Source organism: Dreissena polymorpha, chromosome 12 (assembly GCF_020536995.1).
Source record: "Dreissena polymorpha isolate Duluth1 chromosome 12, UMN_Dpol_1.0, whole genome shotgun sequence".
NCBI classification, from domain to species: domain Eukaryota; kingdom Metazoa; phylum Mollusca; class Bivalvia; order Myida; family Dreissenidae; genus Dreissena; species Dreissena polymorpha.
The window spans coordinates 49,407,103-49,551,281 of record NC_068366.1 but is presented as its reverse complement, the minus strand read 5'-3'; the positions used below and the strand labels follow the sequence as shown (position 1 = coordinate 49,551,281).

Below are 144,179 nucleotides of genomic sequence, written 5' to 3'. Positions count from 1 at the left end.
ACCGTGGTTTCTTCATTGGTTAAACGACTCCTCTCTCCGTCTGACGAATTAAACGACTCCTCTCCTGCTGACGAAATGAAAAGTTGGAAACTTTTCATATACGTGTATATCCATGATCAGATGGATGTTCACTTTTGAAAAATCACTGTGTCAAGCACTTTGACAATTTAAAATCCCACTGTATGTACAATCATGTACTATAATCCATTAGAAAAAGTTTACTCTTGTAAATATAATCCAGTTGTCAATTTTACTGTACTGCATATAACTTCAAAATTCACTGTTTATGCAGTCGCTGTTATAGGTTAAAACTTCACTGCCGTCCAAATTGAGCATTTTGACAATAATCCATTGTTTCACTGGTCACAGTTCATATTTTGCTGGTCACTGAAACTCAAAATCATCATTCAAATACGTTGGGCGCCATTTGTCACCGGGAAATTGTTTACTCTAATATGTCCCTTTAATAAGTCAGGAAAGTAATCCTGTCGGTCGGGTGGGTTCTTGGTAAGTCTTTAGTGATTTATTGAGCAACACGTTTACCAATTTCTGTTACTCTTTAATACTGTTGACAATAAGCACGCATCCTGAAAATACATACAATATAAACAATACTTACAATCATGTAATATACATAATTGATACATGTATACAAATACCTTATACTTATATACTTCATAATATACATCTCTTATTTATATCATATCAATATATGTCAAATATACCTTTGTGTGATGTGGCACCTTAACTATATGACACATATATTATATAAACAATTACTTCAGGAAATGCATGTTTACTTACATGTACATGAGTTATGCAATTACAGGTTACAACAATATAACAATCACAGGATACAACATATATAACAATCACAGGTTACAACATTTATTAACTCACCAAACTGAGGGTCTAAATGCACTCTACTCATTGGTACCAGCAATCTCTATACATCACACCAACAATCACACTGTGTACCAGTTAGTTGCCTGTAAATGATTAGTTTTAACATATTTATTTCAAACAATGCACATTGTTTTACAAAGAATATCACACAACATTTATTATAAGTACATGCTTGAATAGGATAAGAACGAAAGACGATGTCTTATTTTGTTCTTCTCCCTATACAAATACAGTTGCATGTTGCTAGACGGACATATTTGGATTTTAAATAGTTTAACAATGTTAAAGGTATTCGCTTACTTTTAATAATAAATGTATGCACTGCATCGGTTATTTTAGTATTGATTAAGTAGTCATAAGTGTTGTCTCCATATAGAATAGTTTAAATGCAGGGTTCGGAATATACGGATATTGAGTTCAGAAGTTCGCCGCGAATGTGTACATACCGAGTGCATTCGAGAAAGTAATGTGACGTCGTTTCATGAAGTCCGCATAGACATAGCGGGGATGTAACAATATTGCGAAAAGGTGTTCTTTTAAGGCGCTACACTTTGTTCGTAGGCGCGTGTGTAACATTTAGAGCGTCTTTCGCCGTATAAAAATAAGGGATTCGGAATCTGTTAATATGTCTTTCGAAGGAATCGATCGGTTCAGCGTTTTGATGTCATCGGGAAGATTATTCCATTCACATACGTTGGATGGTAAAAACGAATTTGAATACAGTGACGTTCGCCCTTGAATAGTTTGGAGATGTGACGAATTTCTTAATGAGTAATTGCTAAACGATCCAAACGTAGCGGGTAAAAGGGATTGCAAATAGTTTGGTACATTACGAAGGTTCATTTTATACATTAATATTAATTTGTGTTTGCGTCTTCATTGGCTGATAGCTTCCCAGCCTAGCTCATTATAAAGTTCTTCTAATGAGACTAAACGTGTTCATCATGATGTTATTCGCGCGGCTTCGGTTTGCATTTTTCTATATCATCTTTTTCATATTGCGTACAGTTATCATATACAGCGTCTGAGTACTCAAGGATTGGTCTTATAAAAGAAAAATATATTTTCTCGAGAGTTTTTCTATCAAGCATTGTTTTCAATCGACGCATTATATGAACGCGTGTCCATGCCTTTTCTTTTATGTATGATATATGCGCATGCCAAGTGCAGTATTTGGAGATATAAAAGAACACCTAGATGTTTATGGACATCAACGGTGAGTATATTTACGTTATGCATGGTCAATGGTAAATGAGATGGTTTATTTATTTTTTCTAGATATAAGCATTGATTTGGATTTTGAGGGGTTAAAGCATACCAACCATTTGTCAGCCCAACTGGATATTTTATCAACGTCTGATTGCAAAACGGCTGCAGTTTCGTTTGGCGAATTTACGACCATGAACAGACTGGTATCGTCAGCAAACAAATATATGTGTGCTTGTATATCAGCGATGATATCATTTATATACACAAGAAACATAAGTGGACCTAGGATAGAGCCTTGGGGGACACCGGCGAGAATTTCAATAGGGCTTGAATGCGCTCCCGGTAGGATTACTTTTTGTTTACGATCAGAAAGATAATTAGACAAGAAAGATAATATATTTCATCGAATGCCTGCTTGTTGCAGTTTGTATAATACACCTTTTTGCCATACTTTATCAAATGCTTTATTTATATATAAAAAAATACTCTGACCTCAATTCCATCGTCTAGTGCTCTGCAAAATGTATTATAAATATATGTAAGCTGATTAACAGTCGAATCACCAGGCAAGAAGCCAGATTGAGTGGGCGCAAATAATTAATTATCTCGAAGAAAATAAAAAATGGGTTTATGTAATATTCTCTCAAAGACCCTCTCAAAGTATTTAGCAATGATATCGGTCGATAATTAGACGCTACCGCTGGATCACCTTTTTTGAAGCTCGGACACACATTAGCAATTTTCCAACAAGAAGGCATTTTGTGAGTATTAAGACAAGAGTTGAAAAGATCACATAATGGGTAGCTTAATTGATGCATTGCTTCTTTGAGGATACGATTATCAATTCCATCAGGACCGGATGCTTTTCCTTACTTAAGGCTTTTGATTGAGTCAGTTACTTTCATTAATTGTCGTAGTTTGGAATAATCACCAATGTCGTAACGCCAGATATGTCAATAAAACGTTTTACGTATAGGTTTTATAAATTTAATGTAACAAAAACAGGGCAGTGGTACCTAATAGTTTTGTCTAAAAAGGGTTCGCCCGTTACAGAAAGTATTACAGTATTCGGATTACTTACAAAGATTAAGTCAATTATGGAAGATGTTTTGTTCAGAATAGTGTGTTGGCTCATGAATTAGTTGCGGTATGTCATATTGTAGACATAATTAGTTAATTTTTCGTGCTGATAATTCGGCGATAGCATTTATATTAAACTCACCTGTAATAATGATATCATTTATTTGTGTTTCTCTGGCTACTCCTATAGAATCTTCAATAGAATGCATATACGATCTATCCGCACGAGACGGTCTATAAAACACGCCAAAGAGAATGGATTTATGTTTCGAGGGGAACACTTCAATCCATAAAGACTCAACGTCATTCAATTCGAGATCGTGTCTTCGTTTGAAAGCAATATTTTCATTAACGTATATAGCAACGCCCCCATAAGAGTCAAATGAGCGATCCTTGCGAATTGGCTGGTGGAAGCCTTCGAAGAGGAGATCAGTAGATGGAATAGAACTATTTAACCATGTTTCAGTAAAACCAATTATATCAAAATCACGTAGCCCTGTATAAAGAACATCTATTTTTTGCATCAGACTTTGAATATTATAATGAATAAAACTTAAGTGGTGTGTTGCAGAGGCATCGGAAGTGGATAAGGAATTGTTTGCATTTGTGTTATAAGATGTCTCCGACAAAGTAGGCCCTGGGTTTGGATGTATATCACCCGAGCGTAATAAAGCCTAATCCAGCAGCATGTTACACCAGACAGGAAACGTTTAAAGACAGTTTTGAGAAAGATAATATCAGTATGCATGTTTTTTCCTATCGAGACACGCTTACATGGGTGTTTAATACTTCGTGATATATGTATAGACTGGTATAAATTACTTTGTAATAAAAAGAGACTACAAACACTTAGCCATAATTGGCATGCATATAATACGTGTATGAGAAGTGGAAAAGTAGCTGGTGGTCGATATGCAATCATGACAGCGTTTTCTGGTCTCTGTTTAAGGTACAACATAATGATATGTTCCAATGAAGACAAGGTGAGCCAGAAACGCTGACATGATACCTTAATGCATTTGATCATACGGACATATTGCGAGGCTGATATTAATATTTGATTACGTCGTTTGCTACAGAACTGCTTCAAAAATACGTTGAGATAAGAGAGAGTTTAGGAAAAAGAAAAGCAAAGAGGACGATGCTAAAGGAGGATAAAATGTTAGGTAACATTTAAATGATATGTGCGGTTATGTTGGGTGTGTAAATGATAACATGAAACAAAAACCTAGAAAAAAAAATCAGTTAAACAGTTCAATTATAAATAATATACCTTTGAAGCAAACAGTAAATAGTGGTTGTAAATGATTAAAGTGAGCATCTGTGTAACGATGATAATGTACGTAAACGTACACACTTACATATATAAAATATGTGAAGGAATTTAACGAATACAGTAGTATACAAATGAAGAAAGCAGCAATATAAACTGATCTACAATGCAACATAAACTAAGTTATGCTCATTTAAGCGAGATCCGGTATTGCGTCTATATAAAGCTATATATAGCTAGGCCACAACAAATTGATTAAATGTTCGATGGATTCGCCGCACCTAAAAATCTTAAAACTGAATAAAAATATTTTTATTTTTATTTTGCGCCCGCAGCAAATAATTTGCTGCGCACCTATTTATTAAATGATTTAGTTTTATTTAGCCTACGTATTTTACGACATAGGCCTAGAGTGTTATTTCACTTTGCGTTATAAGATTGGTTTATGGATAAAATTGCAGCGTTCGTCTGTCTTGTCATGTCGGCAAAAACCACAAATAGAAATGTTAATTTTCCCCCGTGGCAATGAGTCATTGCATCAAAGATGATTTGAGTTATTTTATAATTTCAACCGGATCTACATCAGGATGTCAAATGTCGCCAGTATGCGTTCGATTGGTAAAAATCTGCAAATAAACTTGTTGGTATTGATTAAATTAAAATATTAAAAATTAACATGCAAAGGAGTGTTGAACTGGACGAAAAAAATGTCGAGTATAATATAAATTGTACGAGCCACCTATCTACTAGTTCAAACTGTTGATGGCTAAGTGCAAGGTGTACATTATGCCCCTAAAACATAAATTTAACATAAGTAAGAAAGTGAAGAAACTTTCTGGACCTAAACAACTTTACTGGCATTTGATTGACTTTTTTTATATTAAAATACAATACTTTAACTACCCATTTCTTATTTTTCTTTCATTAGGAAGTTATGTTTTGTTTTTACTTTACAAAACTTAAACTTCTCATTTCTAATTTTAACAGTGCTAAAATAACGAAAGTAATGCATTTAGTATTGTATAATACCATAACCTATGATATTTAGAATTAATACAAATTCGAGATATTTCGTATCAGTGTTTTTGCCACAAATTACAGACTCGTATAGGCTGTGTCCAAATTGAAAATTGTAATAAAGCTGTTTCTCAAAAAGTAACTTTTTTTCTTTAAAAAGTCTCGCCAAAATTTCCAAAAAATAAGTCAATTTTTTTTTAATAAACTCAATTGGTTTATTGAGTTTATCATACAGCAGTTTAATGCCCAAGCACTTTATAATATACGTTTTAGAAAGCAGTTAAACATGCACTAATTAACAATTGGTATCCTGTTATCTATAATAATAATAATGATTCAATATTCTCAATTTCATGGTTTATCGCACGTTATCCCCAATCAAAAAGGCACATGCTGTAAAATATGACGCGAAGAAAAATCACTGCTTATGCTTGATATTTATTGTATTATTTATTTGTCATGTTATTTAACCATCATTGGCAGAAAACTAAGCTTCTTATATAACTTTGATTATGAAACCTACATGTACAATGTTAAATTTAAGTAATAACTACCTGGTGTGAGTAAGCAGAACAGCTATTAGAGACTGTTGTTATTTATTTTTACAAACATTTGATAAGGGCTTAAACTCAATTATTACTTCTAAATGATCTTGTACTGGTATTTTGCAGATATCATGCATTTGTTTGGCAAAACATATCAATTTACATTGACAATACATAATGTGTTTTTTATTTTTCGCCTTTCGCTCGCCTGTGATTTAACAAAAAATAGAATAAAAATAAATTTATTTTTATTTCGCTCGCTCGGTCAATTTTTGGAAAGCAAAAATCCGTAGAACAAATCATCAATTTGTTGTGGCCCTGTGTTGCTATACAAAGTCCATAAGTCAAATTATTGCTAGAAATAGTTCAAACACAAATACCTTCTACTCACAATGTTTATTGCCGGTTTGCATCCTTATGTCCACGGTTATCATATATTTACACTCATTATAGCATTCTAGGTAGCACACTGAATAAATCCAAACCCAACAAATATTGATATGATTCACATCATTTGAGAGAATTAGCAAAATATAGTTTACGATATAAACACATCTAATATGTCCACCATCGGAAGCAAAACATTTTGAGGCCATGCTGTATACAGACAGAATGGAAATCTTTAAATATAAATTAGTAAAAAATTTATGAAATCAGTGTATCAATAAATGCAATGTGTGAACCACTAACCTGTCTATTAATTCCATGATCCAATAATTATTAAAACAAGAATAAAATATCAGATAAGACTTCCAGCAATTCAGAACTTATCATAAACAATGACCATCAAACATTGACCATGCTCAATCAAATCAGATTGCAGCATTTTGGAGGCAAATCAAATAACCAATAAACAAGAAATATCTTTAAAAAAGATATACGGCGTAAATAGTTTAATGAATGAGATCAAGTATAGCGAATGTCTTTTTCTGTGCAGTTCTTAGCTGCATCACACGCAGTACGGGATGTTACGGGGAGTTTTCGCGGCTTATTTAAGAAATAATTCGTGTACGTTATAGTTTGTTGTCGAATAACCCACGGCCGGAAGTTTAGATGCGTAGGGATTAAATCACGAGTGCGAAGCACGAGTGATTTGAAACCACGCATCTAAACTTCCGGCCGTGGGTTATTCGACCACAAACTATAACGTACACGAATTATTTCGATTCTAACACGATTTTTACTAAAGATTTATAGAATGTATCTTATTTTTCTTGCATACTATTTTATGTGAAGCTCCGCCCATAAAAATAGCTTTCGGCTGTTCTGTCGATCAGATCTCCGCCCTCAATAACAGCCAAACTGGATGGAAAAAACCCATTTCATTTCTCACGTTTGGTTAACTAAGAACAACAACTTGCGTAAACTAACATGTTTTCATTGTACTCTTTAAATTAACGCAAGAGTGTTGAATCTACAAGACAACAACTCCGATTCGAACTTCAGCCATTTCAGTATCGAAGCAGCAGACGAACACCGTGGGAAATTGGGTCAAGTTTACGCATTTCTGTTCAATGCGTAGTATTTTGTCACGTGACTTTCATTCATAAAATACCGGATTATTACGCTGGTGGAAAATGTATCGGCATGTTTTGTTTAGCTACAGCGCGTGCTTTCAGTGTATAAGCTCCGCCCATAAGTTATTGCAGAATAACCCACGCTTGATTTCCTTCTTTGTCTATAGAAAACAAGTCACGTGCCGTGTTAGAATTTACATTATAACATATTGCTGGTCATAAACCTATAGATACAAAACAGAAAACCAAAAGAAGAATGGAAGTGAAATTTAAACATATGAGTCAACCGCAGGGTTGGCACCAATCGACCGCCCCCGGTTTTAACCGGCGGTTTTTACCGGTTAAAACCGCCCCGGTCAATACTCCCGAAGTGGTCATTACTGGTCAATACTGGTCGATTGAACTTTACCCCCAATTTTAATTTATATTCCATGCCTAATTAAACAATATTGATAATATAAATTAAACAGACATGTTGCCAATAATGTCTTAAGCTATTAATACCCACTAGTTTATACCTGTTCATGCAATTTGTAGGCCAATCTCTCAAAATTGTGCAAATAAGTCAAAGTTGGTCAATTGGATTTTTCTGGTAGATTGAACTTTTTTTCAATTCTAATGAATTATGATGCTCAGATAATTCTGTGCTTGATTCAACAAGAACCTGTAAATTACTGTGTATGCGTTGTTCCTCATACCCCACTGTCCACACAGTCTTCTAACAGTCTTCTCACCTATACAGGTTGGGGCACCCAAAACTGATAATAGGGCCTTAAATGGCACCTTTTTGACACAATCCTTACTTGTCATGTATTCTTGCATTGATTTCTTTAAATACTTTTTAAACAAAATAGTGTAAAAAACTTTTTTATTGATATAAGAATATAAAAACATAATAAGAAATAATTATTAAAAGAAAAAAATAATTGAAAAGAAGAGTAGACCCACAATTGGAAAACATCATTTGTTGGCAAAATCAAGAACTTTGATTGTTTATTCATTTGAATACCAATTGAACTTTTTAATATGAAAGGGAAAAAAACCTCTTAATACAGAAAGGAAACAAGTTAGTAGTAACTATTAAATTAATAGCAAGTACAATGTAATCTTCTTTTGTGTGAGTGATATGAAATAGCCTAAGGGCAGATTTGCTTAATTGTCAATATCAGAGACATAACACTGCATGCATTTTATTACCAACTAAGAGGCCAGATTTATAACCCTAGAATACACAAGAGTTCTGTTTGTCCATCTGCTTATCAAATAGATATATCAATAGATAAGTGAAATGCTATGGTACCTACAATAGTAATAATACTTTAGTAACAGATGTGATACACTGAGATAAAGATATTGCCTTAGTCCTTATGTATTTGAGCAGGGACCTATACAAACAAATGTATGTATAGGTCCCTGATTTGAGGCTGTTTCCATAAATAATAAAGAAGTAACTTTTTACAGCTTTAAAGATTTTTTTTTACAATAAATAACTCAGAAAAAAGTTTATCAATTACAGAATAATTATTGATTTAATATAAAATGGCTCCTTTGTAATGTTTAAATGCTACAATTTTCAATCGACCAGTATTGACCAGTAATGACCAGTATTGACCGGTTTTAACCGGGTATTGACCGCCGGCCCGGTCAATACTCAATTGACCGGTCAATATGCCAACCCTGGTCAACCGGCCACACGAGAAGTATCCGTATTTATAGGCGCGTTCTTCGAACAAACCTGTTTTAGTGGTTTGTCGGGCATTGCTATTTGATTCGATTATTAACAGTATCAATTATCATCGTGCTAATGCTTAAAGTGATATTATGGGCATTTTGCACTGTTGAATTGAGCTGAAAAGAATTAACAGGTCAAAATAGTTAGTTAAAATGTGGTTACTGATTAATTATCTGCAACTCACCTTGCTACCAGTTGTTTATAAAAATATATTTTATATTCGATATTCTTACGTGACCCACCCAGTCCTGTAAGCTGAAATGATCCGTAAAACAATTTCGTGTCTTTGTGTCGTATGAACAAATCTGCACTAAAACTAAATTTAGGTTCAACTCGTAAACGCATGATCAGTTGTCAAACGAAAGTACGGTTGATATTCAAATGCATTATTTTTCTCTTTCTGGTATATTATTTTAGTATGATGATGCTGCATTAATTAATATAAGTGTATATGAAGTAGAAACATCAAAAATAATCAACGGTTGCGATAGACACCTATAAACTGTTACATGCTCATAATATCACTTTAGTACATTAGGCAAGATGGACGAATAATTATTGTTAAATTTATCAACAATAATATTTATCATTGTATTGTTGAAAACACATTAAGAATCTATTATTTACATACCATAATTATATTGCTGAATATCTTCATTTAACATATTTCTGGTCTAAAGAAAATTCCAGGTCACCTAGTTCACGGATAGCGTCTTTATTATATAACGATTATTTTACTGGCCGCCAACTCCGGTGATGACCTGTATATAAACTCTGAATGTCCGCGAATTGACCCGATATACCTCGCGGGTTGAAATGCAATGCTTTAAAGTGAGGCCTCGCTTCCATTGCTCTTTATACTTTTACATGCTAACATGTTGACAGGAATAAGGAAGTAAGTACTAAATATGAGAACATAGCCTTTTAAGTATAAACGCTCTTGCGCTGGTAATACTCTGAAAATAAAAGGTGTACGCACAAACTGTATTGATGTCGAGAATTGAGTGTAAAACTGTTCTATCTATTAAGCCTTTTCATTCGAGATAAAATTGTTTCATACAGTAAAACAGTGTTACAAAGACGCGGATATGTTTCCAATGTTCTGGTGGTATACTCAAATCAGCCAATGGAATAAATGAAGTGTATTCATTCGTACCTAGCCGCGGGAAATTTTATTGGAATTTTATTGGACACTTACAAAGGTCAGGCTAAGGTGAAAAGCTGGCTTAATACAGCTTACGCCGAAAAAATGGGTTTACATTTGACAGGAATATGTACAATATTTGGGATCAAGGGGGACAAATCCATCAAGACTAACAAAGTATCTAAACCTTAAAATCCAGCACTGTCACATATATTACGCTCAATGTAACGCTAACTGCGACATCGATATTTCTTAGTTGATATCTTGCACGACTAACATAAGCGTGGTTTATTACGTAGAGCCAAATCGCAATTTCCGAAAACCGTTTGTATTAATAGAATTATCGATCATTCTGAACGTATTCATCCACAAAGGCTGGGCGAGAATTTGCACTCTTATTACTTTTTACCGATTAAGCTAAGTACTGAATTTTCGTCGATTTTGTTTAATAAGGCACACATCGTGTACATTCATAAAATTGCATACATACAATTTTTATTTACATAACATGATCGATTCAGCTCTTTGTATACGTATTAATATGTGATAGATATATGATGAAAACCAGTTTTCCTATTTTTAGAAAATCGTCTTCATGAAAACTGGATAAATCAGGTACATTTTATTGCATTAACTGTTAACAAGAAAATAAAGCATTAACGCTCACCTTTACAATACGTTTCAACGAGGGTTTATATAAGATGAAATGGACTGTTCACAATATAAAGACATAAACATGATTGAAACAACAAAAAAAAAAACACGTTCGTGGTGGATGATAGGGTTATAAACAGGTTTTGTAAATCAACATCCTTTATAGTAAAGAAAGCTAACATAATTACCTAACTAATGTGATACATATTTAAAAGTACGAAACTGCTATATGATTATTTAATGTTCATGGATTTAGAACTGAACAAAGTGAAATAAATAAATAAATATGTAAATACCGTTGCTTCCTTTCTTGTTAATCCTTCTGCGTTGTAAGTTACAACGTCTCGTCGACTCACCTAAATTCACAACTAACCTAGATTCGCGGATGTTGTTTTCGTCACGTGGCCGGTACCGGGATTTGTTTCTACGCATGTATGATCGTGGCGATATGCAAATGAATGTTTACTCGATTGGAACGATTGAAGATTTGTGAAAAATAATGCTCTTTAAACAAGTAAAAAGTGTGAATAACAATCAATTAGCAAAAATACCATATTTTCTTAACACCAATAATATCCGACCATCGAATTTCATATATATTAAGTAAAAATCAGATATCACGATTTTGTGTTGTCGTCTGCTGTTGTAGTAACACTGCCATATATGGAATGTTACGCTTCGAAAACATGAATAATTCCAACACATGATTTATTGTGTGTTTCTTAGACCATGACAATTAAGCTAATGTTTATTTCTTTTTTGTTTTTAAGGCCATCCCTAAGAATTGTCGCAATAAGTATAAGCAGATTACAGTATAAGGTGTGTGGTAAAATAATACATCACTTTAAAGCTATTTTTAAAACAGCTATACACAATCTTTTCTAATATAACATAATTAAAAATAAAATATCAAAATCGTTTATTTTATCTAACTTGTGCGCAGAATAACATGCGTTTTTGCTCTTCCATTAAAAAAAAGACTTGCAGATTGATAAAGTTATTCAGTTATTTATTAACCTGTGGTGTTTGTGTATCTTTTCAGAAAAAAATGTCCGATCAGACTACAGGCCAGAATGAAACGCTCCCCGAGGCTGTTGTGCAAGATTCAGACAGCAACTTGTTATAAAGTGATATTATGGACTTGACATATTCATTTATAGTTTGATCACATGTCACGATTATGTGTTCTTCTGTCTCGCAAATACCGTAACGTTCTAGTCGTGCACATTTTGGAGAAATCGTTCTCATATGTGAACATATTTTTGGAACATTAAAATATAGCTAGCACACATTGTTTCCGTGAAAGCCAAATCTGTGGCTATATATTATATGTTACCTGATTGTTAAAATAGGCTTTTCCCTTGTTGTGATATTTTGTAACCTTTGTATCACTTTAGATACTCATGACGTAAAGTTTGTAGAGGTCTGCTAGATAGTCTCAGAAAATGTTTTCTATGAAACTTTATGGGCATGTAACGAAATGATATTGTCTTTAATATTTAGAAGTATTTTCTGTGTATGTTAAACTATTTTTAATTTTGTAACCTGGAAAATTTGCAAATTTTATATACTTTCATAATTGTAAATGTTTACTTGTGTACGTGTGTCGAGAACAAATTTTCTTTGTATGAAAAGAAAGCTATAGGACTGTTCTTAAACTTTGTAGACATAATGCAAAAGCGACATGATTTTTTTTAAATGTTTGTGTGATTAATAAGAAACCAAAACTTAAACATTGTGTTATAAAAATTGTATTGGCTTTGTCTGTAAGACCTACACAACTTTATGAAAGTTTTCACTGACCCGACCGACCCTAATTTTTTTGCAGACCCTTAACATTTTTTGGGTGGCAGACGTTTCTCCCCCAAGACGTTTCCTCCCTAGAAGTTTCCTCCCCAGACGTTTCACCCCCAAAATGGGGGTGAAACGTCTGCATAATATATAAATGTATATTAGCAGTAGTTATTTGTAATAAAGTGAAAATAAAGTATTAGTATATTAATTGAGTGCATTTTATGTGAATAAAAATGATGTTAGTTGAGTCCTGACTAATTAAAATATTAATTAATTATTTTATATGGTTGTTTAGGGAAGCCTCTAACAAATTTAACAATTAAATAGATCTAATAATACTTGATTTTATAAGTGCCTTAAATTGTTCTTGCATTAATTAAGCTCATTGAAACATTGAGTAAAATCAAAGCTTTGATGTTCTTTGAAGGTCATTTTAAATGGAATAGTATGTTACAAATTAAAATAATTATAACTATTGTATTAATCAATTGAGTAAAAGCACACCTTTGATGTTCTTTGATGGTCATTGTAAGTGGAATAGTATGTTACAAATTAAACAATTATAACTATTGTATTAATCAATTGAGTAAACGAACACCTTGTTTATATGACATTTAAATTATAATTTATTACAGCCAGTATTGAATTGTAGTTCTCAGAAATAATTTTGATAAATAACTATCAGTGTGTCATAGATCTTTACTAATACCATTTACCTTCCAATTTAAAAAATAATTTAATTTGTAGCCAAAAAATGTGACAGCATTTTCATCATTTGGCTAATATTAAAAAACAACCACACCTACCATTATACAAGATATTAGGCACTTAGGGTGCAATAAACAATCATTGATTAGATTAGCAAGTGTAGCACACAAGATAATAGCTAGATTATGGGTGCAATATACAGGCCCTTTAATCAGCATTGATGAGATTAGGTGACAGGGGGATAAGATGAGATTAGCACATTATTATGCAAAAAAAACGTTTTTAAATAGTTTATCACTGTATTAAATATTATTAATGAATAGATTGGTTTGACTTAATTGATAGTTTTATATTTGGAACAGAACAGAACAATTTTATAAAATTATGATTTTGCCATCACAGATTTACAGAGAAATGATATTGCAAAGACAAATGGAAGACTTTTGTCATTGAAAATACGTTTTTTAGTGGAAAATAACGTGTAAAAGTAAAAAGTTAGATGGAAAAAGTTGCGGCGACCTACCTACCCTATATGTTTGGCGATATGTTAGTGGAAAGAGACAACTTTTTTACGTCTAATATCGATGTTTAAAATTTTCAGTTGTAGACAATTTGATCTATTATTGTAATAATAGACAGGGTCTTCATAAATGAAGTATGAACTTTCTGTTTCTTAGTTTGGAGGTTTTGATTAAATAAAAATGGAAGTTATGAGGTTAGGAAGAAAATGTTCTACAAAACTTCAACATTACTTTGAAAACACTTGCAAAGGTAAAATATGCATATCTTCTTTTTTATGCATTACATATATTAAGTTGTGACACTTCCATGGATGCAATTTAAAAAGTTTTGTGATTTTAACTGGGTAACCTTTCACAAATGCTCTGAATAGAAATTGTTACCGGAAGTTAATTGTTTAGCCAACTAATTGAGTATATGTGCTTTAAATGATTCTTGTAGTTAATATTCGATCCTTTTTTAGTTTGTTAATGTACTTCTGTTTAACCATTGTTAACAACTGAAAACATTACATTCATTCATTATTGAACTAAACTTCTTCAGTTTGTTAGGTTAACATTGTTTGATTGTTTTATAATTTTGTAATAAAATAATTAAAATATGGCGTGTTGTGTAGTGTGTCAATTATACAGTTAGGTCATATAAAGGTTTCATTTTGGTTACTTTATAACGTTATTTTATAACGTTATAACAACGTTATATGGAGTCTACAAAATCACGTCGTATGGACGTTGTAAAATAACGTTTTACCAACGTTATGTATAACGTTATTATAACGTTTTTGCAACGTTATTGTTTTTGCTGGGCAACTGTAGCCCAAAATCAATGTAATAAATCAACTAGTTAAATGAAATTTCTTATCTCAATCTTGCTTCTTAAAATTGCCTCAAGAAAATGACTGGATTGATAAACAAATGCTGAGACCGTTTGTGGCATCGACGTTTACAAATGGGAACAATGTAACACTTATACAGCATTCAAATATAACACACAGTGACTAGAATAATCATCATATTGTAATAATAAATAATGAAGTCATATTGCGGTCAAAGTCTTTCTTACAACGAAATGGCTTGGTTACGAAAAGGTACGAGGACGAAAAGTGCTCTTTCAACTGCATAGATTGAATTTACTAGAAAAGCTTTAAGTATTATCAAACTTTAGTAGCCTACAAACAACTTTTCATCTTTAATACCTTCAACTTACGTATAAAACAAACACTACAACGGAAACGGTCTAACTGCGACTCTGGTCACTTTGACTTGGTACCAACCTGACTTGTCATACCGATTTGTGAATGTAAACAAACACATGCGTGGATAAACAATGTATATTTATGTACAGTGGAAAGCCTAGTACTATCACTCATTACTTACTAGGGCTGCAACAAATCCAAAAAAATTGTTCGGATCCGAATCCGAATCCAAATATGGTGTCTTACTGTTTTTCGGATCCGGATCCCTAGTATAAGAGAAAATTAGAAGTTTCTGTCTAAATTAAAGAAATCAATGGTTTTAGAGGTATAATTTGACTAAAAAACAGTAAACATTTATTAACAAAAAAGAAATATAACAAAGTTCTCGTTTAACATTGTAGCAATGTCAAAATAAAACGAAACCTTAACAATTATTCACTTAATAGTTTGTTTGTTAACATATGCTTTTCACTGTTCATACAGTTTGATGTTTGTTTTCACACAAATTAGCATTTCAACATTGTCCGGGTCCAGGTAAGCCCTATGAGCACTGGCGAGATCTCCTGCTGTGCAGAAGATTCTCTCACTGGGCACTGAGGTTCCTTGCATCACAAGATAGCATTTAAACTCAGTAGATGATGCTTTCAAGACGTTACAATTTACATGATGCAGGAACTCAATTGGACAGGTCGCGAAATTATGCAAAATTTACCTGAATAACATTCCAGACACACTGGATCCACTACCGTTGTTTTGAATACAACTCAGAAAGACAATAAGGATTGAAAACTTTCTTATTGCCATTATGAATTGCATTTGTAATGTGTAAATCCTTCATGATTTCGAATTAGTTTTGCTTTGTCGCAAATGACACTTTTATACAATAAAAGCCAAAGGATTTCGAATGACCTGCTATTCGACTGTCACACGTCAATAAACATCGACTATTATACGTTTCTTTTATCTTTTAAACAAAACCAGTCTGTATAAAAACAATACTCGTGAAAACAGCGCTAGGTTACATACAACTATAAAAATAAATATTCGGAACCGAAATTTCCAGGGGTGGATCCGTACCCGCGAATCTGAAGTAGGATCCGATATCATCGGATATTTCGGGTACCCGTTGCAGCCCTATTACTTACACCATGCGTCGCTTGACGAAAGGGAAAATACGACTCAACGATGAGTATTTTGTGGGAACCACGTTGTTTTGCTGCAGCGGGAACCGCTAAAACTAACTCTTTCAAGAAAAGGTGAAGAAAGTACTGGTTTCCAGCGTATGTGAAAGTTAAACCTATAAAATGGGTCCCAGTGTCAAATTTAATTACACAAACGATAAAGAAGAAGCGGAAATGCCCAACTATTGACGAAAGTAATAACTATCATAATGTAATAAAACCAAAACAAATACGCCAATCGATTGATATCTATCAGAAGACGAGACATTAAGGTTTCAAAATCTTAAAAAGTATGGTTATTTCAAGATGTATATTTAAACATGATAATTTGAAGTGTGTGTATACAGATAGACCGACTGACGAATAGACAGCCGGACGGCGGATAGACAGATGGACCAAAGTCCATGGTCAATTATGCCTATTAATCTCGTAACGGAGGTATAATAAAACAAACACATACACAAACACTACATTTTATATTTTTATACAGATTTACTTATGGTTGAACATATTACAAATCTTGTTTGTCTATTTAAAATGCATTCGAATATTTATTTGCCTTTTAAATACCAGTTTCTTTATTTATTATTGATTTTTATATAAGCGTATTAAGTACATAAATTGCAACATTAAATCTCTAATAGCTAACACTCCACCTAACACAGTACACAGGATTTGTGTCAAAATTTACCTTTCACTCTGCTGTTGCGTTGACGTGCTGATAGTTTGCAGACAGTTTGTTGTAACTTGTGCTCCCATAGATGAAAGTGTCAACATTAATTTATTCTCATATATCGCATAATACACAATTAAGTTCATTTAAACAAAACACACTTTTGTTGCGTTTTACCAATTAAATATACAGGTCGCAGGATCAACGGGGTTCACCGGGGTTTACATGGAAACACACCGTTATGAACTTTATTTTTGCAAATACAGGCTTATCGAATAAACTAATTATAATGTATTTGGAATTGCCCTAAGCAGCATAAAAACTGTCTGTTTTGCACTAGTTGAAATTCTTTAAAAAAAAATTTGAAAAGTTATTCGAAAACAAAGCATCACTAACTGGTGTGTTTACATCCGTTAACGTTCAATTGTGAACCACACACAGTCGTGATCCTTTACCCTGTATAATCAAAGCGCTGAAGGCACTGAAGTTGTTCGTTATTGCATAATCTTAGACGCAACTCCGTTTTCAAAATTATGTTATAGCTTTTTATATCGCAAGATTGAAATGAACACAACCCATTCAAATTTATAAAGAGTGTGTCTTAAAGCACAGGTCGATTTGTTTGTGCACTGTTTATCATCATATTTATGTTATAGAGACAAAACTTAGACAAAATAACAACAATATGTCTCTTTTTTCTCGTCTTAGTTGTTGCACTGGCAACCATCTTTAGAATGTTTGTTGCCTTGCTAAAGAATAACAAACATAGAATCATGTACAGGTTGTGTTATGTGTATCTAATACTTTATCTATTTTCTTTAATTATTGAGCAACAATTTTGCCCACATGACAGACTTTTAATTCATCATGTCTTGTTGTGAGCCGGAATTGAATCATTTCTCGTGCCTAATTGATCCACAGTCGCCAATTTGTATTCTATGTTTAATTGGATTGAGTTGTTCAAGCTTTGAAATGTAGAGGGTAACTTTTTTTGGTTTCTTTAATTTTATTCTTGTTTTTTTTTTAATGGAGCTTTTAAGATCCAATGTTTACATTTATCAATATTAAGCATTTAATGACAAACTGTGAATTGGCCCTTTAGATGTTTACTAAATAATACCACAAGGTAAAGACTCATTGGTTGTTTATTTGATTTAAAAGTGATTTTGTTTATTTGCCTTGTCAACGAGGTTACTTTGAAGTTATTGTCACTTTTTTTTTTTCAAATCATGAATAAAAATGATAATTTAAGCTTCCTTTTGGGAAAACAGGGCTTATTGCATATGCATTAATTGTCATCCCAGTACCAGAGACTCTCTTTAATCGAAAAATACCATTACATCAGAAAGTGTCGTACTTGATTAGCTTGTGCGCATTACACAGGCTAATCAGTGTGCACAGGCTAATCTTATTTGACATGCATTTAGCCCCGTTTTCCCTGAAAGCAGCCAATATGTACAGATTTCATTGATAAACTGGCAAATGTCGTCGCACAAGCTGTTATTAACTCTAGACTGGCCAATATCGTCCCACAAGCTGTTAAACACTATTGATTACATACAGGCTGTCTGCAGTGTACCAGTGGTGAAGTATAAACAGGCAGTGGTTATCGTTCTTAGCGTAGTTAAGTTCCTAGCGTAGTTAACAGCAGACTGACTTGCAAAACTGCCTCTACATTAGTTGCTCGCTAGCGCTCACAACTAAAAATACCACATGTAATAAATTCAGGAGAATGAACTATGCTGGATTTGTATCTTTCCCGAAATTTGTTGAGGTCTCTAGTATTAAAAAAATGGCACAGTTTAACAATCAACAGACTATGCATTAAATCCTTGCTTGCAATATTGACGTTTTTTATATCTTTAAAGGTAAAACGCTGCACGCATGTTTGGCTTTTATATAAGCATTTAAACGTCCGCATCGACTGATATTTACGTGAATATTTTCGTAGACGTAGATGCGCAGACACGTACAGCTTCGATGACTCCGGCATTCATTGGTAACCAGCGAAATGTAAAAAAATGACGTTTTGACAGGCCAAATTACTTATCAATAGAACAATATTAAGTTTTAAGATGACTTCAAATCTGTTATAAATTGTTTATGTATATCTTTCGATAAGTATGCGATTATTGGCAAAACAATTATAATAATTTACAGAATCACCTTATTTTAACTTTTTCTTGGTCCGTATTTAGCACATTATGCTTGCAATGTTTGTATATTTGATGATAATTATTGCATTTTGTCACATACAAAGAATTATGTACATGATCTGGAGAAAATGTTTGCTGAGTCTGGTTTATATTTTCTCCTACAGGGTTGGCACATAGGTGCAACATAACTTCCTAAAATAAATCATTAGAATATACACGTAACAGTATTAAATATAACTTTTCGATGTACTGCCAATGTTGAAACAAATACAAGTGTACAGGCAAGTACGAAATCAAAAGTGTTGGGCATTGTACCGATGGAATTATTTGAAATTCGTTTTTGTGTTCTATAACTAATAATAAATTAAACACCACCTCTCTTGCAAACCAATTCAATCCGCTTCTTTTGTGACGTTTTCCGCCAGCAAATATTCAGGGTCGGAACTCTTCATGCTTAACCTCTAATTAAGCAGAACGTAGTTTACGGTATTTACATTGCTAGTACAAAAAGGGTAAAACATTACACTAAAATGTCGTTTAAAGCGTTATCAGCGTAGGCATACGACCATATGACCTTACATTGAAGACATTTGTAAAGTTTCAACTAAATGATTATCTTTTGAATGTGTTCAAGATACAGAGTAACGTTCTTGTTGAGCGCAAACCGGAACCTTAATTTCTAAGTATAAAAGCGGCATTTTGCTGTCAACAGGTAAGCCACAATCATGGGCAATCATCGGCGACCGCACATAAAATCCGTAAAGGATGTGTGAGGTCTCAAATGTAAACTATCTATTGTATATACAGAAATATGCAGTGCATGCACGCAAACCTTAAGCAATTTGTGTCAAATGCACGAATGCATTATCCAGATAAATTGCGCTTTATTTTTTTTAAATCAGAATCACATTATATTCCATAACAAATGTGATGTTTCATTTAAATACTTGTAGTAATTACAAATATATGGTTTTGTTTCACACTTACCTTAACTATACTTCTCTAGGTTCTAATGGGTTGGAATTCTGCTAAAAGTTCGGTCATATATATTGGCAAACGAAACTGACATTAAATTTAGCCCCTTACGGCATGTGTGTAGTGTTAATTGACTATCTTTGGTAGATATAACTGTATGACAAATTCCAATTTTGACTTTTATACAGTATATGCAATGTCAGCGATCTCACATAATGATCCAGATGTCCAGAAGACATGTGTGTAATTTCATGTTAGTATATGTTTAGGTTACATAGATAGATATCTACATGTACCTATACGAACAATTTTAATACCATTATAGAACGCCACATTGCTCAACTACATCTCACATAAAAGAAAAGAAAATAGTTAAATAATGCATGTTTATTCATTCAGTCATATCGATGATTCGTAAAAAACGACACATGAATACAGTCATTTTATTTGCATAATCTCCACAACAGTCAATACATGTTCATGAAAATACACTTCACCACGACTAATGTAATTGAACATATGCAAATGGGTAAGGGATTTTGTTCCGGGATTAATCTCATTAGAATACCTAAAAATAACCATAATTCAGCCGTTTTTTAGGGAATTATCCATTTTTACCGCGTTTCATCCGAATTCATCTGCATTAAACCTTTTCCAGCGGTTTTTAGGGATGAGTGGCGTAATTTATTCCTTAAAGGGATTAATCTCTACTCATGCGCAGTCTTTAAAAGGCTGAATTTTGATAAAATAAAGTAAACCTCTACGCATTCGTAGTCGATGTAAGGGTGAATTGAGATGAAAGGTGTGCTGTAAAAATGCAAGAGGTAAAAAAAATGCCAAAGGTAAAAAAGCCAGAGGTAAAAATTCCAGAGGTAAAAATGCCAGATGTAAAGTGGTAAAAATGCCATAGGTAAAAATGCCAAAGGTAAAAATGCCAGATGTTAAAAAGTAAAATAGAGTTTTGAGCAATATTTTGATAAAACGGCGCAGTTAATCAGTGACGTCAACGAGTTAGTGGGGCGTAAACAAATATTTTTAGATGTAGAATTTACCTTTGTCGTTGTCATGCATAGAAACATTTGTAATATTATGCTGCATACAGCATAGTGTCATAGCCTATAAAACACGTCATTTCAAAACTCGACGAAGAATTTTTTTGTATTAACACTTAGGATTTGAAAACGAATCTGTGCGTGTTTTAACATTGTACAACTAGGATTATATGTGATATTTGCGTGTGTGTGTATTCCAGATTTTAGTTACATGTCCTATTAGACTCTTCACGAAGTCATTGTAGCCCGACCTTTATATTTGCTATGCTCCCCACTAAAGATATATCAATAAATACAAGATTCTTGTCATTGCGAGTTCCATTCGATTCGCGCGGCAACCGATATATCAGTCTAGTGAGAAAGATGACGCATCTTATCTTGATAATCTTATCTACGCATATGCTGGCATGTTGCGTCACAGGCTTATAACTAGACGCTCTTAATCCAAAATTGACCTGTCGCCAGATGTCAATCAAATAAAACTATCAGCCAATCAGATCGCGAGTTTTCACACACCCCCTAGCAACGCTTATCTGGCCGCCATTTTGTCCGACAAACAAAGCGTGTCGTACAGATGGAATGGACGTAGTTTTTAAGAGTTTACACAGATTTTATATCAAATGCCTGATCATTACTGTTTCATCATTATTCAAAATTGTAGGTGCTAAACATACGTTATAAAAGGTCATTATTTTACCTTTATTTCTTGAACATATGTACGAGTAATGAGAAAACATACACAATAAATAGTTTGACCACAACAGTTGTGTGTTCTATAAAGCGTGTTAAACCGTTTGATGCACAATATTATTAAGCAGTTTGGGCAACATAATAATTGCCACACGTGCTTATTAATAATCTCAGCGTAATTGTTTTTAATTAATAAATGACAGTATGTTGCGCTGATCTCAGAATGAAGGAACATAAAGGCATTGCATGTTAGGTACTGTACACAAGAAAAGAAAACTATTTAATAACTTGTATAATTTCCAATTGAATATTTATATTCTGTGGATAATAAACAAGGGAAATCATTATAAATTGTAAACTTAAATATTGGTTTAACTAAAGTAAAAACAACAAAAAGGGGATTTCAACGCGGCTTAGCCAGCTTTAGCAACTTCAGGTGTAATTTGTACGGCTTATAATACAACAACAGAAACAACATTTCTAATACAACATATATTGATACGGGGAAAAATGTGAACATTGCAATGAACATATAAGGTCCATCTTGTTATAAATAAACAAATGCATAATATTCTTAATTTATTCCATTCAAATGTTCGTGAACAGCACCGTAATACCAACATTTCATTTTCCGAAAGTGAAATGTAACTGGTTCGCATTAAAAATACTTGAAATAAAATGCATATCAGACTATCTGTTAATTAAACCACGAAATGAGGCCTATATTCAATTATGGTTACAATCAAAATTTAATTTATATCTAAATAAAAAGAATCGGTGTCTTTTTAAAAATAACACAATAAAACAAAGATCTAAACATTTTTAATAAACAAAAAACCAATCATGATATAGATGTGTCCTTTGCATTTAATAAAAATATTTTCAAAAAAATATTATATATGAATAGCCACCGGATTCACTGTAAGGCTGTTTAATACAAGTTCAAAATCAATATGAAATAAATGTTCATTTTACAACGGATTTTTAGTCAACTCCCTGTAATATGTATATGAAACGTTTGTGATGTCTGTCGTTTAATCATTTATTTTGATTACGCCATTTTTCTCTAAAGCATTTATGATTGTATTAAAGTTTAACAAAGCAGTTTAGTTTTGTGTGCGGCTTTAACAATTTATATTGTAGAAAATAGCATGAAACATCGTTACAAATATAGTATTTCACTCTCCTAATCCGCTATCATTGCGATCGGCTTGTCGGAGTTTTCTAATCACTACACCACGTGACTATTTGGGCGGAGTGATCGATAATTTGGCGTGTGGTCAATTGGGGCACGGTCTCCCTTGAAGAAAATGCGTCTGATCCTCTATCGCAGATGTGTATTCAAAATGCTTATTGTCTTGTTTATATTATTGATCCGTAATAAGTGAAGGCAATGTCAATATTTTTTTTTCCTGTTTTACAGTTTAATCTAAAATTTACACTTTATTTGGAAGATTTACTCAAGAAATAGATAAGTTTAGAAAATATAGAGAACATCGCCGGAAAAGTTCAATATTAATTCCTCGTTTTTATTTTAGCCTTTAGTTTTTTCAAATAATTTTAAAATGATACTTGATTAAGTAACATAATTAAAATTACAGTTTATGACAAAGGCAGTTATGAACTGTTCAATAAAAAAGTGTGTCACGGCCTGATTTAAAAAAAAGTCTATTCTAATGAATATCTAATGATTATCTTCTGAACTACTTCATTTACATTGAAACTCAATTTAAATGAGGTAGTTCTGAAGGTATTTAGTAGAGAAACAGTAAATGTTCAAGGTTGGCGTTAAGGAAAAAAAGTAGTATCCAATTTCCGCGTAACGATGACGACCAACATCATAACCGTGTGAGCTCTATGTATGAGTGTACCTGTCTCTTTGTGAGTGAGACTAACAAAAAATGTACACCAGCATTATTATCATAAATGTATTGGTATGAACGATAATTGTATTAAAATATTTAGCGAACCACATTTAAATTAAACATTAATAGTTTTCACCTGAAATTAAATTGTTCATTTCATTATTTTTATTTCATTTTAAATGAAATTTAATTAATCGCCTCACCAATATTATTTTTCCAACGTACATGTTAAACAAGTGCTTTTCGGCACTTAAGAAGTAAATCTAATGCAATATATTAGACGTTATATTGACGTATTTTTTTTAGAAAGTTTCAATAGGCAATACGTTCACATTGTATGCATTGATTCCGATGTAAACGTATCATTATAAAACACATGTTCTTCATGTACCCTCATAAGCATGCTTGTAACCGATTGGACGGTGATTGTCACAGTTTGGCGACTGGAAAGTTACCCGAGAATTTCTCGTGACGCAGCTGTGTCAGCATACGTGCTGTTCAGAGTTTATTTTCAGATCCATGCGAGCCCTTTCACGGGGTCATTTTGGCTGGACCTGCCCCTGTGACCTATCAGGGGAAAAAGATTAATTTTGAGCCAAAGTAGGTCAAATTTACTTCGGCTGCCCAGGTATTCGCCAAAGATATAATTTGGATCCAAATAGACCAGTGCTTGGTGGCCAATGAGACCTTAATGTGACTGTTAGACAATTTCAAGACAAATTCATGTCTGAACGCAGCTCCGCTAAGGGAATGCAGCACACAGCTCTGCGTTTTTGGTCACTCTCGTCGTCACCGGCCGTCGTCTTCATCCCCGAGACGGTTTCCCCAGTGCGTTGAGCGCACTGAGTACCGCCGCCACGGGGTCCCTCTCTAAGGCCACCCCTCGATGTTCTTGGGACTGCAGAGACCCCCAAATGCAGCTCCAGGTCCGCCCCGTATGACCTCCACACTGGTAGGCCCGCTGTCCCGCTGTTCCCGGCCCTCTTCAGACGGGACCTCTTGCAGGTCCGGGTCAGCGAACTCTCGACAATAAACAGCGGGTGACAAGTCCGCTGCATCTTAAAGAAGACAGCGAACCTAGCAGTGTAGAAGACGTCCGGCTCTAGGGTGACGGACTCAGCTGGATTAGCAGAGCCGCCCGCAGAAGTTCCCCTCTTTAAGGAAATATATACAGGTGAGAGAATCTTCTGCGGTTGACTCTCGCCTCGGTCGCGACGCGCACGCTCCAGCTGCTGACCGAGAGGGTCAGCATACATGACTGTAATGTGGCTTAAATATTTGATAGCACGTCAAGGTATCTCCTATCGGTTGATTATCTATTACCCCATGTGGCATTATGGCAATTACGCGCAGTAAGATGTACCGAGTGCTATTTTAAAGTAGGGAATATTGAAATATTTATAGAGAAAACTTGATTTGTTTAACAATCGCCATTTTTTGACATTTTCAACTTAAATCGGAAGCTCAAGGATTCAATCGATATATGTGATTTTGGCGATCGGAAATGCTAACATCGCAGTAAATTTATTTTCGGCTATTGCTAATGAATATCTCCGAAACTCTTCACGTTAAAATCAAACGTTTATTTTTTAGTCTTTTACATGTTTATTAAACCTTTATAAATGGCACGCCCATAAGAAATATTTATAAAGAAACAATAAAGTTTTATTTAGGCGATGGCGGATATGTACTTTTTAATAAGAAAATCTGCATCGGCCTGAAATGTTACAAATTTTGCTAATGAATATCTCTAAGACTGTTCACCGTATATATAAAAGTATTTATAAAAAACAATAATGTTTTAGGCAAAGGCAGATATATACTTTTAATTGTCTAACTTTTCTTTAATACCCGCAAACATATTTAGGTCAAAAGCATAAAGTTATAGACCATAGATTTTAATGTCACTTATACTTATACTTTATTATTTTTCCAAATTAAATAATCAACTTTTAGGTAATTGAAATGTGTACTTGTAAAAAAGCTAACTCGGCCTTAAACACTTTTATTACGCTTTGTTGCTTAATATTAGTTAAGAGACACAAATTGTTTTCAAATATGTTATGTTTTTTTTTAAACGCGTATATTTTATAAATGCTACTATAAATATCGAAAAAAACGTGTTTTATGTGTTCTGTTTTTTGTGCGAAGTCATACAATGTTGTTTATTGGAATAACGCGTGCGGACACGCTGCCGTAGCGCATGATAACGCCATAAAACAGAGTGAGAACATCGACTGCCCGATTGATGTCCCGTGATAAAGATGTAGTTATTTTTTCCGCACTTATTCCCGATACGTTCTTTTGGCCCCAATGAATGTTTTTAACCTTTGTTTATATCTAGATCTTTGCTTGAATGTAGCTCGCGATAATAACTCAGCCTTTTCACCCCTACACATGGGCAGTACTAGCAAAACCTCAAATTAAAAACCTCCGCCTTTCACCCGTACGCATGCGCAGAGTGCTAGCATCCCTATTTAGCCCTAACAATCCCCAAAAACTCCTAGAGTACACTGTTAGAGATTAATCCCTAAAAAGCCGGATTATAAGAGATAAATCCCAACAATATTTATCCCTTAGAAACCCCTTATTTGCGAAACATATCCCTTACCCCACTGTGCATGATTAACAAAACAGTCCAATTATTTTACAATTGAATGAAGCACTTAATAGTTAACGCTTTTGAAAGGTTTCAATTATAATTGCATAACAAATAAACGACCTCTTCGCCTTGTGTTTTCACAGAAGAAACAAGCTGTTCATGGCCGAATTAAAGTGACTTATACTTCTCAGTGTGAGTATGAGGTTTTAAGACAGTTTATACACACTACATCCAGTCTCCTAACTGTAATCATTTGAATTAATTTGTCTTATATTGAACAATGAATGAAAATGTTTCAGCCTGGAAAAAGTGCAAAAGTCCTTATGGTTGTCATTAGTGGTAAGTAATCCTAAAAAGATTGATGAATCACATAGTTACAGTTCCAATAAGCTGTTTTATAAAGTTATGAAATGTGAGCTTGACGTCGGAGCTAGAGAGACGAATGTAACACTTGAAACGTCATCGTATGATGAATTGCAATTGTTATCTCAAAATCCATCAATATCTACCCAATGTATGGCTGAGGCTGGTATTTTCACGCTATTTTATGGCAAATTGTGGTTTTTGACAAATACACGTGAAATTGATCTTTGAGGGACTCAGTTATTACACACGACACGTCGTCTTATGATCGTTTACTTTTGAGTAAAGTTATTTTCCAAATACGTTAAGTAAGGGCTGAAAAAGGAATTAAAAAAAAAGTTGTAATGCCAAGTTTGACCTTCAACCATTAAGTGTAACTTTAAACTTTGAAGTAGGAAGACAAGTGTTACACTCGACAAGTCGTCTTATGACGATGGACATTGCGCAGTTATTTAAAAATCAGTCAAGTTATGACTGGGACAGAACATTTCGCACAAACGGATAGACGTACCGTACAACTAATATAAGCCTTCGTCTTCAGAAGGGGGCATACTAACAGAAGTGATACATACAGGTAAACTGGAATATCACGAATTTAATTGCAGTCAAAGGGAATTAACTGAGTCAATCCTATATTCAATGTAAATAAGCATTGTATTAAGTTTTGAACCAACGTGATCAAGAGATTCGCACTATGTAAAGATAAACATTTTTGACCGAGCTAAATCGAGATTGATCATAATGAGGCTTCTAGATTGGTAAAACAGATTTGACCTGGTGACCTAGTTTTTGGACGTTCGCGTCCCAAATTCGATCTCAGTCTCAGTCTTGATAATGTCCAAATTATCATTCTAACTAAGTTTTATCAAGATTAGTTGAAAAATGTGACCTTTAGAATGGTTACGCGTCAAAAGTGTACGACGCAAACCACACATCGCACTCGTGACGGACACCAAACAGTATGGGTATCACAAAAGCTCAGGTGAGTTTATAAAACAAATGAACCAAGGGCTTGTCCAGTTTTACACCGACGTACATGATGTAAACAAACTTTGTACGGACCAATTTTAATATCACACACAAAATATATAAGATCTGGGCATTGTGGTCTTTCAGCAAACGTTACAAAAATTTAATGTAATAATCATGTAACGACGTATTTTAAAACGGGCGACTCTTGCGGTTTCAGAATAGATTTTGTGCATATAGTATGTTTAAGCTCCGGTTACTCCCATATTCTGCATACCTGAACGATTTGAAAGAGAAACAACTTTGAGAGAGGATCATCCATGAACCATTCCTTTGAAATGTTGTTATTGGTTTTTTGCCATCAACATAGGACCAAATGTTATAATAAGGTTTCTCTCCTGCTGGTGAAGCTCAATATTAGTTTTGTGTTTATCTGTAGATTTATGCATACCTGCTTATGTCATTTTACTTTAAAATCAACGGAGTTTTCTTTAAACATATTCTAAACTGTATCACTTAACAGTGAACTCGAAAACATACGTATTCATTTACAAGAATGCTTACTGGTTCGCAAACACGTTCATAACATAAACAAGAATTCCACACACTGAGTCACATGCATGTACATATACAATACCAGTACACGAAGCCGTTTGGATTGCTACTTACACACGATTAACAGGTAGTGCGAATATTAACTTTAGACGACTTTTTCATCTGCACAAACCAGACATTAACACCCACTCATAAAATCGCTCAGTATTGACGGGTTACTGATATAGAAATGGTATATCCGCGTTACTTTAAAGATGTCTAGGGTTCATTGTCTGGCAGCATTTTAAGAATCGTCTCTAAATATACGAGGTACTGATTCTAACCAGGATACGGACAGCTTTCGTCGCAGCAATCGGGATACAATTCAATGATTAAACAAAACATTACTTAACGCGAACACACGCATATATTTTTAAACAACATTTTTGTTTACAGAGGTAAATTGTATAAAGACGTAGCATGTCTTGAGTGTAGATGAATGTTTAACATACGACGATGCTGTTCGTGGGTCATACAAACCCATGCTCTTGTATAGGTCGCAGATTCAACTGAGCATTCGAACATTTCTTCAATCGCTTCGATCATTTAGAAATCCATAACTTAATTGTCTGCCAAAGTCTTGCTAATCTCGCGTGTATTTTCAACTACAGTTATTTTGAGTATCTATTCATTTTAACTTGTCATCATTGCGAACATTTAGCACGTCGACAAATGCGAAAAATGTTAGCAATGTATGCGTTGTAACAATCAACTGTTGCGCAATAATAGTATAAACATATCCTAGAATGACAAATTACGTAATTACGACTAGAAAATTAAATAACCCTATTAAATACACATACACCCATGCGTTTTATTGATTATTCATATCGTAACCATTTAAATTAAAGAAAACATCATTTACACAGTTTCCATTAAAACCTACGTACAATATTAACATCATATTATATACATTATGTTAAACATGACATTTGATGAAGCATATAGCAAACAAATTCGACCAATAATCACAACTATATGACTGGTTTTCACTAAGCACCTACTTAGCGAACTATCGCCCATATTTGTGCAAAGATAACGTTTGAATTAACAAAATTAAAACTCTGCATATCATTGGCATTTAAGGATTACGATTACGGTTAATTATACTTGTACAGGAAAATGAATCAATCTGAGTAATACACATTGTATACACCTAACTGAAATTAGTTATATGTTCCAACTGTAAAAAAACATCACAATATAGCACAGACGTGGGTGACATCATATCTATTTTCTTGTCTATGCATCGCCGCAAATGCATAGATAAAAGTATCAGCAATCGTGTGCTAGTAATCGCATAAATATGCATGAAAGGTTCACGGTCATCTTGATTTTGTCTCACAAGCAATATCACATTGCTATCAATTAAAGTTCCAAGTATAATAAGGTACACAAATTAGATTAATGAATGAAACATTAATATTCACGACAGAAACAATCGGGTTTATTATGCACAACCATACGCAAAATGTAATAATGAAGTGTAATAAGTGTAATATGCAGCTGTAATAAGCAGCAATAAACTTATCATACCACAGCTGTACCGTGATTCTTTGAAGAGTAATGCAAATTTAAAGAACGAAAGGGTATGTAGGTTTATAACAAGCAAAATCGTTGAATTGATATCCCCCGCCAATATGCTTCTGGAAACAAAAGAGTTATATTTGACACTCAAAAAACATTTTTTAAGATACAAAGGGCCATAACTCCGTTATTAACAGACGGTGTACAATGCCATTTGGCGTGAATCATCCTGGCTCCAAACACAAAAGTGCCGGACGGACGGATGTAAAGACGGACGGACGGTTTGACGGACAACGCCAAAACAATATCCCTCCGCCTATGGCGGGGATTAAAAATAGATACATACAATAATACATGGGAACAACACTATTTGTGAAACGACACTGTTATAAGATACCAGCTAAAATAGACATGCATCATACTGAAGAATATAATTCTACTTTGCATTATTGCATACACACGGGTTATTATATTAACAGCAAAACAACATTCATTTATGAGTGTCAAATATGCCAATAAATCAATGTGTAAAACCATTACTGAACATTTAAAAACATATACGTGTCTAAATTAAAACAAAACATTTCATACATTAGATTTTCAAAACATTTACCAGTAAACATCCTTCAACACCAAAAATCACATCAAATGAACATAGCCATTATATTAAAAGTACAATTAAAAATATCCCCAAGTAATAAGAAGAAAACAACAACAAAAACATGGGCATAGTGCACAGTTTAACAATACACGAAACTCTTTAACCCCCAAATTCTTCCAGTGCGCATGACACTGAAAAAGCGCATGACGCAAAACAAATTCTAAAACAAGAGCATCGCATAACGGGTGCCACGCTCGGTTGCGAAAGCTTGTCAGATTTTTTCCTTTTTTTAGAGGTCACGGTTACCTTGACCGTTGACCTAGTAACCCAGAATGGGTGTGGCGTGTAGAACTCATCATGATGCATCTACATATGAAGTTTTAAAGTTGTATGTGGAAGCACTTTGATTTTAGAGCCGATGTAAAGGTTCTAGCACGACGCCGGCGGACGGCTGACGGCGGACGGCATACGGCGGACGGTGGACGACGAGCAGGCTATGAGAATACCTCGGGTTTTCTTCGAAAACAGCCTCGCTTAAAACATAATTTCTTGTATTTTATACCTTGCACAATACAACAAGGTTTAAATATATTCTCACCATCTAAACTAATTAGTAATTGCATATCAATGAACCAATGTAACCCTTAAACTCACAGATTTGCATGCAAAACATCTACTCCACATTATACGCATTTGTATCGAGTAATTTAAAAATTGTTTGACCAATAATAAAGTATCAATGCTATTTCTCATACGTAAGTACGAACAAAGGAACAAACAACTTCAATTTTTTTTATTGTAGTAGAGTTGCTGAAACACTAGAATAAAAAATAATGTATAGTTAAAATAAACAAAATATACTATTAAATCAAATCATGTTATAACACAGGCCGTATCTTGAATATCACACATGTATTTTTACTGAATTGACCATGCACAAATATGTACGACGAGTGTAACTTGTTTTTTTTTTTACCTGTATTGTAGGATAAGCGTTTGTGAACATTATCAGTGGATTAAGAAGTGTTGAGCTTGCTTGAAGTTTTGACATTACAATGTGGAAATGAGCAAGTAAACACTGTAACCCTTGATGCGCTAAATCTGGTTTAAGTTCATTGTCAACCAACCGTCCGGTCAGGTCCTGTAGAGGAAAGGCATATACAAACTGTTATTATGGTATTCAATAAGTAAAACGAAGTGATACACACTTAATGAAGTGGAACTTGCCAGGAATTGAAAATACTCAACTAGCGTATCAGTAGTACCTACTGATTACTAAGGTAATATGTATTGACATTGTGGTATTGTGGTTATATGTTTTGTATGCAAGTAACTGAATCAATATACGTTATGAATGAAGCTCAACTTTATACCTTGTCTTGAATCACATTGGCAGCCGCTAGATATTTATTTAGTTTTGGCAAACCCTGAAAAATAAAACATACAGTTTTAAAAGAATTATTATTGGTTCACTTACCGGTACATATTGAACTACATGCAAAACTACATTAACGAATGTCTCAATAGAGGTTTATTCAAAAGACTTACTCCGGAACACGCTAGCTCTAATAGCTTAAACACGTGTTGGGTTTATATTTGTATATGTAAACACAGTAATGGCCTTGATGTTGCGTGCATATATTTTTATAACCTACTAAAAGATATAAATCGTTGCAAACTATGTCAATGCTCTTAATATAAGGAATGTATACAAACTGAGATTCACAAGACTTTTGAAAGTATTGGTATGGATGTAGTTTTAAATAATGTTAATGACAAAACTTTATTACACATACCTATTCATTAGAATTATTTTTTTTTAGAAAGTTTAAGTCATTATAAAAAACATGAGCTAAAAGAAGAAGGGCCACGTACAGATTGTCGAACATTTGAGCACGTAATCTCTCGGTGTATTGCCAGATGCAAGTATGTTTGCTCTCCTCTTGGGTTTATGCCCCGGAATATAAACACGATTGCATATTTTGTACAAAACACATTCATCATAATGGTTCACTTAACAAATTTCTAAAATGTGCACATACATGATTGGTTTCTTTTGATCATATTTGGATTCTCTTTACAACTTTCACACTGGATGTTTTCGGCTATTTCAGTTCGACATATGATGATCGAAAATATGTTTATAATCAACAGAAGTTACCTGCAGTAATTTTTCTAGTGTTTCAATGGCTTCGCCAAGGACAGTCCTTGCAATTGCTTCCCTGATACTAGTGTACGCATCGCCGCATATGATGTATCTGTTACATACCTCCGTCTGAAAACAAATGGAACGAATGTGACTGGACAGCGCGGACCAAAATACGTAAGCACAAGTTATGAAAAATAATGACTTTCAGAAAATAATACAAATTACTTAACTGTACAGTTGTTCATGTGATTGATAACACAACTATTTTTACCCAATTACAAGAGTGTAGAATTTTAACTGTGTAATGCATTGCTATGTTTTATGTAGATGTTGATTACATGCATTTACCTGTTTTTCGCTGCCTTCAATGGTAAGCCATTTAAAGATGGGTAACGCTGACTTTGACACATTCTGATACACATCTAATCCATACCGTCGACACAACAGTTTCACCAAGTATACCCTGTATTAATAACAACAAAATGTTACCCACAAACACAGCAATGTAACAAATACTAAATACAAGAGAAATAGCATCACATTAGCCGAAAACAACAAATTTACTTTATTGTAAATTGACTTACTGATTATTATCCAAAATTATTATTGGAAATGGTATGAATCAATGAGAAAACTATCAACCAATCATTTAGCACCATATCGTATTTAAAGAAATGAAAGGTAGTTGACAATATGTAGAATGTTATTCTGACTTCATGTTTAAATGTACAAACCGTATGGCTACTTGATAAGAGTTTAATTTGTTGTTTCTAAACCATTTTAATGATTCACTGTGAACAAACAAATACAATGACCGGCTATTTTGTAACTATGGACAACATTTTTCTTCTACTTGAATGCACATGCAGATTTGTGACAAAAATGTCTTTATATATTATCATCTGTTCAAAGGGTGGCCAAATTGTGAACGATACTTTCCATATTAATTATTAAATAGTTCAGTTTATTCCAATAAATAAAATAATGGTAAAGCGATCAAAGCATAACACATTTGGAGGTTGTAAGTAGAAAAATAAGTAAAATATGACTTACTTTGGCCAATTTGTTACTGCATTTTCACACATTTTTTCAGTTTTCTGTATTATTTTCCGATCCTCGGATTATACTGTTTGAATGCTAGCACCATGTGATAAGCATCTTACGAGGCACTGTGCTGCTACTTCTAAACAAGCCCTCGTTGTTGCTATGGCTGACAACAAGTCAGTATGATGCACTGCAGGAGTTTTCATTACTGTGACAGCGTTTTCCATAGAGGGGCATACAATCAGCGGTTTTGATTCTTCATTTTGCTCAAAAGAATGGAATTGCGTATCCTGAAAGAAACATCAAGTTATAATTATTTATATTTTTTTTAGATTTCCAAATAGCAATGATCTGAAGCTGCAGAATGAATAAGGTATTCATAGAAACATTTTTATCTGTACCGAGAATCATGTAAATGAAGTTTTTAATATAACTTGTATTTGAAATATTGCTTTGTCACGTATTTAAATGTCAGATATAACTGTTACCGTTTCAATTAGTATAAATGTCAAAATAAAGGTGTATTAAGTTATGAATCCTTCACTTCATCATGTATATCTTTTACAGACTTGTATAAAAACTTATCCTAGAAATAATTTATTTAAATATTCTATAGAGATGTATTGTGTTATAATACCTCCCAACAGTGTATGATGAGCAAATACATGTCTATCATCTCTGTGGTGCTGACGTCTACACCTAAACTGATCTCTTCAATGTACTGGCGAAGATATTTGGAAACATATCGCTCTTTGCTGCAATGTGAAATTGAAGTTACTAATCTAATACACGTGTCAAAAAAGGCTGAAGTTGTAAAAGAAGCATTACGTAGTTTTTGTTTCCAAATATATCATAAACATATGTCCATCAACACTGTCCATAATATCAGTAATGACATCAAAATATAAATTTACAAACTGAATTTACATTTCTTCCTAACTGAAAATAATGGCTCACATTTGTCTAAATATGTTACGTTATAAAAAGTTTACACATTCATGATAATCAATAATATTTAATTATATCAATTAACAACCATTTACCGTCTTCTACAACTTGACTGAGCAAATCAACATACTATTACAGAACACAATGCCCCACCTGTTTTTTTTAAAGTTTATGACAATGCTGCATTGTTCTGCATGTACGCCATAAATAGTTTCATACCAAAATATATTAAAAGCTTCAACGCACAAGACATTGTACATAAACACAAATAATCGAATAAGTTCGATACCTAGACTTCATCATCAACTGCAGCAGGAATGATCGGAAAACGGGGTTTGGATCGACGCCCGTGTCAAATATATTCATGTTCTTTGTATACCGTCTTCCCACCTTAGAAGTGCAAGTCACGTATCCATGCAGCTTGCCAAGAACTTCTTCCGACGGTCGCTCCTCAAAGCAAAACACAGTTGTGTAACAACCTCCAAAAAGAATGTGTTACACTGCTGCTGGTATTTCTCCAGCTTCTCATTCACGATCCTGTAGAGAGATAATATTTCGAACGATCTTACCTCGTACAACATACTCGTTTTTTAATGGCTAAGCCTGGTCAGATATTGAACAATGCTCTTGCACAATCATACTGGGCTGAACCAGTATCAGCCTTTATGGGGCCAGTAACATATCATGCAAGCAATCCATTGTCTGTTTTTTTAGTCGCTGTAATAAAATATACTTCAATACCTATTACATTTGCCAAAGTTCGTATAACATTATTTTCCTTATTTTACATAAAACTGAGTCATATCGACGAATAGTATTTGGTACTTCAAATTGTCATATTATGTTTCAATTTTCAATATTCAATCAGTACAACAGTTATACACACACCATTGGAATCTTACTGTGCCTTTTTGACAGATGCGAAACTGTGACTGCCATAAAGTGTGTCATCCTCGCCTTGAAGCTGAAGGATCATTTCCACAACTGGTCGACAAAGATAAACTCTTTCAAGCCATTTGCGCTGTTCATTTCTGTAATCTAAATCTTTCTCTGAACAATCAACCTCTCCCATAAGAAGGCATAGCGTGGAAGATGTCTGCAAAATCATTTTTTTTTAATTAAAACTAGTATACATAAAACATGAATTTTTGGCAAAAAGGGTGTCAGATCACGGTTTCGTAGTGGAGTTGGTGTCCGCATAGCAATCAGGCGGTCCTGGATTCGATTCCTACTCTGGGTGCGGTCCAAATATGTTTTATGTAAAGACAAAGCATATATTGGTTTTAGAAAAATACTCGAGAGTGTATCAGTAAGCTTTGCTCATAATGCAAAATGTGTACAAACAAGCCTTGAATGATTGTAATAAAGGTTATACGAACTGGGTCTCAAATGTCAAGAGCATGTTAAATAATTTTGGATTTGGTTATGTATTTGAAAATCCAAACGTTGTTCAAGTTAATAGTTTTATTAGCGAGTTTAAATGTAGACTTGTTGACAATTTTAAACAAGAGTGGTACGGTAAAATGAATAATAGTACTGTATTAGATATGTATAAAGTTTTTAAAAGCTGTTTGGAATATGAAACATATTTAGACTTACTTCCTAGACGTCTGCGATTATTTTTTGTAAGACTAAGAGTCTCTGCACATCCTTTGAGAATTCAAACTGGCAGATACGCCCAAAATAACATACCACGTAATGAACGTTATTGTTTATGTTGCAATGACTTGGATTTAGAAGATGAGTACCATTTTATTTGTATATGCCGCTGTTATTCTGATTTAAGGAAAAAATTTATAAGCCGTATTTATTATGAAAATCCATCTGTATATAAATTCCACAAGTTATTACTTTCATGTGACAAATCAGTAATTTACAATGTATGTAAATATATAAAAGAAGCGCTTGTTATAAGAAATACGATTCTGAATAATACTGTTCCATAAGTTTCATTACCGCTTTGATAGTTGATTTGTATTTGTATTCCTAAATGTATATTTATGTTATGTAATGTTTATTTGTTATACCTATTTACGTGACAGAAAATAATATGTAATCTTAAGTATGAAGACGATGTACTTTTGTATAAGTCTGAATAAACTGTCTGTCTGTCTGTCTGTCTGTCTGTCTTAAGATATAGTCGAGCTAAAATAAACAGGTCTAACATCATTTTTAAAAGGATATAGACTACATACAAACTCGTGTTCTTTGAACATAAAATGTTCAGGATTGGATTTTTGTATTCCTTCTATCTTTGAACTGCAATCTGGCCAAATGTGGTTTACTATTTTGAAGTATGCCAATCGGCACGATAGTTCCTGATAAACAAGTCGGACGCTTACAATGTGACGAATAAGATCAGAGTTGTCGCATGTTGTCACAGGCTAACTGTTTTGCAAAAAAAATCAATCTTCACACGATCTGTAAAAAACAAATTGCACATTTACACTCACTGGCTTTGTTGTAGAATATTAATAGAAAAAAAAGAGACTACGTTACTAGTTACTGAGATAAATTACGAACCATATACACAATTAAATAAAAATTAATATGCAGCACGTTTTTTTAATTGTTGAATTCATCACAACGATATCTGCGCTCTATCAGTTGCAATACAAACTAATTTTAACACGTATTACGGACGGCAGAATTGTATTACATTTAGTTCGGTTTCTCGTTCATCGTTGTGCACAGTGTGTAAAAAGTCATGAATGTAGCCTTTTAACACTTCATGGAGAGTGGGACTAGAACTGTTGCGCAATGTATTGTACTGACAATCACCAATATAGCGTCCAGCTCAGACATCATGTGGCCAGTTGCTCCAGACCTCAAGCCTATAACGCATCTTTCTAGTCAATCGAATGCTATTAAAACATGACAGTGAAATACATTCTCGATTGTTCATTTAGTTTAGAACATATCATAATAAACACTACTTTCGAGCAGAATTAGCGTTCATGGCTTGAATATTTCGCACATAATTATACAAAAGACTCATTTGCCCAGCGAAGTTCACCTGGGTTTAAGGTAACACTTTTTTCTACTTTTAAAAATTCTAAACCAAATTAACACATAATCTGGTTTATTTCATTTAAGTTCAGGCAATAAATTATGTCTGCAGTCAATGAAACATCTAAACATCGACTACACAGTGGCGAAAAAAAGGCTAGCGGAAAAGCATACTATAAGTACTTTGTACTAAAGAAATAACAACAAAAACACAATCAAATTATTGTACCATCTCCCTCAAACACAAGGTCTAAGAAGAAAGTTTTAACCGTCTCTAGTATCATCCAGGAGAATGGAAATCTTAGTTTGAAGTGATGTCCTTCAAATCCAGTTGATGGAACTAGCATTTCTCCAAGTTCACTTTTACGCTTCGGTGACTGCATGTCTGAGTACTGCAGATACACAACATAAAAGGGTATATTTTATATTCTTTTCGTTCAATACTGTACTCCTAATATATATCATAACTATGCGTAGATGTACATTAACACAATGATTCTTATTCACTTCTATTAACGTTCAGAGCCCGTTTAGGTTAATTTAAAAGAGGTATTTCAGCGGGCCGATTTAATAGCAAAGTGCAAGCTGACTCCGAGCAGTTTATGTGTTATTTCCCCTGCCCACTGTAGTGAATATTATATGAGATTTTGTATGTGACGTTGATTGGCGGATTGCCGCGAGTTGGCACGTTATTATTAAAGGATCGAATCTGAACAGTCGTGTTTTGCATATCAACTCAAAGTACACCATTATACCTTCGTGAAATTGGTGCCGTGAACAAACAGTAAAATGCCGACGACAATAGAGAAGTTACTAGGTCAGCGGCTAGGTTGAAGAATATTATTGACCGTTTCGTCAGTAAAATAGAAGAAGCGAGCGATGAAGACTAATACATTCACTTTCAAGCGCTTATCGAGAGTATACAATGAAAAAATTATCTCGCTAACCGACGCCGACGAAGCGCCTGAGGAAATGGTCGAGGCAGAAGAGTACACATTCGACGTAGAGGTCAAACTACGAAGATACAAGCAGCGTCTACAGCGGTCAAGCATTGGTATCACAGACGCCGCCGATTTATCATCGGATGCATCCGGTTCCGGTAGTCAACAGGCATCCGGTCCACATCCACCGAACAGCCAACGCAGGGTGAACACCAATTCGTTCAACAAAGTGATACATTACAATAGTAATCGTTCTGGGATTCCTTCGAATCGTCAATCCATTGCAATATCAACTTGACTGATGTGCAGAAATTTAGTTATTTGAAAGCACAGTTGGATGGTGCAGCCGCCATGACTATTGAAGGATTTGCACTCACAAATGCGAATTACACGCGCGCAGTCGAATTGTTACGTGAAAGGTATGGTCAACATTGCAAAATTGTTCATGCAACCATGCAAGCATTATTGAAATTGCCATCACCAACTTCCACAGTCGCGAGTTTGAGAAGGTTTTACGACCGAATGGAAACGTATATCCGGGGTCTCGAGTAGCTAGGACAACATTAAGATATGTTGTATTGGAAAAAAAGCCGATGGATATACGTAAAAATCTCGCCCGCGTGAGAATAATGACTGGTTTTTGCAAGATCTACGACGAGCGATTAACAAGGAAATCAACATTCTCGAGATCGGCACCGGAAGTTCCTTAGCGTTGTCGCAAGTGAACGACTGCAACTCAACAGCATTGTTTCATGCAAGTACGAATGGTCAGAAGACTTCACACACTCCTAGTACCAAGTTCGGCAAAAGGAAGGCGAAACATTCTTCTAGAACATGTGCATTTTGTGAGCAGGAACATATTAGGTGTGAATGTAAAAACTTTCCTGACACTGCTGCCCGAATGAATGTTGTGAAACAGAAACAACTTTGTTTTAACTGCTTTGGTAAACATCGAGTCACAGAATGCAAGTCAAACGGACGCTGTCAAAACTGCCACCGGAAGCATCACACTTCCATCTGTAAGGAGCTACAAAGAAAATCGGAAGTTGAATCGCCGCAACCGGAAGCTGCCGTATTCTTCTCGTCTACAAAGAGGTTGAACGCAGACGTTGTATTAAAGAATGCCATTGCCCCTATTTCGTCGTCTCACACTACAACGGATGCCGCCATATTATTTGACGAGGGCGCGCAGCGATCCTTTATCACCAGAAAGCTTGCCGACTACCTTCAACTAGAGAGTGATGAAATTGAAAAACGTAGCCTGACGGGATCCGGAGGAAGTAAAAACAGAAGCTTACAGCAACTTGAACGTACGACAGTGTAATAGTATCGAAGAAAAAGAAGATACCTGTCAATGTGCTCATCGTTCCCACTATTGCGCTTCCCATCAGCTGCGGATATTTTAGATCGACTGAAGAACTTCCATTTCTGCGGGGGTTAAATTTGGCTCATCCCGTTACAGGTGAAACGTTATTTTACATTTCATTACTCGTTGGAGCTGACCACTATTGGGATATTGTCGAAGATCGTGTTGTTCGAGGGAACGGGCCGACCGCCGTTAAGTCTAAGATTGGTTACTTACTGTCCGGTCCGATGCCCTCCACGTCTCATGTGCCAGCTGATAAGCAGATCTTGAACGTTCTTGCATCGCGCGCCCCGAAAAACAGCATATTGGAACGTTTCTATAGTCTTGAGATCATGGGTATCTCACCATGTGAACCTGACCGGAAGTCTGTCGAGTACCTAAAGCAATACCAAGAGACATCTACTGAGTGAGACAACGGAAGGTACCATGCCAAACTACCATGGAAGCAAGACCACCCTGCTCTCCCAACAAACCACAATATAACTTTGAAGAGAACTGTTGGGACTATACAGAGGTTGCGCATCAGGTGGTGCGGTGGTCTAGTGGTAACACACTGGTCTACCATTCCAGAGGTTCCAGGTTCAATTCCTGGCCGGGGCACTGGAAATTTCAGAAACGCTTCAGGTGTTTCCCACCCAACTAGAGATGTACTGGTATGAAACCCAGGTAATTCTCGCGTGTATCGGTGCTATACACTGAGCACGTAAAAGAACCAAGGGATCTATTCGCAAAGAGCTAGGGTATCGCACCCGGATTTCTTGTATCTCAATACTGTCTATTCTACTTGCTGTCTCTTCAGCAAAAACCAAAGGGCCCCATTGGAAATAAGTGCTTGCACTTAATGGGCTATCCTTGACCGCAAGGTCAAAAGAAATACATACATACAACGTACCGGAAGTGGTTCAGGCATATGGTGACATCATAGCAGAGCAGGAAATACGTGGCTTTATCGAGCGGGCACCACTTAGTCAAGAGTCAGCTGAACAAGTGCACTACATCCCTCATCACCAGGTGAAAAAAGAATCATCAACGACACCAATACGCATCGTCTACAATTGTAGCTGCCGTCAGTCACGTGATTCGCCAAGCTTGAACGACTGCCTGGAATCAACGCCACCGGAATTGAACGAGCTTACGTCGATTCTTGTTCGTTTTCGGTTGAATCCGCTGTCTCCACATAATATAGAAAAGGCTTTTCTACACGCCGGGCTGCACGAAAAGGATCGTGACATGACGAGTTTTTTTCGGGTTTAAAAATCGAAAAGTGACATACAGGTTCAAAGTAGTTTTGTTTGGTGCAACCTGTTCGCCATTTATTTTGAAAACAACATTACTGAAACATCTCAAAAAGAACATGAATGTGAACGCTGCACACGTCATTGAACGAGACTTGTACGTAAACAACGTAATTTCCGGCTTAAAGTGCGAAAAGGATTTGCTTGAATACTTCACAGAGGCAAGACAATTGATGTCCACAGCTGGGATGAATTTAAGGTCATGGATATCAAAAAGCGCATGTCTGAGAACAGCCGCGGAAGAAAAAAACGTTCCGAATACTTGTGACGTCACCAAGGTGCTCGGGCTGAGTTGGGATCCCAAGTTAGACACAATAAACTTCGCAGAAAAACAGATACCAATTTTAGAAAAAGTTACGAAGAGAACGGTTTTAAAGTTTTCGTCAAAGATATATGGCCCGCTTAAACTGCTGAGTCCAGTTACAGTCCGAACGACAATTCTCTTACAAGAGATGTGGAAACTGAAATATGACTGGGACACGACTCTTCCGTCCAGTATACATGCAACATGGTCAGAATTCCCCACAGATCTCAACACTGTTGTTCGAGAGACGTCACTGAGCCGCCAACTCATACAATCTGTTAAAGGAACTGGAAGTGATGTGAAACCGGAAATGCACGTTTTCTTAGATGCAATTAACAAGTTGTATGGCGCAGCGGTATATATCTGCAACAGAAACGAGTCAAGATTGGTGATAGCGAAAAGCAAAATTACTCCTGTTAAAACTCTATCGCTTCCACAGTTAGAATCGATGGCTGCTTTGATCGGAACGAGACTAGCTACCAACATTCAATCTTCCCTGCACATGACGCATATCACGTTTCGGTCTGACAGCCAGATAGTCCTTTATTGGCTCTCCACGACGAATACATTGACAAGATTTGTAGCCAACAGAGTGTCCGAAATAAACACGTTGACCAATACAAACACATGGAAATACTTTCCGACACACGACAACCCCGCAGACCTGCTTACACGTGGGGTATCAGCAAGCATTTTCATGAAGAGCAGCATTTTGCAAACGGGGACCGCGTGGTTCACAGACACGAGGAGGTGGCCTATATGGGAGACGGAACCGCTACTTGTCAACACTAGTTTAGATGAACACGCCGGAACAGAGAAGGTGCCGAGTCACGTGCTACAGACAGATATACCTACCGGGTCTCTACTTAACCTTCAGAGCGTTATCAACATATCTGACTACAGTTCCTACCGAAGACTCCTGCGCGTGACAGCTCTTGTACAAAGATTTGTCTAAAATTGCCAACTTCCACACAAAGAACGAATTTACGGAACAGTAAATGCAAATGAACTCCGATTTGATGGAAAACTGTACTTCGGCATTGTCAAGCTACAGAATACGATGATGAAAAAATAAGTTTGAAATCACGAATGTGTCGCATCCCGCTTGTGTAACAACTTCGTCGGTTTATCGACAGTGACGACATTATTCGATGTAGTGGAAGAATTAATAACGCTCCACTATCGGAGATGACGAAGTTCCCGATATTGTTACCCAAAAAACGGCACATTACACGGTTGATTGTCAGAGATGCGCACATCACACATCTGCACTCGGGTGTAAACGCAACTGTCGCACATATACGACAGACGTATTGGATTCCACCGATAACACAGTGTGTGCAGGCAAGTCGTCCGGAAGTGCGTCACTTGCCGCAGAGTCGTTGGACGAGCCTTCAGAGTCCCCGAGCCGCCGCCATTACCGAAGATGAGTGTTGAAGACACGCCGCCCTTTACAGTAACGGGGGTAGATTTCACGGGCGCTCTATACGTAAAGCAGACAAACGGAAGTGAAACAAAAGCATATATTTGTCTTTTTACTAGTGCTTCTACTCGAGCCGTCCATCTCGAAGCCGTTACCGATCTTACAAAGGAATCGTTTCAATGCGCATTTAGAAGATTTGTTAACCGGAAGTCACTGACGAAATTAATGATCTCATACAATGCTTCCACGTTTGTAGCAGCGTCTAACCATTTGAAGACGCTAATGGAGTCTATATCAGTCAAATAAACATTGAGCGGTATGGAAATAGAGTGGCGTTTCATTCCACAACGCGCTCCATGGTACGAAGGATGGTTGGAGCGACTTATTGGTCTAATGAAAGTCGCTCTGAAAAAGTACTTGGCCAAGCATACGTCACATTTGAGTCTCTACAGACAATCGTCACAAAGATCAAGGCTGTACTTAACGATCGGCCATTGACGTATGCATCAACAGATCTTAACGACCCCGCGCCCATCACGCCATCACAGCTGTTATACGGTCGCCGTGTTACAACGCTGCCTAACGATGACGTCACAGTCGATACCGGGAGTACTGTCGCTGCAGCCGACCATGCTGAATTTAACCGCATGGCAAGGCGACGTGAGATGCTCATACAACAGCTCTACAGACGCTGGAATACTGAATACTTGACGTCACTACGCGAGCACCACCGGATGTCTGGTTCCAACACGCAGACGATCAAAATCGGAGACGTGGTGCAAATCGATGATAATGGCCCTAGATGTCGATGGAAACTTGCCGTGGTCGTCGATGTCATTACCGGAAGGGACGGGCATGTTCGCGCGGCGAAAGTGCGAACCAGTAACGGGCTGTATACCATGAGGCCAATAGCGAAACTTTATCCACTGGAAGTGATAAGTGCTAATGGAAACTGACGGACAATCATGATAGTGTTGTGATGGACTGTTTTAAATATTTAAGCATTTTGTTATGATTATCGTATTCGTATACTAATGTGAAAACTCTGTTTCATCATTTTGCGGCCCCCAGTATATCGTGAATATTATATGAGATTTTGTATGTGACGTTGATTGGCGGATTGCCGCGAGTTGGCACGTTATTATTATTATTATTTGACGTCATGTATATTTGTGTTGTTTTTAACGGGCAGTTTAATTAAAGGATCGAACCTGAACAATCGCGTTTTGCATATCAACTCAAAATACACCATTATACCTTCGTGACCCCCCCCCCCCTTCAACGAAATCGATTCGCAATCTGTGTTGCATTTATTACATTACAAATCTAATCCGATATTTAAATATTCGATTCGATAGTCTGTCCACCGAACAATAATGCTTCTTACGTAAACACTGTTTATTATTGGACTGTGTAATATCATATAACTGAACATATATATTTTGATTATCGACACAAAACATGCACCTCGAAGGATTAAGTTTTTTAGAATGTTTTAATTTTCACCATAAAGTTTACTTTGATAAAATACGTATTATGACAGCTTTTCCAGGTGTGCATGTTCCATTATTATGCAAGCATAGCTTGTTACGGTAACACATGCCTTCATCTGCAGAAAATCCTTATGGTTAAGACATTTGAGCCAGAAATTCCGTTTCCTAGATAACATACTACCATGTCTAGGTTGCAATTGGTGTCCAGGAGTGCAAATATTCCAGCTATCACGGGTTTAACTTTTTATGGTTCTGCATTACATTCTATACCTTAAAAACGTAAATACTATCGTGTTACAATTATGCATGAACATATCCATTAACAATAATGATACACACATCAATCTTTATAAATGAATCCGGATAATATAGACAAGAACATCCTGCTCACATAATGTTAAATTGTTCTCATGCAACACTTGCACGGATAAAGGCGATCATGAATAATTGACAACATTCAGGTGTTATTTTATTCACACAAAGTTAATGTTGACAGTTTACAAACCGAAATGTCCCGTTCTTATTGATGCTATCTATCGCATCGGCATCTTTGGCGATCCACTGCTTAACGAGGTTCCAAAGTCCAGCTTTCTCTTTCATTAATGTGCCAAGCCATTTCTTGAATATGCTGTTACAAAATTCTTCGCGTTTGAAGAAAATGTCTGTACAAATTAGTTTAACTTTCAAATGGAGGCTAAAAAACGACACAAGTTCCAACAATCGAACAAAGAGCATGCTATATTAACCAAGCTACCTTTAAATATCCATTAATTAATGTTTGTTTAATTAATAATTCGTTATCGAATAATATCGTTATAATAATATCGTTATAAAGCTGAGCACATGCGGACTTTTTTTATGTACTTCATACGTGGATATTCTGGACAAATCAAACAAGTTTACTGTTTTAAATTATCTGTTGCAATGTCGTTATGTCCACATGTCTATATATTATTTTGGCTGCTAAAGTCGTGCGTGGCATTTATTATTTATTGTGAATTGTTTCCTTAAAAAAAATCGTTTGTGGTAAGATGCATGCCATTATAATTCAGCCATATTTGAATGTTTGAATATAGATATGTCTTATACATGTACATATATGTCATGTGTAGTGCATACAATTTACTGATTGTTAAATTGCCGAATGCGACCTTTTCGAATGCGCAATAAACCTATGCATTATTAATAATTTCTTAAATATATAGCATTGATCCACTCAATCCTCGATTGAAAACAAAAAACAGACCAAGAACAGTTACGGTTATTTGGAATTGCTATGAATAATACGCGTTTCGTGAGTTGGTTGTTTTCAGTTTCTTGGTTTCCTCATTAAATGAGAATTCAAAATATACTAACACGATTTTTTTTAAAGTGTGACAAATCGAACACGTTAACACTGCCTTTATCCTCGACATGCGGATTTGCAAAATGTCAGCCAGAAAACTAATCCTTCATTAAAGACAAAGAAGAAATTAACCCATATATAACAACAACATTTATTTCACATTCATTCTTGATTAAATTTATTTCACATTTCACATCTCGCTTTGACAATCATGCACTGGAAAACAACAACAATATATTGAAACAATTAGATTAACAATAACTTTATAAAGCCTACTGATAAAGATAATTATTATCGTTTCAAAAAATCAGTCAAGTTACATGTATATTTCTTAAATTATACAGGTGGTGTTATTATTGATACATATTATCGTTGACCTCACATGTACTTTTTTTAAATCATACATGATATTTATTATAAACAGAAAATCACGTACTTTACATGTTTATTTCTGCAATCATACATATTATGCTTCTAGAGCCCGTCTTATCATATCATACGACAAATTGATGTTGCGACTGAATTTTATGCGCACAACAAATCAAATACAAATGTATGTTCTGATTCTTAAGGAAATAAAGATCACGTGAAAGATTAAACCGATGAATAAAATAATTAAAAACCCGCCACAAAACCAATTATTGTGGTTGGTGTTCATCCGTTATACTTAAAAAAGTAACTTAAGTTGGTCGTACGATGATTGATACGAGGGGCTATATATAATCACTAACGTTATCATGATCATAATCATTAACGTTATAGGTGCATTTCTTAAATCATACATATTATATATCTGATACCTGTTCTACTAATCGTTACATGTATATTTAAGTCATATTGTATATAACATTACAACAATTAATACAGAAATAAAACACTATGAACAATACATATATACGTTAATGGCATCCCAAATCCACAAAATACTATAAATCAATATTTTGTTATTTTACATTTAAATAACAGTATAAACCATGGCTATAAAAGCAATTTCACATCTTATAAACAGTCAACTATAATTGCTGTTTATACTTAAACATGTAATTGCAAAAAAAAATAACACAAGCTAAGAGAAGCAACTAAATATTTCCCATAACCAATCATATGTATACAAAATACAAAACAAAAACGCAAGAAAACGCAACTGCAACAAATTTATAATCCTATACAACTAAGTAATTGTATCGGTAATCAAACAGAAACATATCGGCCTCGGGCAACAGTTCCAAATGTCAGCCCTGATACCGAGGGACAACATTTTTGACTGTTCACCAAGCATCCATGAAATAAGTGTTTTATTACCTGATCAAATTTCCAACATGGAAATAACAGCAAACTAAATTTTGATTTACACACAACAGTAATCGATAAAATAAATAATTTTGACTGTTTAACTGTAAAATGACGTCATTTTTTCGACAAAATGACGTTATTATTCCAGCGGGCAACAGTTCAAACTGTTGACCGGTCAACAGTTCGATATTCACCGGTAACAGTATTCACTTATTTCATGGATGCGCGGTGAACAGTAAAAACTGTCTCCCAAGGTATCAGGGATGACTTTGGTACTGTTGCCCGAGGCCGAAAGGCCGAGGGCAACAGTTCCAAATGTCAGCCCTGATACCGAGGGACAACAGTTTTGACTGTTCACCAAGCATCCATGAAATAAGTGCTTTATTACCTGATCAAATTTCTAACATAGAAATAACAGCAAACTAAATTTTGATTTACACACAACAGTAATCGATAAAATAAATAATTTTGACTGTTTAACTGTAAAATGACGTCATTTTTTCGACGAAATGACGTCATTATTCCAGCGGGCAACAGTTAAAACTGTTGACCGGTCGACAGTTCGATATTCACTGGTAACAGTTTAAAACATTGCATATTTCTTTTTCGACGAGGAAATAGCAAAAAAATAATTAATTATCATTTATATAAGTTATCAGGTAATAATTTAAAATATTGCAAATTTCTTTTTCTACGAGGAAATAGCAAACAATAATTAATTATCATTTATATAAGACATCAGGTAATAAAACACGCTATGGCTCTTGTAGACACTTTGCACTTATTAATCCTCAATCTTCATTATTCACACGATTTCTATGCGTTTTATTTTAATACTGTGTAGGTTAAATGTTCATGCGAATCATTTTCTTTACATAGTGTGTTGTGCAAACTGCGGCTTTTATTACAATCAAGTTTAAATAGACGTTTAACTAACACGTAAACGTAGGGTAATATATCCCGCATACTCAGCATATGAAGCAGTTTTCAAATCAGTAACTAAAAGGTGTAGACAGTATATGGTGTTGCAGTGTAAACAAAACTATTTACAACATATTAATAAATATACAAAACATGCGTATGCAATAACAACACTAGCATCAGTAATAATTTTCTAACCTTCTTCTATCAGAACCAATGCCATGAACATAACAACTCACATCTTTATCCATGAATGCACTGCGAATACTCTAAGATAGATAACACGTGGGTATTTCTTGTTTGGTATTAACAATCATACAGGCAACTTGTGACCGCCATTTCCATGTGTATACATATATTGCGGACCTCACCAGTATTACGCGGTTGACATTCGAAATGTATTGTCCATGACTACGGTTGCTTTGTAGATATGTACCATTTTGCCAACTCCATTCACTCATCGTCGGTAATTTTGTTTCAACACCGCATGCTAACCAAATCAACATAGAATCATATATAAAATAACACAGGACGAACACTGATATATACACAGATATTATTTATATACAAATTAACACATTACATTATTAATAGATATAGATATCTGTGTCCATATAGACCCAACAGTAATAGCGACAGAATACTTCAATTATTGGTTTAATTTTAATAAACATACTTTGCTCTGTTAGTATGCAAATTGATAATCTAACACTTTTTACAGCGTATGTGTCACAAATAACAGTCGAAATGCTTGCAATCAGTTGGGACATTACTTTGGGCCCACAATATTGGGTACACCGCTTACTTGTGCGACTTTTAATTACAATCAAATCGGCCAACATTTGTTAAGAAATGTATACACACTTGATACATGTTTACAACAATTAAGGTATTCTTTCTTCAACGTAGAACATAATCTATCAACATAAATATATTGTCACGCAATCAGACACGTTTGCTGAAAAAAGTGACAATACACGCTTCAACTGCTTATAGGATAACATCATGGTATTGCAATATAAAACAGTTTGTCTCTTGAAATAGATATCGATTTAAATGATACAATTAAAAAACATACGTGTATTTTCAAAATGCAATTTAATATTGATTTTGAATGCAAATTTTAATTTATAGTCAATAAATATAATGAAATAACACTTATTAATGACTATATGTGTATATACAAACATAACTGCATTTATATGGTAATACTTCGTAAATGTACTATTGAAAAAAGAAGAAAAAAAGTTTATTTAACCCAAACACGTTCATAATAAACACAAATGCTATACATGTATGTTAACAAGGGTTGAACAAAGCTTGTTTCACATTTCACATTCATAGACAATTTAACATACGCACACTCATGTACGTGCGTTGTTAACTGGATTATAATTTACGAAAACACATTGACAATATATAATACTACACATGAATCAACTACAACTCAGCAATTTCTTAATACCTTGGGTACATTCACCTAATTCATGCACCATTTGTTGAAAAAAATAACCTTAGTGATAACGGAATTTTGAACAAACCAACTCTTAAAGAAACGAGTTTTCCTAAAACATACGTGAATCATACGTAAAGAATTTATAACCACGCTTTACCAATTTGTCAAGAAGCATATTTTCGTTGAATCTCCCCTCTAGACACCAAGTACTGGTTCTACCCAGGAATCTGACCCTAGAGCGTTTCAATAGCGCCTTAAATAAATAGGTTTAAACGGAACATGTATTGTCAGAATATCGTATTTCAAAACGTTATTGTGAAGTGTGCAAATATATTGTTTTGTTTTTTAAGTTGCCAGTATCCGATTTTCACTAAATTATGCGATATATTGACACGGGGGTTAAATTAAGCACAAGCAATGTTTCTATAGTTGAACAAATCACATTAGTATTCTATACAGTTCTCAATGCAATTTAAAATATAACACACTGGCTATTGATGTTTTTGCTAAAAAGTGAATGTACAGAATTCGCTTCGCTCAAATCAATTAATTATTTTTTTTAAATTCATTTACGAAATATGTATGCGACTTCCATAGAAACAAAGCAATACAATTTTAAGAGTTATATAATACAATATATCACAACTGCAACTTCTGAAAAAAACTATTTACAAGATATGCCTCATCTTAACAAGATAATTAATTATTTACAAAATAGACTTAAAATAATAAAACTAAATTTTTAGAATTTCAACTTCAATGAAACTTTCTTATTTCTTTAAACAGTAGCCGACATTCTAATACTATCAAAGTTAAATCAATCTATGATTTGTTTATCCTACACAAAACAATACTATGTTGGTGAATTATTTTAACAATATATGCAACTCATGGATATTGAATAAACATAGTCTGCGGTATCTGGTTGCCAAATTAAATCATCATCCATGTCCCATTCAATCATCGGATAGCAACTATATAACCCCTATATAACCCCAAAGCACGGTATTTATGATTACAAAAATGAAAACCACAAAAACGATCACCACAAAATTACATAATTTAACTTGTAAAAGTCGACTGTTACATATTAACACATCTGTAATTTATAATGATTTACACTAATATTTACAATAAAGTTTAAAACAAATCGAAAGAAACATACACTTGTTGAACCACGATTGTTAACAAAAGCATAATTGCTATACATAAAACATCAGTGCTTTAGTTTGTCATAATAAATAAGCATCATGCAAACGTCTGGCATCGGGCACAACTATGTTTAGGATTCTGTGACATCTGGCGTTTTAAACACAAACTGAATTTGTGTATGAGACATATGACTTTTAAAGCACACACACGTTCTCGATTTTGAAATAGTTGGCAGCTTAAGCACAAGTATTTTCATGATTCTGTGACGCCTAATTTTAAACACACACACACACACAAACACACACACACAAACACACACACACACACACACACACACACACACACACACACACACACACACACACACACACACACACACACACACACACACACACACACACACACACACACACACACACACACACACACACACACACACACACACACACACACACACACACACACACACACACACACACACACACACACACACACACACACACACACACACACACACACACACACACACACACACACACACACACACACACACACACACACACACACACACACACACACACACACACACACACACACACACACACACACACACACACACACACACACACACACACACACACACACATGTTGATGATTATGTGGCATCATTTTGATATGTACATGAAAATGTTATAGACTGTTATAAGATGATTGACACAAAAAAGAATCCATTTCTTATAAAAACATACAATAACCTATAGATGTATCGCCATTAAAACCATAAAAAAGCAAAAACATTTCATAAACAAAATTAAATAAGTGTACCGAATATTATAAAAATAAACTCGGCACGAATGCGCTTAAAATCTACACCCTAATCACGTATGGAGTATTTTTATACGCCTATTATATATGCACTTTATATATCACAGTATACTTAAAATGACACAGTCACCTTGATCTAAAAACAATGAAAGAATAATTTACATTTCAAAATAAAGAACAACTTCACGAATATGCTATTCATTCGAAAAGTTTTCAATATAAGCATGTATAATGTTCTGACAACTATATGGTTTTGCAAATCTTTTTTCTGCAAACATTTTAACATTGAATTCAATCATGCACGTACAATTAATTTTTTATACATAACCATAAAACAAGACATCTCAGATACTCTTCAATCACGAAAAGTAGATTTACGAATGAAACAATATATCCCTCATATAAAAGGCGAATGGCAACACAAATATATTACGACAATGCGTTTCATAAATTGTATATATCAAATAAAGCAGGAATATTCAACTGCAATTTCATGTAACAATTGAAAAGTAAACAGCCAGTAAACAAAGACAGTTAACAGTTTCTACAGACACAAAACAAACATAGTCACACCATACATATATTGCAACAATGCAAACTTCATTTCAATTTAGCCATTCAACGATATAATAGAAAATATATGTACACGCACTTGCATGTTCACACATATTGTACCACTGCAAACTATATAATGATTTTACTGCAATTCATTCAATCAATAATGTCATTGCAAATATGCACTGAAACAAAACATGCATAGTCATAGGTGACAAAAAGAAAAATAGTGAAAAACTGTAAACATTATTGTCTTTAAACAATAATTTATTTTATTTTCTTATTATATGTGTTTTCTGTATATCGGTTTATTTATATTTCCTGACGTCAGTATTTTTGTGTTTTTTCTGTATATCAGGAGCGACGCCTGGTTCCTATTTTCCTCAAAAGCGTCTCGTACGCCAGTACCCAGGCCTTTGCACCGTGTTCATACAACAATCCCGTTGGACTTCCATTAAAAATAACAGGTTCGAGAGCTGGCGATTCGCTTAGCTCAATGTACTCCTTCAGGCTTTCAAATAATCTGTAATTGGAGAAAATACGCTAGCGAATTTCTTCACCAATGTACATACAAAATACAGTCATTCGAAATAAATGATTTAGGAACTAAACATATCAGCTTTTTCCCTATCGTGTATAATGTACAGTGTTCAAGCTCAACCTAAGTATGTATTGTCTAAACCCACCATCATTAATTCCAGCTATCATCAAATGGCTGACCTTTAATCTAAAATTGCACACACTATAATGCACATGCCTTAGTTACTTTTAATCAAAATCGTGTAAATACTTATACACAGACAACATCGTTGTCTAAATACTTTCAAACATTTCAAATACGAAATAATCGCACCTGTATTTATTGGTATCCACAAAATCATCGTCATCAGGATTCTCTTGAACGGAAACTCTGAGAATTAGAAATTCATGAAGCAGCTCCAATAGATTTGATAACTTCTCAGTGCTTAGATTGTTCATGTATTCTCCAAAGCTTGACTTTACTACGTCGGGTAGATCTTCGTAGAAACCATTAGGCAACGTTTCAAAAACCGCCTGCATAAAAAGGCATTACAAATGCAATTTAGATGATTTCTTATAGATATGTTTAAATCTAATTATAGACGTTAATATTACTTTTTCAATTGTTCAGTATCACAATGTGTGAGTTTATTGATATAAAACTGACACGCATTTGTATCAAAACAGTAAAGTATTGTCATTTTAATATATAAGCATATTCTGCTAAAGAACAAAACGTTATAACGCTGATTTTCCGGATCCACTTGCAACAAATAAACAACATGTTTCCAAGAGTCTTCTGCAATTTAGAGACATTTTTATAAACAAACCTCGGTTGCGTGTCGATAATCAACTAGAAGTCTGGACTTAAGAAAGGACAACAGCAACCACAACGATCTGGCATGTCGAAGTTCGCAAATTTGCCGGGCCTTAAGAACGACACCAAAACGTAAATAAATTTTAATCGCAACCTCATTTCAATCGAAATCTGTAAAATTATTTTTAAGTATTAGTGCACTGAATTATGAATTGACCGAGTGAACCATAAACACACGTATTACAAACGAATGCGCGAATTGTAATATAGTGACTAGCCTTTTGACTCAAAAGAGATTTGTCCATTTGTAGCGTTTCCTCGATGAACCTGTGTAAAGGCATAGCTGGGTCACCACCAGTCGTCTTTAGGAAGCTTATAGCAATATCTAAATTGTCAAGCGATTCACACACGTCGGGCAATGATCGTAGTTCTTCAAAAATCTGCTTTTTGACAGCAGGATTTAAGTGTTCCTATGAAAAGCAGACAGAAGAAATATACGATAATATACGACAGAATATACACATAATTTCGTAAAAATGTTTCAGCTTACAGTACACAGTATATTATATGTACACTTTAATTTATGTTTATGGTTGTAATAATAATAATTACAAACAATACGTCCATGTTAAGTGTTAAGTATTAAAAGTTTACATACACTCAACACACATACACTCCACCTCTGGTAAAACAAGAAAGCAAATGTATTTATAATCTAACCTGTGGTATGTTGCCCCGAAGTTTGTTGAAAACAGAGACGTTCGTCACTTCTGTTCTGTAAACCATCAGGTCGACCTAACACGTGAAAGGGCATATTTAGATGTAAATAAATTTTCATTTAGAACATCGAAAATTAAAATGAAATAACTTCAACAAGTCAGAAAAATACCTCAGAATCAGTATAAATTACGAGTGTATAAAGATCAAAGAATTAGTAATTAATAAAAAAATACATGGAAGCTGATCGAACAGGATCCGCTTTCAAAGAAACTTACAAGGCTTGACTAATATAATTCATTGTGATAACACATAAATGTCTCTAGAAATACCTTCAAGTATTGATGGATTTCTATCTTCGACTTGGAGTAAAGAAGCCTGTCTATAAGCTGTCTTTCCATGCCAGCAAAGTCATACTCAATCTTGGTCCCGACGCCCATCTCAAAGGAATAATGACAGTTGGCCAAAACCAGGGGCATCAGGTCATGTTCGTGGTCGTAGCTGATCAGATGTGCGGAGGTCACAGCCATTGGTGCGATTGAAGAAAGTGAATGTAGTCTTTAAGAAAACAAAACCATATATTTCCAAATGCAATACTTCTATCGCATATTTACGCTAATGCATATTGTATTTTACCAATATGCTAAATGAGCAACCAACGAGTTATAACAAAGTATAAAAATAAGAATAACATTATCAAATTAACCGCCGTGATGACAGTTTAATTAAAATATATGTACCTTTCCGTTTCGGAACCGTAGAAGTCAATCACCTCGTTCTGTTTCCTAAAGAGGAGATCAAGCATGGCATAGGAACACAATCCAGGACCGTTTGTCGCCGGTAAAAGGACGGCGAGTGGAGTGTTGTCTGTTATTCGTTCTCTGCAAAACTCCTCTGGAACGTTCACTCGCCCAAACTTGGTAGCACAACCTTTTTAAAAAGTACATGTTTAAAACAAGAGTCAGTTATAATGATTAAGATAGCTGGAGTCTTAATGAATCTATTTGTAACCACATATCTAAATACAAGTTTTCATTTCGAACAAAATAATAATTAAAAAATGTTTAACCTGGTGATAGACGCAGTCGTGTCATTTCCCATGCTTTTGAAAAATCATCTATCCACCTCTCTGTGTCATGTCCGGCGAGATTATCTGCCATTAAATCAATACACTATTAAGCATGTAGCGTGTAGCTCATTGTGTTATGTGCATATTCCATAAAACATATTTGAGTTATATATCAAGAAGTTGACATTTGTTTCGCTTAATATTTTCACAATAATCATACGCCTTATTCAATTAATTGATTTCCAACGGCTGCAAGAGAAGGAATCCTTTGACAAAAACTTTAATCGATACCAGCAAACTCCGATACATCGATACATACATTTAGTTTTACATTGTTTGTTTATGTGCACGTTAAGTCGCAAAAGCATGCTTATACTGAAAATCAAGTTCATCACATTTCATTGCTTACATTTCATTGCATAAGAAGAGGTTTGAAACGTGTACACACGCTTTAATTTTGAATTGAATAAACATTACTTTTCTTTATATCCCTAACTTTAAGTTGCGCATTAGCTTCAGCTCTGTCAAGTTTCTTCTGGAGTTTTTGAAGAAGTGCTCGCTGTAGAAGCATGATATTGGGAAGATATTGCAGTGCTTGGAGTATGTCATCCTAAGGATAAAGGGTAATTTGGTATTATAACACTCCATCTTCTGAGATTAACCAACCAGATGCAAATGAAAAAACAATATTTCGAAAAGCGGCAATCATAACTGAGGCATTGACAATAATTAACAATCATATTGAAGAAAACCCAACATTGAAAAAACAAACGTATAGTCTTCTGTCACGCACATGCAAACTTATATCCACTTTATATGTACACATAACATTAAATATCCTTGTATACTCCTACCTCGAGCAAAAAACGTTGCAGGACACGCGGCTTTGGATTTAAGTCCTGAATTTTCGAATCCAATACTTGGCGCATATGTTCAATCGTAATTGGGATTCGAAATCGCCACATTCGTGGGACATTCAGCAGATTTTCTGTGTCTTCACTTCCCTGCGTGTTGTCCGTTTCGTATATCAAGCACATTAGTGGATCGGCTCCTGAGTTTATAATTAAATACTTTATCAGATAAATTGAAAGTAATTGCATTAATTATTATTTGTTTTAATAGACTGTTCAGCGCATCAGCAATGTTAAACAGTTTAAGACCACAAACTGATGGTTATTCATAACATGTTTCGAAAAAACTGTGTATGTAACGTTTCAATTTTGAAAATACACATGCTTATGCGTGTTAAACGGAATTCGAATTTTTGTGAAAACAATGATTTGATCAAGAAGGAGAACTTTCTTAAGAAAATGCCTTTTACCTAATCTCTGATCAGTTGCAATACCGTTGTTTAAATTGGTAAGCAGAAGATCAGCGCTCTGAAAGAAAATCCAAAAGATCTCACATAAGTCAATATTGACAAGCAACAGACAGCACACAACAACGTCGAAATATAAAAATGAGAAATTCCGATATGCTTACACAGTTGATGTAATATGAAGTAAATAATATTTCGAAAACAAATTTGACTCCTTACCCCAAGTACATTACGTAATACAGTCGAACAAAATTCATTTTCCCATGCTTTGCGGTCTGCCTTTGAGGATAGAAGAGTCATCCTTTGTGGAAGAGCTTTTCCTTAAATTTAAGGTCAAAGTTAGAACTTAAATATTGTTATGTACTTCTGCTTTGAGGTATACAGTTTAAATAACGTGGTCAATTGTGAATATAGTACGGTAGGAGTCTTTATAAATGTTCAAGCAATAGTTTAGTCATGCAAAGTCATCTAATCGTAGCGTACCACATGTAAAAGAGACACAAAATATAAGTATTTTGTAACCGCAAGCTTTTCGGTAATGATAACAGGGAAGTGTTTACACACAGTTATACGCACAGTCAGTCAGTTTCCGCGTCCGTTCACAATTTACGTTAATATTACAAGAAAAATGTTATAAAAGTTCACATAATCAGTGTTAGTTAATATGTACTATGTTTATAAATCTGGATTATTGTAAAATTACTGTAAAACTGATACGATGACGATTTAGAGAGAAATCAATTTCCTAACGATAGACAAAAGTTACGTCTGTAAAGGATCTTGACCAAAACTCAACTGACTCTTAATTTGACTTATTGTTGAATGTAATTTTTCCCAAAGAGGGTCAGTAACCAAGATTATGGTCGTTACGGACTATAATTCTGGGTCGGTACATGACGTTATTTACTAAACGTCATACTAGTAAGACAAAATGGAACATAATTTAGAAAGACGATACACAAATACAAACTGTTTTAATGGATTTACTTTGATGTTATTCAATTTGCTTCGACAACAAAGTTCAACTGTCAAGCTTACTTTCAGAATGGAAAATTTACAGAATTCAACATAAAAAATCAACATCAAAATTACAAATTACATTTGAGGCCACTCCAAATTGGTTTGTTGGTCTACTGATTTTTTTGAAAAAAATTGAATAGGCGAGCGAAACAATTTTTTTTTTTTGAAAACAGGAAAATTCTCGAGCGAGCGAAGAGCGAAGAATAAAAAAATCACATTTCGATAGAAAAATATTGCATTATCAATAGGTTTAAACAGCTATATTTTACATTAAAATCAATTCTTATACAAAGTATATATATCGACCTCATATTTATAGGAGTAAGTTGCATATGACATTTGACCACGAAATATACGTGTAACCATATCATTGAAGTGTTGGACATATGTCTATCTACTGCTGCTTATATTTGTTTAAAGTTTTAAACAGTGAAAGATGTGAAAAGGTATACCATGTTGCAATCTGTGAAAAGGTATACCATGTTGCAATAGCACTTAAAGAGGGGGACAATCATCAAAATGATAATGCCAGACAGTCGGACAAAGGCCATGCATATAATCCATTGTCGCTACCTTATTTTAAAAGGGGCATATCGATGGCTAGTACGGTATTGTATTTTTTTGAAATACATTTATACATTACAAAGAACTTATTTGATGTTTCTGACATACACGGACCTAGCTGTTAAACGGTTCCGAAAACCGTGTATTTTAAAAATGATAAAACATTGTCCCTGAGAAACTTTTAGAACCAGCATTTAGTGATTTTATGTTTATTTTTCGTTCACTTAAAATTGTGTTATAGGAAACATTTGCCTACATATAGGGAAATACCGTCCATATGCCCATTTCATGAAGAAAAAGTATAAAAAATCTTACGTCATGTTTACCGATGTTGTCTGAAATTTAACATGCTTCAACGGTATCTGCTGATAGATGCATGTTCGAACGTAAACAAACACATTTAAATAATTCACAGAACGTAGATTTGTTTATACTTTTAAGGGTTGCTGCAGCAACTTTTAACTGCAATTTGTTAAAACGGTCACGACAGCGAAACATGTACTGCTCTCGCAGGAAGCCATTTTTCTTGTCGTCTCGATCGAATTTTTAGCGTCTGCAGTTATCGATTCAAAAGGTTACGAAACATTATATTTGGCGTTCGTATTAAGCGTCTAAATCGTTTCTGCTAGATCGTGGTATTTTTTTTTTCACAAATTAAAAAAACCCATGCGCTATGGTTAATGAAGGACACAAAAATGAGTGCGAGCGGTAAAAAAAAATGTTTTTTTTCCATTTTGAAAATAAGGTGCGGCAAATCCGACGACCAACATAACAATTTGGAGTGGCCTGAAGTAAACAAAACTTATTAAAAAGTGGAATGCACAATCAATAACAGAAATACAATTTAATGGGTAGCTAACTTCAAGATTAAAGTGCTGGTGATTTTTATATTATGTACACTAAATTGAGAAAATTTGACAATTGTGATATAAAGTCATGTCACCTGTATGAACAACTTCAAAGGCAGACAATGTTAGAGGCAAGTGTTACTGTCAAACCTGGGGTGTATCATTATTATGGACTATTATTTAGACATAGTGCCTGTCAACTTTTATATCGGTAAAGTAGTTTAATGTCAAGTTGCCTTAAAAAATGTAAAAGATCCAATACAATAATATTGACAAAACCTGATAGTAAATACAATTTAGTATTTCATACAGTAATTGACAGTGAAGAAATCAAATCAATAAAAGCATTCTGAAAAAAAAACATTGTGGCTTTTCAACTGATTTCTGTTAATTGTATTTGTAGTAAATTTAGTTCACCACTGTCCTTGCTATTCGGATTGTCATGTATTCTGTTTTTAAGTAAGACTTCATTTGTCGATTGTGTAATTAAGAACTCCTTAATCTGCATTATTATTATAACTTAATCAGAACATTGTTGGTATACCAGCTTGATGCATCATGTGGTGAACGACGACATGCATCAGCAGGATGATATCATCTGGACTTCGATCGAGAGCTTTCTGGAGACCGACGATGTTTGCGTTTATGTGATCCAGTAAAAACTGCGACACATGATTGGCTGGTATTTCTGGCTGTATAATTTTCTGTATCTAAACAAAAGATACATTATGTTTTTTAATCATGCGCATCGTTATATTATATCTTTATATATCAAAATATTCTTACAATATATGCGGTTTCCTTTTAAAAACATTTTAATACGACGTTGAATGATGTTTATCCTGATGCACACTATCCTTTTGCTTGTAAACATAAACGAGTTAGCAAGTACATACATCCTCCACTGGACCCAGGTACAAGGCCATATGAAGGAAGAGTCGAACAGCTGTGCAGTAAGTGGGTTTCATATCTCTCTCTGGCTGAATAATTCCACTTTTATTGCTTCTGCCGAGGACATGTCCTCGTTTTGTTGTATCCCCTCTAAAGTTAATTTAGTAATATATTTCATAATGTGCTGTCAAAACACAAGGATGTTATATTATACGCAAGAAAGCAATTTACATTTAGGTTTACGTGCGTTTCGAAATTCATGATTAAGGATGTTCACTAAAGGGCCTCGTTATCCTAAACTAAAATAAATACCATCTATATGATGTATTTATATTTAATGTTTTAAATCAATGTATACAATCAACCCGATGTACAAATCTACAGTAAAATAGATAACTGCTATGTCAACCGACCATGTTTCCATATAAAATAATATTCAAACTAACTGGTTATTCAAAACATTTCCTGGCAAAGCTTGGTGTCCCGCCCCACCGATTTGTTCCCGACATTCTGGACAAAAACCAGTCGAATCTGGACGTCCGCACTGAAAAAAATTAATCACGTTATTGACACTCTCTAAAATTAATTAGTCGCATGCCGTCATTTTTTCCAATGAACACATGATCAATGCATTATATGACCACACAAAGAAGCATTGTGGATACTTGCTAAAATATTAATATATGTGTGGAATATGAATGCCTTTAAGGGATTTGAAACTGTTCGCGTATTATCAATAACGACACAAAAGGGATATTGTTTAAAGCGGTACACATCCTCATTGAATACATACAAATGTTCATTAACGTCTAGCCGTAAAAAAATTATATTATTGTTAAAAACTGGAGTCCATAGGCAATAAAGCCATTTATGTAGTTATCATAACCATACAAACTCATACTTACATCACCGATGAGGTAGGGATGACCCTTAGGGCACCCTAAAATTAATACAAGGCACATGCTATTATAATAAATTAACATGATAAAAAAATTAAAATGAAATATACAACAACCACTCCAACGAAAACTCGTATTATTCAGACTTAAATTAAACTTACGATAAACAACAGGATTTTCGCCACCTCGGTTCCTGAGCATGGCATTGTGTATGTCATCCAAGTCATCCTGTGGCATGGTCGGTAGAAACATGCTCTGAAACAATCATCATGACATTGGACTTAACGTACACAATAAACTTGCCAATGAACATATTTTTCAAGTGAGTTAATACGTAAAAACGTGGTCACAGACTACTTCACAAGCAAACCTGGATAATAAGATTTCCATCGATCAACGCCTTGAAAGGGAAAAGTAATGTCGACTCATCTTGAAGTTTTGACATGGTGATCTTGAAGTGTGTCATTAAGCACTGCACGCCCTGTTGCTCCATAATCGATTGAGGTTTCATGACCAACAACGGGGGCTGAAGGTTGTTATTCAGAAGCCTCTGCATGAGCTCCTAGTTTATTATAATCATAATATGTTACAAGTCAATCATGCAAAGTTGAAATGGTAACTGAGTAGGTTTAACTTTCTACTATAGTTCTCAAGAAAGGTCTTCAGAGGCTGTATGCAATATATCTACTTCGTGGTTATGTTTACAAAACATATTAACGATTTATTTAAACCTATATTGTTGGATATTTTTTTGTAGCTAACTTGATAGTTTAGTATCTGTTTAGATTGAAAAAAAAATATGTGTATAATGATAATTAATACAAAAAATCTCCAAATCGTTCGAATATATTTCCTATAGAGATTTCCAACATTTGACACTAAATAATGTGTGTCGTATTCGAATCACGCGTCACGTTTTGGCATTCACGTTTTCATTTATGTCTGCATACGTATATTTGAGTGAGATCACTTTAGACCCGAATTTGCTTTGAAAATAATTCTGGGATGTCAGGTGCGGCTAGCCACCAAACCAGTTTAAACATCAATACTTTGAATTGACCGTTTTTAGGCAGTGAGCCCAGTTTCAATTATTCTTTGATTAAAATAAGTTTTCTCTTATAAATGTAGTAGATAATTACACCAATTTATCTCCTGATTAAGTGCTAAGTTTTCAATCTTTGGTGTATTAGTACAGGAAACCGATAAGCTCCAAGTTTAAACATAATGTGTATTAACCATTTAAGAGCAAATACATTATTTAAACAATTTGAAATATATGAAAAGTGATTAAATACGAAATGGTCTGTTGTATACGTAATATGTCGATAGCTTCATGTATTGATACAATCCCACTTAATATGTTATTATCATAACGTCGATGTGTTCACTAGATGATTTTGTTTTATTCTGTAAAGGCAAACCTTGTCTTCCACGACTTCGGAAGCCACAAGTAGTTTATGTAAGCGTTCAATTTCCTGAAATCAAAGGAACCATTTAATAAAAATGAAATAAATGTATGAACTGTGCGCAGTTTTATTTGCTTTTATTGGTTTATTTCTGCATGGTAATGTTGAACAAAATATCTTAAAAACATTAAAAACTTTGTGCAAAATGCAAATACGAAACATCATTCAATGAGGTAAGTACAACCGATGTAAAATCAAAATCATCGAGGAAAAACAACGCTAATAATTGACGCACCTTTTTTGGTTTAGTGAATGATTGTCTGACATGTGCACATGTTACCTCTCTGTGCACAGCTAGCTGCACGACGGTTTCTAAATGTGCATTCCGACTTTGTATTTTCTGCAAAAAAAGAATTGTAGTGTGCACACACATAAACTGGATAGAGGAAATATGGTTTTGTTGTCAGCATTAAACAAAATATTCAATGTAATCATGCAATGATTCTTCAAATAAAATTGTAACTAACCATTTGTTATGGTATAAAATAACATTTTGTTTCATATATATCAGAAACTACTCATACAAATTGTAAGTATTTTATACGTGCTATGCATTAACATACTTGCAGTAAGTCCTGAAGTATCCCACTATCTTCTCCAAGAAGTGTTTTTGCAATGGCTTCTCTTACACGTGTGTATGTCTCCCCCAAGACAATGTATCTATCTGCTACCTCAACCTGCATCTGGTAGATTGAACGAAGCAAATTTACATATGCAGTTGTCATGTAAAGACCATCATGGTAACGACAAGACTATATTTAGAACTAGCAATGGTCATGATAGTATCATATATGGGTAAAATTGTTAGCGACTTTACTTTGACGTATTCCAAACTCGACATCTAATTGAATTCGTTTAATTTCGGTATCAAACATTTACGATAGCTAACAGCACGTTAAGGCACATATTCAAAAACTATGAAGTCCATATTAAACAGGCAATCGAGTCCCCCAGATGACTATATTTTTCAAAATATTATAAATGCAAGCGTCCAGAACATTACATGGCACATGTATACATGAATGCGATTTTTGTCATACATAACATTAAACAAAATACCTGTTCTGATCTGCCCTCAAATGCCACCCAATTCAAACTATGCGCACGAGACTTCGATAATCTTTGATATATATGTATGCCGTAACGACGACACAAGATTTTCAATAGATACACCCTGGAAAGTATACATTATATTTTAATCACACAGTTAATCATTTCTCTTAGCCTCTTATGTAACAACATACTTAACCAACCATCTTTTAAGTAATATCTGAAGAACATACGCAGCATACGTGATAATAATATTCCATATTAAATGATCATGCATTCCACATTTAATAAGTAAATGAAACAAAAACGTTCGCATGTTATATTGTATGTCATGTACATTTTAAAATCTATATTGATACATCAGGACGTTTGACTGCTTGAACATATAAATCAGATCGTATCCATCAGGTCGAATGCCTTTCAAATAGATTTGAACAATTCAAATTGGAATCAACTTAACGACAGTGACACAACATTTACGAAGTATTCACGCATTTACCTCGTAGTTTCTGCAAAAAGTACTATTTCACTTACTTCAATGTTTCTTTATTATGACTGTGACACAATTCTTTAGCAGCTTGAATAATTTTCAGCATATCGCCGGTAATAGTATGTTTTTCCTCCTCGGCAAGTTCCGCTAAGCAACGTGCTGTTTCAGATAGACATGCTCTTGCAGTTGCGATACCATAAAGTAGTTCAGTCAATGACTGGTGGTTGTTGATCTTTTCAAAAGCATCTCGAAACAAATCGCAGGCAATAGTCAGTCTTGATTCTCCACTTTGTTCAATATACTGTAACTGCGTGTCCTACAATACCGAAAAAACGGCTACAATGTACAGGATAGCCAACGCGGAGCAAATACAAAAGAAAACATAACACTGCGGGCTAATTCTTTAAATAATGCCATTGAAGTTTTAATTGGTTAGCAGTGAACTATGCCTATCAACAATCGAGAAATATATACAAAGTTTGAAGTCAATCAAGTTAGTATTTTTTGCGAAAAATGGTAGGACCGGGTAAAATCACAAACGTGAATAACTCCGCAATCTTTACGATAATCTGTAAACATCGTCACTGTACTAACTCAATGAACGAAATTTGAATTTTATACGTAAAGGGATTTATAACACGGGCCAAACAAATCCGACGAAACGGACAACCAGACGGACAGACAAAGGACTGATAAACTGATAGACAAGCAGATTCAATTTTTATTCTGAAATACCAATTTGAAATATGACTTTTTTGTGGAGTGGGAATACATTTTGTTCAAGTTTAATACCTCCCAACATTGAACAATCAGCAGATAAATGTCAATTCTCTCTTTAGGGTTTGTGTCCGTGTCTATTGTCGTGCTTTCCAGGAACTGGCTGATATAACTGGAAACATACCTTTCCTCCCTAAAATAAATATTACTTTCTATTAAAAGTGCAAATATAATACTATTTAACAGAAGGAGATTCGTACAACATATTGCGAAGCGATTTTTTATTATCAAAACAAATTCAAATTTGCATTTCTTGATTCTGCCTCTTTTTTCGTCCGTCCTCTCGTCCGTCTGATTTGTGTGGTGCGTATCCATAAAACTATTGCTGCTAGAGGGATCAGACCTTTCTTCAGCTCAAAAATGACATAACTTATTATCGCGCGTAACACAAACACATATTGCTGCTAGAGGATGCAAATTACCAAACAATTATATACCAAAATGTGAGCATGGACACTTTAAGCAAAAAAAGGACTTTTTATTATTAAATAGCATCGCTGCTAGCGGAACGTGAAGATATACAAACATAAATCAGCATGTACGATCGCGATATTATTTTCGACATTTCTGGAGTTATGGTCTTTGTATAGCATACACATGCATTTTAACTTAAGTCTAATGGAACTCAAACTAAATAGCTGCCTGAAGGATACAGCTTTACAAAGATATCGACCAGAAAGTGCACCTGCAAACTTTAGTAATGTTAATCGGACTTTATTGATATAACCGGATGAGTAATGTCCAGTTTAGCAAATATTGTTTAAATAAATTGTTAAATACATTGTTTAACTTCTGTTCTGGGTCATTCAACAATTATTGCTGCTAGAGGTTTGGAACTTTACAAACATATAAACAGCATATGACCTAGTGCACCTCAATATTTTAGTTATGATATATCTGATAAAACTGGCTATATATCCCTTCTTGTGTCTCGAGTAGCTCAACAAGTACGCTGGCATATGAATTAAACCGTACACAATTTTAACTAGCGTATAAATATGCGCACCAATAAATTTTGGCTCCATTTAAATAAACACTCGAAACACACTTGAACTATGGGAAAAACAATGAACTTCGGACGTAACCATGTCTAGTTATCCACATTTGTATAATGGCAGATAAAAATGTTCATGGATTTATTAAAACTTCTTGTCGTGTTTACACTTCTGTAGTTCTTGTAACATTTAGATGATCACAAAACGGACGTTACTGCTTTATGATATAACGCTGTTTGTCCTGATTACTATGTGTACGCATTCATTAACAGTTTGTATATAAATAATTATAACAAGAGTTCCGCGGTCGGAGACATATTCCCACCCCTATAAAGGGCTTTGAACTAGTGACCCCACGTTCAATAGAGGTCATCTACTGTCCAAGGCCAATGCACATGTGAAGTATCAAGCCGATTGGTCAATTCGTTGATCGGTAGCGATTTTCACACTTATTGTGACAGTGGCATTGACCTTTTGACCTAGTGACTCCAATTTCCATAAGGTTTATCTACTGTCCAAGGCCAAAGCACGTGTGAAGTATCACGCTAATCGGTCAATTCGTTGACGAGTAATTGATCGGAAACGATTTGTATTTATTGTGAGAGTTACCGTGAACTTGCTCATGTGAAATATCAAGACAATCGGTCAATGCGTTGACGAGTTATTGATCGGAAACTATTTTCACACTTATTATGACAGTGGTCTTGACCTTTTACCTAGAGACCCCAATTGCAAAAGGACCATCTATTGTCCAATGCAAATGCACATGTCAAGTATCAAACCAATAGGTCAATTCGCTGACGATTTATTGATCGGAAACGAACTTGTCTACCGACAGACCAACCGACAGACAGACCGACCTACATCCAGCAAAACAATATACCCACTCTTCTTCGAAGGGGGGGGGGGGGGGACATAAAAATAGAATACATAAAATATCATGACCAAATTTTACCTTGACTTAAGCAACATCCGCAACAGAAACGACCTGAAAACGGGATTCGGGTCTAAGCCCGTGTCGATCATACTGATGTTTTTCGTAAAAACCTTGCCAGTTTTGGTTTTGCATGTTACGTAACCAAGAAGTTTGGTGATAACTTGCTCAGACGCATTTCCATAGGCAAAACTCAACTGCGAGACGACCTCCAAGAAAAATGTATTGCAACGCTGTTGGTATCGCCGCAGCTTGTTTTCAAGTCTGAAAAGTTTACACTTACTGATTAGACATATTCCGCATATGAAAACAAATTGTTATTTAATTACAGTGAATGTATGTAAACTATATTTTTATGAACGCTGTTTTATGCAACACACCACAGTTTGTCCTATAACATTTTATTACATTAAAATGCATATGTAAATTATGTAAAGATCGTTTTTTGTATTATTATGATTTTTTTACAGGAGAACTATCTTAAGCAAATGCAACGTAGAACTATTGTCGACAGCAATAAAACAAAAACAGCAATGTGTAACTTTAAAATGCACACAAATAGTATTGAATCAACTATATAATTTACATTGTATCCTCTTCATTAGTTGGTACCCAATCTATAGGAAATGGTTCTTTGCAAAGTGGACATTTGAAGTCTCTCAGTGCTTTCATCTCCGTAAAACATGTCTGACATATCTTGTCGTTCTTTTGGCATGGGAGCGTTACGGGTGCGCATTGAATATTTTCTTCACATTTATAACACTTAACTTCCGAGCTGAAAAGGGATTTGGTGTTAAATAAGGTTAAGATAGAATGTAAATTTCAATTATTGAACAGGTCATATACTATATTTATATATTAACACATTGAAACATAAAATGTTGGACAATAATGTCCATGCATGTTCTATTCTAAAAGGAAGTACAAAACGAATGTTAGCATACCCAATTGTTTCTTTCAGCGCCGTTAAGTTGCAGATTTTAAGGAAAGTTTCGACAGCAGAGAACGACTTTGGTCCGCCAAGATCGACATCATCACCAAGTAACTAAGCCAAAACATAGATTTTTAAACATATTTAAACGGACAAAAACGGTTAATACTGAATACTAAAGTTTTCTAAAATTATCTTCATTAGTTTTTGGTTTGGGAATCGCAATGTTATTATATATAATACATATAAACTACAATAATATGATAATTGTCTACTTTTAACAATGTCTTATGTTGTTAAAACAAAAAATGTTTACTTGATTTACCTTCCAAAGAGGCATGCAATTCCTGATTGTGATGTCTTGCTCCGATTCTGGGACACACATGTTCTCAATAAAAAGCTTCATTGCCAGAACGCGGCTCCACAGCGATCTACAATGTAATGTTTTCACGCATGCATATATGTATACATTACCATACGCAAAAATATTGTATTTTCCATTAATGTCTCAATTATTTTGGGAATACAAAACATCATATCTATTTTAACACCCACTGTAGAACTGACTTGCGAGTGTCATCATCGTACGTTCAATTCAAATCAGTTTGCGTGTAAACCTATTAAACGGCTAACGATATTAAAATAAAATAGGATTTAAGAGCTCTGAAAATCAAAATATTCTTCGTCATGGGTTGTAAGTCGTGTTGTATATTATAGGATATACATGTGGTAACTCTGATTCGACGATGTTGTTTACTACACATATAATATTTGTATATTTATTTACATACGATTATATATCTATATTGTCTATTATATGATATACGTCTTACGTCCTGATTAAAGCTATATCTTACAAAACTAATATTCAAAAAGCTTAAAACAAAAATATAACTTAAGGGTTGTTGCGCCAGTTTAGGTGATTAATGTCATACTCTAATACAATTAAAAAATGAATAAAAACATGTAAAAACATGGGATCACGGGCCTTTCTATTTTATTTGCAATGATGCAATTGCACTTGTGCATGAAAATTACCATATTTCTACATGTTTTAAGACTAGCATTATTAGTAAAATATTCAAATTGCACAATTAAGATAAGTTGTAAGCTTTAGTGCATCGATGTACATCGAATGAAATCGAAGATCACATGTAAACTGCATTACATTTGATAACTGTTTTAACAAAAACCAAGCTTTAATCAACTCTTAGTTACTGATAAAACTCTTCATATTTCAACAACATCTTTCATATTTAAAAAAATGTTTTATATCATAATGCGAACTTCAGAAATGTATTCTTATACGTGTTATTTTAATGCAACATATAATAAATGTTTGGGATAATAAATAAACTTAAGCGTTACTCGCGAGTGATATTTTACGAAAACAATCAGCTGATTAAATTGCAAACGTTTTAGAATTTTATGCAAACAATTTTAATAAATAGTATTTGATGGAAAAGAACAAAAATACATAAAGATAAAATTTATCAGCCTGATGTTACTACAAATAACAAATAATGTGTCCTAAATTCTGTGTGTGTGTGTTAGAGCTTAATATATTTCTATATTGCTTAATATTTTCATATAATAATGCCAAAAGATCAAATTATAATAAACATGATAAAAAACACTTTTTATATGAATCCACTTCCGTTTTAAAATCTTCTTTAACAAAATATGCACAATATCCGCATACTAGTAATAGCAAATATAGCGCAAAAACACTTGATAGTGCCATGCAGGAAAATAGTACGTGTATTGGAAGTAATACAATTTAAATATTTTTACCTAGCTCTTCTTATTGTGTTCTCACTGTGCAAACCGTAACGAACATCGTTCTGCTTGATGTTTAACATGGTTTCGACAACATGGCGATATGTGTACACTTTACTGATCCAGTCTTGACGCGATGTTGTTTTGTCAAGCTCATTTGGTTTAGGAGTGAGTTCCTCAAGAAGCATGCACAAGGCTGAGAATGTCTGATGTCGAATAAAAAAACAAAATTGTTAATTCGCAAAAGTTCAAAATCAGGCTCTAAAAACGATAGCGATGATTTGCAAATCATTATTCCATAATAAGAATTTATATTAAAATAAACGTAATTTGGAAAACTCCAAGTATATTGGTAAACTCACAAATTCATGCTCTTTAAACATAAAATGGCCTGGGGTGGTATTTCTGATTTCAACTATTTTGGAGCTGCAAGACGGCCACACATTATTTATACATCGGAAAAAAGTCAGCTTAAACGACATTTCTTCGTATGCAAAGCGACAGCAAATAGAGTGGCAAATCAGATCATTACTTCCGCCTATTTCATTGGCGACGCTGATCGATCTCGACATGATCTGTTCGCACACAATCTGCAATTATCAAGTAACTTTTTTATTCATGAAAAACAAGTCGCTGCTTAGATTACAAAAAACGACAAGTGTTAAGTAAAAAAATAACTACCTTTATTTAACATGACGGAATATATATTGATGCAAATTGTTAAATCGTCACTTTTGTTTAACATATAATTTAAACAAAACTTGTTCTCAAATGATATCAGTACATATGTTTCTTTTGATTATCTAAACGTACATTTAGCTCTGAATCAGTGCCAGCGTTGTAAACGGTTTGCACAAAGTCGTGAATATAGTCTTGCAAAATTTCACGCGGATCCGGCTGTGTGCTGCTGCTAAATTGAGACAATATCTGTCCTACAGGGGACGCTTTGAGAGCTGTTACGCATTTGCTGATCATTTCTTTCACTAGAAATAATAAATTATTCATTTTAAACACTTGCATTTCTCAGTAAATTTAAACTTGAGGTACATTTTGGTATTGTACGATTTAAGAGATATATAGATGCGACTGAAATTACAAAATATTCATATTTTGACTTTATTTAGCTATGTATACACATGTGCTACCTTCAACTGCATCAATAACAATATCCCTGACTAACTCGTCGACCACATCTATCACAACCCACGAGAATGGAAATCGTAGTTTGAAGCCATGTCCTTCAAACCCTGTACCTTTCACCAGCAAATCTTTTAGTTCATCTGCGCCCGCCAGCGAATGACAGTCGGTGTACTAATATTATATATAATCATTAAAATACTGAATTCTATGCAAGAAAGCAATTTTGAATTACTCTGTAATTTTTATTATCGATGAGCATATGGTTATAAACAAAGATCAGGCATCGACACACTTTTTAATGTGTTTTTATTTTTTAATACTTATCATCTTGGTTTCTGCCGATAACGAAGCATTGAAGAAGATCTCGAACAAGCATATGAACGGGTCAAATAAAATGTAAACATAATTCATCGACGGCCTTATCTATTTACAGTATTACAAATTCTTGATGGTTAATAATGTTATGAAAATACAAACAGGAAGTCAATATTACCTTAAGTGGAAGTACATGTGTGAGATTCAAGCACTTGAGCCAGACTTCGCGTTTCCAAGGAATATCGCACTCGATTAAATCCATGTTGCTGTTTGTGTCAAGAAAGGCAAACACATTGGCAAAAACTGGAGCGACTTTTGAAACGATTGTATTGTAGCATGATCTCCTAAAATTGAAATGAAAGAGAGACAGTGATTCAGAAACATATACTATAAGCAGACACAGTTAATACTACTCACAATGGCTGTGTCGGTATCAGCAAATAAGCAGGTATGATAGATATATCCACATCCATTTTGAATGTTTTGTAAGATAAATATTTATTCAATTAAGGTATAATTAGGTCAAAAGCAATCGAGGCCAACCTCAGTGTTCCATTCTTATTGATATTTCTCATTGCAGCCGCATTTCGTATCAACCATTGATCAGAGAGAAATCCGGTTTCACGTTCTTTTTCTTTGAATAGTTTCACAATCCACACGACGAGTCCATTAGTAAAGAGAGCTTTGTCTGCAAATTTGAAAATAATTAGACTGCAACTCTAGCTGCATCAGGGAAACATGATCATAGCTCACATTCCTTTATTAATAACAAGTGACGAATTGCCAAAATGTCTGTCGCAATCAATAAAATAAAGGAAAAAAAAAACAAAACGCAAAACATATACACACAGCGAATGATACATGCAAGATGTTGGGTTTAGCTCGGTTAAATGAAAGTGAAACGACAAACCTGATCTAAATGTATTAACACAACATTTAACTGTAAATGAAATTGCACTTATATTAACACAACTCAAATCTATAATAGAAATATTAAATTAACATTTATATTACCATTGATTGATGCAAACAAGAGAGGCATTATTGTTACTTTCTAAGGCACGACGCGATGAAACAATAAATCTCGTTTTTCATTAAAAAGCTGCAGAGGCATAGAAAATATACCAGTAAACCAATATTTGGATAATCGTAATGTAACTTCAAAACGAAAACATAATAGTGTGTAAAACTTCGATTAACTGTGTATATGCATATAAGCTTTATAAAATAACAAATCATCAGTTATTTAAAGCAATAAGTCATTTTCAACAAATAACAATTAAAACTATTTTATATTTAGAACACTATTTTTCAAGACGGTAAATAATAAATTCAAACAAGTGCTATATTCTTACGGGTGATCTCCATATCACTGGAGCATTCGGGCAATGCACGGAGAACAATATCAACTCGTTTGGTTTCCCTTGGTTCAGTATTCTGTAAATTTTTCACCATTGACAAGGCTGGTTGAACACAATGTCTAACCAATCCCCACATGTAAGTGGCATGTTGCATTGAATAAAGACTGGGTGCTTTAGGAATCGTAATGTCATTAATTGCAATCGATCGATCCCTGTCTCGTGAGTAAATTTCTATCTCCATGTTTTCTGGTTTGTTTCGTATATCAATATGCTCGTCGGAAACATCTTGAAGAGTTTTAAATGTACCCATCACATGTTTGGTGTCCACAGGTCTAATAAAGTAGCATCAATACAAGAATAAATACAAAATTATAAGTGGAATATTTGCACCTTTTAAAAACTAAGTAGGTGTATTAATTACTTAATTTATTGAAATTTTATTATTTGTTAACATTACTTACAAAATGTGTAATATAAAAACATACCCTGGATGCTGATGTGTCAAAGTACCGGAAAATATATCACTTATACGCTTGTTTACCAGATAGTTTATAGGTGGCATGCTATCATCTTCAACAAACAAATCGTCAATGTGTGCCGAATGCCAAACTCCGCACTGAAGAATCCAAAAAAAGATCCATGGACAATTACATTTGAGCTTAAATTCAAACAAGCGACATACCAGGGATATTGACATTCTTTGACAATACCAGTTAAATACCAATTGATTACATCGAAAATGAAAATTCTAAACACGTAAATATGTACACCGTTAATACAACATTACAGTCCACAATCAAAATTCTGATTGATTGGGGTTATAAAAACATATATAAAACTACATTTTTCGGTTTTTATGGGTAACGTGCGTTTTCCAGCATACAGATGTACATACCTGAAAATCACTAAAACATCCGCCAGCTTTTCTAGGTAGTTGCACAATAAACACCACAAAGAACGACGGATTATGGTGGTCTCGTATTTTAACAACCTCACTTATAACACAGTATCTTGCGGAAGAAATCAGTTTAGCATTAACGTCCCCGGAATCACATTGAATAATCAGCAATGTAGCCTCTTTTGTTGCTGTTGTCAGGGTTTGTCTACATAATATACAAACATGTATGTTTATATTAATTTAATTAATTCAGGTGGCGTAGGTAAAAAAACGTTTTTGACATAGAGTTTAGTGTTTTATACATTGTACACAAAATAGAAAAAAATGACAACCTACTTTGAGCACAAGTATTATGTATTAAAATGTGTTGGGAACTCTTGTACAATATTTGGATCTGTCATTTTATATATACTTTTGCTCTTTAGTCATGATCTGGTGTAGAGAAAGATCAAGTAAATGTTTGCAATCAATATCAGTTCGATTAGTTTTAAACACATGTATTTTACAGAATAAATACCCAATTTTTTTTGTTTTAATAGTTACTTACTGTACTCGAATACTGAACTGTTGCTCAGTGTCAAACAACGACAAAGATAGTATTTCCACTCTGCGAAACATTGTAACTTCTTTCAATATCTCTTTCGCGTGATTTCCAGCCAGAAGTTTTGAATGGCATGTCAGCTTTAATAAAATAAGCATACATATCACCAACAACACATAAATAAACTTTAATATTTTGTATAATAAAACAAAGAAAATAGCATTATTATAAACATTCATAATTGCTATGTAATAAACTACCTGAGCAAATAGTTCCTTGCACTTCTCTTTCTCAAGCACATGTTTCAGATAGTGAATGAAGCTATCGTGTGCCTGTCTTTCGTAATAGTACTTGGTCATTCTGTCTTTTTCAGCCTGGTCAAGTTGACTGTTACAGACCAAAGATTCTGGCGTAGCACACCAAAGCAAAAGTTGCTTTCCTTTTTCTATAACCTAAATTGTAGTTAAATGAATATACTTTTAGAAATATCACGACATTATTCAACTCAAGGCAAGCAAAACATGAAAAATAAATATAAAGTTTGTGAAGTTTGCATTTTTAAAAGCGTGTACTTACATCCTGATCATTAATTTTGTTATGTTCGTTTTTTTCAAAAACGTGCAATATAATTGCAGAGCACGTGTCCTCGTGAAACCCAATGAATACATCTCCTGCATGCCGCAATGTTGGTCTACAATGCATATCAATACGTCTTAACAGAGATATTTACACACTGTTTTATAACAATTTGAGTAAACTTGTATGATAGTTATAGCACATTTCCTTTAGTTTAAACATATTTATTTCAAGCAATAAAATTCCTTTAGATAAACGTTCAGAGACGTTACACTATTTTTAAAACTTATACTCCGAGTACTGTTTTCTGCACTGCGGCATATTTAATGAATTTGATATTTGTTTTTTTAACGTTTATCTGACACATAACATTTTGTGTTCAAATCAGGTAAACAGCTGTAACTGTATATAGAATGTTCAAAAGCTGGACATTGCCGATAAATTGAGTATGATATATCCTGTACAATTGTTGTGGTCTTGTTATGTTACAATAGTCGTTAAAATAAGCCAGAATTATATACCCTCGTATGGAATCATTAGTTTCTGTGGCAAACATATGAGCCCATTCCTGCAATTTCTTTGCAAGCTGTATCTGTCTCTCATCCAGAATTGAATTGATTGTCAAGAAGTGCTTCTCGAGCCTATTGATCAGTGGAATCGGGAACTTCTTATAAACTATCTGCTTCTCAGCAACGACGATTAGCCTGATGTTAGATTGAAAAAACAATTGCAACAAGTTTTCAGTGAAATATTTCGAGGCTTATTTGCATTGCGAGTATTTCTCAAACGTTTTTATTTAATGATTTGTAAACAAGAATGATGCGAAGTAATACCGGAAATCTTGGTGAACGGGACATTTCACTCTGTGTGTCCCCAGGCCAAGGTCCACGTAACGCACACCTCCGAAGTACACATAGTACTGGTTCAATGCGTCGTACAGACTTTCGTAAAGATTTTCCAAGTTCAGTAACAAAACGGTGTTTCCCGTCTCCATACAGATTTTTATCTGGTTGATGTTTCGACAGACCTGAGGCATATTTAAATAAAAGCTCAATCAAGTATGCACTAGTTTTTTCTAATACAGCGATGTATTAGTAAGTAAGTATTTAAACACATAATATTTTACCCTTTCTTGTTTACCTGGGTGTATTCTTGGTCACTTCGGAAACTACTTCCAAAAATCGTAATTGGCCTGATTTCTCTTTGTTTTGAAAATATTTGTTGCTGTATGATTGACAAAGCCCCGTAGTTCTCGGTGAGCAACAACAGGTAACGACTTTCTCTGTTGGTAAAAAACAGCAACACATACTTGATTGGTACATGATACTCAAACGAAATATTTTTATATTGCCATGTTGTTATTGCAATATATTATAACAACAACTGGTACATTTAAAATTTAGAACACTTAGTATTTTAGCATTAATTTTTATGAAAGGTTCATATTGGTACGTTTTCACGCGTTTTACTTATTGTGAGTTGATGTAAATACTTTGAAATTGAAAACATTCAGACTGAAATTACAATGACATAACACTTCCGGTCTAGTACAACAGTATGTTTACCCTTTAAATTGAACAGAATTGAAGAGGCATGCTTCAATCAATCCTTTTGGGCTACAGTCTGGGTCACAAAGTCGGTGCTGACAATAAATAGAAAATGCATTTCGTTAAAACAATTCCTGAAATGCATTTTCATTACATCATCATCATCAACATCTTCTTCATCATCATCATCATCATCATCATCATCATCGTTAACAAACGTAGTATAACCCTGTATGGCGTGTGATATTTATTTATTATTTTATTATACCTAATTTGTATTATTGTATTATACCTAATACACAAACATACCATAACTTCATGTTACCATCAGAATATTACGATACAATGAGCCTTCCGGATTTTTGTATACAGGCATAATACGTTTCACATTGCAATGTTAATAAGATGGTGTGTGCAGTTCTACAACGCGTTGGTATAATTCAATAATAACCAGGCCTAATAATAACGAAGCGTATTGTGCGAAACAGATTGTATTCATATAGTGCAGATGATAGGTGTGTATTATATATTTAAAGTATAACACATAACGAGGTAAATATTTCGCTTAGTCAAAAAAGCAGTTGCGCCAAAAAAAAAAATTTGCAGGGGATTTGTGTCGTTTGATTGTAACAGTGTGCCACTTCAGTGTGTTGATTTGGAAAGAACTATTTATCAGATTCGTGTTTGAAGAACAAATACTTATTTAAAAATACGTTCTAACAAGTCATGACGACTTCGAAAAAAACGGTATACTTTGTTAGTACGACTCAAATGAATTGAAAACTTACTGTTCAGTATAAAGGCAAATGGAATTGCAAATGTTTTTTGCTGGCAATAATTTTGCAAAATGTGGATGGATGTTAGCATCTTCGGACGCATAAGGTCAAACTTAAGTGTCATATTCGTTCAGTTCTCTTGTTCCATAGTTCAATGATTAACTCCACGCGGAGTGACAGGAGATAATGCCCCATTTTATTAATACAATACATAGGATATTGTCGTATGCTAGATATAGGGAAAGTATACATTGGCAAGACGCGTTAAATATAATTAATTGAATTAACAATGGTAAAAACTTACAGCTCCACTGCATGTCATCACATGACGAAGATGCCTTTTAAAATGTATCTCAGGATTAATCATTTCAAGTCCGCCGAAGTTTCTTTTGATTGCATGAAGCATTTCAAACCATGTTGGTGGTTGTTTAGATTCTTCGACGAAATCACAAACCATTTTCACAAGACTTAAACAGAACACACAAACATTTGACATACGTCTTGTAACACCTTATAATCGTTTGATAGATGTGAAATACAGATTTGACATACACATGATCATGATGTTCCAAACGATACACATTATAAACAAGACACTAAACCTTGGCTTATTAATAGTTTAATGACAAGAGTGTTTGGATCACACTCACGTTTATTCTCCTTACATTAACATTCATGTTTAAGTATACTGATTCCAATATGAATATACTTTCTTATAAGCTGGTACATCAAGTGTACGAATACAATTCTGTCAACAAGCATTTGAGTTTGAGTTAGTTCTGTCTTTAAAACCGGAATATATCCCGTCAGGTAGAAACGCTATTGGTTTCAATAGGAAGTTTGAAAAGGCAGTGAAAACATTTCATCGTGAAATTGTTTTACCTAATAATCAATCTCTTGAAAAATGCACAAACAACACATGTATAGCCAGCAATATTATGCTGTAAGTGCTTAAAACGACAAACAGAGTGAACGCAACATTGACACCTACCAAGCTTTAATACATATACCTATGAGTGTCATCATGTAATTTTAATATGACATAACTTAGTATTAAAATAATAATCAATATACTAAATGACTTAAACTGGTATATTTTTGAGGTTTAATTATCTTTCTTCTGTGATATATTTAGGCTTTAATGCCCCTAAAATTTATAGAGACTACCAGATCCAAAGAAAAAATTAACTTCACAACAGCAAACAAATAGGCCCACAATTGCAAAGTAATTACTCAAACATGACTTGTCCATAGTTATGATACTTTTCTTTTGATCCAAAAATTACGGTATAATAATGTACAGTAATCATACATAAAACGTTTTAAAAGGCAAAACCTAAGGAATATGTTCTAATAGATAGAGCGATTTGTCTATCGATATACCTTGTACAAAGGAAATTATACGCTTTTATTCAAATGACATGGACGTATAGTCAATTATAGAATACTATTACTTTTAAAGCACATGACTTACCTGTAAAAGTCGCGAAGCCCATAAAATTCGCGCATCTGTTTGGAAGCGTCATTGAACACGTCCAGATAAGCTTTTGATAGTGGCCCAATAAATGGCTTTATTAACGCCTGAATAACTTTGTTACGATGGCATATGCCTCTGAAATGGAGTAAATTAAATTCAAGTGTTTCAGCGAACCAATTTGTGAAGACGTTTTTGTAAATAATATAATTAAATTATTAACAAACACACATATTTATCTAAATCGCGACTTACTGTGCGCTATTCGTCAGTTCGTCTATTTCAGGCACTTCCCTTTGGACAAATATACCTCTGTTCATTTTCGCTGGATCGAGCGCCCAATTGGATATGCCAATGAATGCCACCTGCAGAAAGGGATGTATAGGATATCCGTACATGACTATTCCAATGTATTTCTCGTTTGAGCAAAAATTAAATACGATACACAACATATTGATACAAGTCTATTTCTTATTTCAATTACTACCTTTTTAAATGGTTTTGGTTCTTCCTCCCCTTGGCAGCCATCTTCCAACAGTGGGTGCAATGTCTGTAGATACATAAACAATCTACCTTAAATTATCAAAATAAACAAGGGACAAAATTGTCACAAAACCAGGTTTTCATTGTGAAAAAAAAAATCTGATAATGGGAGAAAACTCAAACTGAACTTTTGAAATGACCAAAAAAAATTAACCCCCTTTGTAAGTTTTTTTTTTTTTTAAATCTATTTTTAGTCGTGGCGACCTTGACATTGGAGATATTGACGTGATTCTTTCGTGGGACACACCGTCCCATGATGGTGAACAAATGTGCCAAATGATTTTAAAATCTCACAATGAATGACATAGTTATGGCCAGGACAAGCTCATTTATGGCCATTTTTGACCTTTGAACTCAAAGTGTGACCTTGACCTTGGAGATATCGACGTAATTATTTCGCGCGACACACCGTCCAATGATGGTGAACAAATGTGCCAAATGATTTTAAAATCTGACGATGAACGACATAGTTATGGCTCGGACAAGCTCATTTATGGCCATTTTTGACCTTTGAACTCAAAGTGTGACCTTGACCTTGGAGATATCGACGTAATTATTTCGCGCGACACACCGTCCAATGATGGTGAACAAATGTGCCAAATGATTTTAAAATCTGACAATGAACGACATAGTTATGGCCCGGACAAGCTTATTCCGCCAGCCCGCCAGCCCGCCAGCCAGCCAGCCCGCCAGCCCGTCAGCCCGCCCGCATTCGCCAATCTAATAACCAGTTTTTTCCTTCGGAAAACCTGGTTAAATATACCAAAACAAAATCTCAAGTTTAAAAACGCATATATTGTTTTACTCTTTAGTAAATTGGTATCTAAAAAGTATCAACGCACTTTCAATGGCATTCGAGGGCTGTCCTCTGCCAATCCGACCTCGTCCAAAACAACGACGGAAACAAAAGTATTCAAGTCCTTATCCTCTTGAAACTGAGCACACTGTCTGAAAGTACCTACAATACCGTCCGGAGTGGCCAACGGACTGCATTGGAATGAAACCATCTGTACCTGTTGCATAAAGAGCACATAACGAATAGAATTTTACACGTGTGTAATTCTGCATTCAATAACACAAAAACAACAACGTCATATGAAAAACAACATGAAACTTTGTATGTACCTGTTTGAAATGTTTGAACAGCTTAAACTTAGAACAATTTCCTTGCATTGCATCAGCCACAATTGTTTTCGCGAGCGATTTCGAACTTCCGGGCTTGCCAACAAGAAACAGTGGTATTCGCAACTCGATGCAAACAACCATCATGAAGACGTTTTCTTTCAACGCCGTGTTTCTTGCAATATTGTTGTCAAGTGAAACATTGTCAAGGAATACATCTTGGCAACTGCAATAAATGATTTGCTACGTTAATAACCAAACATGACTGACACGTGGATATGTAATACAAATAATATATAATATTACCATTCGATTTCTTCTGCTATTTGGTTCGCCCCTCTTGTTAATACACATGGATCTCTAAAGCATTTGAAGACCCTTTTTCTGTATCTTTGGCGCTTCTCTGTGCCTAAACAAGCGTGGTAGCACACTCCAAGAGCGAGCACTAGACTTCTTGTTAACTTATCTAAACCCTGTAATGTAAATGTTTTTTTCAAAATGAAACAACAACATAAATACGGTTGCTAAAGAAGTGCACGAACATGAAGTAATTGGTACACACCACATTTGCATGGTTGTCTTCATCTTCGCTATTTTGAGCTTCAAATGTATATTTGTTGGACAGCCTTGTGTTCATCATCTCAAAAAGAACCCCGTTGTTTTCCGCTTGCTCGTAAAACCATGCCATGACCATCAGCGCTCTTTGTACATCCCTCAGTGACACAAAACTGCATTCATCCTGAAATCGCTTATTCTCATTATTTTCTTTATCGTTTTATATTTATCAATATACTTTAACGTTAATTCAAAATTAGATGTCAAATTTGTGGTTACTGCACCTTTTGTTCTCTCATAAACTGTTGTGATTCTATTAGAATCCTGCTCATAACGTCAACTAAAGATCTTGAATCGGGAAGAATGTCTTCATCGATCTTTGAACAGAGAACGTTTAGTAAAATGTATTGCATTGTCAGATAAAATACCGAAACAAATTACCCACCCAGTAAGATTTTACATCACACATACCCCATTTAAATTTGAAACACATACACATATAAATGGTCAATAAAGAAACACATTTAAGAAGCAAGCAATCGAAAGTAAAAAGTTAAGACGTACATATCTTTTCACCATTTGTCGGACGTATAAAATTTCCACGTCCGTGTTTAATTGTCCAAAATCCCAAACCAAAGGCAGCAAACTCTGCGGTAGCGGTTGAACTCTATACACCTTTAAGAATAGCAAACAACTAAATTTCCGAAATTATGTATGATTAACCTTAAAATCTTTGTTATATATCAACAGATGCACACATTCAATTATGATTTGTCTTACCAGTCGCCTCATCGGAACTCGACCCAGCTTGTCGGTTGTTTCGTCAGCGTCAACATGATAACCAAGACCAGCTTGTTCCAGTTTGTGGATTAGCTCATCAGGATGCCTTACAAATTAAAATAATATGGAATAAAAAGTGCACTAAATATAGTTAAATGAAAAAAAAAAACACCACAAAGCCAGAATTTTCTAAGGTCAATACTTTTTCAACATACTTCCTGTATGGGTTACAGGCAGCTACAATTTTTAGGTTCTCGTAGAACTTCAGTGGTTCACCACACATAGATTTATCACACATGACCTCTTTAATGAGTCCAATAGCCTCAGTGGTATTCGCTTCATCAAAAAACAATACAGTGTATATGTTCGTTTTGTATTTAGCCATCATGCGAACGTTTTGTCTGGCTTGTTCTTCCGCTTTCTTGATACTTCGTTTAATATCGTCTTTAATTGTTCCACCATGCACCTATACCAATTAACAAAGAAATAAATCAAAACAGATCATGTTTGAATATATAAACTCAATGAATTATTTAAATATCCAATATGTATTTTAAAACCTTTCATGCAAATCAATTTTTCTTATGTAATGTTTCTTTCTACCTTCATCAGAATCATATTGTTGACGTTTACTCCTGGTGGACACTGCAGGGCACACATGAACTTGACCAGTCGTGTTTTACCACATCCGGTCTCACCCATTATGACAACAGGAATGTCACTTCTGAAAATAAAGATTCATTTCGTCATAATCCTTCGGAAAAATGCATGCATTTAAATTTTCAGTTTGATAAAATATAGGTCAAAATGAGGTTATCATACATTTGAATATTTGAGTTTACCTAAATCTCATATAGATCGCCAATATTTTCTTGACATTGTCTGTTGTTAGCTCATAGGTACTGTCTGGATCATGTGGTACGTCGATGCCCATAACATTGCACAATTTCAATATCTTCTGGTCTCTGAATCATATGAATAAAGACAAAGATGTGTAGATTAAAATATATTCTTAAATATAAACAAACATTTGACAAGTGTCAAGAGGTTACAGATACCGTTACATTGGACAACAAATGAAACGCCTTTTACTAATGTTTATCGTTAATCATACGTTTATTCATAATTCAAAAGCATTGGTGTTGAATTAAATCTGCTTCGAAAGAAATACATAACAGAAAGATGGCACGAACATAGTCATTCACGTGAGTTGATATATTTCAAATGAGTCCATTCTAAATTGTAATGTTCGCGCTACTAATGACCATATACATTCCTCGAAATCGAAATACATTACATCGAAAACTAGTCAGAAACACAAGATCACATACTGATAAACATATATATTATAATTTTGATCACCGTGTAAGGTAAGTTTTACCCGACACAAAATCCGACGGACTGACGGCTGATCATACATGCCCACCAGGATGAAAGTTTGGGATAACAAAACACGAAATACAACAAATCTTCTTACATCAATAACTATACTAACCGCTGCAGATTATCGAAGTTTTCTTGGAGTGGAACTCTGTTTCTAACAAGGGCGTCGTACAAATTAGGCGCCATTATTGCTTGTTCAAGTACATGTGAAGTCTGTAGGTCAATCAAATTACCCGTCGTTTTATCAATGAAAAAGCCCAAAAACGTGAATGTGAAGTGATCTGAGTTGAAAAACAGGTACGGGTGCGGGCTGAAATTGCCAACTGACATATATTAGCAAAATATAAACAGCAGGTTTGCAATATGCAATTAGGAATGTCATGGAAAATGAACGAAACTTATAAAACGTCATTTGTTTATATGTTATATATGTTAAAACCTGCTTTCCCAAGTTCTCCGAAGTGCAAGTCTATTTAGAATGTCTTCGTCTACCATCGTTTCATCTTCGTCATTCGAGAAAGATGTAGACGGACTTTCCTCACTTATATGAATTGAACGGGTTGCAAAATCCTAAAAAGGCATGTTAAAACAGATTAATAGATATTTTACTGTAAAAAGAAACAATATTACGTATATATCTTTCTGATATGTATTTGTAAAGGCATGCGCGGATTGCCGATATAGATCATGTAGATGTTCAACTTCATATTGCGCAAAATACTGTTTGTTTATGGCGGAAGATTTTTTTCGCGTGCCGTAGTTAAGAGAGGATTACGTTATTAGTAAAATCGATATAGCTGGCACTTAGTGTACACTTAATGTTTTTGGCAATAAACATTTTAAAAATCTGGATAGTCTGCGCGTTTGGTCCGTATCAACATTCGCATATAATATTGTTGGCAATATTCATACACGCATATTTTAAAGATAATGTATAAATTCATTATGATAAAAGGAAAGAACGACCAAACCTAAGTAAACAACGCGTGTAAACTTTAATACTCATTATCCGATATGAAGGTAAATAAACACAAGAACAGACGACGTCACATTAGGTAACGTCATTTTGTTTTCTATAAAAGATAACATTCTTTGCTTGGAAATCAATAAGTTGTGTTTAATTATGCAGCGGTAACCCGTTAAATGTGTGTTATAAATATGTACAACTCAGCCTAGGTTTGTCATATGCCTCTATTGTCACACATTCGGATGCAATACTTCCGAAGCTGTGCCAATAAGAACTCATGACACACTATGGCCATGTTATAATCATACAAAATACATAGAAATAGAATCATCGACTTACGTAAATCACAATAACAATAATATTATAATACACACCTTTGACATTTGCATGAGAAATCGAAGAACAAACGTTGCATATCCTGGGAGGTCTTCACTGGCTGCATTGCTTACAAACTGATTATTCTCGTAATCAACAAGTTGGGTGTTAAGAAACCAAGCAAAGTTTTGCAGTTCTGACCACGACGGGTTGATAACGCCACACCGACTAAAACACGAGACGTGAATATATGCATTTACTGAAAGACATGTGGACTCCACAACCATACTATATGATAGAAATGAACAACACTGTTTGTTAAGGATCCTATCAGGTACAACTGCGGCGCTAGAAACCTGTTACTAGCTTTTTATCAAAGTAATAATGCAAATGTCTCGGCGTGGAACTGATTGTGCTTAGTATAGTTAATCATTTTGATTGGAATAATACAACAGATATATGACTTTTAACCCAAAGATTTTATACCGTAAAAGAACACCGAGGCACGTATTTGGATCTCCTTCAGGGTTTTGGGCATCAACATCGGTCAATTTTTTTCCTAAATCCAACCTTCGCAAGTATTGATAAGTACGCTGAAATACCGGACTACGAAACTTCTGTTCGTCAAAAAGCTGATCCGTTTGTCTAAACCCTTTATTTTAAATACAAATATATTTTCTATGACTACTCGCACATGAAATTTACGCAAAAGCGATGATTAAATATTCAATAATAAGTCTGTTTAAACAAGTATTTGCATTATTGGATGAACAGTATATGGTATATGTTGGAAAGAGGCATTAATCTGGGGATACTAGTTGACCCATTTTAACGTTTATCCACATCAAATACCATCTACATTTGAATTATTAAAACAAAATTGTCATTGGTACATATAATGTGTCAGCTTTATTTGAATGTTCGGATTATAGTATTTTTCTTGAGTTGGTGTGATCCGGTTAACAAATATTTATTTGTGAATGCATTCCACATTATGAACGTAATGTTAGACAAAAAGCGCCGATATATCATTGTAAATGCATTACCTATATTTGCCACTTGAGGAATACCGTTGTAGATGTTAAAGCTCTCTGTCGGTGATCTACACGTTACTTCGGGCAGAATGCTAAATATTTGGTGAGCGTACTGTCCAAATAATAAGAAACAACAATACCTTTAAAACACTTTACAACGGACATACGGCTTTAACATAATTAATGACATTTCAGCTGTTTTGCCTTCAACAAATACATGATTGCCAAATGGTACGTGTCTCTCGGAATCAAAATTTTTTGGCCATTCATTTCTCTACCAAGAATAAACGACCGTATACTGCACACTTTGCTAACCACCAAAATCCATGAATAAGTAATTTACAGACATAAATGTGTAAACATTTTTTTCAGGAAATTAGCAAAAAAATGACAAAAATATTAATTTTATATAATAAACTATATATATAATATACGTATATTAATAAAAACGTGTATTCTTTCTACGCAGTTGAAACTGAATGTTTTCACAGCTTAAATAACTTATGTTTTTTTACTCTTGACATTTTCTCCCACACAATAAATGCAACTATTATTGGTGGCCAATAAGCATGGTAGTAAGTTTACATTCCCTAAATTGTGTACGTTTGCGCAAAATTATTGGTCATTGATTCTTGCGCTGCATTATAAGCTCAATAGGTCAACAGTTATCTTAATAAGCTATACCAAAAAAAGCACAGTCATAAGCCAATTTAATGTGACTACACCTTCAAATTAAATTTAATATGTAAATAATATGGAAATGAGTATTATTTAAAAGTTCAACTGAATATAAAAGAATTGAAGTAGTTTTTACAAACATCGTTTTTGCTTGAAGTGTCGTGGATCATAATAGGTAAAGTTTCAATCAGATAGAAGTCGTCCAAACTTCTTCGCCACACATATCCGCTTTTGTCCATCAAACAATTGAGGATAAGAAGATTGAACAGTAGCAAGTCAATGCCCTCTTGAACCTACAATAAGTTCATTCTACACAGAAATCGTTTATAGTGAGCTAAAGTATTCATTAAATAATGAATTTAAAATTGTAACTATATTTTAGAAAAAAAGACAAGATTTTACTCCATTCTTATTGAAATACATATTGAAAAATTCACAAACCTCATGAGAAATGTCTATATGAAACAGGCGTACACTCTGCTTCCCTGATGTCGGCGTGTGTTTAAGAAATTCTTGTATTACTTCATGCATATTGATGTGCTTCTCTTGTAACGGTATTTTTACAACTTTTGATTCAACTTTGTTCGATCGGGCAAATTTTTGTTTCATGGCTTGAGTCTGCCGCTGTACATATAAGGTTTTTCCAACACCGGCTCGTGTTGACAAGACAAGGCGTGCAGAACATCTGATAAAAGTTAATTTGCAAATCCAATAACACAACACAGATACACCTACTAGAATGAACGCTTATGTTTGGAAAAAGCAATTCTGCTAGTAACAAGACCTGTTTTCTTACGCCATGGATGTCTGAAATTCCACGCTTTTCCTTAAACTCCGCTTATGAAACAAACAAGCTGTTTATGGCACATTTTAATTTTGACCCTCTCAGTGTTACCTTGACCTTTGTGGTTATTAGACGGGTGATACACGCGATACTTAGTTTCTACTTGGTGGTCATTTGTGGTGAATATTTTTTTTAAATGGAAGATGAATGACAAAGTTATAGTTTTTCCTAGATGTTTTATGGCCAAATACACATTTACACATGTGATAGAATGGACAAACTCCCGTCAATTAAAAAACGTTTGATGGAGAAATTGCACAGCAACTTTCTCTCTTTTATTTACATTGACATACACTGTTGAAAAGGGATAATGCAAAATGTGTACCGTTTGAAGTCGACACACGATACAGAGTGAATTCTGTTCACTGGCACCACTAATTTATCTTCCACATATTTCTTCACCGCATCTTGGTGGACTGTCTGAACTTGTCGAATAAACTTGCCAAATAAGGGCACCAACGGACACCGATATTCATTGTCCGATCCGCAGATGATGAACAGACGATATTTCAGATCTGGTTTCAAACAATTAAACCGTGTTAAATGGACCGCGGCCAAATCGTGCACACATGATAAACATATGTATCATTCAAAAACCTGTGTTATGTATTTGCTTATACGGAAGGAAGTTACAGTTTGAAACAAATGGATACAAACACTGTGGCATTAATAGCTTTGTGTTACTATGTTCGTAGTGTGTTAAGAGATATAACAACCAATTAACACTTGAACATGAAATCCAATTTGAAATGTTCAAATTGCGAGTATATGTTCTTAATTAAAACACATTCAAAATATTGATCTTATATGAATCAGCGTTCAAATCAGAGAGAACACAAATAGTCTTAAACATAATATGAGAAAACAAGAGATGTGTTTGTCTGAAACACAATGCCCCCTACTGCGCCGCTTTGATACATGTTGTTTTACCTTTGAACTTGAAGGATGACCTTGACCTTTCACCACTCAAAATGTGCAGCTCCATGAGATACACATGCATGCCAAATATCAAGTTGCTATGTGAAGGGAAATAGAAGTTATGAGCATTTTTCGAAACCTAAATGCGAAACCTAAATGCAAAGTGTGACGGAAAGACAGACAGACAGACGGACGGACAGACGGCCCGATCACTATATGCCCTCCTTCGGGGGCATACAAATCACATACACATACACATTTAAAACAATTTGGTCAAATCAATTACATAATCCTATACAGGTTTAAAACATAATACAAGCGAAGAATCACATACACATTGAAAAACATTTTGGTCAAGATGAATTTTATTAGCCCGTACCGGTTTTATGATATGTTTCCAAAATTAAGTCGTGCAAACTCCTTTCCGCGGCCTCGCCAACGTCGTAATTTAGAATATCGGCATTTACGAGACAATGAATCTTTCTTCCATCAGCAAAAACTGCCCGACGCCAGAATATTTCAATCTAGAGAAAAAATAATTTTGGTAGCCTTTCACACGTTTGTTAATATTTGATATATTCTACAATTTCACGCACCCTACAATTTCGCAATAACGAAACTACATTTGAAACATAATATAGTATCATTCATGTGAATATATAACGGTTTGCAAAAAAACTAGTATGTGCTCGTAACTATTTTGAAACAATCACATAAAATAAACACAGATCACAGAATAACATACACGGGTTATTTAAGGAATGATGTCATGCACTGTATGCAGCTTTAAATGTATGTGAACTTAGAAAATAGAGCTCTAAATGAATGCGCTTAAATGAGCAATAGCAAATGCTTAGAGTATCAATGATTACCTCATCAATTGTCGTGTCTGTGTGGCACACGAGGACTTCGTCTGACAACGGAAGAGCCTGTTTCTTGTCGTGCATGTAAATGGATAACGTCACCTTGAGGATTTCGCCTGGTCAAATGTAATGACTTTGACTTAAAACCAACTCCAATGTCATAATTAGCATATGTAAGTAAATGATAATAATAACCACCGTTATGGCCAATAATTAAAAAACACACACACACTCATCACTTGGAAAGACATGTTTTGTTAAAAATAGAAACATATAATATTAAAAAAAACATAAGATCAACTGCAACTCAGAGGACTGTAAGAAAGAGACATTGTAACTTTAGTTTAATATGAAGTATGACACATTTTAGGTCGTGAGAGATTCCACTCTGAACAGAAGTTCGTTGATGTCCTTAAAAACATGACAAAACTAAATGTCGAGCGGATGATAGGTGTTCTATCTTTTGCTTATTGTAGAAAAAATAACTGACATATTTAATACAATAGTTCAATTCGATATATAAGGTGAAAAGAAAGAACGTGATTTATATTCTTATTATGTATCACAAAATAACAATCGACACCATGCATAGGAACAGTACAAATACATACATCGTATTATCGCGACCAATATATATCTTATTAAATGTAAAATATCCAACTCTAACTTTTGCGACACCAGCGGCGAATCTATAGATACTATCGAACATATTTTTGGGAGTGCAAACAAATACAACCCATGTGGAATCAGTTGACATCATTTCTTGAAAACAACACGTTAAATTATCCTTCTTTAACGTTAGGTTTGGAATTAACTCATTTAAATCAACAGACGGTAATTATGTTGTGAATTATATTATTATATCAATGAAATATTTTCATTTAACATGAAATTCTGGAAACACATGCCTAATTGTGTTAAAAATCGGCTAAAGCTAAAATTTCAGATTGAGAAAACAAGCTCTAAAACATGATTTTATTTTATTTTCATATTTAAAAAAAGGAATCGATTTAAATCATCCTGATGCAAGTCCATATATTATTCACATCATGTACGTTTTGCATGTCATTAATTTGTTATCTTATAACCTCGTTGCTCTTTATACCAGAACACGCACTGTTGTCACTGATATGAATATTCTTAAGGTCCTTAAAGCATCGCAATTAAAACTTTTGTATACTTTGTAAATACAGTTATTTACAAAATTAAATACATGTATGTATGTATACAATATATTCTTTAAAATTAATATAAACAATAAAACACATTAGATTTTTCTATATTACGTTACACCAACATTGACCTTAGAGACACCGCATTTAATGACAAGATTCATATGATCAGACGTATTTATTTATTAAAGTGTGTATGCACGATTTTCTCAAATATTTATAAATTTATATAAAATGTGTAAAAATCTTAGTATACATATATTTCAATATAAATTAAAATAAAAGTTAAGAAGAGCATGTGTCGAAAAAATAAGAAATAAGCCAGATAGTTAATTCTGAAATCGAAAATGTCTGTACAGTCGAATTCGCCAGCATGTATATCCATGTTCCATATGCAATTTAAGGCACATATACATAAAGTGTCATTGCAATCTATAAACTTAGTTGAACCTTGTTCCTGTTTCATTGCATGTAACCTTTGTATTGATTCCAAATCTTTAATTTCCATTGACATTCGATGTATTTCTACATGACGACTTTCGTTTCATATCCAAAGGTTCATTTGTTCACTATCAAAAAGCTGATTAAACTCGAGATTCAGTTTGTTTATATTGTATGTGTTGCCCGGAATTGTATGATCAATTGGTCACTTCCCAAATCTAATTAACACAATGTTATGTTTATCACGTAATAATAAAGAATAATAATATAGAAATGTAAACCTCACACAAAATAAATGTTAATCATTTTGAATGCGCTTTCAATCATCTAGCAACTGCACACATTATTTTTGTGTTTGTTTCCTTGAACTATGTGTTTAAAACATGTTGGTACATTACATGGGATATAGCATTGGAAGATAAACTTCTGGATGCGTTTATTGAAATAGAAGAATTTTGTCGAAATGTCAAATCCAAAACGGTGTATTCTGAGTGTCATTGAATTTCTTTATTCATTCAAGTTTTATTGCACTTAAAAACCGGCATGTTAATTTTTGAATTGTTATCAGGCTTATGCCATGTGTAATACAATAATTCAAAGAAAAAAGCCTGGAATGTTTGTCTTTATATAATGGGACCCTATTGGAATAGGATTAATATTGTTAATCATATATTTTACCAACCTGCAGGGCAGACGATGAGATTAGGTTCTCCCACTTTATAGTTGGAAGCATACGTCCTGTCCACGCTTTCATTTTCCGCCACTGAAATTTTTTTTTTGAAATGGCGTACACTCAAACAAATTTTGTAGTGGCCAAAAAGAGATTACAAGTATGCACATTATGTATGTTAGATATATAATCATTATTCCTAAAACATGTTTACCTGCCAGATGCTTCAGAAAAATTCCCAAATGTTTTAGTCCAATGAAGTCGCTTATGCTGGATGACACAGAATCAAGAAAATGTGTCCAAAGATCTGTAAGATCTCTAATCAACGGCCTCACTCCGTCATCACTATTTTTAATATAAAAACACATGCGCAGTGGTAATTGAAATGAATGCATAGAAACTTCAATTTTATTATTTTTAATCTTAAATTGCAATCCTGCGAGCTGAATTTTTTTTTCAAGTGTATTGTTTTGCAATGCAGGGTTAAGTGTATATGTTTAACTATTGTGATTTGTATGTTTTCCTTGCGAACATAAAAACATAAAATACACACAACGTTATGTTCCAAAGAAACAACGCGTTGCATGAACAATTATTTGGCGTTATGGATCATGTGTTCACTCAAATGTGTGATGTAAAGTAGTGACCTGTTCTGTTGTGCTTCGTTGAACATGAAAAACAGCATTTGAATGTTAAAGTGCATTGATACTTTTCATGACACATAAAAAAGTATTTACCTTTTTTGACACGTTTGCCTTAGTGATGTTTCAATGATCGAAACTAGTGTTGACGATGATGGTGCATTCCAGGCTGTAAGTTCAAACTGTTCATTGGGTTGCTGACCATTGTTTTTCGTTTTCATGTTCTCCTCCTTTTTGTCGCAGCTTTGTTGCATACACCACAATATGGCTGCAATGCATATACACATTAATTTATTCATTGGTCAGGTGTTGTTTAGGATTGTTGTTTTAGTCCCACCTAAGCATGCAACACACTACCTGCTATATTTCTACAATCATATACTCAACCAAAATGATTTTAGGAAATAAACACTACAACCAGATTTACAGAAAATGTATTTTTGTGAAAATACTTCATTAGCCAACGATGTGGATATATTATCGGGAAATACCTTCTGAAACGTCACAGGAAGAAATATCTTCCTCATGGACATGATCCAGTGCCATTTCAGCTAAAGTTTGATCATAACCAATATTAACAAGTTCTTTAACAAACGTTGATCTTTGATTGTAAGATTCAATCTTTTTATCGCTGTCTTCGGTTTGCTCTGCGTTATCAAGTGTGTCCAATGCAGGCCGCTGCTTTGATAACTTGGTATGTACTTCCAATTGGGCAGCTCTAAGTGCTGTTTCTAAATCCGCTAAAGAAAAGTGATATTTCTGGATATTATTATTTTAATTTAATCATTTTGCTACTATGTGTAGGTATTTTTAAAATACATCTTATGAAGCATTCAGATGAAATTTTGAATTAAGTTATCACAATTTTAAATTGATAAAATTACAAGCGCAAAACGATTAAATGATTTTGCGTGTTTCTGTCGTTTTCTTATTTTAAAAACGTTGAACGATTATATTAAGACTAAAAGGCAAACACGTACACACGGTTTGTTAAGGATATAGCCTATAATTTTTTAGCGCACTGTTTTTACACAGAGTAATTCCATTGAAAACAACCGATATACACCAGCACGTATCTCGGTGTTTGCAACTGCTATAGCATGTTCATCAAATATTCTGAACATGTTCAAAATATTAGTTTTGATTCAACTGAACTTCAAATGAAGATTCAATAGTTGTACCGCAATGACGTATCAGTCATACATCCGTACCTAATTTACAATCATTCTTCACAGCCGATAGGAGTGAGAAAACGTGTGGCGAAAGCATTCGTTCAGACCCCATTTTTGCGAGCTCTTGTTGAAGAATTACAAGTTGATCCGTGGTAAAAAAGTTTAAAAAGTAAAATTCGCTTCGATTCTGTTTTATGTGCGCCAACCATTCATCCAGACATTTTTCCAAGAACTTCGCAATTGCATGAATATGGTGGTGCACTTTTTCTGACTGGTTAGTCCTTCCCTATACAAACAATAAAAACACCATACTATTTTATAAAATATATGTGTACAATTTTAGGATAAATCGTTTTTTTTGAAAACAAAACGACCATCACTGTGCAAGAAATTCATACGTCCTATGACACACGTTGACTTAAAGCCTTTCGGTTATCCAATAAATTTCTCAGAAATTCTGTATGGTAAACTGTAAGAAACGGACTAAGCTTATTGATCTGTAATTGATTTAAAAAACGCGAATTTCAACAAAATATTATGGCATTTAATCGTACGTTTTGTAGTATTATCGAGCATTATTAATAATACATGCATAAATGCAAAACGATGTGTATTAAATAGATACGTACAACCAGTTTCGGTAGATCTTTTTCGTTTCCAATTGATATTTCAACGCAAATCCGCCTATCTTGCCTGCACCAAAACTGACTTTTCCATGAATTAAACAAGACACATCCGGATTTACGGAGCTTTCTTAAAACGTTTCCAAGACGTGTCACGCTGTCTAAAATCTTATAAATAAAAGAAACGTAAAAGTTATGCGCACCCAAATGCAAATAAACGCACGAAATACATTTATTAATTCAAATATGTTTATAAAACTTACCAAATAGTACATTTCAACGCTAACCCCCGTTTCCTTAGCTGTAAGTTGATTTCTGTCGGCCACTAACATGAGTCTACTCTGAAGATCCTGCAACTGTCGGAAATCGTACTGCTTGTCTTGCTGTGGTAATGTAGCTGTAATAATGTCTCCAGTCATCTGAATATAAAAAAGATCTCTTTATTTACTTCAACGAATGCATGAATGTATCAGTAACATAGTATCATTCTTCTGAAATGAATCGTATGCATTTGTACAATTAAATGCCGCAATATACTTTAAATTAAAACAATAATATCTTTGACAAGCAGGGATAATAATTGAATTTTATGACTACACATTTCTGTTAAAATTCTATTGATTTATATTGTTGAGCTTGTTTCGTTCCAATACCAGTGAAACTAACCGTTTCGACAATCCCCTGTGTAAATCCTACAGTAAATATTCCATCAGAAGTTATCGCATCTGCTTGCATCAGTGACGTGACTTTAACGGAACCGTGCGCTTTCTGAATTTCCTTCAGCCAAGGAAGCTGACTAGAAATATCCTTCTGTTTTAGATATAAAAAAGTTCGGTTATTATGTTTAGTCTAGTAAATAAATAAATAAGTCATACATAATTAAAACTATATACATAGACGGGAGGATGGAAGGCCAGACCGGCCCGATAGATATATAAAACAGAAAAAAAACTAAATTAAAACATAAATAGATAAAAATGCATTTAAATGTCCATCCATCCATCCATCCATCCTTCCATCCATACATACATACATGTATCTATCCATACATATATACATACATACATACACCTACACACACGCTCACACGGACACACGTACATGCTTTCAATCACACATACCAACATTAAATCAATAACAAGAAAAAATGTAATACCAATTGTTTGGGTAATTTAGGATTGGCTGAAAACTCTTTCCACACAATCCGGCACTTTTTCCGCACTTCTAAGTAATCATGCTCTGGCTTAAGGTCAAATATCAACGGGGAATATCCGATGACCGCCGAATGTAGGCACTGGACATTTACAATTCTGTTTTGATCATCTCCAACCGAACTCATGGCGAGGTCAACAAATACCTTTAACTCTTTTTGCCCAGCTAAACTCAAAACACATTTCCAGGTATATAAGCATTTCAAAGAAGGTCTACGTATTTTTATTCATATCAACATGCAATAGAAGCGACCAAGAGTAAAGGTTTTTTATGTGTGTTGTCTGTTTAAATATTTGTGTCAATATATTATAATAAATATTTGTTAAATTATAAAATATTTATAAATAACATATAATTGTCGTCTATCTACCTGTAGTGAAGTAAGCTTATGTTTATATACGTGTTTTTTAAGTACAACTACTAAACTCACATTCTCTCATGGACTCCTGTAACCATTTGATAAAGTCTCCGCATTCACAAAACGTCTCAAGACACTTTGACTTGTCCGGTGTTATTTCTTGCAACAGCTTACACGTCTTCATCAGATTACTATCAAATTCGTTCATCTCGAATGTTTTTTGTTTGAACTATACAAAAACACAAAGCTTTTTTATAATGAAAACACATAAAAAAAATTAAGAATCTCCTCTTTAAAAATGTGTTTCAATTGAAAAGACACATTTTATAATTTTTGGTATAACATATTATTTTAAAGCGTGAGATTTGTCGTTCCTTGTGATTAAATAAAAAAAGATAAGTGTAACATGCATACATACACGAGCAATTTTTCTGATCGGCTCGAAATTTCCCTTGAGACCGCAATGTGTTTGTAATTTTAAAATAGCGAGTGCACCATCAACACAGGCGCGAAGGTGTCGCCATTGTTTAATCTGGGAAATTCGTAACTTCGCCATTTTTTCTGGAATACCAAAGACGGTAATTTCCCGTTCAAGCTTCTCATCTTGTTCTTGAAATGTAGAAGCTAATTGTCTGTCAACGTCGTCAGCCAAAATATTCCCAGATTGCAGTTTCTCACCGAATAGCTTCCATCTGAAAATAATATGATTCAAATGTATATTTAACCCAAAAAGTATATTTAATTACATTCCGAATTATAACATAATTTGCAAGAATAATGCATTAACCAAACATTATATATTCGTTGTTTTATTTTTCCTTAATGTTGAATAGTAATTAAAAAAACCCACATACCTTAACACTGTTGGCACCCAAACATCATCTAAAATCTCATCAATGGTGAAAGGGCGTTTGTGATACTGCTGACATTCTGCCCACATCTGCATGAACACTATGCTGTCGAGGCATTGTTCAGCTTGGCCAACTACATATATTACACGTTGATAGGACTTAAATTGCACTATACACGGTTCGTATATCACTGGCGAATCAATAGTCTGTGCTGCTTTTGGATCACAAATCGATAGAAGTTGAAGTTTGTCCGTGTCCTTGGCTAAAATGTCCTTTAAGTCCAAAGTGTCCACTAAAACCAACATTATACAATTAATAATTTATTACCTCCCTCGATTAATTTACAGGGAATATAGTGTGACCATATAATGTGACCGTAATTCGTTGATATATGACGGACTCGTTTTTTTATTATAATAAATATTAGATTTTTAACAGAAATAAAACCGCTCGTCAAATAGTAATGTCATAATTTTAAACAGCAGTATGATAATCTCATTTTCCCAAATACTTGACAATACAGTTTTTAAAAATCGTATACAAAAAAAATGATATCTGAAGGTTGACCGATTGTTTACGCCCAGTTAAAACTTACGTTCATGACCAGTATCACTATCCTTACCCTGAAACTGTTCACACAACGTCAGAAAGCGCCTCATTAATTCTGCAAGAATATTATAAGATTCAACCTCTTTCATTCGTAGATGAATCAACCTAGAAGTCACCTGTCTTTGTATGGTACCATCTTTATGCATAAGTGCAACTAAGTCACAGAAAGGATCTAAGTGTTCTTGTATAAACTTAAGCATCCTAACATCCACTGAGCCTGCGTGTATTGAGTAGCGAATACTTTCGATTGTCGCACATACTTGCTGTATTTTGTCGACACATCCTTCATGGAAGGTAAGTGTTTTTTGATCTGAAAGAATATATAGGTGAGTTTAACATTTTTTTTTAGAAACATATGTTTGGCATACATATAATTTAAAAAGTAGTCCTTTGCATTCATACAGTCCCCCACCCAATCTCATCGATTTAGCAAATATAATACATGTAATTAAGGATTGAAAGTTTCATATAAATATCAATATCTACTTGAACAATCCAACTTTCGCAACAATTGTAATGTGTATTAATCAGATTGTATTTTCCTGAGACAATATAGTTATATATTAAGCGAGAATGTAATTGTAACACGATTTCAATATATCAAAAAGTTTGACGTTCTTGTATAAGTAATTGAACATTTAAATACGTTCTAATTTTATGTTCGAAGATTAAAGCAACAGAAATATTCACGTCGATGGGAAAATATATCAGTTTTAAAAACAAAATTTATATTCAAACAAATCCGATAGCGCACCATAAGCTTTGAAAAACGACTGTGGAAATAATGTTGTTAACAGGCATCCATTATATATATATATATATATATATAGATATATATATATATATAATATATATAATATATATATATATATATATATAGATAATATATATATATATATATATATATATATATATATATATATATATATATATATATTTATATATATATTCTATTATATATTTATATATATCTTTATTATCTTATGTATATATATATATATATATATAATATGATATATATATATATATATATATATATATATATATCGATTGTGCACGTCATTACAATGCAAAGATAACAATCTTAACAGTATAACTTACTTTGTATTTTAACAAAGTGCTTCATTGGCGACCATGTTATAGCAAGATGCAAAATGTCGATTGTAACGTGTGTCTTGTACGCTCGTTCCCAATTATCATTGAAAAATCTTGATAGTAGATCACTGTATCGAATCCGTTCAGTGTCGCTTATCGGGGAATAGGAACACAGGACGTGTTCAATGACCTACAATCACGAGTCAACACCATTGAGCCTGACCATGGATATCTATTGCATTTCTAGTTCAAACATTGGTATTTAATCATGAATTATTTGTACGTACCTCAAATGCGACGTTTTCGAGGCATGCATGCATAGTTGTGTTGTATTTGTCGCCATCTCTGCAAAAGTGGGCTATGAATTTTTCCCTCGTTAAGCTATTCGTGCACTTAAAACCATGAAATAACTGTACATAAATCATCTTTATGTTGGCACAAAATGTATACCATGTCAATAATTAGAAAATCATGAGATACATTATATTAATAATTTCAGAAGGTAACTTTTTAAAATAAAGTTAAAAACAATTAAATAAAAACAATCTTAATAGTTAAATAAAATATGCATGTGTGCCAATTATTAAATAATGCACAAAATTTATTATAGAACATTATATTGGAAACTTTAAATGTGAATATAATATGCAGTTGTGCGGTATAGTCAATAAAGTACCCAAGAAGAGTGATGTCAACCGCGACCAAAATAGTGCAGATTTTATTGGAAGTAATGCGCTTTTCGATATTTGATTTTTCTAAAATTATAAATATGCGCCAACCGATTATATCTTGATATTTTTCGGAAACACCGAGTTATAAAACTTATAGCCATACCGGGATTACAAAGTCATGGCGTTATAAAACTTGTTCGTGATGAGTATATGAATTTTACAATTAAAACAGGAAGTAGGCAATGATAAAATATATAAACATTTAAATTATCTATAAGCACTGCCGCCATCATTTCGCTCGCAGATTAATCTAGACATAAAACCGTGCAAGGATATTACCATTTGTTTTAACACAGTCTGAAGTTTTGTTGATATGGAGTTATTCCATTCCTGAAGAACAGGATCCGCACGAGGATTTTCAATGAATTCTGAATTCCAGATCTGCAATTTAAATATTTATAAACATTATTTGAAAAATTATTCGCAACCAATTATACCCATTTTTTACATAAATTTTCCATGGTAATCTATAGAATACGAAATCAATGTAAAAACATTCAAACACTAACTTGTCTAAAATCGATTATATATTATAAAAAATGCACCTCTAAAGTTTTTTCCAATCCCCAAAGTAAGTGCTCATCATTTGTTATATGTGTGAGAAAATTGCTGCCTTTTGTGACAACGGTATTTATGAGTTGTTTTGATTCAGTGTCTTGCCGCGTAGTGTCTTGTTCAGTTTCCGCATGGAAAGAGCAGTACATCGCGCTAGAGTGAAGGAATATTTTCACACTGCGCAACCTCTTTGAGACTCTGTTTGGGTGGTGACTGAACGCCTCCATTACCAAATCATATGATATCTTATGCGTCATCCAATATGACGAGTTCAATCTGAAATGTGCAAAATTACCTCAAAGTGTATAAATTTACTTCCATTAAAATGTTGCAAATAAACTGGCCCTTGGAAAAAAACAACATTGAATTCATGACAAACAATTTTGGCATATCATTATATAGTAACATCCCATCCAAGTTTATATTTTTGTTGATCTAAAGCTAAATATAGTTCATTTACGGACAACCATGAACGCTTGTATGCAATAAATATTTATTACTTTCGTTACAATCCAAAATTAACAACATCTTAAGTCATAATTCGCATAATTCCCAAACTCATAAGTATCCTCTTAATTAAGGTGTTCCGATAGGGCTACTCGTTTTTTGACGATGCTGCTTCAGCGAAGCAGCTCGTCTAAGTTATCATACCATGAACAAATTCTTCACAATGGCGACCTATGTAAACAACCGAGCCAGTCCGATTGAGTCAACTAAATTTTCTCAATCGGCATACCTCGCTGATTATAATTGATAAAGGTAAAGGCAGCTTGGTTCCCGTCCTCTTTCAAATTTATCGAGAGGTTCGGGACAGGAACCAGACACGAAACTGCCAGGTGGCACTTCAAACGCTGTAATGCTGGGAAAACTCCAAATGTAGTTATTTTAAGATTTGATCGAGAATGTAACCCGCCTCCCAGTTTCGCTGATTGGGTCAAGTTCTTCCCCGTACCCCCCAAAAAAAATTCCAACCCAAAATTTTTCGTACCCAATTTTTTTCGTACTCAATTTATTTTCGTACCCACATTTTGTTCGTACCCAAATTTGTTTTCGTACCCAATTTGTTTTTCTTACCCAATTTATTTTCGTACCCACATGTTTTTTCGTAGCCAAATGTTTTTTTTGGCATTTTTTTTCGAACCCAAAATTTTCGTACCCATATTTTTTTTTCGTAACCAATTTTTTCGTACCCACATACACAATAGTGGTGATGTAGATAAACTTAAATTGATGCTTTTATATCAATCCTTTTCAAAACCATCGTCACACCAGTACTGCTGGTACTTGGATTTTTATTGATAACGTGGATTACAAAGGTTTTAACGCTACAAACATACGAAGAAGCGGAATAATTTGGAAAGAAAAATATATTACGATGCGAGATCGCAATAGGTACATCGCGTTATCGCATCGCAATCTCGAGTCTTTGTGCCGTGTGTGTGACCTAATTTAAAAAAAAAATTGTTAATGGGACAAAAGTGTGCGAGATCACGATATTAATATATCGATCATGAATCATTTTATCGCAACCTTACATCGTGATATCGCGATATCGCATCTTAAAATTGCACATTCGCATCGTAATATCGCAACCTCATATTCTGATTTCGCACTATCGACTTTCGGATATCAAGGGTGATAACGCAAAAACACGATGGGAAGGAAAGATATTACGATGCGACGTCGCGAAATCACTGAGATATTTCGAGATAGCGAAATAACGATGCCACATCGCGTTCTGGCATCGTGTTTTCGGTATCTCCACTGAGCATAGGTCGAGGACGCGAGATTGCATAATAAACTTAACAATATCGCTTTTCGGTCGCATATACACAGACATGTTACAAATAACATAAAGGGACATGTTCTCATGTTGGCAAAATGACAATTTTCTAATAAAATCCCATGGAATCGGCAAAGATTGTACACAGTTTATTCCAACAGGCAATATAACAGGCCCTGACAAATAGAAATATGTTAAAATTATATATATATACATATATATATATACATATATATATATATATATATATATATATATATATATATATATATATATATATATATATATATATATATATATTATATATATATATATATATATATATATATATATATATATATATATATAATATATATATATATATATATTATAATATATATATATATAACTCGTTCGGATAATAAAGCGTTTGCAACGCGACAATTTGTACAATAGAGTTAAAATATATTGATAACTTTAAACGATAGCGTGTTGAAGTGATGACGGTTGTAAAAAGCAAAAATTACTTTGAAGCATAAGTTTCTATAAAACTTCATAAAATGGTATTTTACAACCTTCATTTGTAAAATAAATACGAGTCTTTTCATCAACAAATAACCAAATGTGTTACAACTGGAAGCTCGTGTATTAAATAACGACGAGAAGCGAATCAATGAATATAAAAATTCGATTCAATTATGGAGTTATTTAATAAACGGACAATCAATGGTGTTAAACAGTTTTTCAAACCTAAGGAAATGAAAGCTACTGGATAAAGTCTATCAATTTAAAATACTCTTTTTGTAAAGATACAATAAATCAGTCTTCAAAACACGGAATGGCATATACTATTTAATGTAAACCAAATATGCCATTTAAAATAAGGAATAATAATAAAAAAACATACTTTTTGAATTGCAATTACTTAAACATATCATTTGTTGAAAATATAATTTTGAATAATAATTTTGTTTCAAATGGTACTCATGTTAAAAAATGATCACTTTTTATTGACATGATTTTTTAATTGTGTTGTCAAAACACGTCAACAGAAAGTTGAACGAAATTTTCTGTAATATTGATATAAGCGCTATGCCAAAAGATAAATATAAATGGCGCACATAATACGCGAAGTACAATAACGAATATAATAGATACAACAACCACAATGAGGAATTATTTTACGATATTAAAGAAAAAATAATTGCTACTTAACATAACATTAAAAGCCTATTGTTCGCATTTCCAAATATAAGTTTAGAAACAATAATGTATTGTGTAATAAGTGATTAATATTGAAACAAGTACAGACCCTAGGTTAAATACGTAGCACAAGTGAACTGTTTACATTTTGCTTCTGGCGGATCAATGTAATGTAAATAGATCAGAACTGTCTCTCGGTATAGTTTGAAACACACACATATATTGGTTTTATACTCAGTTCGCAAGGATGTTGGGTTTTGTTTGGACTGTATATATGATTTTTTAAATGGCGTGTAAAAAGTTTAAATCGACAGTAAGGAATAATTCCCATGTTTGAATGCTATTTAGTCAAATACATTTGCTTAAAGTTGTATACAACACACATATGAGAGCTCATTGTAGAGGTATCAGACGATGCAACAATTTATCAGAGCATTCCTAAATTTTAAGTGCAGTTTCATGCCAGAGTGAAATATACCACTAAACAATTCATATCAAACATATTAACGCCTTCCTATCGAAACGATAATAGGATACTATTATATATCTCGTATATTTTGTTTGCACCTCATAAAAATACATTTTCTTTAAACAGAGTTTACCGAACTGACTCGTCTGCGCATATGCAACCGGAAGGCCCGACTGTGGAGTTAATATCAAATATTAAGTTCTTGATCTATTGCTGGCTACGTAGCATCATAATGCCTTCGCATCGTGCTCCTGCGTTCCCGCCCTTGTAATTCAAAGGCTGTTGGTGCCAAAGCACGATGCGAGGTTGCATTATTACGATACAAAGGTTCGATAATAATACGATGCGAAATCTCAAGATTATGATGCGATGTTTCAGAATACGATGCGATCTAGAATTCGTGATCTTGCATCGTGTTATTAAAGTTTCGGCATTCTAATAAAAAAGGCCGAGACCGCAAACACACCATGCGAAAACACGAGATTGCGATGCAAGATTGCTTTATTAACATCGCGATATTGCGTATTTCGTGTTCTCGCATCGCGTTTTTGCTTTTTCGTATTGTGTTTCCCGTAATCGCCCGTTATCCAGAGATCGACAATTCAATACAACGAGTGGCTCTAACTGCACAGCGCACTATGTCGATAACTATGATTTCGTTCAATCCGTTTGGAAGATTCGGTTCAGAACATAATTTGTATTTGCACTTGCTGATGTATCCTTACATTCGACAATACATACTGGATACAAGACAATAGTGATGTGAAAACGATTTTAACGGATAAAGTGTAAGCATATTGTATTTGTAACAAATATATTTGTATATATATAACATAACATATAACACGTTACCCTTTTCCGGAAGAGCTTTCCCGCTGAAATCTGTCCAGTATTACGTTTAATGTTTCATCGACTTTCTGAAACAAATAATCGTACATACACAAGCATTACAGTTCATTTGATAGTTCTACAAAAACGCATGTCCAAACCCAGCGTTTCTAACACATAGTTAAAATGTAAATTATGTGAAGGATCTTCCTGAAATGTCATAATTGAGCTACACGGACAATAAACTGATCGTTTGAATGTTTGCATATTTTCGATAGAATTATTTTTCAAAATAATAATGATAATGGAATTGTGATTATTGAAATATCATAACAGATTGTTCATAACTCAATGATAACATTAAATTATTCCATGGATAAACTATGTATTAAATTTGATATACCTAACTTATTACATAGTGCACAGAAGCCATACACGTTCAAAGAACTTTTTTATTTAATAACATTACTATAATAAAATATTTTTAACTACTAATGTATTGTTTTTAATTTGTAATATTATTTGAACCGGCCTTAATACAATTGATTAAGGCATCTTTCGTAAATAATAACTGATTTTAAATAATATATTCATAGTATTAGATAAACATAAGTAATTGCTAAATAATGTCCTGGCATTAAAACTGTGTAACCATGTAACAGTTCGCTGTGTTTGAGTTGTATAACTCTGCTGTATTAATCTGAGACGTGTGAGCTCTATAAGAGTATATTAAAAGCTTGGATTGTATCCTTTATTCAATCTCGGTCCTGTTAGTTTACTTTTTTTAAATAAAAATAAAATATAACAGTAAGTTTGTGGGATACACTTTCATATATTTTGCCAGATTTCAGTAGGACAAAAAACAGAATTAATTATAACGGTTCTTATAAATATATATATTCATGTCTAAAAGTTAGCATCATATTAATGATGGTGAGCTAATTGTTTTGTGCTGTGTTGAAAGAGATACACACGAACGAGATTGGTTTGATAATTTACATTTTTGGCTGGTTTTGACATTTTTATTGTTGGCAAAAGATAAAAACGTATTACGTAGTAAGTGAATGTAGGACTATGTACCTTTTCATTATCGTTATAAAGAGAAGAGTATGTTTCCCTGGTCGTTTTAGTCCAGTACACCAAGGCAGCACACGCCACTTCTATAGGGACCCATTGTTCGGTTAATTTATGAAGGTCGGAGCAGCTGAATGATGCAACGATAGACCGCGGCAAGTAGAAATCCATTTCAAATAAAGGAATTAGCTTGTTCACTACTGTGTCAAGGGAACTGTAATGCACAACGGAAACCAATAACATTAACGAGAAGGCAACCGTGTATCTTTATGTGTCGCCAATTCGTCTTGACAATCTTATTCAGTTGCATTTCATTCATTTTGTAAAATACAGAATAATATAAACATACCGTTTTTGTTGTATCACATAAATCCTATAATACATTTTGATAGTGCATAAATTTCATCAGCAAGTCAGAAAAGCAAAACATACAGCAAAACGATCATATTTGTGAAATGATAGCCGATACTGGAAAGCTATGACATCGCATCGATATCAGCAACGTTCTCTTAAGAGTTAAGAACATACGCCCAGTGTTTGGGCCCACACAACTCTAAGAAAAGATACATGTGTTTTTTAAGGCAAGGAACTATAATTTTGAGTTCGCGAAAACATGTTCGATTTTTTACTTGAAATGGAATGATGGATGGTAATTTTGTCTTAACTGTAAAGTTAAACAAAGAAAATAATAACTTTTATTATGTACCACTTCAGAGAAACATACTTGTGTTCTTTAGGATTTCGAAACACATACTCATTAGATGTATGCGGATAATTATTATAGTTTTTAATTAATATTTAACATTGAAAATTTTTCATAGAAATGTATGTGGTGCAATGTAGCTCTTTCGAACAGCACAAATTTCGAATGTATCAAGGTTTCTGTGGCAATACAAGTGTGATACTCGTTTTTACATATTACTTCATTTAAAGTATATAATTTATATGTTTTTGAGTTGACATAAATAATTGACTTGCTTGAAACAACCGTTTAACTTATAATTATGAAATTAATTAACCTTTATGTGTATAACATATCATACTGATAATACAACACATAAAGTTATGTTCATATGTTGACAAATATTAAATGTTATGTAGTGATCATCAAGATAGGTGGTTTTAGCAATTTTTAAAGTTAGACTTACATCAAAGATTTGTTGTTGTTTGATTTAAAAGATGCCACAACATCTTGTATTTCAGCTACTCCCCACCATATTGGTTTATCATTGGCATGGTCAATGACTTTTGTTTTTTCTTCAAATGGAGTACATACTCCAAACACGAGATGAAAAAGTGGAAGGCAGTACATCCATGATGGATCTTTCACATCTCCCAATGACGTAAACTGCTTTGCAATCCATGTTAAAGCTTTCTTCAACTTACTGAAAGTAAAAACAGAACTCAATGTAATAATCTGGACAATATGATGTCATGCTGTATGCACACCATGTATATTTTTACGCAATTGATTTTAACTGTTATAAGAGCTTTACATTTAAGTAATAATTATTGATTTAGTTTTACAGCAACTCAACAAATTGCACGTACTCTGAATTAACCAGCCTTTTAACCGGTTCCCATTCTACGACGCTCTTATTGGTGTTGTCTATCGTCACCAAAAGACATTTACATAACTTCCGCAAAGCCTTATGCGACAGCTGTATCTCTAAACAATGACAAGCAATAGCCACGCCTATGGCTTGGATGACTTGCGCTGTATTCGTCTGAGTAGATGAATCTTTTGACATTTCATCCAAAAGTGTGGTCATGAACGTTTCGATAGTCTAAAATTATACATTTGATATTCGTTGTTATTTTACTATACATTAAAAGAAATACTGATATTAATGTAGACTGATTTGAAGTTTTGTTAACACTCAAATCTGCAAAATTGATAAATTAACAATTTGAAATCCTTATCAAGTTTTGGTAGTCGATTCAGTCTTTATTGAAATAATATTTTTAATTGTATTTGTATTTTAATAAATCTATTATTAAACACGTATAATTTGTTTGTAAATACATGTTTTGGCCTTTTTCCACCTATTATGTAAACGTTTATCAAATTTAATTACAAAAACAACACATATTATTTTGGTATCTGGTCACTAGAAACATTTCACGAATGAGTCGTATCCATTGCTGTTTTTCTACTTTTCATATAATTTATCCATTATGTATTCTACTCGATAAAATGATTTTTGTTCAATACAAATTAAAAGCACAAATCTGCTCCGCTATACGAACTAATACCTTTCGTTAAAAAGCCAATTTGTTTCATATCATAGTATCATATACCAGCTAATTAACATGATATAAAATACTTAAAAATCATTGTGACCATGGGAGGAATAATTCGACGTGTAAAATGCTAAGATAACACAACCAACTACCGTGAAAATTATGAATACATTGACAGTGGATTACCAAAAGAACTATATTTAAGCTTAAATGTTTCAGCAAAAACGATTGTAAAACTTATTATGCTGCATACGTGTTTATAAACTATTTGAACCCCTAGGCGAGGTTTGTTATACCAGGGTCATGATTAAATAGAACTGCGCAATTGGCCATCACACGATTTTACATAATATAGATCAGTAATTGCAGAGATAATTGTTTTGGAATATAAAGGGTAACATATTTGTAATCACTATGTTAAGACATTCTCAGTTGAAAAGGGGAAATACAATTTTTAAGCATAGGCTGATGAAATTCGCACATGCATGTATTTGTATTATAAAGAACGTATCATGCAAGTTTGAAAGTTCTACGTTAAAAAAAAATAGATATGTTTTTCCGCCAAATGTGCAGACACAATAAAACGGACAGGCATACGGACAGAGAACCGCTCATTGTGGTTTAAGTGTTTTCAACCCTTGACTTGCATTAAGACTATTTGAATACTATTATATTTTTTCCCGCGCCCGCGAATTTTTTCAGGGAACCATCTCCTAATATTATAAAACTCATACGTATATTATCAGTTTGATAAATATTTTTAAGATTCAGTAAAAACATATTTAAAGAGTACGCTGTTGAAACAATATAGTGCGTATATAGCGTTTATCAATGTGTTCATTTAAATGAAATAATACATGTCATCGTACTTCGTGTTTAAAATCCACAGCGTTGCGCCAGCATTGGTAATCAACAACGTAAACATTTCGCAGTCCATTCATCAACATTTTTACTTGTTCGATTTCATCTCCAATAACTGGCAAGTCTAAGTCCTTGAGGATTGGTGCTTTAAACAGCGGTGGCAGGAAATCACAGAAAAACTCCTTACAAATCCCCATTGCAGCTTTTGTATTTTCACCGGTAAAGGAATTTTTAATAGCTCTACCTATGCGTTTAAATACACCTTCATCTGCGTCTGGAACAGCGACACCATCGTACTGATGCCATGTCGCTAAAGTGCAGAAGAATATAGTGTATTAATTTACTCTTCATTATAAACCGTATTTACTTCATAGTTGATATTGCACAACACACCGCGGTAGTACGATTCGATCAATGTTATATGTGTTTCTTTTTTTACAGGTTGTCTACATCATACACTGAGTATTGATGCGATAAAAAATATATAAACATACTTTTTATGAAACACTGAATAACATCGACAAACCAGTCAGTCATCAAACATGCAATACATACAATAATTCTTTTCTCATAATATACCTACACAAATCCGAAGATGCAACATAACGTCATTAATAATGCTAGCATATGATTATTTAAATAAAGCAAATAAATCATACTAGAAAAGTGTCCATAGGATACGGATGCCCCCCCCCCCCCCCGAAATATGATTCAGACGCAAGTGCTGTGTGACAACACAATTATGATAGTTAACGCATCATGCATGTTATTTTGTAACATAAAGCCTTTATCACAATTGTATTATTGACCTTAAAGCGAGTGCCATTGTTGATGCATGCGACATGTCGTCTTGCTGTGTATATGAAGATTGCTGACTTATTTTGTAGACCAATGATGCAAGATACAAAAAGACCTGATACTCACACGAAAATATATCATTAGTTTTACTAAGCATAAACAAACTAAAGGTGACCTCTGTGACCTTGCCATTTTAGTAAGCGTCATGGTTGCTGCAAGCGACATATTGTTTTGTAAGGAATATGATCTTCAAGTACCTACATATACCTTAACCTATAAGTAAACAACATGGCTGTTACAAGCGACAAATCGTCTAGAAATAATACTAATTTGTGACGATTTATTTCGAAATCCCGCAATGCAAGACACATATTTGTGCCGGACATGAACATGCATACAAATTAAATCCATCAAAGGAATTTGTGATATCTTTCCACGTTGACCTTAAAGCGAGCAACATAGTGTCTTGACATGTTGTTCATGTGCATCCATTTATTTTTGAAATCACCTTAAGAATGAAAATAGTATGTACTGGACACTAAATATCCCAGAAAATCAATCTTATGAACGGATATGGTTAAATGTGTCACGGTGATGCATAAAACCGAAAATTCAAATACCGATGTTTCTGAAGATCATCATAAATATCATGTCAGGAATTTTACTGTTAAACATGTTACTTTCCTTTTTAAAGCATTCAAATCAAACTTTGTGATACAAATTTAAGACGTTTAAACAATCGGAAAAACAATCCAATCATTTGACAATAACATTTTTTAAATAAAAAAACATACACAAAATATCAGAAAGATATACCGTTTCAAATAGTTATCAAATTATAAAACTGCATGTTATGGAATAGATACTAGTATTGCACGCCAACTAATTTTCGCTAACATTTTATACATCATTTTTATAATTGTGTACACAAGTGTCACTTCCAACTAACGTGCGTGCTTATGCACACTGTATAATGGGAAGTTCCAATTTTAGTTTCCACCAATATGTGCTTTATACGCGTTCACTCAACGTTTGCAACAGTCACCAAAAAGCCAATGGGACGTTACTTCGTTGTTTCACTCAAGTTCATTACTAAATTCAAATTTGATTTTCTTATCAACCGGATTATATGAATGAGCACAAGTGTTTCAAATGTATACACTTGTAACCATGTCCGTAAATGAAAGTTGCAACTACATGACAGCGCAAAATCATGCATATTTTCACATATATGTACCGACACACCTTAAAGTGTTCGAAGTTAATACAATATTAACCCTCTTATACAATAAGTGCAAGGATTTATTATTTATTAGGAACATGTTTAATCTTTCGCGGACTTTCTCTAAGAGAATACACTTTTCCCCACAGATGGGATGTGTTATTACAACTCTGCGCAATAATCGTACCAATTCAATGACATCACATTTCTACTAATATAATGTAATGTAATGAGATGCAATACTATTAACATACTCTTTACTTGGGATTGATTATAAATACATGTACTTACAATCATCCTTGGGTAGCATGTTCTTATCTATAAAGAACTTTCTGTTCTGATCTAGGCCATGTCCTTTGTTACGGTTACGATAGTCTTCCCACACGTATTCGTTCTTCTGTGGATCTTCTTTATGTCGGATATCGAAACAGTATTTGTAGTGAATTGTATTTTGGAGCAGGTACTTATGTAAGTATATTTCCAGTATGCATTCAACATATTTTCCCTGACACCTGTAACATATAGCACTATGGTTTTCCGGATAACAAGTTATAAAAATAAATCATCATCGACATTGAAGCAAATCACATTTGGATATATGTCCTATGTTTTTGTTAGCTGATCATAATTTTCTACATTTATATTGATAACCTAGGCTGGTTAAAACTCATCAACGTGCGTATTTTATTTTTATTAATCTTAACATATTAAGTGAACACAATGTTTATTGTAATTATAAATTCAATCGTTCAAAGTATTGAAATAAATTCAAAAACATTCAATCACTGGTTAGTGTGGTTCTTTACAATTACGAGTTGCGACATCAGGGCCCGTGCATGGATCATTGTGAAGCATGTTGGAGCATTTCAAAACAGGCGGTTATAGGTGTACAACAATAACGAACAAGAAATTGTAAGAGGTACTTAGCACATACCTTTTTTTATCCATTACATGTGTCGTATTTTTCCATCCTCCCAACTCTTTAGATCCAAATACAATTGCAACGTCGAAGTCAGAAGTATCTAGAATATCATCGGGTATACGCACATGGAAAACCACTCGAAAGAGGTCTGAGGATTGTTCGGTAGTATTTTGTTTTTGTTGTGTGTTCGTTGATACATTCGGCGCAGTCGATTGGGAATTAAGATTCTGAGAGGGACGTTTACTGAATAACATAATCAGTATAGTAATATTACTATGTTTAAGAACATCTGGCAATGGTGAACAGTCAGAAATTTATCTCCATAACAAAATTTAATTGTGAATTTGGGATATTTGATTCACATATGCATATAATAATATATATATACATAATTAGAACTTATTTATGAGCTGGTAAAACTGTGCATGTACCCATATCATTAAAATGTGTACTTAAACGGCTATCAAAGCATCGGCCAAAGAAATTAAACCAAAATAATCATGCAACTGTTGCATTAACTGGGTCAATATCATATATTTTGTTTACTTCTTATTCCTCTTCGATTCCATCTTCTGATCACTTGACATAGCATTACTATTCTGAAGGAAAAAAAACAGCATTAATGATATTTATGACAGTTAAACTAAAACATTAACAGAGAAATCAGCTATCCATATCAAGTCTGAAAAAATGCCCATATTCTTTAATCCTTTCAAAGGTCTCGTAGAACCATATTCTTTAAATCGTATGTACAATATAAAGAAGTGAAACTCCAGCTGATGGAGCAGTATTGCATTCTCATTATATACAACTTCTTTTTGGAAACGTGCTTAATACTTATATCTCAAAAGCGTTCGAGTCTTTGGTGTCAATCTTCGAAAATATAAATGCGTAATACCTTCTGATCTTTTTCGTCTTTGGTATAAGCTTTACCATTATTATGTGATGAAAAAATTCTTACTCCGTCTGTTGTGAATGTTGCTTCACTTTGACCAGTATCCACATTCGAAGAATGACTTTCTTTGACGGATCGAAACACCGTCGACGGATTCTCTAATAACGCACTCTGTTTATCCTTGTTTATTCTTTTCTTATTTCGTTTATTCCTGTATCGTACTTTAGTACTGCTTTTCCCCTTACTTTTGTTTTTAGTGGCGCGTGGTAGAGTTGTGCCATTTTCGGCGTTTACTTCCGGTGCCAGAGATTCATTGTTCTCGCAGTCCTCAGATTCAGATCCGTCAGCGGAGTCATTACCGCTTCCTGTATCAGTGTCCGACTCCGACATCGGCTCCTGTTGTTCGTTGGTTTTCTCGTTTATGTTGGAGCCATTATCAAGAAAATCGTCATTGCTGACTGCCATAAGTTGTTCATTATCGGTTGCATCTTGAGTACTGTCATTACTTGTATTTAATTTACATGGCATTACATTATCGAGAACTTGTTTGCTATTAGCTGGGTCTGTAGAGGTTTCCAACTCACCCATCTTTTCTGTGGGAATTGTCATTGAATGTGCTTCTTTAATTGGGGTTTTATCTTAATAATAATAAAAGTTATAATATAATTATATGATAATATTTATTATTATAATTATAATAATATAACAATACAAATACTTTTGATAAGTTTTGATATTATTGAGTTATAATCAGCAAGGTTCACGGTATTGCATTATAACACATAACATTCAGTAAAAGAACAACCATTTTTTTAAATGTTATTTATTTAAAATATTGCTCATATATATATATGTACCTGTAGACATGCTGCTTACAAGGTTGATGCCATGGTCTTGCGTCGTTTGTTTGGTTTTATCCATACATGCGTCGATATCAACAGCTGTGCATTGGGCCTGCTGACTTACCTTCGCTGTTGTTACAGGATCATTGTCACTGTTTTTGTCTTCACTTGTTTTAAGTTCAACATTTAGACAACGTTTTATGTTAAACGTATCCGGCTTTTGGTTTTCTGTTAAATTGACATTTGCAGATTTTTGTCCTGTTTCAATGACAAAGGATTGCTTATTCCCAGCAAATGCCGGAACGTTTTCAACATTATTTTGTTGTTCTTGGATGTCAACTTCAGGTAGGACTCGCTTGTCTTTAGTTAAAGATTGTTTTGCAACAGTCTGTTGAGGATCCTTTTTTTCAGAATAATCCTTTTCAGGTGTTGGCGTAGAGGAAAACGGTGAACCTTCACATGCTTGTAAACTTTCCAGCGGTACTAATGTATCTGAATATAGTTGTGTATACGTAAATAGTTAAAACTGCAATATCAAAAACAAGTGCATTCATATGTTTAACACATTTATATCTTTTTGATAATCTAAATTTAACGCGACTTGGTGCTTAGTCGTTTCAATTTTATTTTCAGATTAAAACAAGGGAATGCGTTAGCACTCTTTTTTTTGGATAAACGTTTGATTTGTTTGTTTCTGTTTTTTTTTCTCCGTTTTCGATTATATTATCAAGGTGGTCAGGTAACCCACTCACACTTTCCCTTGGCAAGTTACTATATGCGCCTACTGGCATTTGGCAACTGTCCTACTTAAATCAATGTTATGGGGATGATTGCCGTAGAAATGAAGTCATGACCAATTACCACATTACATTATGTGGCCGTGTCGGGAATCAACCCCAGGAGGCTCGGAGTTTTAGTTCAGCGACCTAGACGACAGTGTAAAGTACATTTTTTACACAACTTTTCGACCTATTAAGCTTATGGTGAAAAAATAAAGCACTGAGAGGTTGATAATCGAATCTTACCTTGATTTACAACTGATTTGCATTTAAGGCAGGTACTTCCGGGGGTTAAGACACTACCACATGTTGCACAGCAGCTATTTTTGACCAATTCCACAACGTTTGCTCCACAATTTTCGCAAAACGTCTGATCTGGTTTTAGAGGTGATCCACATTGCTTTCCATCCTCATCTGTCCCCGAACATATAATCACGTCTGGTTTGCTCAGAAGAATCTCTTCTTCTGTTATTCTCTTAGCGCCACATTTGTGACAGAATTTCCCAGGGCCTTCAGTCCCACAGTCCTGTTTTGGGCACTTCATGTCTTGGATTGCATTCTAGTTAGTTTTTGGTCAGAAATAATCTTTCAATGATAGATAAATAAACTATCTTAGCGTAGGATCTGTCCTAGAATCACAACATTGAGAAACATATTTTTAGAAGACACCGTTTATGTGATGTTCTAAATTAATGGATGCATGTCTTTAAAATAGCATGATATGATTACTTGCAAACATAAGTAAATATAGCATACGTGTTAACTAATGAACATGACTCATAAACTTTCATTTAATGCAAAGTAAGATTATGTTGGCAATTTGTTTATTGCCAATACTACTGAACATTTAATAGTGTGTTTACTTTTATCTAACCAAACTACAAATGTAGCTTGTCACAATATGTCATACAAACAATAATGCTCATTGTTTAGTAACCGGAATTTCAAATTAAAAAATATAATTGTTATTTATATTTCAAAACCATGCGTTTTGATTGACTCAAATTGATTAAAACGTATAAACCGACATACACACCTGATATAATTTCGTGTAGGTTATATGTGATATTTTTCACGACGCTTAAACTCTTAAATGGACGACACGGCTATGCCAAATAATGTTAAATTTTACGACCTTTAATATTAATATATCCCAACCAATGTAACGCTAACTGCGAACTCGATTTTTCTCTTTGAGGTCTAGAACTTTTAAGATATACGTGGTTTATTACGTATCGCGCATTCACAATTTCCGAAAACCGTTTGTATCCGCAGTATTATCGATCCTCCGGGAAAGCATCACAAACCCACTTCATTATTAGATTTATAGGCCAAGAGAGAATTCACACACTTATTACTTTTCCCGATTTAGCTTAGTACTGAATTGACGTTTTTATTTAATTACGCACAGAACGTATGCATTTAAACAATTGCATACATACAATGTTCAATTACATAACATGATCGATTCAGTTCGTTGTCTACGTATTAATATGTGATAGATAGATGTTGAAAACCAGTTTTTCTATTTTCAGAAAATCGTCTGGATGAAAACTGGATCAATCAGGATTTTTTTGTATTGCATTTACAGGAAAATAAAACATAAAACGCTCACCTTTACAATACGTTTTAACGTGGGATTAGAAGATACAATGGGCGTATTCACTGTCCACAATATAAAGACATAACACTCATTGAAACTCGTTCGTTGCGACTGATAAGGTTAATTTAAGCTAAACATGTATTGTGTTAACTTGCTCAGCCTTCACAAATACATGCAGTGTTCTTTTGTCAATCTGACACCCTTTGACAAACCTTGCTTTTGTCTGTATTGTCTAACATACACAGTGTTTGTAAATCAACACCCTTTATATAAAAAAATAAATAACATAATTACCTAACTAAATTCATGTATATTTTAAAGTACGAAACCATTATATGATTGTTATTATTCCATGTTCATGGATTTAGAACTGAACAAAGTAAAATGAATAAATAAATATGTAAATACCTTTGCTTCCTATCTGATTAAACCTTCTGCGTTGTAAGTTACAACGTATTTTATGAAATACATTGTACTTGAAATCGAAAGTCAAAGTTAGCGGTAGACGTTCTATTTATAGACTCATTGCAGCTGTTTTTTGAAAATTACGGCTGCACATAATTTGACCTTGAGAATACAGCTATTTGTTTATGTTCTATTTTCATGTATATGTTAATATATCGTTAATCCATATCAACTTATCACTTTAAGTGCGCATATATAAAATAAAAAGAACGGCAACGCAGCGTGTATTATGTTTGCCCATACAGAAATCATTTAATAAAATCTGTAGAATGAAATATGCTGGAAATGTATCTTTCCAGAAATGTGTTGATGTCTCTAGTATAAAAATGGCACAAATAACAATCAACAAAGTATGCATTAAGTCCTTACTTGCAACATTGACGTTTTTTTCTTGCGAATACATATCTCTGAAGATAAAACGCTGCTAGCATGTTTGGCGTTTTATATAAGCATTTAAACGCCCGCTCCGGCATTTATTGGTAACCAGCAAAATGTAAACAAACTGACGTTTTGACAGGCCAAGTTACTTATCAATAAAACAATAAATTGATTATATTTTAAAAAGGGATTTTCCACAGAATCCCTTTTAAAATGGCCATTTTCAAAGAAATTTCTTTAAAATAAACCAAAATTTTTCTCAGTTTTTATAAGAAAGTACAAAAAAAGTTACGTCTTACATTCAGACAGGAAAATTGAACTGAAATGTTACACTGGCGGTACAAACTCCCAAAGGTTTATTATCACATCAAAACATAATTCAATATTATGCTGGCAGTACAACCTATCAAAATTTCATAATCACTTCCAGAGAAAATATAAACTAAAATGTTACGCTGGCGGTACAAACTCCCAAAGGTTCATTATAATATCATCATATAAATGATAAATGAACTTAAAAATGTTACACTGGCGGTTCAACCTTCCAAATGCCTTTATAAAATCAACAAATAATTCATTCTACTCAAAAATTAAACTTAAAATGTTACGCTGGCGGTACAAACTCTCCAATTTTATAATCACTTCAACAGAAAAATTTAACTGAAAACGTTTGCTTGCAGTCCAAACTCCCCAAGGTTCAGTATAACATCAACAAATAATTCAACTTAAATGTTACGCTGGCGGTACAAACACCCAAAGGTTAATTATAACATCACCAAATAAATAATTTCACTTAAAAAAAAGTTACGCTGGCGGTAGAAACTTCCAAAGGTTCATAACATCACCAAATGAATCATTCCACTTAAAATGTTACGCTGGCAGTACAAACACACAAATTCATGATCACTTTGACAGAAAAATAAACCTAAAATGTTACGCCGGCGGTACAAACTCCAGGTTCATAATCACATAGACAGATAATTCTTTGAAAATGTTACGCTGGCGGTACAAACTCACAAAGGTTCATTATAACATCACCAAATAAATCATTCCACTTTAAATGTTACGCTGGCGGTACAAACTCACAAAATTCATAATCACTTTGACAGAAAAATAAAAATGTTACGCCGGCAGTACAAACTCCCCAAGGTTCATAATCACATAGACAGATAATTCTTTGAAAATGTTACGCTGGCGGTACAAACTCACAAAGGTTCATTATAACATCACCAAATAAATCATTCCACTTTAAATGTTACGCTGGCGGTACAAACTCACAAAAATCTGTCTATTTTAAAAATGGAATGTCCATGAATCCCAATTAAAAGGGGTGTTTTACAGGGTTTTTCTACTTAAAAATCCATTTTTTGTGATAATTTCGACATGCTAATTTTTTTTTTAACAAAAAAAAATGTTACGTCAGCTTAACAAAATTCATTACATTTTAACTCAAAGGTGAATCGCTTGCATTCCTAATGATTTCTTATTTCCAGACCAAAACTGTAAATCTTATGCCAGTGTAACAAAATTCCAAACATTTCAACTCAAAGTGAATCACTTGCATTTCGAATGATTTCTTATTTATAGACCAAAACATGTTATGCCAGCGTAACAAAATTCCAAACATTTTAAATTAAAAGTAAATTGCTTGCATTTCCAATAATTACTTATTTACAGACCCAATCTCAAATGTTAAGCCGGCATAACAAAATAAGTAATATTTCCACAGAAAGTGCATTGCTCTCAAGTTTCCTATCATTGCTTTTTACAGACCCAAATTCAAAATAATATGCCAGCTTAACGAAAATCCAAACATTTCAACTCATAAGTTAATCTCTTGTATTTCCAATAATTTCATATTCACAGACCCAAACCTAAATGCTATACAAGCGTAACAAGATTCATAACATTTCTACAGAAAGTGAATGGCTGATAAATGTCCAAACATTCCCTATTTACAGACAAAAATTTAAAATGTTATGCCGGCGTGACAAAATTTAAAACATTCCAACTCATAAGCGAATCTCTTGCATTTCCAATAATTTCTTATTTACAGACCAAAATCAAATATTACGCCGGCATAACAAAATTCATAATATTTCAACTCAAAATTGTATCTCATTAACAAATATATAATCATAATACACAAAAATAGTTGTTCTTGAAGTGTAAAGCTATAAACATATGGTTGTAGTTCATTGGATTTTGTTTTATAAATTAATATTCTATTAAAAAAAAACTTCAGAGTTTGTCTGATGTATTGAACATTAAACATCTAAAAACCCATCAAAAATGCAAATATAGCATACATCATTTATCATATTCACAAAACAGCTGTACATCACTACATGTGTGTCCAAATTATAATCCAGACGTGTTTCTTGCTCACATAATACCCAGGCAGCAGTAACAGTCGTGCATACAGTCACACCTAAAACACAATTATGTACTTGTACATATATTTATTAACATGTGTAATTAAAGGTCTAATTGTAGTACCGCAATTGTGTCCTTTTGGTACATAAATTGTTATATACATACATTTATTTTTAAATATCATTTTGCAATTTATAACACAGTGTCAATGTGCAAAACAAACCAATCAGAATACCCAATTTCAATGTATTTTTCTTAAAATAACATTTACATAGTGAGGTTATAAGAATACTTTAAATTATTCCTGATAATGAATCAGAAACATTTGAATCATTTGAAACTTATTAAAGTTTCTTTAACTTTAGCTAAAACACACCCATACCATATGCATTTGCCAAGATAATTCTTAATAATCTATTTATGAAGTGAAAACACCAGTTGGAAACACATTTTCCCCATACACAGGTGGTAGTAGAGAAGTATGGCCATGTTCAATGTAAACAAAATCAGCTAACAGTACTCAATTATTTTATTTCAATATATACACATTTATAGAGCTTGACCCCATGTTTATAAGAAAATAAATAATTTAATAGAATAAGATAAACACACTTTTCTAGTTGTAAAGGTAGTAAATATGGCAATATGTCAGGTTTCTAATTTCTTTAAAGGGGCCTTTTAAAGTTTTGGTAAATTGACAAAATAAAAATGTTTCAGATTCGCATATTTTCATGGTAGTTATGATATTTGACAGGAAACAGTAATACTGAACATTTCGCATGCTCTAAAATATCCATCATATGCATCTTTTGATGATTTAAAAACTTGAAAATTATAAAGCGTTGCAACGTGTAACGATTGAATGGATGGCCTATTGGTCTAAGCGATAAGACTTTTACACCAGGGGTCAGCGGTTCAAGCCATGTTCAGAGTTACTTGTTTTCTTTTTTAAATTTCACTCTTGTTTTTTTGACAGGAGCTTTTTAGATCCAATTTTCACATTTATCAATATAAAGCATTTAATGACAAACTTCAATACATGCCAAAATCTGTGAAAAGGCCCCTTTAATATTAAATACAAGTCATCAACCAAGATTTTCCCAAATCATATCTAAGTCAGAACTTATGCTAATAAGTACACACCTGCATGTCGTCACCTTCAATGAATTGGCCATATCTTTCTGCATTTTTATCAACTGAAAGAAAAGTAAAAACATAAGAAGCATAATCCTCTTGAATAAAATGGCTGTCTGTTGCTGATGAGTGGGGGATCAAAAATCTTCCTATATTTTTCTACACACAAGATAAGTGTTATATAAAATAAAGCAGACATTTCCATCACAGGGTTTTTTTTCCACTTTTTGGGAAGATAGCCCATGGCTTTGGAATTGGGAATTTTATCGGCATTTTCATGAAATTGGGAAAATTAATTCATTAGCCTTTTTTTTCCACACGAAAAGTCTACTAATTAGGGAAATACTAAATTTGATATAACACTTTATAATCATTAAAATTAAAAGAACAAAATCAATAATTACTTTGTTAGATGTAATTGAATTAAAATTGAGATTAAATACGCATAAGACACTTCTTTCTAAAAAAAAAAAAAAAAAAAAATTTTTTTTGTTTTGTTCGAAATTGGGAATTTTTTGCCACATTTTGGGAAAAGAGTATACTTTTTTGGATTGGGAACATAGCCGAATTTCGGCTATAAAATCGGGCCAAAAAAAACCCTGCATCAGTTTAATTAGCATCAACATAAAATATACTCATACACTTTACTAGCTGATGATATTTAACTTTTAATACAAACTGAGGACAATTATGTTTACAATTTACCACTACAAATTAAAGTTATTGATAATGGTATAACATTGACTTTATTTATCTACTTATACAAAAAAACTAAAGAGTTTTTTAGGAACATACCTTTTTGTTTCTTAGATATTGTTTGGCCCAAACATTCTTTGGGAGCATTACACTTGTTTATCTGCACCTTTAAATAAATAGTGCATAGTTCATTAAATTGTGTCATTAAACAAAACTCATGACTTAGACGGTGCCAATTAACTAATTGCCCAACTCGTAACTATATTTTTTTGATCTGGTCATAGTCTTATGGTGCCATCAATATACTGGTATCGCTGCAGCGTTATTTTTAAGCACATGTATCAGCAATTCTTACACCTTAAAAATCTACTAAAGAACAAGCGCTGCTTCAAAAAATACATTTTAGTCAAAACACGCAGACAAAATATCAGCAAGCCATCAGTACACTCTATTTTTAGACTTGTTTTTTTAGAAAGATAATGTCTGCTCCAGTAGTTTACATTGGATATGTTGTTTGTTCATATGGTTATGTATAACCATATAACCAACATAATGTTGTTAGTGTTTGTTCATATGGTTATGTATCTTTGAATCATTTTGCTATTTCAGTGTGTTTTATGGACCCCATTGGAAACTAGAAATGGCGCGGCAGAGGCCGACGCGTATCCCCACGCCGAATGTTTGACCTAGGTGTGCCCCAGGGTTGGTAATGGGGCCATGCATAGCTGAGATTGACCGTATTGTCATAAGAGAAGTTCATCATCAATTAGAAGTGAATTGGTGTAGAAATGAAGAAGTTATAGTAAAAGGCAATTTTGGGTGGGTGTGACATATGTGGGCAGGGCGCCCCAGGGTTGGTAATTGTGCCATGCATAGTTGAGATTGACCGTATTGTCATAAGAGAGGTTCAGTATCAATTTGAAGTGAATCGGTGTAGAAATGAAGAAATTATAGTAAAAGGCAATTTTGGGTGGGTGTGGTCTATGTGGGCGGGGCGCCCCAGGGTTGGTAATGGGGCCATGCATAGTTGAGATTGACTGTATTGTCATAAGAGAAGTTCAATATCAATTTGAAGTGAATCGGTGTAGAAATGAAGAAATTATAGTAAAGGCAATTTTGGGTGGGTGTGGTCTATGTGGGCGGGGCCCCAGGGTTGGTTATGGGGCCATGCATAGTTGAGATTGACCCTAATGTCATAAGAGAAGTTCAGTATCAATTTGAAGTGAATCCGTGTAGAAATGAAAAAATTATAGTAAATGGAATTTTTTGGTGGGTGTGGCCTATGTGGGCGGGCGCCCCAGGGTTGGGATTGGGGCCATGCATAGTTGAGATTGACCCTAATGTCATAACAAAAGTTCAGTATCAATTTGAAGTGAATCCGTGTAGAAATGAAAAAATTATAGTAAATGGAAATTTTTGGTGGGTGTGGCCTATGTGGGCGGGGCGCCCCAGGGTTGGGAATGGGGCCATGCATGGTTGAGATTGACCGTATTGTCATAGGTGAGGTCCAGTATCAATTTGAAGTGAATCGGTGTAGAAATAAAGAAGTAAATGTAAAATAACCTAAAAAAATGAGTGATAATTTCTGACGCGGCCCCACCCCAACCCCTATAACTTTTGACCCAGGGGTCAGATCAAAATTCCAAATAGTGCAGGGTCGCACATATGCTCATAGCTACCATGTGTGTAAATTTCAAGGTTCTAGTGCTTTTAGTGTAGGAGGAGATAGTGGCCAGGACGGACGGACAGACGGACGGACGGACGGACGGACGGACGGCGGAGATCACCACAATATCCCCACCTTTTTTTCAAAAAGCGTGGGGATAAATATCTTTCAGCTTAATGGGTTATCCATAGGTCATAAGCATTCAGGCTCATATGAATCTACTTAAGTTACAAAACTCCCGTATAGACGATTAAATTGTTATTGTTTACATTGGGGATTTTCCGCGCATGCGCACTGACTGGTTGGCAAAAACACTGGTTACAGTAATGTAAAACATGTACATGTTTATAAGACTTTTGTATAGTCAATAAAACGATAAAATAATCCGAAATAAACATCAAATCTCTTAAATAATCGCGCAAATAGATTATATTTAGTACCAATAATTTTTTATTCACAAATATATTTTCATCTTTATAAAAATACGAATTAGTTATTAGCATCAGAGTAAACGTGATCAGAAACCTAAATACTGAAAATCTCACAAAACAAAACAAACAAGAGCTTGTCACAGTAGTGCCAAATCCCCGCCGAAATGTGTTTGCTTGTATGACAACATTTGTTTTAGAGAGTAGAATAATATTTGTAAAAACAAATAATGGGAGATAATTCATTATGCTCCGGACAAAAATTTACTTTGAAATTAAATAAAGGGATATAATTCAAACACTAAGGTAGATAGAGTTATGGTTCTTAGTCACTGCACTTTTCCTACTTGCCATCTGTTTAAGTTTGAAGTTTCAAGTAAATCCCTTCAGTAGATTTAAAGTTATGCTCCGGACAAAAATTTACTTTAACATTATATAAAAGGGGAGATAATTAAAAAACTAAGGTAGATAGAGTTATGGTTCTTGGTCACCGCACTTCTTCTAGTTGCCATATGTTTATATTTCAAGTTTCAAGTAAATCCCTTTAGTACATTTAGAGTTATGCTCCGGACAAAATTTACTTTAAAGTTATATAAAAGGGGAGATCATTAAAAAACTAAGGTAGATAGAGTTATGGTTCTTAGTCACTGACTTTTCCTACTTGCTATCTGTTTATATTTCAAGTTTCAAGTAAATCCCTTCATTACATTTAGAGTTATGCTCCGGACAACAATTTACTTTTAAATTATATAAAAGGGGAGATCATTCAAAACTTAGGTAAATAGAGTTATGGTTCTTAGTCAATGCACTTCTCCTAGTTGCCATCTGTTTATATTTCAAGTTTCAAGTAAATCCCTTCAGTAGATTTAGAGTTATGCTCCGGACAAAAATGTACTTTAAAATTATATAAAAGGGGAGATAATTCAAAAACTAAGGTTGACAGAGTTGTGATTCTTGGTCATTGCACTTCTCCTAGTTGCCATCTGTTTATATTTCAAGTTTCAAGTAAATCTCTTCAGTAGATTTAGAGTTATGCTCCGGACAAAACTTTACTTTAAAATAATATAAAAGGGGAGATAATTCAAAAAATAAGGTAGATAGAGTTGTGGTTCGTGGTCACTGCACTTTTCCTAGTTGCCATCTGTTTATATTTCAAGTTTCAAGTAAATCCCTTCAGTAGATTTAGAGTTATGCTCCGGAAGAAAATTTAATTTAAAATGATATAAAAAGGGAGATAATTCAAAAAGTAAGATAAATAGAGTTATGGTTCTTGGTCACTGCACTTCTCCTAGTTGCCATCTGTTTATAGTCTAAGTCTAAAGTAAATCCATTGAATAGATTTGGAGTTATGCTCCGGACAAAGTTTCAGCCGGACGAACAGAGGGACGGACAGGACCAATTACTATATCCCCTCTGAAAAAATTTCGGCGGGGATAATAAATAAGCCGTCATCTTTGTTATAGTAAGACTTTTATAAATGATATTTCAAAAATAATGAAACATATATATTTATTTGATCACAATTATAAGTGGTGTGAATATTGTTATTGTTCATCAGCGATCGAATGTGTAAGAGGTGCATTTAACCAATTATAAAACAAAACCCTAAAATAGCGGAATACATAACATTTGTTAAATTCTATCATTTTCTTTTCCATTGAATGAATTTTCATTTCGTTTCCATTGAATGACGATATTGATTATTTTAAGCATACACATGGTAAAAACACCCTGCATATTGTGCAAATTGAACTGTCTTTGCATGTATATTGATTTTTTTTAACTAAGTGATAAGGAGTGATACATGTAACAATCAAGCATTTTATGATAAATAACACTATATATTTAATTTATTTTACGCATGTAGTTTTGATTGCTTGCTTTCATGATGGTGTTTCGTGCACTGCTGTAACTTACAATGTTTACACGTAATTGCCGATTTTATAAAAAAAAATGCTGGTAATCGTTCAATACATTAATTTTGTAGTAGTAAAATTGCTCAAAATTTTAAATTTATAGTTATTAAACAATGTATATTATGATTAAACTGGCTAATATATATATATACACTTAATCCTGCTAATCCATTTCGAACTAATATCTTCAATTTTTTTTTTTAATATGTTAACATATTTTTTTAAAGCAACTGTAACATATTTTGGCTTTGAAATTTGGCTTAAATGACTGCTCAATATGCCAAGAGATGACATGGAGGTATAATAAATTGTGTTTAATTACCATAAAATCATCTTCCACATGTGGTTTATGCAGGCACCCCAAGTATAGGTCCCTGGGTTTTATGACACCATGTTTACTTTGTAACTGTCTGCACAGTATCCGATCATTACGAGATAATCATGCAATTAAACACCGGGTTTAAAATGATGAAACAAACAGTGTCAAAATTGGTGTGAACAATTAAATAAAAACAATTACATTTATGGAGTGAATTTATTTAATGTGTACCATGGTAAGTTTTTACAGACGTCATATATTAAGGTTCAAATCAGAACTATGTTGCGTACATAAAATCGATCTATTTGTTGTTGTGTTCATCCTTAATTGTATTCTTTCATTAAATGAAGTTTATTCTTAAAGAATTTACATTTTCTGAGATTTTTTTAATCTAAAATGATGTGCTAGGCAGAAAGATCTTTGTGGTAACCAAATACCGAGCATCAGGGCTCGGCCGTGAGGGCGACGTGGGCGACATCTTCGCCTGGGACAAAATAATGTCGCCCTTAAATTACATGAAGGAGAAGTTGACTTCGCCTTCTTTTTTACAACATCGACGTTTTTTTTCTCTCAACTTTTTCATCTAAAAATTCTCTATTTTCACATGTCATAAAGTCACCGATGACGCTTGTTATGTTATCAGTTTATTATCACAGCAAAAGATCGACTGCTGTGAAATCTTATCCAGGCAACTAGCATACATGGGCATTCACTCCAAACAATAACGGTTTAGATCAAAAGATCATAGCGAGTGTCATTTCGCCGACAGTTTGGATAGTTCACTGTTCTGCAAGCCCAATTAGTACACGCCTTGTAGGCGGAGTTAAGAGGTACATTAACATCGATAGTTGCCAATGAGAACGCGCGCATTGTATATACATATGCAGTAGTTTACCTGAGCGATGAAATGACGTCGATATAGAAATGTATTTACGCTCAAAAAAGTTTACACGCGCAACACATTCCCAACAGTAAATATGAATACGATTTATTCTAGTATGTTCTACTGTTTACTTGTTTCGTGTTTCAAAACTCATAAACACTAATTATCCAGTCGATGTGCAATTCATTTTGTCAGACATTAATTCATAACCATATAAACGAAAACTAACAACCCACCCGTGCAAACTGTAGTGCTAATTTCCATAATTTTATCTACCGTATCCATACGTAAACGACTTTATTTTATATACCGCAACCTCTTTGCGCGTGCTGTAAGTTGTCTAATGATTACGTGATAATTGATTGACCATTCGATAATTACAGGTTTTTGGCAGACGGCACGGTTAAAGAAAGTCGGAAAACTTATTAAAGAAAAACAAAATTGATCAAAGGTCTATTAATTACGTAGATCCACTACTGTAAAAGTCCAGCGAGTTTTGTCAGTTTGTTAATCCACCGATAATAACGAGTAACACCCATCTTATATAAACTGGAATCACAATTCATTTTATACTAACAAGTCCTAATACTACACAATAGACATTGAGAAAACACATTTCCTCGATTAGACATAAATTATCCGAGTAGAATAAAATTGCTACGTGATGACTCATGACCTTCGACATTGCAAATGGCAGATGTATTGTAACATTTAACCCGCGTTCAATTCAAAGCTGGCGATTCAAATTACAAGTAGTGGTGATTTAATAATGGAGAAAGCATTAACTGGATTTAACAAACATGTACGTGTAATAAGGTTTGTTAAACCAGATAACAACAAGGAAAATTTGGATTATTAAATGAAACAGGTAAGGCATTCTCAAGTGTACATATTTCGGATATGTATACATTCGGATAAACAGTAATAGATATACTATATGTCACATGCATTAAGATTGTGTTTTGTTGACTCGTTTTTACCACAATTTGGTGATTTCATGACGCGAAGAATTTCCGATGGCATTGGTACCGGACTTGTTCCCAATTGGGTGAAAAAAATCACTTACTTATTATCATGTACATTATGATGTAAATAGGGTTTGGATTGTCATTGCATTATTAAAGAACTGTTTATTTTTATGATGCACATGGAAATCACAAGTTTTATTTGTATGAATTGATTTATGTGACTTAATATGTAAGGATTTATTGAATTTGAAAATAGTATTTGTTTGTCATTTATGATGATACTTAGGCTTGGTTTAATGAGGGGTATAAAACAAGCGAAAATTTTATTAAACGCCGAACGGAAATCACTTCTCCTTCTATAGGCCTCACTTCTCCCTAATTTCAGCTCAGGGAGAAGTCACTTCTCCCTCAAGTTTGAACCTAGGCTGAGCCCTGAGCTTGTAGATTGTGTTCTACTCCCAAGTTTGTTTTTAGTAAAAACAAATAATAACAATATAATCTTTCCTAAAATGCATTTCCTTGCATGCTAATGTTTTATTTAGATATAATTTATAAAATTATATTTGATACAGTGCATGCTTATCAATAAACTCGATGATTATGTTCACCATCTCTATATGTGATTATATGAACTCCATCTCTTTTTGCCAACCAGTGGGCGGAGTCTAAACTTTGCAGGTGCGCGTGACGTCACTCGTTTACTCGTCTATTGTTAAAAATATGCATACAGCAACAGCGTTTTATTTGATGCTCTTATATAATAAATATATATTGGAATTTTAAATCACCTAGGGCCACAACAAATTGATGATGTGTTCTACGGATTTTAGCCAACCAGAAATTGAGCGAGCGAGCGAAATAAAAATAATTTATTTTTTTTTTCCATTTTTTTTTAATCACAGGCGAGCGAAAAGCGAAAATATAAAAAAACAAATATTGTTTATAAAAATTGATACTATATGTTAACATAGCACATATATTGCTCTAATTTGAGTGCAAAAAGACTAGTATACATTCTAGTATAATGACTAGTACTGTTATATATATTTATAACAATAGCAGTACAACAATAAGAGGGAAGAATTTTTTAGTCAAATCAATTTAAACAAGCAAATTTGTTGAATTGATATCCCCCGCAAATAAACTTCTGGACACAAAAGTTTTCTGGACGGATGTACAACGCCAACGTGCATCATCCTCTTATCCATATATATACCGTACTCATACCAAGTTTCAACTAGAAATGGCGCGGCAGAGGCCGACGCGTATCCCCACGCCGAATGTTTGACCTAGGTGTGCCCCAGGGTTGGTAATGGGGCCATGCATAGCTGAGATTGACCGTATTGTCATAAGAGAAGTTCATCATCAATTAGAAGTGAATTGGTGTAGAAATGAAGAAGTTATAGTAAAAGGCAATTTTGGGTGGGTGTGACATATGTGGGCAGGGCGCCCCAGGGTTGGTAATTGTGCCATGCATAGTTGAGATTGACCGTATTGTCATAAGAGAAGTTCAGTATCAATTTGAAGTGAATCGGTGTAGAAATGAAGAAATTATAGTAAAAGGCAATTTTGGGCGGGTGTGGTCTATGTGGGCGGGGCCCCAGGGTTGGTAATGGGGCCATGCATAGTTGAGATTGACCGTATTGTCATAAGAGAGGTTCAGTATCAATTTGAAGTGAATCGGTGTAGAAATGAAAAAATTATAGTAAATGGAATTTTTTGGTGGGTGTGGCCTATGTGGGCGGGCGCCCCAGGGTTGGGATTGGGGCCATGCATAGTTGAGATTGACCCTAATGTCATAACAAAAGTTCAGTATCAATTTGAAGTGAATCCGTGTAGAAATGAAAAAATTATAGTAAATGGAAATTTTTGGTGGGTGTGGCCTATGTGGGCGGGGCGCCCCAGGGTTGGGAATGGGGCCATGCATGGTTGAGATTGACCGTATTGTCATAAGAGAGGTCCAGTATCAATTTGAAGTGAATCGGTGTAGAAATAAAGAAGTAAACGTAAAATAACCTAAAAAAATGAGTGATAATTTCTGACGCGGCCCCACCCCAACTGCTATAACTTTTGACCCAGGGGTCAGATCAAAATTCCAAATAGTGCAGGGTCGCACATATGCTCATAGCTACCATGTGTGTAAGTTTCAAGGTCCTAGTGCTTTTAGTGTAGGAGGAGATAGTGGCCAGGACGGACGGACAGACGGACAGACGGACGGACGGACGGCGGAGATAACCACAATATCCCCACCTTTTTTTCAAAAAGCGTGGGGATAATGACATCCGTCAAAGCAACCACTTCCAAGATATGGCTCCGGACACACACAAAAAAATCATTTTTTCAAGATACAAAGGGCCATAACTCCGTTATTATCCAATGGTGTACTATGCCATTTGGCGTGCATCATCCTCTTATCCATATATATATGGAAGCTGTCTGAAGCTCAATAAGGCTGTCTGAAGCTCAATAACAAAGCCAATATGAATTCAACTAATTTATGACAATTTTATTAATTAATCTTTAATATTATTCAGCAAGAAAAGCTTGAATTTAACTTTCGAATTACAGGTTTTTGCTATTAAATTAAGTATGAAGTTTTGAAAAATAGCAAAATTTCTGTTCTATACAACTTTGTCCCTGTTTATATCTCATGCAAAATGCTTTGAAAATGTTATGTAACTCAAAATACCTTTTGGGACGATTGAACTTTACCGGTACGTATAAAAGAATTGAAAAGCGTATAATTTTATCGTTGCTAAGTGCGCAACAACTAACACAACACCGAATAATCCTCTTTTATCCCATATATTTCTTTAGTATCGGGGGCTACCGCCCCTAAACCCCCGCTTTGTCGATAGTGATTAACAACTTTGTACTGGTAAAGTTCAATCTAGCCTACCTTTTAAAAGATATGTTGTTTATTTAAAATGAAAATTGAATGTTGTTGCAAGAGGAAATAAGTGTTCCATGCATCAAATTTCAGAATAAGTATTATTTCATTAATATTGTAATATGAAGGCGATACTACTGATGAACATAGAAAAATAGCATATAAACTTAGAATATGACGAAAGATGCATTCTAGACATGACATGATGCAGGAAGTTGACAGGAACACAATTTGACAGGTCGCGAAATTATGCAAAATTTACCTGAATGACATTCCAGTTACACTAGATCCACTACCGTTGTTTTAAATACAACTCAGAAAGACAATAAGGATTGAAAACTTACTTATTGCCATTAGGAATTGCATTTGTAATGTGTCAATGATTCAAATTAGTTTTGCTTTTGGCGCTTCATTGTAGCTTAAAAAGTTTTTATTTATGGACGCTCAAGTATTGAACCTTACTGTTGTGGTTACATGGCACTATTCTTATTGTCGAAAAAGGGAGCTGAAAATATTAGGCGCTGAGTACTTTAAGTATCTTTTTTTTAAAGGTTTAAACTTTTGAACCCAAACTAAGCATACAACTTCAAAATGGCGTCCACAATTGTCGAAATTTTAGATTCTCATATGAGGCCGAGTTTTTCCTGGTTTCTGATTGACTGAATCTCGTATTTGCCGACCTTTTTGAAAGTTTTTTCTGTATTTGCAGTGTTTTTTTTGGTATTGGCCGCCTTTTTCTTGTATAAGGCGAGTTTCGAGCTTTTTTGGCGAGGCTCAACTTGTATTGGGCGAACAAATTAAACACATTCTCGTAAGTTAATCAATAACAGTCTATATCGTAAAATACATAGGCTAAATTAAACTAAATCATTGAACGAATGTGTTCAGAGCACAAATTGTTGCTGCTGGCGCAACATAAAAATAAAAATATTTTTATTTCGTTTTAAGATTTTTAGGTGCGGGAAATCCATTAATGTGAAAATACTGAGCTCAAGCCGGGGATTGAACCCACGACCTCCAGAGTGGTAGTCCGACACTTTAACCACGTCGCTAAAGAGCTAGCCCAACAGCAAGGCTGTTGGAAGTGACCTTATTTCACTACACTCCTCCCCCTTTTAATGTTTCAAGGCCCAGACACGCCCGCTACAGCATGTCTTGCATTCGCATGGCCCTCCCAGAAACCATTAAACAGCTCAGACCCATTCCCGCATTTACAGTTCTTTTTTGCCTCGTCGCCATTAATGTGAAAATACTGAGCTCAAGCCGGGGATTGAACCCACGACCTCCAGAGTGGTAGTCCGACACTTTAACCACGTCGCTAAAGAGCTAGCCCAACAGCAAGGCTGTTGGAAGTGACCTTATTTCACTACACCATCGACCATGTAATCAATTTGTTGTGGCCTAGTCGTAATTATTTGAAATCTGCGATATATTCTATGTCTCATTTGTCATATATCTGTATGTGCTAATGACCTTAAATGTAAATATATATCTGTACAAGTAACTTGAATACGTTACAAACGAATTTGTCCGAAATTACCGCAAGTCCGAAAAAGATCCTATTACATGAAGCTCTAGTTAAAACAACCTATACCGATGGTTTAAATATATGCTCGAGAAGTATTTTAATATTGTATGTAATCTTTGTTTACTGCATTCCTCTTTCAAATAATGCCTTACTTATCATTACCAGATGAGACATACAGCTTTCGGTTAACTGCTTTTCCTAAACAAAACAATAAACCGCCATTTATTTAGTTTGTTACAATCATTCTCATTGGTTATTGTAAAGCTTACTATCCAATCAAAAAACACTTTAATACGGACAATCTCGATTGAAAAAACACTGCGTTTTAATCGATTACGGCTACTCGGTCAGCAGCTGGAGCGTGCGCGTCGCGACCGAGGCGAGAGTCACCCGCAGAAGATCTTCTCAACTGTACATGTATATTTCCTTATAGAGGGAACTTCTGCGGGCGGCTCTGCTAATCCAGCTGAGTCCGCTGCTATGTTCGCTCTCTCCCCGAAGATACAGCGGTCTCGTCAACCGCTGATACAGGACCTTGAAGACCGGGGGCCCGAGCCACTCTGTTTGCAAGGGTCAAGGAGGTAGTGTGGCTTTCACACTATACTTTCCAAGAGAGGGACTGGTACATCGACGGGGGTTCGCTATCTCCAGGATCTTGAAGACCAGGGGCCCGAGCCACTCTGTATGCAAGGGCCTAGGAGGTAGTGTGGCTTTCACACTATACTTTCCAAGAGAGGGACTGGAGAGAGCGGGACAGGGAGCTTACCAAGATGGAGGACGTACGGGGTGGACCTGGTGTTGGCACCAGAACATCGAGGGTGTGGCCCTAGAGAGTGGACCCGGGGCGGCGGTACTCGGTGCGCTCAACGCACTGGGGAAACCGTCTCGGGGTTGAAGACGACGGCCGGTGACGAGAGTGGCCATAAAGGCAGAGCTGCTTGCTGCACTCCCTCGGCGGAGCTGCGTCCAGACAAGAATTTGTCTTGAGATTGTCTTCCCTGAAACATCACAGGGGCAGGTCGATACCAAATGTAGTCACGAAGACGCGGGAACGACCTGTAAATAACCTACAACAACACACACTCGATTACGGCTACACTATTTTATTGTTTGTTTCCGAACGTTTATTTTTCTTACGCTGCTGTACAACGATTTTAGAGACAAGTTAACAAATTATAAACTGTTTATGCATTTGGAACAACAATTTACCGTTGTCACATTCGTAGGTTCAATTTTTTCATACGATGCGAATATGAAAGCGATATGGTTACACGAAAGACTTTTTAATAGACATATTTATTGATAGCTTTTTGGTAACACGCAACTTTATTTTAAACACACACATATAAACGGCTCTTGGACTGAGGGACCTAGTATAACAAACCGATTTAGTATCTGTTTTATTCTTCTATTATATTTTTGTTCAGATTGATTTATACATGGCAAGTACCAACTTCATGTGCTGAAAAAGGAACTTTCATCTTTCAATACTTGCTGAACACATTTTGTCTTTTTATACTAGACAACTGCATTACTACTACTACTCATATTACTCGAGTTAGTGCTATTGTGTGTGCGTGTGTGTGTGCATACGTGCGTGTGTGTATTTAGATTTATGCAATTTCCAGCTATTTAGCTCACTACTTCTACCACTATACCACTACCATTACTACTACTACTACTACTACTACTACTACTACTACTACTACTACTACTACTACTACTACTACTACTACTACTACTACTACTACTACTATACTACTACTACTACTTCTACTACTACTACTACTACTACTACTACTACTGCAAGTTATATTACTGTTGATATTTTTTACATGATATTAAGTTCTTTCTATGTACCAAATCTGCGATGCCAAATGTTTTTAATTACATAAATGGATTTAGTTTAAAGAAGAACGCTTTCCAATCCTAACAACATGAATATTATTTGGAACAACATATGCCCTGTTAAAACGAAAACCCATGTTTAACGCTGTAAACTAAGGGACCTTTAATTTCTTATCGCAAAGCCATATCTTGTATATTGGTACACTACTGCTATGACAACCGACTGTCTGATGTGCGAATCATAACAACGTCCCGTGACAATAGAAACAATTTTTATGTGAATTCGGTTCTGATATCCATTACATGTGTTGATGTTAACCTATAATCCAGGCATGTGTATTAACGTTAATACACATACCTGCTATAATAATACTACTACTAATAATAATAATGCATTATAATGCATCATCATCATCATCATTATCATCATCATCATCATCATCATCATCATCATCATCATCATCATCATCATCATCATCATCATCATCATCATCATCATCACCACCATCATCATCATCATCATCATCATCATCATCATCATCATCATCATCATCATCATCATCATCATCATCAACATTATCATCAACATTATCATCATCATCATCATCATCATCATCATCATCATCACCACCACCACCACCACCACCATCATCATCATCATCATCATCATCATCTTCTTCTTCATAACTACTGCAGCTGTTGTTTTACATTTTATTCTGATGATATATATTGCTGATGCTACTGTTACCATTACAAGTACAACACCAACTATGAATAGTTCAACAACATCTACTACTGCTAGCTATTACTGCAACCTCTACTACTTCTCATGTGATCTCATGTGATTATAGTAAATATTATTGTTGTTGTTGTTATTTCTATAATTTCTTCTACTTTAAATTAAATGCGTAAGTAGAAAGGCAGCTGACAGCGCAGCCAGTATATATATAGTCAAAGCATTATACGTTTCGAACTCATTAAAGAATTGGATCGTACCTTGTTGTAGTTAAGTTTTAAGATGACTTCAAATCTCTTATAAATAGTCATTGTTAAAGGAGCCTTTTCACGTTTTGGTAAATCGACCAAAAAAAAGTTTCAGATTCGCAAATTTTCGTTACATAGTTATGATATTTGTGAGGAAACAGTAATACTGAATATTTACCATGCTCTAAAATATCCATTTTATGCATCTTTTGACAATTTAAAAACCTGAAAATTATAAAGCGTTGCAACGCGAAACGATTGAATAATTTGGAGAGTACTGTTGTTGTCGTTATATTTTGTGATACTACGAGGATTGCTTATATAAAGTATGGAATTCATCATTCATTGTATGAGCATGGATGACCGTGTGGTCGAAGCGATATTCTTTTACTCCAGTGGTCAGTGGTTCGAGCCCAGTTGAGGGTTACTTTTTGTCTTTCTTTAATTGTATTCTTGTTGTTTTGTACTGGTGCTTTTTTGATCCAATATTTACATTTATCAATATAAACCATCTAATGACTAACTTCAATACATGCCAAAATCTGTGAAAAGGCCCCTTTAATGTATATCTTTTGATAAGTATGCAATTATTGGCAAACAATGATATTATGTTACCTATTTACCATATTTAAACTTTTTCGTGTTCCGTGTTCTGAACATTCTGCAAATTATGCTTGCAATGTTCGTATATTTGATGATTACTATTGCATTTTGGCAAACACAAACAATATGTGCATGGTCTTGAGAAAATAATTAACGAGTCTGATTAATATTTTCTCCTACAGGGTTGGCACATAGGTGCAACATAACTTCCTGAAATAATTCATTCGAATATACACGTAGCAGTATTAAATGATATAACAAAAAAGTGATAGGCATTGTGCCGATCGCATTGTTTTAAATTCATTTTTGTGTTCAAGATTTAATTAGAAATTAAACACTATCTCTCTTACAAACCAATTCAATCCGCTTCTTTTGTGACGTTTGCCGCAACCAAATATTCAGGGTCGGAGCACTTCATGATTAACCATTAATTAAGCAGAACGTAGTTTACGGTATTTATATTAGTACAAAATGGGTAGAACAATACACTAAAACGTTGTTAACAGCGTAATCAGCGTAGGCATATGAATGTATGACCCCGAATGCGTGTTTTACATTGAAAATACATTTGTAAAGTTTCAAATAAAGTAGTATCTTTTAAATCTGTTGAAGATACAGAGTAACGTACTTGTTGCGCGCAATCCTGCACCTTAATTTCTAAGTACAAAAGGGGCATTATGCTGTCAAAGGCAAGCCACAACCATGGGCAATAGTCAGCAATATGCAGACATATGCAGTCCATGCCAGTGCCTTCCCCAGGAATTTTTCCAGGCGCCCCGGGGCCGATCGGGGGTGGGTTCGGGAGGGGTGTCCCCTCCCTACGTTGATTTTTTTAAAATTTAATGTGTCAATTCACGTTCTGTGGTGCGTTATAACTCAAAGAAAAACAGCGTCAAAAGACGTCATTTGGTGCGCTATGACTCTCAAAAAAATCCCCCAGTCATTTAAAAATATATTTTTTTTATATTTTTTAATTGTTTTAAAACTTTTCCGCACAGATAGTAAAATCCCGACTCGAACGATTCCCCAATACATCCGTTTCAACCCGACTCTATTACTGTATACTTACTATTTTTCAAGTTTCTATTTATTACCCGATAATCCCGTTTATTCCGTTTTTATCAATCTCTTTCTGGTAAATATTTACGATTAAAGCTTTCAGTTATTTCATTAACACAAACCTTGCCATTTTTAAGTGACTATTTATAGATTTGATGTAATATTGCCTCTGAATATGCGTCAATCCCCTGACCTGTTGTGTGCTTGTTAAAACGCTCAATACACGCCATTTGTATGCAATAGACGCGACGTTTTACATGCTGCATAATTTTCGCGCTCTTTTTAATTGAGAAAAAGATTCGACACAAAATAAATTTGCACTGCTAATTTGAAGCAAAAATATTTAACGTTGCGGTTACATTTACATTCGGAAGTGTGTTTCGGATTAAAAACGCGTTAACATCGACTTACGGGAATGGGTTTCGGATTACAAATTTAATTATTCCCATTTGAGATTTCAACAAATATTAACCGTTGCGTTATAAATTCAACGATAATTTGTTTAAACACTTTACGAGTCTAATAAATGTTTTGACGGAATTATGCATGAAATTCACGTTGTCCACGAGGATCACGGCCGGTTGCCATCATCAGTCTTCTAACTATCGATTATCGGACGAAACATTTACAAGTGTGCGTAATTAATTCAACGAAAATTTGTTAAAGCGCATTACGTGTCGAATAAATGTCAGAAAAACGAGGTTAATCAGTTCTATAAATGGACATGTTGAAATATACATGTACTGGAATTAAATAAATTGTTATCACATAATTGTAACTGGGAGTCATTTGCACAACTTACTGGCTATAATAATTAATTGTTTACCACTTGCAATTAATTTCTCGTATTAATTATGAGTCATAGGTAACACTTGTTTACAGTAAAAAGGTGTGATGATGATGCCCTAAACCGTCTTTAATGTTCTGTACTGTACTAATTACCGGTTTATATTACTCAAATGGTACATCTTCTTACTTATCAAGCTGCGATAAACTCTTACTTCATGCCCGACGTCAATCAAAAATAATGGTCTATAGTTAACCCCGCCCTCATAAGCATTCGCGTAACCGATTGGACGATGAACTTCACAGTTTGACGACTGGAAGTTACCAGATACATCCTTGTCAGCATTTAAATGTGTAATGTGGCTAGAATAATCGATATGCGCGTCATGCTATTCTCTTATCAGTGGATTATCCATTACCCCATGTGGTGTTTATGGCGATTACTTGTGAAAGTAGGTACCAAGTGCTCTTTTAAAACAGGGAATATTGATACACTGATAGGGAAACCTTGATTTTTTGGACAATCTCCACTTTCTTTTACTGAAGAATACACTGATCGGAAAATTTCAAGCGCCCCGGGACTCTGATTTCGAAATTCAAGCGCCCCGGCAAGGGGCGCTTAAATGGCCTGGGGAAGACCCTGCATGCACTCAAACCTTAAGCAATTTGTTTCAAATGTACGAATGCATTATCCAGATAAATTGCGAGTTATTGGTCTTAATCATAATCGCATTATATCTCATAAGAAATGTGATAAGTTTCATTCAAATACTTGTAGTAATGACACATATATGGTTTTGTTTCACACTTACCTTAACGATATATCTCTAGGTTCGAATGGGTTCTGTTAAAATTCCGGTAATAGATATGGGCAAACGAAACTGACAGTAAATCAAGTCCATAACGGCATGTGTGTTGTGTTGATTGACTATCTTTAGTAGATCTAACTTATGAGAAATGCCAATTTTGAATTTAAAAAGGTATATGCAATGTCAGCGATCTGATATAATGATCCAGAGGACATGTGTGTAATTTTATGTTAGTACATGTTTAGGCTACATAGATATCTACCTATACGAACAACTTTTATACAATTATAGAACGCCACATTGCTCAACTACATTTCTCATAAAAAACAGTTAAATAATGCATACTTATTAAATCAGTACTATCAATGATTAATCAAATTAACGAAACATGAATTCGTTCATTTTATTAACATTATCTCCACCACATTCAATAAATACTCATGAACATACACATTGCCACGAATTATATAATTGAACATATACACGATAGACTAAATATTAAATATTGAAATCAACAGGAAACCGACAGCCTATTTGTAATACAATCAAACGAAGCAAGTAATGTTTGAGGCTTTTGAAAGGTTTCAATTATAATTGCATAACAAATAAACGACCTCTTCGCCTTGTGTTTTCACACAAGTTTACTATGTTGGTTATTTTGCTATATTTGACAACACAAGAGGGCCATGGTGGCCCTTAAGCGCTTACTTCAGTTCTAGGCACCGATTGTTGATGACTTGACCTTACAGAGGGTACGAACTACATAAGAGAACCATAGGGTAGACCTAAATGAACAAGAAATGTGTCCATAGAGCACAGATTATCCCACATTCCGCTTTAGTCTCAAATCTCCGATTAAGTAACAAACAAGCTATTCATGGCCGTATCAAAGTTGGCCGTATCAAAGTGACTTACTTCTCAGTGTGACCTTAATCAATGGGGTAATAAGACAGTTGATACACACTACATTCAGTCTGTTCATTGTAATCATTTGAATTAATTTATCTGATAATTGAATAATAAATGAAAAATGTTTCAGCATGGAGAAAAATGCTTTAAAGCAAACGTCCTTATCGTTATCATTAAAGGTAAGTTTTCTAAAAAAAGCTTGATGAATCACATAGTTACAGTTCCAATAAGCTGTTTTATTAAGTTATGAAATGTGAGCTTGACGTTGGAGCTAGAGAGACGAATGTAACACGTGAAACGTCGTCTTGTTATTTCAAAATCCATCAATATCTACCCAATGTATGGCTGAGGCTGGTATGTTCACGCTATTTTATGACCAATATACTTTTTACGTAAAGTAATGGCTGAAAAAGGAATTTTAAAATAGTTTTAATGCCAAATTTGACCTTCAACCATTAAGTCTAACTTTCACCTTTGAAAATTTGACCTTCAACCATTAAGTCTAACTTTCACCTTTGAAGTAGGAAGACAGGTGTTACTCTCGACATGTCGTCTTATAATGATGGACATTACGCATTTTTTTTTTTTAATTAATAAAGTTATGGCTGGGACAGAAAATTTCGCACATACGGATAGACGTATCGTACAAATGAAATATGCCGTCCTCTTCCAAAGGGGGATAAAAACAGAAATGATACATACAAGTTAACTGGACTACCACAAATTTCATCCCAATCAAAGGGAATTAACTGGGTCAATCCTACAGTCAATATATAGACGAGTTAATTGTTATTGTTTACATTCGGGATTTTCCGCGCATGCGCACTGACTGGTTGGCAAAAACACTGATTACAGTAACGTAAAACATGTATAAAGGGCTTTTGTTTAGTCAATAAATTGATAATAAAAACGAAATAAACATTAAAACTCTTTAAAAAAAGTGCAAATATAGCATATTTAGTACCAAATAAATGTATATTCACAAATAAAATTTCCTCTTCATAAAAATACGAAGTAGTTATTAGCATAGAGTAAACGTGATCGGAAGACTTAATACTGACAATTCCACAAAACAAAACAATAAATTAGCCGTATTCTTTCTGATAATAAGACTTCAATAAATTATATTTAAACACTAATAAAACATATATTAATTGTATTATAATTTTAAGTGGTGTGGATAGTGTTTTATTTCATCAGCGATCGATAGAGTCAGAGGTGCATTTAATCAATTATAAAAAAAGCCCTAAAAAGCGGAATACAGTACTATTTTTAATTTTTGTGGTAATTTTCTTTTACATTTAATGAATTTACGTTTCGTTTACATTGAATGAATATAAGTTCAATTTACCATACAAATGGAAAAACCCTGCATATTAATTACGCAAATTTAACTGTCTTTGCATGTATATTGAAATCTCTATAATAAGGAGTGATAAAAATATAATAAGGAGTGATAAAAATATAGCATTTTATGATAAATGCATATATTTAATTTATCTAACGGCCCCTTTTGTGACTGCTTATGTTTATGATCGTGTTTCGGACCCTACAGTAATGTACAATATTTACACACAATAGCGGAGTTAACTTTTGACGGTACCTGTTAAATACCTTAATTGCATAGCAGTAAAATTGCACAATATTTAAATGTATAGTTATTAAACAATGTATTATTAAGTTTAACTGGCTAATAAATATATACACTCGTTCCCGTTAATACATTTCCGACAAATGTCTTCATATTTGTTAAAATGTTAAAATATTTCATTTTAAAATTAACTTATCAGTATTTTTAGCTTTAAAATGTGGCTTAAATGATTGCTCAATATGCCAAGAGATGACATTGAGGTATCGTGACTTATGTTTACTGACCAGACACTCGTCTGCAACATGTGGTTTATGCAGGGGCCCAAGAATAGGTCCCTGGGTTTATGACACCATGTTTTCTTTGTAATTGTCTGGACAGTATCTGATCATAACGAGATAATCGGTTTGTGATAACAAAGGTGCAATTAAACACCGGGATATAAATGCTGCAACAAAGAGTGCCAAAACTAGTGTGAACAATTAAATAAAACAATTACATTCAACAAAAGAATTTATTGAATGTGTAAGAAGGTAAGTTTTTCCAGACACATAAAGGTTCAAATCAGTTACCCTATGTCGCGTACATACAATTGACCTATTCGTTGTTTGTTTTTATCCTTATTTGTTTTCGTTCATTAAATTTAATTTATTCTGAAAGAATTTCAATTTCTGAGAAGTTTTTAACTAAAAATGGTCGCGATGAAGTGCCAAGTAGAGATTTTTGTTTAACCACATAGGCCTACCGAGCTCTTAGATTGTGTTCCACTCCCGAGTTCGTTGTCAGTAAAAACAAAGACCTATATCGAAAATGAACGAATCCAGTGTTCTCTTTCAAATTCCGATAAATTAATAATTAATTAGAATAATAACTACCAAAACCTAAAGAATTATCAAGACAGAAAATAAATACTTATTTCTTATCACACAAAAAATATTCAATATGTCTTTTTTCGGAGACCGACTTTGCTATTACGTAAAGTTCGTAACGTTGCGCTTTCAGGCATTCATTGCTCTGCAAACTGACAACCGAGCGCTAAAAACACTAATTAACACATTAATATTGTTAATAACAATATCAAAATAATATAAACTAACCAGATCATGCTCAGAATACCCTACGACATCAAATATTAACGACTAATTACGAAGAATAATTGTTTGCTTTATAAGAAAATGGCCGACAGCAGCTGGAACAGGGAATAATCTACAGGTACACCGGCATCTCCAAAATCAATGTCACGTGACCCGCGTCCGCCGATAGATATTATCGCATATCGCTATAGCGGAGACGAGAGATTCCAATCTGTGTAATCTATAGGTCTTTGGTAAAAACAAATAATAATAACAACAATATAATCGTTCCAAAGATGCATTTCCTTGCATGCTAATGTTTTATTCAGACATAATTAGTAAAATTATATTTGATATTGTGCATGATTATCATTAAAAACGAAGATTTCGTCAACCTTCGCTTTATGCGCTTATATAAATTGCACCTCTTTTGCCAACCAGTGGGCGGAGTCTAAACTTTGCAGGTGGGTGTGACGTCACGCGTTAACTCGTCTATACATAAGCGCTGTCTTAGTTTTTGGACCAGCGAAATTATGTTTCCATCACGCTATTTAGTCGACTATTAACAGGTGTACTGTTGTTTATAGCCTTATTGTAATTATTGTATATGCTTGTATGCGATACAAGTAATTTATGCATACCGTCTTATGTCATTTTACTTTTAAATCAACGGAGTTTTCCGAATACATTTTCTAAACTTTATCAACATACAGCTGAACTAAAACAAGAGCACCGCATAACGGGTGCCGCGCTCGGTTACGGGTGTAGTTTTGAATAAATGAAAGCTTGTCAGATATTTTTTAAAGATCACAGTAACCTTGACCGTTGACCTAGTGACCCAAAAATGGGTGTGGCGTGTAGAACTCATCAAGGTGCATCTACATTTGAAGTTTCAAAGTTGTAGGTTGAAGCAATTTCATTTTAGAGCCAATGTTCAAAACCTTAACAAAATGTTAAGGTCTTCGCACAACGCGGACGGTGGACGTCGGACGACGAGCTGGCTATGACAATACCTCGGGTTTCTCCAAAAACGCCGAGCTAAAAATGCGTATTCATTTACAAGAATGCTTACTGGTTCGCAAACACGTTCATAACATAAATAAGAGTACCACGCACGAATCACTTATACAATACCAATACACTAAGCCGTTTGCATTGCGACTTACACACGAACCACAGGTAGTGCGACTATTAACTTAAAACGAATGTGTCATCTGAAAAACCAGACATTAACACAGACTCATAAAATCGCTCAGAATTGACGGGTAACCGAGAAATGGTATATCCGCGTTACTATAAGGATGTCTAGGGTTCATTACCCACTCTGGGAGCATTTTAAGAATCGTCTCTAAATATACGCAGTACTGATTCTAACCAGGATACGGACTCATAAGTTTCTAAAACGCATACAGCTTTCGTCGCAGCAATCGGGATACAATTAAAAGATTAAACAAAACATAACTTAACGCGAACACACGCATATATATTTAAACAATTTTTTTTATAAAAATGTAACTTGTATAAGGACGTAGGATGTCTTGTACTGAGTGTAAATGAATGTTTAACATACGACGATGTAGTTCGTGGGCCATACAAACCCAAGCTCTTGTATAAGTCGCGGATTTAACTGAGCATTCGAAAATTTCTTAAACCGCTTCGATCATTTAGAAATCCATAACTTAATTGTGTGTCAAAGTCTTATTAATCTCGCGTGTATTTTCAAATACAGTTATTTTGTATATCAATTGATTTTGCGCGAAACTTGTCATCATTGCGAACATTTAGCTCGTCGAAAAATGTGAACAGCGTTAGCAATGTATGCGTTGTAGCAATCAATTTTTGCGCAATAACAACATAAACATATCATACAATGGGCAAATTACGTAATAACGGCTAGAAAATTAAAATAACCATATTAAATACACATACACCCATGCGTTCTATTGATTATTCATATCGTAACATTTTAAATTAAAAAACAATACACCAGTTCAATCATTCACCAAGAATAGTCACACAGTTTCCATTAAAACCTACGTACAATACTCATATCATTTTACAGACATTGTGTTAAACATGACATTTGATAAAGCATATAGCAAACAAATTCGAAAAATAGTTACAACTATAGGACTGGTATTTCACTAAGCACCTACTTGGCGAACTATCGCCCATATTTGTGCAAAGATAAAGTTTGAATTAACAAAATTAAAACGCTGCATATCATCCGCATTTAAGGATTACGGTTAATTATACTTGTAAAGGAAAATGAATCAATCTTAGTAATACACATTGTATACACCTAACTGAAATTAGTTATATGTTCCAAACCCAACTGTAAACAAGGGCTGTTTGTAAAACATGCATGCCCCCATATGGGCTGTCAGTTGTAGTGGCAGCCATTGTGTGAATACGTTTTTTTGTCACTGTGACCTTGACCTTTGACCTAGTGACCTGAAAGTCAATAGGGGTAATCTGCCAGTCATGATCAATGTACCTATTAAGTTTCATGATCATAGGCCTAATTATTCTTGAGTTATCATCAGGAAACCATTTTACTGTTTCGAGTCACTGTGACCTTGACCTTTGACCTAGTGACCTGAAAATTAATAAGGGTCATCTGCCAGTCATGATCAATATACCTATGAAGTTTCATGATCCTAGGCGTAAGCATTCTTGAGTTATCATCCGGAAACCATTTTACTATTTCGAGTCACTGTGACCTTGACCTTTGACCTAGTGACCTGAAAATGATTAGGGGTCATCTGCCAGTCATGATCAATGCACCTATGAAGTTTCATTATCCTAGGCATAAGCATTCTTGAGTTATCATCCGGAAACCATTTTACTGTTTCGTGTCTCTGTGACCTTGACCTTTGACATGAAAATGAATAGGGGTCGTCTGCCAGTTATGATCAATGTTCCTATGAAGTTTCATGATCCTAGGTGTAAGCATTCTTGAGTTATCATCCGGAAACCATTTTACTATTTCGAGTCACTGTGACCTTGACCTTTGACCTAGTGACATAAAAATCAATAGGGGTCATCTGCCAGTCATGATCAATGTACCTATGAAGTTTCATGATCCTAGGCCTAAACATTCTTGAATTATCATCCGGAAACCATTCTACTATTTCGAGTCACTGTGACCTTGACCTTTGACCTAGTGACCTGAAAATCAATAGGGGTCATCTGCCAGTCATGATCAATGTACATATGAAGTTTCATGATCCTAGGCCTAAGCGTTCTTGAGTTATCATCCGGAAACCATCTGGTGGACGGACCGACGGACGGACGGACCGACCGACATGTGCAAAACAATATAGACCCTCTTCTTCGAAGGGGGGCATAAAAAACATCACAATATAGCATAGACGTGTGTGAAATCATATTTATTTTCTTCTCTATGCATCGCCGCAAATGCATAGGTAAAAGTATCAGCAATCGTGTGCTAGTAATCGCATAAACATGCATGAAGGGTTCACGGTCATATTGATTTTGTCTCACAAGCAATATAACATTGCTATCAATTAAAGTTCCAAGTATAATAAGGTACACAAATTAGATTAATGAATGAAACATTTATATTCAAGACAGAAACAATCGCGTTTATTTTGCACAACCATACGCAAAATGTAATGATGAAGTGTCATATGTATGCAGCTGTAATAAGCAGCAGTAAACTTCTCATACCACAGCTATAGCGTGATTCTTTGAAGAGTAATGCAAATTTAAAGAGCGAAAGGAAATGTAAGTTTATAAACATAGATACATACCATAATACATGGGAACAACACTATTTTTGCAAACGACACTGTTATAAGATACCAGCTAAAATAGACATGCATCATATTGAACAATATAATTCTACTTGGCATAACTGAAAACACACGGGTTAGTATATTAACAGCAAAAAAAAACATCCATTTATGAGTGTCACATATGCCAATAAATGAATGGGCAAACATATTAATGAACATTTAACAACATATACGTGTTTAAATTAAACAAAACATTTCATACATTAGATTATCAAAACATTTACCAATAAATATCCTTCAATACCAAAAAGCACATCAAATGAACATAGCAATAATATTAAAGGTACAACTTAAAATATCCTCAAGTAATAAGAAGAAAACAACAACAAAAACACGGGCATATTGCACAGTTTAACAATACACGAAACTCTTTAACGCATTTCCCCCAAATTATTCCAGTGCGCATGACACTGAAAATGCCCATGACACAAAACGAATTAAAAAAACACATAATTTCTTGCATTTTATACCTTGCACAATACAACAATGTATAATTTCTTGAATCTTATACCTTGCAAAATACAACAATGTTAAAATGTATTCTCACCATCTAAACTAATAAGTAATTGCATATCAATGCACAATAATTCTGCATGAAGCTAACACGATGTTGATTGTTTATGACAGCTAATTCTATAGATAATTATATGAAAGGCATCCGCTACTCATGAACATAAAACTTCTGTTAAAGAAAAATTATAAAATTGTCAAATTTGTAAACACACTCAAATGGAAAATACGTGTATATGTTTTACAGTGATCATATAGGAAAAGAACAAAGTTAAGATTATGGAAAACATATTGTCAAACATGGACAAATGTTTCTTATTCAACTTACAATTAAACACATAACATACATTGAAACAATCAAATCGCCCTTAACATGCAAAACTGGATTTATGGACATCAGATTAACATACATAAACAAAACCGAAGAAAACGATAATGACAAATTATGTGCAGTCTTCATCAAACGTACACCTCAAATAAAAGTGTAAATATTGGATTGAAAAGCAGGTGATACAATCAGTATATATTTACCACAAATAGCTTATATCATGTAACCAGGCAGTAACGTACATGGCTGTGATTTTACCACCAAATTGACATTCAATTTACGAACTGCGACATAATGTTCTACATACATAACAACACACATTATGGTTGGATAAATCATATTGTGTCAACAAAAAATGGCATGTGTGCGTTTTTTACAAACAATAAATAGAAAAGCAAGATAAATATTGGACAGCACTAGTCCATTAAAACTGTTTCATTATTATTAAATAATAAAATGTATCTGCAACAAAATAAAAAAAACAATAAACAAAAATAAATCAAATTTTCATATCACAGTTTCTAATCTCTAACACACACATTTGCTCGAAAAATGTTAATTAAGTTCATTTATATATAATCCGTATTAGTCATTCTCCAAACATAATTATTCAGTACCGCCTCCGGTTCCCTATTTTTCTGGCCAAGGTTGTATAAGCCAATACCCAGGCTTTTGCTCCATGCTTGTACAAGATGCCCTTTGGGAAGTCCTCCAATGTTGCAGATTCTATCGCCAAAACAGATTCACTCTGGTTAATATACTCCCGCAAGCCATCAATAAATCTGCAATGATAAAGTGTTATTTTATT

The 144,179-nt window shown here is 34.1% G+C and overlaps 4 protein-coding genes and 3 long non-coding RNA genes across 8 annotated transcripts in view; 1 reads left to right on the top strand and 6 right to left on the bottom strand.

The window, feature by feature from the left end:
* Positions 1-578, bottom strand: part of LOC127853619 (uncharacterized) — an 11,793-nt gene extending 11,215 nt beyond the window's left edge. Inside the window, exon 1 of the long non-coding RNA XR_008036700.1 lies at positions 1-578. This exon is cut by the window's left edge and continues 191 nt beyond it. This is a non-coding gene — a long non-coding RNA (uncharacterized LOC127853619).
* A 40,774-nt stretch (positions 579-41,352) lies between these two features.
* LOC127852584 (uncharacterized) lies at positions 41,353-42,552 on the top strand. The gene has a single exon (XM_052386535.1). The coding sequence runs from the start codon at positions 41,353-41,355 to the stop codon at positions 42,550-42,552; it is 1,200 nt and encodes a 399-aa protein (XP_052242495.1).
* A 3,445-nt stretch (positions 42,553-45,997) lies between these two features.
* LOC127853211 (E3 ubiquitin-protein ligase RNF213-like) lies at positions 45,998-95,183 on the bottom strand. Its single transcript, XM_052387495.1, has 81 exons — positions 94,918-95,183; positions 94,482-94,755; positions 94,136-94,292; positions 93,650-93,870; positions 93,160-93,303; positions 92,757-92,912; positions 92,500-92,661; positions 91,910-92,156; positions 91,190-91,438; positions 90,795-90,966; positions 90,272-90,402; positions 90,070-90,150; positions 87,784-87,890; positions 87,291-87,435; positions 86,319-86,508; positions 85,591-85,834; positions 85,290-85,442; positions 84,484-84,583; positions 83,924-84,089; positions 83,497-83,665; positions 82,595-82,725; positions 82,268-82,465; positions 81,615-81,737; positions 81,376-81,496; positions 80,988-81,238; positions 80,773-80,878; positions 80,557-80,667; positions 80,277-80,369; positions 80,000-80,176; positions 79,744-79,910; positions 79,441-79,663; positions 79,158-79,328; positions 78,260-78,322; positions 78,028-78,137; positions 77,773-77,910; positions 76,603-76,765; positions 75,541-75,617; positions 75,116-75,257; positions 74,809-75,002; positions 74,497-74,679; positions 73,976-74,090; positions 73,660-73,851; positions 73,406-73,539; positions 72,856-73,063; positions 72,446-72,576; positions 71,955-72,292; positions 71,143-71,287; positions 70,778-70,943; positions 70,290-70,455; positions 69,958-70,127; positions 69,507-69,734; positions 69,160-69,350; positions 67,691-67,796; positions 67,379-67,479; positions 67,021-67,209; positions 66,456-66,698; positions 64,521-64,638; positions 63,773-64,044; positions 63,248-63,362; positions 62,752-62,871; positions 62,424-62,528; positions 62,144-62,197; positions 61,093-61,284; positions 60,884-60,977; positions 60,729-60,763; positions 60,270-60,367; positions 59,829-59,973; positions 59,477-59,642; positions 56,720-56,820; positions 56,504-56,561; positions 56,037-56,233; positions 55,660-55,792; positions 55,183-55,266; positions 54,854-55,043; positions 54,446-54,671; positions 54,117-54,191; positions 53,675-53,866; positions 53,410-53,508; positions 52,914-53,113; positions 47,540-52,583; positions 45,998-47,160 (listed from the first exon to the last, which is right to left on the bottom strand). The coding sequence occupies exons 1-80, from the start codon at positions 95,007-95,009 to the stop codon at positions 52,415-52,417; spliced, it is 12,363 nt and encodes a 4,120-aa protein (XP_052243455.1). The 5' UTR covers positions 95,010-95,183; the 3' UTR covers positions 45,998-47,160; positions 47,540-52,414.
* A 315-nt stretch (positions 95,184-95,498) lies between these two features.
* Positions 95,499-110,791, bottom strand: LOC127852583 (E3 ubiquitin-protein ligase rnf213-alpha-like). Its single transcript, XM_052386534.1, has 12 exons — positions 110,477-110,791; positions 108,657-108,870; positions 106,354-106,655; positions 104,792-105,027; positions 104,389-104,625; positions 103,247-103,454; positions 102,191-102,255; positions 97,895-98,180; positions 97,629-97,730; positions 96,906-97,010; positions 96,625-96,808; positions 95,499-95,833 (listed from the first exon to the last, which is right to left on the bottom strand). The coding sequence occupies exons 1-12, from the start codon at positions 110,789-110,791 to the stop codon at positions 95,499-95,501; spliced, it is 2,589 nt and encodes an 862-aa protein (XP_052242494.1).
* A 627-nt stretch (positions 110,792-111,418) lies between these two features.
* On the bottom strand, positions 111,419-113,907 carry LOC127853086 (uncharacterized). The gene is made up of 3 exons (XR_008036437.1): positions 113,815-113,907; positions 112,050-112,362; positions 111,419-111,516 (listed from the first exon to the last, which is right to left on the bottom strand). It is a non-coding gene; the product is annotated as an uncharacterized LOC127853086 (long non-coding RNA).
* Positions 113,908-114,582: 675 nt separating this feature from the next.
* On the bottom strand, positions 114,583-129,289 carry LOC127853753 (uncharacterized). 2 transcript variants are annotated; one of them, XR_008036739.1, is made up of 4 exons: positions 129,216-129,289; positions 118,555-118,621; positions 117,769-117,821; positions 114,583-116,680 (listed from the first exon to the last, which is right to left on the bottom strand). It is a non-coding gene; the product is annotated as an uncharacterized LOC127853753 (long non-coding RNA). The 2 variants fall into 2 exon arrangements; XR_008036738.1 differs by having other exon boundaries at positions 129,206-129,281.
* Positions 129,290-138,996: 9,707 nt separating this feature from the next.
* Positions 138,997-144,179, bottom strand: part of LOC127852775 (E3 ubiquitin-protein ligase rnf213-alpha-like) — a 147,511-nt gene continuing 142,328 nt past the window's right edge. Inside the window, exon 96 of the mRNA XM_052386730.1 lies at positions 138,997-144,153. Coding sequence (XP_052242690.1) covers positions 143,982-144,153 — 172 coding nt within the window. The 3' untranslated portion in view covers positions 138,997-143,981. The remainder of the gene's footprint in view (positions 144,154-144,179) is intronic.

Bases quoted from the DNA above. Each gene is read 5' to 3' on its own strand.
- LOC127853211 (XM_052387495.1), bottom strand. From the start codon at position 95,009: ATGCAGATGTGGGCAGAATGTCAGCAGTATCACAAACGCCCTTTCACC. The intron at 85,443-85,590 runs GTTTGTGAATTT...AACTTATTGTAG, and splicing joins ATATAGACATTTCTCATGAG to GTTCAAGAGGGCATTGACTT. The intron at 73,540-73,659 runs GTAGTTTATTAC...ATTTTATTAAAG, and splicing joins GCAAGGAACTATTTGCTCAG to CTGACATGCCATTCAAAACT.
- LOC127852584 (XM_052386535.1), top strand. From the start codon at position 41,353: ATGAATGTGAACGCTGCACACGTCATTGAACGAGACTTGTACGTAAAC.
- LOC127852583 (XM_052386534.1), bottom strand. From the start codon at position 110,791: ATGACAATTCCCACAGAAAAGATGGGTGAGTTGGAAACCTCTACAGAC. The intron at 105,028-106,353 runs GTACGATGACAT...GTATAATTTTAG, and splicing joins CTGTGGATTTTAAACACGAA to ACTATCGAAACGTTCATGAC. The intron at 97,011-97,628 runs GTAATATCCTTG...CATGGTTTTAAG, and splicing joins AGACTGTGTTAAAACAAATG to TGCACGAATAGCTTAACGAG.